The sequence below is a fragment of the Rattus norvegicus genome, chromosome 3 (genome assembly GCF_021556685.1).
Source record: "Rattus norvegicus strain SHRSP/BbbUtx chromosome 3, alternate assembly SHRSP_T2T, whole genome shotgun sequence".
NCBI lineage: Eukaryota > Metazoa > Chordata > Mammalia > Rodentia > Muridae > Rattus > Rattus norvegicus.
In genome coordinates, this window is record NC_141536.1 from 155,326,490 (window position 1) to 155,468,551 (window position 142,062).

At 46.6% G+C, this 142,062-nt stretch overlaps 3 protein-coding genes and 1 long non-coding RNA gene across 12 annotated transcripts in view; 2 read left to right on the forward strand and 2 right to left on the reverse strand.

Moving 5' to 3' along the window:
• Positions 1-2,231: 2,231 nt before the first annotated feature.
• Positions 2,232-4,132, reverse strand: LOC134486207 (uncharacterized). 2 transcript variants are annotated; one of them, XR_015684855.1, is made up of 2 exons: positions 4,022-4,132; positions 2,232-2,487 (listed from the first exon to the last, which is right to left on the reverse strand). It is a non-coding gene; the product is annotated as an uncharacterized LOC134486207 (long non-coding RNA). The 2 variants fall into 2 exon arrangements; XR_015684854.1 differs by lacking the exon at positions 4,022-4,132 and adding an exon at positions 3,152-3,256.
• On the forward strand, positions 3,465-89,806 carry Arfgef2 (ARF guanine nucleotide exchange factor 2). Of its 2 annotated transcripts, none has more exon segments than NM_181083.3 (39): positions 3,465-3,755; positions 18,622-18,652; positions 19,212-19,335; positions 25,422-25,568; positions 26,557-26,736; positions 27,380-27,635; positions 33,346-33,414; positions 36,433-36,584; positions 39,847-39,977; positions 42,059-42,293; positions 42,949-43,048; positions 45,431-45,570; positions 46,693-46,801; positions 48,238-48,421; positions 50,809-50,920; positions 51,375-51,580; positions 53,575-53,659; positions 53,760-53,931; positions 54,890-55,041; positions 56,667-56,795; positions 57,764-57,922; positions 58,744-58,891; positions 60,117-60,216; positions 60,357-60,397; positions 60,496-60,665; positions 62,280-62,431; positions 63,693-63,865; positions 64,703-64,863; positions 66,843-66,973; positions 67,120-67,249; positions 70,165-70,300; positions 71,441-71,579; positions 71,687-71,741; positions 74,404-74,518; positions 77,747-77,877; positions 82,032-82,200; positions 83,618-83,756; positions 85,530-85,647; positions 86,447-89,806. In NM_181083.3, coding segments are annotated over 39 exon segments (5,376 nt in total). In that variant the 5' UTR covers positions 3,465-3,634; the 3' UTR covers positions 86,621-89,806.
• Positions 89,807-97,339: 7,533 nt separating this feature from the next.
• On the forward strand, positions 97,340-134,978 carry Cse1l (chromosome segregation 1 like). Of its 4 annotated transcripts, XM_087653476.1 has the most exons (26): positions 97,340-97,425; positions 100,222-100,258; positions 105,392-105,486; positions 108,255-108,397; positions 110,221-110,322; positions 110,422-110,567; positions 110,760-110,850; positions 113,649-113,756; positions 115,795-115,887; positions 115,991-116,158; positions 116,263-116,392; positions 117,423-117,488; positions 118,106-118,308; positions 119,146-119,230; positions 120,389-120,450; positions 123,154-123,290; positions 124,280-124,383; positions 125,744-125,841; positions 128,209-128,359; positions 128,484-128,692; positions 129,671-129,768; positions 129,863-129,948; positions 130,330-130,411; positions 131,652-131,798; positions 132,897-133,128; positions 134,312-134,871. In XM_087653476.1, the coding sequence occupies exons 3-26, from the start codon at positions 105,402-105,404 to the stop codon at positions 134,399-134,401; spliced, it is 2,916 nt and encodes a 971-aa protein (XP_087509602.1). In that variant the 5' UTR covers positions 97,340-97,425; positions 100,222-100,258; positions 105,392-105,401; the 3' UTR covers positions 134,402-134,871.
• Positions 134,979-136,119: 1,141 nt separating this feature from the next.
• Positions 136,120-142,062, reverse strand: part of Stau1 (staufen double-stranded RNA binding protein 1) — a 45,806-nt gene continuing 39,863 nt past the window's right edge. For 2 of the 4 annotated variants that reach the window (XR_015683446.1, XR_015683445.1), the window contains exons 6-12: positions 141,298-141,441; positions 140,368-140,592; positions 139,434-139,509; positions 138,934-139,253; positions 138,342-138,464; positions 137,908-137,993; positions 136,120-137,483 (exon numbers count right to left, since the gene is read on the reverse strand). Coding sequence is in view for 2 of the 4 variants with exons in the window: in NM_001109907.1 (NP_001103377.1) it covers positions 137,468-137,483; positions 137,908-137,993; positions 138,342-138,464; positions 138,934-139,253; positions 139,434-139,509; positions 140,446-140,592; positions 141,298-141,441 (912 nt within the window). In the remaining 2 variants the exon portion in view is untranslated. 4 annotated transcript variants of the gene reach the window in all.

Consider the following 142,062-nt stretch of genomic DNA (forward strand, 5'->3'; position numbering starts at 1 on the left):
ATTCTTGTCCACTAACATCTTAGCCTTGTCCTTGGTGGGCTAAGAGGGCTCGGGAACCGCTACGTTGCTTTGGTAGCTGTCATCTTATAGATCTAGGCCTCATGGCTGAGTCTGGGCCTTACAGTAAGGCTGAAGGACTAGGGGTATTTGAGTTGCTAAGGGTGAGACAGAGGAATCACTTGTTGGCTCTGGTGGACAGTAGGTCAAGTTTACCCTGAGTTATTGTCTTGGATAAAACATCTCCCTACCTACCCACGAATCTGCAAGCAGGCTGAGTGGAGTCTCGCTCAACCGTTGAGGTAGTTAATGATGGAGGCAGATGTGTTTTGAAGATGGAGCTCCCCAGAGTTTTGTTCCATCTCAGGCACCTGTCAGATCCTTCGGTTCTGGTGAGGAGTTTACCACTGTAGCTAAAGTGGCCTTCGAGTGTCTGCAAAAGTCACCAGGCAACTGTTCTCGCACACGTCAGCAGTGCCATTGCGAGGAAGCTATCGGGGAGCTCGTTATGTGTTGGACACTGTGTGAACTCCCAAATTAATGACATTTAGGTCAACTGACACAGGCGATTTTTGCTTTGAGAATTTGTCTGTGTGCTCCCTGGGGACTTAAAGGGCTTCGTAAGGAACAAGGTCTCTCAGTCTGTCATTTCGCTTGGTTTAGTCATGAGGGATCTTACTTTGTAAAGGGCCTGTGACCCTCCCTGGTATTTGTGGGGTTTAAATCTCAGCTTGTGTACAGACAGAACACACCAAACCAACATGATTCCACGTGGAGAAGTTTAATGAGAGAAGAAGAGTAGAAGAGGGGAGAAATAAAGGAGGCTGGCCATGAGCACTTGGAGGGTGGGGGGAGAGGGAAGAGAAGGAACAAAGGGGAAGAGGGCACAAGAGCAGAGCAGAGAAGAGCAAAAAGCAAGAGAGAGCAAGACGGAGAGGAGGTGGGCAAACAGCCCCCTTTATAGTCAGGCACAGCTGGCTATTGCCAGGCAACTGTGGGGCGGAGCATACCTGGCTGTTGCTAGGTAGCTCTGGGGTGGAGCAGAGACAGAATACTAACAAAACTGTTGGAAGCATCCTTTCCACAGACAGGTTAAGGGTATAAAGCTTGTTTTCCTTTTGTGTCCTTGCAGTGGCCCCTAAATGCCTCAGTCGGACTTCCCTCAAGGGTATGAGGTTCAAAATATCACTTGGACAACTGCACTGCACTCTGAGAATGTCACAATTCCTTCCTTCCTTCCTTCCTTCCTTCCTTCCTTCCTTCCTTCATTCAATGCATAAGGATTAAAAGATTCCAGTGATTGACTGCTGTGTAACAAGCACCCCCAACCTATCATGACTTAAAATAAGGGTTTGTTGATTCCTTCTGACGGATGGGTTTTCTAAGCAACTCTGCCATTCTCACCAGTGTGTATCATACTGCTGTATCCCCCTGGTGTGCTGGCTGAGAACGGGCTATATGGGCTGGGAGACCTGGATTTTATGTCCTCTTTGTCCCGAGACTCTTCTGAGAAGCACACAGTAGTCCCAGAGAGCAAAGGAAGGTAGGGGACCAGGCCTCCAGAGTCCAGCTACTCTGTCAGTTACGAGGGTGGCCCAGGAGCAGGGGCCTGGAGAAACAGCTTCCTTTTTTCTGACAGGGGTGTTAAAGTCACATTGTAATCAATGGAATTTACAGTCTTGAAGTGTCCCACCTGGCTCTGGACCAGACCTCCCAGGACAGCGCCCAACAAACTGAAAATACGAATACTATTATAAATACGAGCTAGGGAGACACAGGGACAATGGATATTTGAGCAGAGCATTTGCACATGGTGGTATAGGACATCCCCAAGATTTCGACGAGGAACAACTATCTGCTTGTGAGACAAAGCATCAAGGCTGCCCTGTGGGAAAGCAGGGGGTGAGGCATCAGTGCTGTGGAGACATGGTATGGGTGTGCTGTGGAGTGGAAGCAGCCCTGGAGGCAGGCCCTGTCTTCTACTCCTGTAGAGGCCATGCTACTCTGACTACCTGAGAAACTCTCTTCTCCTGTCTTGCCCTCCTACTGTGAGAACTGGAGGCTGATGAAAACAGACCAGGAAAAGGGGGGCGTCCTTGGCAGCATCGCCACAGATTGGTATTTAGAAAGCAGAGGTTCAGGTGTGGAGACGTACTCCTACAATCTCAGCTGACGAGGGCGGGCGCTAAGTTATTTCTCTGCCAGTGCAATGAACCAATTCAAGACAGATAAGATTATATTAAACTCAGATTCATTGGGAAGCTGCTCTTAGGTGAGTTCAGGGAAGTCACCATGGGAAAAGAGAGAGGTGGGGGAGAGAGAGAAAGAGTGCTTGCAGACACACACACACCCCTCTGGGGAAGGGGAAGGGCAGTCCAACTCCTGGGCTGGAGAGTTCAGGTTGAGGGCAGGGGACAGCAGGTAGGGATTGAAGGATGCCGGGAGAACCTGGAGGCCAGGAACACACATCTCAGTTCCTTGTCCTGGGGTCTGAAACCAAAAGGGCACATTGAGTTCAAAGCCAGCCTGGGATACATATATCAAAACAACAGAAAACCAAAAACAAACAAGCAAGTAAAACGCTACAAGTGCTGTAGGACTAGCATCCCAGCACTTGAGAGGCAGAGACAGAAGGATTACTGCTCACAAACTGATCAGCCAAGAGCTGTCTCTCCTGTGGTAACAGGACTGTCATAAAGTTGGTCCAAGGCTGGTGTAGTTTGCTGACAGGGATGCAAATCTATACAGGATGGACACTGTGAATGTACCTTCTGGCGTCCCCCTTTCTTCCCTCTTCTGTCTTTTCTCCTCCTCTCTCTTACCTTCTGGCTTCATCCTCAGCCCTGGTTCTCACTTCTCTGAGCCTCCTTTCCTTCCCTGATTATTTCTCTGCTCTTCCTGACTATGGCTTCTGACCATCTTTCTATTCTCAATGTCCTGGCTTCTCCTTTCTCTTCACTGTCCTTACTCTCTGTCACCTCCCTCATTCCATTCTCTTCCCTTTGCCCATCTCTCTCCTCTCGCCTATTATTACTCTCACTAATTCTTTTTACGATTTCTTTCTTTCCCCTGTACTCCTTCCCTCTTTCGATTTTCTCAGCGTAACTGTCGCATGCTCTTAGTCACCTCTCTTCCTACCCCCGGTCACCTGCACCTTTCATTCGGGGCTGCCCACTTCTGAAGTCTTTCACTTCCATTTTCTTCTCCTTCACAGTCTTCACTAAGGACCATCACTCTTCCTACCTGGCCCCGCTATACTACTTAGACACGCCCTGACCAGCCCAACTCGTGCAGGCCCCGCCCCAATCACACAGACCACGCCCACCAATGGCATTCGCCCCTCCCACCCGCCCCACTCACAGGGCGCCACCCCCATTCTGGCCCCGCCTCCCTGCCGGCCCCCGCCCTTGGGGTCACAGGGTCGACCGACGCTCAGTAGACGTAGGTACACCACCAGTCACGTGGTCACGTGACGCGTTGCAACATGGCGGCGCTGTGGGGCCGGGGCGTCTCTTCCTGACAGGGCGGCACGCACGGACGCGGCCGGTGCCGGCCGGGACGCCGAGTCCTCAGCCTCGCTCTCCTGCTCGCTCTCACCGCCGGCTCGCGGGGTTGCCGGCCCCCGCAGGCCGGGGCCATGCAGGAAAGCCAGACCAAGAGCATGTTCGTGTCCCGGGCCCTGGAGAAGATCCTAGCTGACAAGGAGGTGAAGCGGCCCCAGCACTCCCAGCTGCGTAGGGCCTGCCAGGTGGCGCTCGGTGAGTGAGCCGCCCCGGCCTGGCCCGCGCCGGCTTCCCCACGCCGGCCGTTACCCTCCCGGCCTGCTGTCCTCCGCTTCTCCCAACCCGAATCCCACCCTCCCGTCCTCTTCCGCTTACTGCCCCGGTGGGAGCTGGTGTTGGGGCGGCCGAGACTGGCCCAAGGTCACCTAGCAAGTTGGTGACAGCTACGGCTGGTTTTCCAGCCTCCCTGTCTAGGGCTCGTGCCACGGCTTCTTGTCCCGTTTCCTGGTTCCTCCCCTCACCATCTCTAAGTCCTCTGAAGCAGTAGTTCTTGCTCTTAAGTTTTTCCTTTATCTTGACTGCTGGATGGGGTTCTCCCACGTGAGCGATCAGAGCAGGTGAGAGAGCTGACCAGTTGGTGTTGAGGAACCCCGGAAGCTTGTTCTGGAAATGTCTCACTGGAGAGCATTCGGGCTCGGAGAGCGCTTCACCTCGAAGGGATGTAGGGTGATCTATATTTCAGGCATTGGACAAGTGTGTAAGACTTTTACTCATTTTAGGGCGGGTCCCTAAAATAAAGGTTCTGCAGAGCAAAGATATTCGTCTGATTTATTCAATGCGGTATCCTGTGCATCTATGACAGTGCTTGGCACACAGTAGTTGCTCAGTAAATATTTGCTGGTTGAATGGATCCATGGATTATTGGAAAGACAGAAGTCTCTAGCTCCTCGCTAGGTTAAAGCTCGCGAGTTGACACCAACTTTAGTCTCCTATCTTTAGTTACTTAGCAAGAGCCTGTGTAGCAGGCACTGAGGAGATGACCATGAAGGAGAAATGGAGTCCTTGTATGCTCTTGTGGGTCTTCTTATATTCTGGTAGAGTAGACAAAACATTACTGATAAGTACTGCTGTCAGAATAGAAGACCAAGAAGTGATACAGAGGACCTGAGGTCTCCTTAGGTTGGATGGTCAGGAAAGTAGTCCCTCCTAAACGTGTGACATTTGAACCCAGTGCTGAAAGGTAAGAAATGTCCACCCTGTGGAGGTTCAAGAGGAAAAAAGTTGTGGGTGGAGAACACCAGACATTTGACCAGAGTTGTCTCCCTGCTAATTCACCATTTTGTGCAATCCATGGGATTTGGTTAAGAGGCCCGTTGTCCTAAAAAGTTGAGTAAACAGAAAGTTTCTGTTAGTCACTCTTCCCCATGGGCACAGGAGAGCATTCACTTGAGAATGGATTTGTGACCTTTGCACTTCCCAGTGAATAAGGTTTAGGCCTTGTGTGGGAAGCATTTTAAGAGTCCCTTAGGGTCAGAAACTGTTGTTGGTAGGGAGGTGCTTGAGGCCTGTGTAATCCAGAAGCAGCTAATCTTGTGAAATTCAGGGTCTGTAGAAGGGATTTACTGAGACCTAAATGTTAAAGCTTTTCTGTTGTGAAAACCAGGGCCAAGGGTTGGGTTTTGTTCTGTCAGGAATGTAGGGTAAGCATTAGAGAAGGAACTGTGAGTTAGGTACGAGCATCAGGTTGAAACCCTTCTAGACTCCATTCTTGTCATAATACCTTAAGTTTTGATTTCTTGTTCAGAAATTTTATCATATTGCTGGGATCTACTTATGAAATTGTCCTGTGGGTCATGCTGGGCCGTAACACTGATACATTATTAGATTTTTTAAAAATTTGGATTACATTTTTGTATAAAAATTCAGATTTCTTTTCAATTTAGGCCATAGAAATGCACATTTGAATTATATGTTTATACACACGTGTTCTCATGTGTGAACGTGCATACTTACTGCATACACACATGTGTGTGAGAACTGGTCTTAACAAGCAGCAACTTCACTCTTGGCTATGTGAAATCGGAGGGATGGCTTGTGATCAGTGATCAGAGAGTTCATACCCAGGGAGCTATCATTTAAGATAGTAGCTAGTGCTTAGTTAAAAGACTTGCTTTTACTTCTGAACAGTAAAAACACTGCAGAGTACCTGTGCCCCCTTACCCTGTATCTCAGTAACCTCATTTAAGAAGAGGAATGTGGGGCTGGGGAGGTAGCTCAGTGGATAAGGTGCTCACAGCGGAAGTGTGAGGACCAGGGTTTGGTTCCCAAAACCCATTGGTATTTATAAACCAAGTGCATGTTGTGGCTGCCTATGTTGTAGGTACTTGGGGGGCAGAGAGGGGTTCTTGGGGCAAGCTGTCTAAGTGAATTGGTAAGCTCCAGTTCAGGGGAAGACACTGCCTCGGATAGTGGAGAGCAATCAAGAAAGATTCCCATCATCAACTTTGGGCCTCCATGCACATGTGTATTCACATATAAACACATGAGTATACCCCCACATGTAACCGTGCATGTATGTATACCACATGTAAATACAAAAATGAGGAAGAAGTAAGGAAAAATGGCTGAAGTGAGGGAGTGGGTAAGAAGTATAATGTGTTTTCTTTAAGAAGAGGGTTTTGTTTTGTTTTGGTCTTGCTTTGCTTTTTTAAAAAAATATGTTTTTTTTTAAATTTTATGTGCATTGGTGTTTTGCTTGCATGTCTGTTTGTGTGTCAGATCCCTTAGAACTGAAGTTAAAGAACAGACTAGACCGTCGTGAGCTGCTGTGTGGGTGCTGGGAATAGAACCTAGGCCCTCTGGAAGAGCAGCCAGTGATTTTTTTTTTTTTTTTTTTTTTTTTTTTTTTTGGTTCTTTTTTTCGGAGCTGGGGACCGAACCCAGGGCCTTGTGCTTCCTAGGTAAGCGCTCTACCACTGAGCTAAATCCCCAGCCCCCAGTGATCTTAAATGCTGAACTATCTCCAACCCCAAGAAGAATAATGTGCTTAAAGATAAGCATATAGATAGATTGTCATCAATTTTGATAAGAACTCTAAGTGACCATTGAAAGCTGGAGTGCTTGACTGATAAATAGTTGTTACTGGAATCTGTTTTTATGACAGGTTATAGCCAGTTACAGCATGTTGGGGATGGTGAGAGCTTCAGAAGCCTGAAGCATCTCAGGTCCTTCTGGGACTCAAGACTTTTCTGGATTCAAATCACCTGCCTTCACTTGCTGTATTTGTAGTTAGTCTTACGTGTGTGTCAGTGTTCCCTTTAAGATGAGGTTACTTGGCGTGTACAAACTCTTGGGGTAGAGTGGGTGCTCAGCAGATGCTTGCTGCCTTGATTATTACCACAGAGTCTGTAAGCACTCTGATTCTGTGTTTTTAACCTTGGTTAGGTCTTTCAGGAGTCACTTACTGATCTGCTTGGTTTGTAGATACAGTAAATAAAAAGGTAATTATGGGACCAGAGTTGGCTTAGCAGTTAGGAATTTTAGGAGTGCTGACTGCCCTTGCAGAAGACCTTGGTTTATTTCCAGCACCTGTGTGGTAAGTGGTTCACAGTAGTCTACAGCTCAGTGCCAGGGGGTCTGTGAGCACCAGGCACACACATGATGTACATACATACAACAAGGTTCCGTGACAGAAGGCTGTGCTCCTAACATTGCTAATTTGCTAAATGCAAATGGAGACAGGCGTTGACTTCTGTAACAGCAGTGATGAGCAGGGTAGAACAGGATTGGAGTGACTCAGTGAGTCATCTCTCTGAGTATCAAATGCATAGGTAGATGTCTGCCCGAATCTGGGCTGGTGTCCTAGTCAGGAGAAATCAAGATCCTGTGAGAGTTTCACCCCAAGGACAGTGTTGCTCGTGTTCCTTTAATGAAGCCTGGACATTCGTTAATCAGCTCCCGCCTTTCAGTCCAACCCTCTCTGTTGGGGGAGTTTAATTCCATTTGTAAAACCTTCCTTTTGTAATTGTCTTACTTAAGGCCCATCTTTCTGCATGTCTCTTTATATTCTGTTCTTAAATTGTATGGAATTTGGAAGGTTAATCACAAAAGTAAAAAATAAAAAGCCTTAAGTGTTTTTAAATTGAATATGGAAAATTTTGTCCACAGTTTAATTGTTTAATTGAATCAACCTAATGATCCTTGTGTGTGTGTGTGTGTGTGTGTGTGTGTGTGTGTGTGTGAGAGAGAGAGAGAGAGAGAGAGAGAATCCATTTAATAATTTAATATGCACAAAGCATATGAAAGGGCCAAAGTGTTCTGTAATTGGCTGGCATGCTCAGCCATCGTGAAAATATAAGAACAGATGTGTATCTAATTGTCATATGACTGGTTTATATTCTATAGCATCTATATAATATCCGCTGTATACTAGGTTTCTGGATTCCAGACACAGTGCCACTGTGAGCTTTAGTTTGGACCTTACTATTATCATCACCTCCATTAAGGCCTAAGAGTTGAACAAGCTACTCAGGGGTCACTCATCCAGTGATGATGGAGCCGGTATCTCACCAGAGTCCCCTGGGTAAGGCCTCTACAAAGTCTCTGAAAATGTTCATGGCACTCTGGTGAAGTTTCAGTGAGGAGACTGTTTTCTGTTGTTGAGTTCTAAGTTACACTTGAAACCTTCTGGTCATAAAGATCTTTTTTCTTTTTTCTTTCTTTCTCCTTTTTTTTCCTCTTCAGTATTTTATCTGCCTTTGTTGTGCTGGGAGGTGGTTTCAGATGAGCATCACTGAGCTAGGTTTTTCCGATTTGAGTTATCTGCATCAGCAGCCCTGAATGCTGACCTCCAGATTCTGGGTTGGTGACTGTTTGGGGCTCTCCTATAGTGGGAAAGATGGAGTTTTCCACAGCTTTGTCCACAGCTGCACAGTGGGTGGGCAAGTGAGGCTGCAGCTCCCTCCCACTTACCTAAGCTGTGGAATGAGGTCTAGTCTCAGGTGTGCTGCTCTCTCTGTTTGATGTCAGGGTTTAGAAGCTTGTGAGCCATGAGTGACCATCCATTGAGCTGTTTGACCTGTACACTGCAGGTGAGAGAAGACAGATGTGGGAGGAGGTGTGGGTGGGAGGTGGGGGCACAGTAGCCATTAGCAGGGCTTTCTTCGGGACTAGCTATACTGTGAAGAGGGCCAAGGAGAGGTGGCTCATGGGTGGTGGTTGTTGGTTTGTTGGTTTAGCTTATTTAAATGTCACTCGGAAGACAGAGGGAGTTACAGAATATATTTATAAGCCTGGGTGTGTGTGAATGGTTAGCATTTAGGCCTAGACACGTCACGCAGGGCAGAGTTTGTTAGCATGTGTGAGGTCCTATTCACAGCATCAAATCCCTTGAAACAAAAAATCCTTGTCACTGTTAGGCAGAACCTTAAGTGTGAAATCTGAAAAATATTTTAAAAAATTGCTACTTGCCTAATGTGGCACATACTTGTAATCCCAGCATTCTGGAAGCTGAGGCAGGAGGATCATGAGTTGAAAGCCATACCCTGCTATTTATTGAGTGCCTGTCTTAGAGATGGCATATGTGTTCAGTCAGGCATCAGGGTGCACACCTGTAATCCCAGTACTGGAGAGCCAGAGACAGGGTTTTGTTGTGTTTGAGGCCAGCTCGATTTACAGAGTGAATTCTGGACCAACCAAGGTTCTATGGAAAAACTTTTATCTCAAGATCCAAAAATAAATAGAGTAATTAATTGAAATATTGTCCAGAATAAATCCTTCAATTTTATTAAATTTTGTTGTCTGGATTAGGAATTTTGTTTGCAAATGATATAGTTCATAAAAACTGAGCTGGCAAAGCTCATACCTGCAGATTGCTCTTTTAAAGAACCAAAAACCAAGCTGGGCAGCGGTGGCTCACATCCGTAATCCCAGTACTCAGGAGGCAGAGGCAGGCAGATCTTTGAGTTTACACACAGAGTCTGGTCTCCAAAGTGAGTTCCAGGACAGTCAGGGCTACACAGAGAAACCCTGGCTCGATAACAACAACAAAACCCCAAAACCAAAAACACCAAACAAACTTAAAAAAAAAAAAATCCCCAGAGGGGACTCTGATGGCTCAACAGTTAAGGCCACAGGCAGCTCTCCAGAGGACTTGGATTTGACCCCCAGCACCCACATGGTGGCTCATTCACAACTACAGTCCTAGAGGATCTGGTGTTCTGACCTCTCATGGTGCTCAGACATTCAGGCGAAACACCCATGGCACACAAAGTAATAAAATTAACTTTCGGAAATACATTTTTTTTGTTTGTTTCTTGTTATTTGAGGCAGGGTTTCTGGTATATGTATATTTGGCTTTCCTGGAACTCACTCTGTAGACCAGACTGACCTCAAACTCACAAAGATCTACGTGTGTGTGTGTGTGTGTGTGTGTGTGTGTGTGTGTGTGTGTGTGTGTATAAGTGCCCATGCATGTTAGAAGGCAGCACCAGATTCCCTGAATAAGGAGTTGTAGGTGCCTGTCATGGCGGCCCTGGGAACCAAACCCAGATCTTCCATAGGAGCAGAGTGTGTTCTTCTCTGCTGAGCCAGCTCCCTGCAGGCCGCTCTGTTGATAAGTTTTGTAGTGTTTCCAGGAGGGAGCTCTCCTTCTAGCAACAGCAGCTGAGCAGTGTGCTGTGTTGATAATTGAAATGTATCATGATTGGTGGCAAACTTTGACCCTTTCAGTGATCTAGTTTCTTGGTGCCTTGCGTCTAAGACGATGAGAGGACCTACTGACCCGGCTTAAGTAAGTTCGTGCTGTGAAGAAGGGGCACAGGCTAGAGCCGGTGGTGATCTGCTGTTTCTCATGCCTCTGGGCGCTCACCCTTCTCAGCCTCATGAGTTGGCCTATGGAGCTGCATCCATGAATCTGGCTCTTGTCTCCGGAATCCGAGAAAGCCTCGGCCAGGCAAACAGCAAGCCTGCTCCTTACGGAGAAGGGCAGACCTGTGAAAAGCTGTACTTCATCACAGAACAGTCTTCACAGGGAAAGCTCAGCCAGGTTTCCTTATCACTGCTCTCTGCAGGGACAAGGGACTGTCTTTCCTGTGGGTTATCGTAGAAAATAGTTTTACGTTTGCTGACTCATGCTTGGACCTTCCTGTCAGGCTAATTATGGTTGGTGTGGGGTGTTTTACTAGGTTTTACAGTTAGCGAGGAGAACAGGCCTTCTGTGGAGAGATAGAAAGGTTGACTTCCCCTCAGTGCTAGAGTTATCCATACATATCTGTCACTGTTTACCAATCTCTCATTCAGAGGGATGTACTTGGGTGTCACAGCTGGCCTCCTGATGCCAGAGGAGCAAGACAAACAAGGACTGTGCTCTGAGGCAGCCGCAGTCACACCCTGTGGCCACACCAGCAAGAGGCCTGCCCTGTAAGAGCACGTCTCTGAGGAGAAGTGAGGTGGGAGTGGTGAATGCAGGCACAGAAGTTGGGGTGGGAGGCAGTTCTGCAGAGAGGCCAGCATAAGCAAAGGCTTTGTGACAGTAATGTTTGTCTGAGCCCTAGTGTGCTTGGGAGTGAGGTAGGGAGGAGGGTCAAAGCCCCACAGGGTCATGGTCCAACACTGGGTTGACACTGACGAGTTTGAAAAAGGTGCTGGCATTGTCAGTCTTAGAGAGACTAGAGGGATTGCTGGAGGAGATCAAGTAAGAGGCACTAAGCGCCATGCTGGTGAGGGGTGGGTAGTGGGAGTGATGGCAGCACAAGTCAAGCTAAGGGAACCTGGGTAAAAGCACAAGAACTGGGGTGGTTCAGCCAGCTGTCAGATGGGAAGACGGAGGGCTCATCTGAGCTGGAACTAGGTACGCATTAGTCTGTGTCTCGTTGCTGTGACAAGTATCTCAGAGGATAGCTTAAAGGTGGAATCACTGGGATCCTGGTCTCAGAGGCTCTGGTCCATTGCTGGCCAGTTTCGTTGTTGGGCCTGAGATGAGGAAGAGCGTCAGGATGGAAGGATGTGGTGAATCAGAGCTGTCCACCTCATGGCCAGGAGGAGAGAGAAAGAGACACCAGGACCAGCCATCCTTCAGAGGCACGTCCCTAAGCGATCTCTCCTCCCTTCAGCCAAGCCCAGCTTTGGTCGCGTACTCAGGGTGGACTCACCAGTGGATTGACTGATACAGTTAGTGTCCTCTAGCTAATCACCCCTCACAATTGGCTCCGTTGTCTGGGGAACCGCGTCTTTAAACCGTGGGCCTTGTGGAAGACATCCCTATACAAACCATATCATGCACCATTCAGTTAGACACATGAAATAGGAAGCAGCTGCATAGATAGCCTGAGATTGCTAAGAGGCCTGGTCTAGAGCCTGGAACGCGGGGCTGGGGGACTAGTGGGAGAACCCGCGTCTCTTCCTGCCTGGGCCCAGGAGGGAGCAGAGACAGGTGGGAAGCACAGGGCAGATGCGGGCTTGTGGGCTTGGTAAGTGGGATGCCGAGGGAGGCTAGTAAGATGGCGTGCATACAGAGAGGTGGGGGTGGGGGGCTGGAATATAGGTTAAAAAACGATGGTGCATGAAAGGTTAGAGACCTGGTTACTGATGGGCTCTTGAGCTGTGTGGGTGGAGTGCTGCTGCAGGTAGAATCCAGACTGGCGTGGGCAGAAGTGAGGGCAGGACAGGGACCCGACAGGGAGCACAGGCTGTACTTGGTTGGGTGTGCTGTCAGAAAGAGGGGTGTGTGGCTCGGAGAAAGTTTGTCTTTTTCTTGGTCTTGAGGCTGACTCTTGCTGTGTAGTATTGGTTAGCCTGGAACTTGAGGCAGCTGTGCTTCGACCTCCTGAACGCTGGGATTACAAGGTGTGTCGCCACGCACACCTCTCGTTTTCTCACCTTAAGGTAGAAGACATTGGGATGGTTTGTTTGTTTGTTTGTTTGTTTGTTTATTTATTTATTTTATATAAGTACACTGTAGCTGTCTTCAGACACACCAGAAGAGAGAATTAGATCCCATTACAGATGGTTGTGACCCACCATGTGGTTGCTGGGAATTGAACTCAGGACCTCCGGAAGAGCAGTCCGTGCTCTTTTTTTTTTTCTTTAAATAAAAAGAGGGGCTCGTCCGGAGGGATTTTCTAAATGTTGTCGAAAAGGGATCTGCTTGAGGGAGGGGTTAAGTAGCAGGAAAGAGATAGGAGGATTTACACAGGCGTTCAGTACACACTGAGGGCCGCTCCTGTCTGCTGACACCTTCTAGTGGACGGCACAGGCTGGCTGGCATAGAGGCTCCACTCTGCTGGGGAAGAAGGCGTAAAGGAGCTGTCACATAGGATGCCAGGGGCCACCCCTCAGTACTGTGAAGAAAGCTGAGAGGAGTAAGCCAGAGGGAAAAGCAGAAGGTGTTGGGGATGCAGAGCAGCGTGGTTCCAGTGGCAGCTGTTGGTGATGCTGCAAGGCACCTCTGAAGTGGTAACGTGTGAGCCTGGGACTGAGAGCCATGGGACAGAGTGGGAGTGGAGGGTGCCATCCTGAGTTGTGGACCGGGAGACCAGAGTGGCGACTGGAGCCGTTAAGGATTCTGAACTTGGGTGCTGTTGGAGAGTTGAGCAGCTAAGGGCCATTGGCTCCCCTCAGTGTGAACCACTTCCCACATTGCCTATCTCCTTGCTGCCTCGAAACAGCTTCCAGAAGGAAGAGTTTGTTTTGGTTCGCAGTACCCTGTGGTGGGAGCTTGAGGCCTTGGTCACATGTCCACAGTCAGGAAGCAGAGAGCGGTGGATGCTGGGTCTCAGCTCTCTGAAATGATGCTACCCACAGTTAAAGTGGCTCCTCCTACCTCACCTGGTCTAATCTGGGCAATCTCACAGCCATGCCCGAGGCTTGTCTACTAGGTGTCTTTAGATGTATCAAGTTGTCACACTGTAAGATGGTCCCTCTGGCTGCTGTGTGGAGAAGTGCCATGAGGTGGGAGAGGGAGAGGAAGGCCAGAAGCAGAACAGGAAGGTAGGTAAGTGGGCAGTGATGGTAGCCTGTGATGGGGGATCTCCTCCCGGCCCACAGCGTAGGCTTGCTAACAGGAAGTGGAGGGAGTCTCCTTGTGCTGACATTTAACTTTTCCATTTCAGGAGCCTGCTACATCAGCTGTGAGGGTGCCAGTCAGTGAGAGAGACTGGGGGAGCGATGTATGGTATGCATGCATGGTGCAGAGATAGGGTAGGAGGACAGGCTGACCGTCTTCAGGCTCTCTCTGAGGCTGGCGATGGCAACATCATCGACCTGCCTGGTGTTGGATGTCTGCTTAGGTGGAGACAGGTCACCAGAGGGTGGAATTTTTTTTTTAAGTATCTTTTTCTTAAGAATTTTTATTTATTTTATGTGAATACATTGCATCTGTCTTCAGACACACCAGAAGAGGGCATCAGCTCCCATTACAGATGGTTGTGAGTCACCATGTGATTGCTGGGATTTGAACTCAGGACCTCTGGAAGAGCAGTCAGTGCTCTTAACCGCTGAGCCATCTCTCCAGCCCTGGAATTGTTATCTGGTCTCAGAAATTGAGACCAGAGGTTAGAAGTCATGGCTGTTGAGTGGCTCTCATCCTGTCAGCAGTTCTGCTGAAGGACTCCACATGGAAAATGCAGGAAGAGGAAAGCTGATGGGTCAGTCATGGCCAGCCAGAGTAAGGTTGTCTGGGAGCATTTGAGAAGGTAGGCTAGTTGGAAAGAGAGGAGGTCACATAGAGAGACGAGCAAGGAGCTAGAAGTGTCCCAGTTCCACACAGGGCCAAGATTCGGCATGTGTCCAGCCGCCGTGGGTGGATTTGGGCAGGTGGTTGAGGGCTGAGTTAGACAGGAGGGATCTGGCTGTCCTGTTGGAGAGAGGCTGTGGTCTGAGGGGATTGGCCGATAATGATCGTTGGGGAGTTCGATGTGAGGATCATTGCATCCACTGATGGGAAGGAGAGGCTGGTGAGCGGGGGTGCTGCTTTCACAGACAATGACAGTACCCAGAAGCCATCTGTGCAGAAGTCTGTGGCTTTTTAGCTGCAGCTGCCCTAGCCCAGGCCTATCTCCCTCCTTTGTGGCCTGCTCATTTATTGCTGCTGGCTGCCCCCCTGGCAGCTGTTGAGTGCAGTGCATTAGCACAGGAAGCAGTGGAGTGCAGGGCGAGTCCCACCAGCTACCTGTCTTCCTCTCAAGTGGTGAATGGGTGTGGTCAGTCTCTAGGTCCTCACTGAAAGTGTCTTGCTCCGCCACCCTGGGTCACAGAGGACAGTGAGCAATGTCACTAGTCCCAGGTCAGGGCACGCAGCAGCAGCTCTCCTGAGTGGCACAGGGGACTGCATTCCCACTGACTTTTGGCTTGAGATAAGAGCTAAAGTGACACTGCCACCTGCCGTGTGCCTGCTTTGCCTCTGTCAGATTATGGCACGACTTCTTTCCTGGGGTTGTTCATACAGTAGCCACACCCACGTCCTCTTACAGTCTGGGGGTCTGGGGGCTACTTCTTGTCATCTGAAGTTTCGCAGTAGGAAGTCAAGATTCCATAGGTTTGATGAGCCACCTGGTACCAGTCAGCTGACAGGTGTCCATGTGTTGCTTGTAACCTGGCTGCGTTTAAGTCTCACATTCACAGGCTGTCATGAGATTCTACCTCTCGCTTGCCCAGGTTCCTTGTTCTCCCTCTTTTCAGTGGGAAAATAATTGTGTTCTCTAAATATATCCAGAGCCCATGTCAACCAGAATCATGGTATGGTATATCTAAAGCCCATCTCAGCCAGAACTGTAGCACCAGGATCCATCTCTCAGCTGGAACTGAAGCCTATCCAGGACCTGTCAATCATCTGGAACCATAGTACATAGAGCCTCCCACCCCACCCCCCAGTCAGCTAGAATTGTGGATACCAGAGCTGTTCCTTGGACATTTCCAGCCTGTGGAAATGGTTTTGGCAGCTCATTTGCTGATGCTTCTTGCCTGGATGGTTTGCACATGGGTCCAGAGCACTGACTGGCCTGTGTGATTAGCTCCTGATTAACCTTGCCTTCCGTCCTCAGAGGCTGCCTGCTTCTGCAAAGGTTTTGTATTGTCTGTCTGTGCCACTGTTCTGCCCAGTGAACAGAGTGTCAGGGTGGTCTTTTTTCCCCCCTCAATAAAAGTAGTTTAGGAAGTGCAACAATTCCTAATTCTTAGCACTTAAGGGTAAATTAAGTGCTGTCATTGTGGGATTCGTATCTGAGATTTGCTTTGTTTTTTTATTTTTTGAGACAAAGTCTCTATACGTATCTCTGGCTGTCCTGGACTTCTTGATGTAGACCAGGCTGGCTACAAACTCAGAGAGATCCATTCTAGCTTCTGAGCGCTGGATTAAAGGTGTGCACCACTATGCCCAGCCGCCTGAGATTTCTTGAGCTTCCTGGTAATAGTAGCTCGTGGGTGAGGCCTCCTGTTTGCCCACACGCTACTACAGAGTGTGTGTCAGTGGTAGACTGCTTGCTAGCATGTGGAAGATCGTAGGCTCTACCCCCAGTGCCTTAGGCTAAGTAGAATGTACTTTTGCTTGGTCCTGAGAGGAATGGTGATTGGGAAACTCCATAGCTGGTTGCAAACCTGCTTCCAGCTGAAGAGAGCGCCTGTGTTTTGCATTGTTAGCTGAAGCTCTGTGGTTTTGTGTATACATGTTGTTTTGTTTATAGTTTACAAATTAATTCTCCATGCATGCTCCGAGAAGTAGGAACACATGAGCTTATGAACATGGTCTCTCTAGACTGATAAGTTCTCATCTCATTTCCTAGTCTGTAAGGTTTACAAGAGTCTGGTATACTTCTCTTGCTGCTCTTCAGCTGAGCCATACTGGGCTTGTGCAGAGCCTGCATTCTGTCTTCAGTTGATGATCGAGCTCTTTTTTTTGGGGGGGGGGTTCTTTTTTTTTCGGAGCTGGGGACCGAACCCAGGGCCTTGCACTTCCTAGGCAAGCGCTGTCAGTAAAGTATTGCTTCTGAGTTCTTCCCTTCCTTGAAAGAGAAACTGTGAGCCAGTAGCTTTGTGTTCAGGACAGCCAAATCAGTCTTATCTGGGCACAGTTATGGAAAAGCTGGATTTGCCTTGAGTTGCAATCTGAACTTTCCTGTAAAATCTGGGGTTTGCCTACTGGGCTAATCAGAGCAACCAATACCCTGGGTCAGTGTCTCTAGTGCCAGTGCCGGCCACTGAAGCCTGCTGTTCTACTGTCCCCAAGATGTCATCTCCCCATGCCTCTGCTGACATTTCCTGGTTGGCGTGCATTGGCCTTCAAGTGCGTATCCCTGCATTTAGTCTTACTGGTTTGGGTGTCTTGCTTGGGCAGTGAGTGGCTGTACTGGTGAGGTGTGTGTCCCTGGCTTGCACCGGTGGTGTTCAGAACAGATGGTTGGAGCCTCTAGCACGGACGTGGCTGTATGTGATGCACCTGAGCAGAAGACACCTTACACTTGAGCTGGCAGTCAGGTGCGTCTTGTGTGTCCCACAAGCTCGTTGTCTAAGCAAAGCCATTGTGTCAGGTAAGTTTATGGAAGCTACAGCCTGTAGGCCAGTCTTGTAGCTTCTGTTGGAGCTGGGGCCTCACTCTTAGATGATTTATGTCCTTCAAGGACAGGGTCCATGTTAACTGTTCCTTTCACAAGTGTCACAGGCCTCGTGGGCAGTTATCTGCTGTTTTGTTAGGCATGCAATAAGAATGTGTAGGCCACCCAGAAGGTTAGACATTACCATTTCTAGCTGGTTCAGTTTCTTGATTTTCCAAGTAAATGGAACTTAAGAACTTCCTAAAGTGTGTTTTGGCGCTGTTAGGGTGGCTGTTGCCCTCACCCAGATTGCTTGCTCTGAAGAGAGTGTGTAGAAAGTGTTTCCTCACTCACTATGGTAGTTCCCTCCCTCCCTCCCTCCCTCCCTCTCTCCTCTTCTTGCTTCCCTCCCTCACCACCACCCGGGCCTGGGGGCCCAACATACAGGAGCGCATGGAGTAGATTGCTGGGTGGGGTCATTAGATAGGGTACTCTCTTGTTTCAGTGGTACTGACCTCAAAAGTGTTTAGATTATAGAAAAATGTGGGGAAAAAAAGGAAGGGGCTGGAAAGATGATGCCTCAGCAGCTTAGAGCTCTGGCTGCTTTTCTAGAGGACCGGAATTTGATTGCCAGCACCCACACTGAGGCTCGCAACTGTCTGTAGCTCCAGTTGCAGGGGAGTTTGGGCATCAAGCACACATGTGCACAGATATACATGCAGCCAAAACGCCCATACACATTTAAAAAAAGGAAAAATAAAAAAGTAGGTGAAGGCGCCTGCGACCAATCCCGAGCAGTGAACTGCCAACTGACAGTCGTTCTCTGATCCTCACTGATGCCCCTCCCCCAGCTAACTAAGCATAGTTAGAACGAACCAAACATCACCACTCCACTACTTAAGTAACTTCCAATATTTGCCTAACTCCTGTCAGTATTTTCTTAAGCAGTTTCCAGTCGCCTGTGTATGGTTTTGCACAGCTGATGTTCGTATTAACTAATTTAACACACACCTATGCAGAGAAGGAGGAGCACAGACCACAGAGCCAGGGCCTAGGCTCAGACTCTTGCTCCCCCATTTCTTAATGAGTAATGTGAAGAAGTTCCTGTTTCTCATGATGGCCGAATTTCCTCACTGAAATCATTCGTTCTCACTGAGGGAGTTTGCTCAGGGAACATTTGTATTCAGGATTACAGGAGAGCATGCTGGTACCTCCCAGCAGCACTCAACAGGCTGAGGCAGGAGGACTCCAGCTAGCCTTGGTGCTGTGGTGAGGCCTTATCACAAAGCACAACATAACACTGCAGGGGCAGGAAATGCTGCTGTCATCTAGAGGGTAGAGGATGGCTCCAGCGTGCCAGTGGTGAGAGGGAACAGTAGTGCCCACCCTCAGGGTCCTGTGGGCATCAGGCGAAGGGAACATAAACTTACATGCACAGTGACTCCCATGGGCCAGCATTACTGTTGTGATAAGTTCTTGCTTCACATTATATCAAAATAGGAGTGTTGCACAGTCTTGTGGATATTCTTTAGTGGTGTCCTGTCCTTCTTCTCTGCAAGCCTTGCCGGCTCCTAATGTGTTCTTTCTTCTTCCACCAGATGAAATTAAAGCAGAACTAGAAAAGCAGAGGTAAGCAGCCGTGCTTCCTCCTTTTGGGGGTGCAGCAGGTGGTGGCCGTGGGAACCCCTTCCCATGTGTGTTTACTGTCATATTTAAAGGAGCAGCACACACTCTGCTGGCACCGTGCTCACACAGCAGAGCTGGGCTGGGCAGGGGACTGGCCCGGTGCTGTGTGCTTGGAGGGATGGCTGAAGAAGGCCAAGTTGATGCCTGTACACCTTCTCTTGAGAAGGAGGCGGAAGCCTTGTCTTGTGCAAAGGGCAGCTCGCTCCAGGAGTCTCCTCCTTATCTTGACTGGAGTCAGCAGTCACAGCTCAGAAACATGGCTCTGCCATGGCTGCATCAGATTTAGTTCACTCACAATCCGAGCTCTTGCTTTCTGCACAGACATCCTGGCCGTTTCCTTCTCAGGTTAGGTGCACTCAGCCCATGACCACATTGCCCAGTACAGCGCTTCCCGCACTTTAACTAAGTGCTTGCGCTCAAGATGGGAACATAGAGTGAGATGGACAGAGGCAAGCGTATTTTTTCTCATTCTTCCTCTTGGCCCTTTCCTGCTTTTCCCTAGGCTTGGCGCTGCGGCTCCACCAAAGGCAAACTTCATTGAAGCTGACAAGTATTTCCTTCCATTCGAGCTGGCCTGCCAATCCAAGTCCCCTCGGGTGGTCAGCACGTCCCTGGACTGCTTGCAGGTACCATGTTTAGACTTGGTGTGAGCACTGCATTACCCATAGCTGTGCTGCTCTGGCACTGAGAATGCCCCCCTGGAGGCGGTGGCCCAAGAGCAGCCCAGAGCTTCCTTGGTGAAGAGGACTTGGTGGGAAGGGGCCTGCACTCCTTTGCGACAGGCGCCTTTCTCCAGTGGTACTTTATTTGTAGGTTGACCGTGTTTGATATGCTTGGCGCATGCTAGGCTCCCAGTGTCCTTGTTGATGGTGTTCATGTGCACTCTCAGGTGTCCAAACAGGTACAGCCGCACCTCATTGTTTGCGGCAGTTCTGAGCTACAGTTGCTGTGAACATGAACTAACCAGCCCAAAGCAGGGCGGGCTTGGGTTCCCTGGTCTCCATTTTGGCCGAGCTGATGAGTGTATAAGTTCATCCTCTGTGTGTTTTTATGTAAAGATCCCGCTTAATGTGCACCATTGGCTCATCAACGTCAGTTCACAGCCGCTGGAATGCCACGCTCGAACCCAGCTTACTTGATACCTGCAGTTTCTTGTAAGACAGTTCAGCCTTCTTGCTCCTTGATGGTAGCAAGCACCTTCGCACACACTAGGGAGGTGTTTTAAAGAGCATAAAGGATAAAATTGTGAAAGCCACACAGTAAAAACATCACAGAAATAACACTTGAATGTGGAAGAAAATCTGAAAGAAAGCTATGTCTCCTCGTCCACCTCAGCCGTGATTCAGGGTTTCACTGTTCTGGGCATTTCTACAAGTAACCACAGTTCTGACTGGGGGCTTTCAAGTGCAAGCGAGTGAGTGAGAGAGCGAGTGGGTGGGTGACTACACTTGAGGCCAGCAGTCTGCAAACAATGAAGATTGGCTGTGGTTGGAGCTTCCTCACTGATGCTCTCTAACTGCTGAACACTGAGGAATGCAGAGATGGGAATCCGTCCTACAGAATCGTGAGAGACAGGGCAGCCCAGGTGCCTCAGTTCCCAAGTCACATTTTTTTTCTAAAGATAGCTCCAAGTTTCTCATCACCTCTTCACCTTAGTGGGCAGTCCCGTCAGTGGGAGAAGCTTTGAGTGTTGTGGAAGTCACAGCAGCTCCCGGAACTGTGAACAGATGCTTCCGTTAGGCTTAGAGTTGGGTTACGAGGTCTGTGAAGCCGCGTGCAGATTTGTGTTTCTTGACAAAGAATGCTGTCATTGCTTGGTTCTGTGTGCCAAGGCATAGAACTGCAGAGCCCCATCCTCAGTCTCATATTTACTTCATTAATCTCTTCTTCCAATAGTCACACACTTTAGAACTGGTGACAGCATTTTCCCCCTCCTGCCATGACAGCGGGGTTTTTTCCCACAGAAACCTCTTCCAAATGAAAACTTGTTTCTCTCGTTCCAGGCAACTCTGTCCATGTCCTATGCGAATGTCTAATGAGCTCAGAGTTCTCAAATGGCAGGCCCAGTCTCCCTTCATCCTGGAATACTTGGTGCTGTGAATGCTTTCTGAGGAAATTTGACATAAGCTGAATTTTAGTTCTTTGCTTCCCATGATGAGGTTTAGTTTGGGAATGGGCTAACCCGTTAGTGCCGCCGTAAGCGTGGCAGCTCTCACCTTCCCTGGGCTGTTGGCCTGGCCAGACGCTCATCGGCATCACCTCGTTTAAGCTTCAGAAGAACCCACTCTTGTTTTTTTTCTGTTTTCTTTTGTTTGTTGTTTCAAGACAGGGTTTCTTCTGCATAGCCATGGCTCTTCTGGAACTCACTTATAGACCAGACTGGCCTTGAACTTGTAGATCTGTCTGCCTCTGCCTCTGCCTCTGCCTCTGCCTCTGCCTCTGCCTCTGCCTCATTGAGTGCTGCTTCGTTCTTGTCTTAGAGTCAAGGGCCCTGGGGCTTAGATGATAAAGTGGCTGGCTCAGCTCAGAGTCACCTGTCCAATAAGTCGGGGCTTCTTTGTGTTGTAGGACTTCCCAACCCCACACTTAGGGTCTAGTCTGTTGTTGGCTGTCTGTTGTCTGCTTTTGTGGATAGCTTTATTGGAGCACAGTGGTCTCAGCATGGGCTGTGATAACTGAGTCCCGCAGAACACCAGGCCCTCTCTCGCAGCTCTGAGGGGGGGGCAGTTCAAGATCAAGGCCCTTGCTGATTTGGTGAGGACTCTGGCTCAACTTGTAGCATGCCATATTCTTACTGTGCCCTCGTGTACTAGAGAACAAGCAAGCCCTCTGCTCTGTTCTTACAGAGCACAGACTCCATTCTGAGGGCACAGCCCTTGTGACCTTAAGTCTGTTTAGCTCCCACAGACCCACCATTTTAATGGTCACTTTTGGTTCTGGGACTAGAGAATCTGGATCGAGGCACATAACCTTCAGTCATAGCAGCAGAGACAGAGTGCTCACTTGCTTATTTGAGCCTGCCTTCTCACCAGTGTGGCTCCAGTGAATAGATGCGGCAGAGACCACCTGACCCATGTGTTCAGAACCGGTCCTTTATGCTCTAACTGTCACCCTGTGACCTGGCTTTTCCAGGGGTGGCATTAGTGTCTTCACTCTGTGTGCATACATGATTTTAAACACCTTGGAGCTCTGTTTCACTTCTGCCCACTGGGAGTCTTGATGCTTGAGGTGTGTGGTTCTCCTTTTGAATGAATCCTCTGGAATGGAATACGGATACTGAGGTCTCCTTGTTTAGTGTAAAAGCTGTAAAGTGCACCCCTTTTATGACTTTAGGAAGTAGATGGGCACCTGGAAGACTGAATGGAAACGGAGCTTACCCTCTGCTGCCCGGCTAAGCCTGTCTGACTGGAATTTCCTGGCAGTTGAGGAAGCTCATGCCTTGGAAACTAAAGGCCAGAATCTGGGGTGAAGTCTGATTTTGACAGAAGTGGAGCCAGCTAAAGTCACCTACACTGTGCCTTGTCACCCATTTCTCTTGGCGGTGACAGGGACAAAGGGTTTGCTTTGTAAGGCACATAGTTGGCACAGATGTGTGTGTGTCCTGTGTCTCCCCCCCTCCCCCCATTTGGAGAAGCCTAGAGATCATGCAGCAGCCCCTGCAGCACTGAGGAACCTCAGCTTCTTTTTTTTTTTTTTTTTCTTTTTTCTTTTTTTCCGGAGCTGGGGACCGAACCCAGGGTCTTGCGCTTGCTAGGCAAGTGCTCTACCGCTGAGCTAAATCCCCAACCCCGAACCTCGGCTTCTTTCAGTGCTCAGTGACCCATGGCCCAGGGCAGAGCCTGTCTTTCCTAAGCTAATTTTTTTTCTGGCTGCATATTAATATTTTTTGGAATATATTGTTTAAAGATGTATTTATTTGTTATGTGTTTGTCTTCAGACACCCCAGAAGAGGGCACCAGATCCCATTACAGATGGTTGTGAGCCACCATGTGGTTGCTGGGAATTGAACTCAGGACCTCTGGAAGAGCAGTCAGTGCTCTTAACCACTGAGCCACCTCTCCAGCCCTTGCAATATATTTTAACTTAAAATTAACATTATATATATGTGTGTATATATATATATATATATATATATATATATATATGAACTTTTTTCATTATAAAACATATAAAACTAGAATTTTGTTTTTCGTTTTTTTCAAGACAGGGTCTCACTGCGTAGCTCTGGCTGTCCTGGAACTCACTGATCAGACTAGCCTTGAACTCACATAGATCCTCCTGCCTCTGCCTCCTGAGTGCTGGGATTAAGTCATACACCACTACACCTTGCTTCAAAAATAGAAATTTTAAAGGTGAAGATAAAAGTTAAATACAGGTCACGTGTGTGGGCAGACAAGTGGAGCTCTGTGTGATGGAGGCCACCCAAGGCCGCACAGTGAGGACCTGCCTCACACAATCGACAGGAACGTCGGCAGGAGAGATGTTTCATCTGTAAGTGCGTTGGCTGCTCTTCCAGAGGACTCAGATTCAAGTCTCAGTGCCCAGATGGTGGCTCTCAACCATCTGTCACTCCAGTTCCAGGGGATCTGATGTCCTCTTCTGGCCTCCATAGGACACATGTAGTAAAATACTCTACACATAAAATATAGCAGTAAATATTTTTTAATTAGGCACTGCATTTGTACTAGAGATTTTGTGGTAGACTACTGGTCTAGCTTGCATGAGACCCAGTACAGCAAAGAATACTCAGGAGACAGAGGACGGAGGATCAGAAGTTCAAGGTCTGGTGTACAGAAGTCTCTGTCTCAAAATCAAGAAAAAAAGATTAAAAAATAGAATTCCATTTTCTTTTTATGAAGCTTGTAAGAAATGATTGGCCCAGGCTGTCCTTCCTGTTGTGTTTTAGCTCTTTTTGTTGTTTGGTTTTGTGTGGGGGTATAGGTTCTGTGTGGGTTTGTGGTGGCATGCATGGATATATGTGGGTCCATGTAGAAGTCTGAGATAACCTTGTTCTTCAGGAGCTGTTCGCCTTGGTTTGGTCTCTCATTGGCACCTGGGGTTCAGTGCTAGGCTAGGCTGTCGGGCCAGCAAGCCTCAGGGGTCTGCCTGTCTCCACCTCCTGGGCACTGGAGTGGCAAGGGCATGTCACCCTCTATACCCAGCCTTTTACGTGGGTGCTCACATGTAATGGGTATCACATTTAGTTCCTCATCCTTGCATGGCAAGCATTAATGACTAAGCCCTTAATTAAAGTTAATTATTTAGTATTATTATTTTGGGGGCAGAACCTGATTATCTATTGCTTTTTGGCATGGACCTTGCTTTGTAGACCAGAGATCCACCTGCTTCTGCCTTGTGGGTGTTGAGATTCAAGAGTGTGGCCCTGTTTTTATTTTTTGATACAAACTCTTGCTATGTAGGCCTAGGCTAGTATCAAATTCATAATCTTCTGCCTCAACTTCCATGTAACCATGTCCGACTGGAAGCCTGTTTTCTTGTTTTTGGTGCTTGGGATGGAGTGAAACCCAGGTGTGATCCCAGAGCTTCAAGCTGCTGCCTGGGCCCAGAGAGCTTCCTTTTCAACATCGGTGTTGAGATATCCACTCATCCGCTCATATCCCACTGCTCACAGCAGAATGTCAATCCTAATGTCAGGAGGAAGAAGCAGTGGCAGAACTTGACACTTGTCCAGCCTCCCAGGAGCCTGAGCAGCCGGTCGGGGTGAGGATGAGCAGCTCTGGCTTGTCCTCCATTCTACCCCTGCCTGCTTCCTTCTGGCTTGTCCCAGAGCTGGGCTTGAACAGCAGAGGGGCAGGCAGTCTGTTCTGTCAGTGTACTCTGTTTCTGCTCTAGGCCACTCTCTTATTTTCTGCTTATCGAATGAAGGTGCTTGGTAGCTGATATGTAGAAAGCCACTCAGAGTGGCTAGAGGGATGGCTCAACGGTTAAGAGCACTGACTGCTCTCCCAGAGGTACTGAGTTCAGTTCCCAGCAACTGCATGGTGGCTCACAACCATCTGTAATGGGATCCAATTCTGGCATGTCTGAAGACAGCTACAGTGTACTCAATATACATAAAATAAATAAATTTAAAAAAAAGGAATGTTTGAAAGCCACTCAGAAATGGTGTAAGCTTATGCAGGGTGACCCCTCCCCCCAGCACACTTGGTTGCCTGCTTGTGTAGGGAGGCAGGGATGTGAGCAGCCAGAAGCACAGTTACATATAGAGCAGCAGCATGCCCACCTCCTTACCGCTCCCCGAAGCACAGTGTGCCCTGGAGCCTGGGCCTTTTGTTGGATTGACCTGTAGAATAACCTGTAAAATTGGGAGAAAGAACCGGATTCCTGGGCTTCTGCCCCATAACTTCTAGTTCAGTAGGCCCCGGTTGAAGTCCAGGAAGCTGCATTTTGAGATTTCTTCTGGATGGTTCTTAATCTCTGCCAGGCGTAGCGCTTACTCTGACCTCTGTCTCTCGGGTCTCTCTCTGTGCCAAGGTCCAGGTTGGGTATGAGGTGGCACTGGCAGGTGGCCTCTGAGCAGCAGCTGCCTGCCCAGATGGTAAAGTTCCCGTTCAGAATGGCGGTTCTTGCCTGGCTCCTGGGAGGGACTGCTGCCATGGGAACCAGGGGTTCAGGGCCATCCTCCTTCCTGTCTTGTTACTTTGCCAGGCAGGATCTTGGAACTTTTGCTCTTTTGCTCTTTTGTGTGCAGAAACTCATCGCATATGGGCACATCACTGGCAATGCCCCCGACAGTGGTGCTCCTGGGAAGCGGCTGATCGACAGGATTGTGGAGACGGTTTGCAATTGTTTTCAGGGCCCTCAGACAGATGAAGGCGTTCAGCTACAGATAATTAAGGTATTTCTGTGTGCCTGGTCAGGGTTTGAGGTGTGGGTTTTAACTGACCGTGTTAGTTGAGTGGTGTTGAGACAGAAAAGTTAGATGTGCTCCTCAGTTCTTCTGTGAAGGAAGTGTCATGACTTAGGAGCTCGACCAGGTGTGTCCCAGGTAAACAGTTCACTAACGATTGGGTTATCGTGAGCTCATTTGCTTGAGAGTTTCTGGGGCCGCTGGAGAGTCTTCGCTCCAGCCAACCATCAGCCATCGCTGTACACAAGTCTCCATCGCTGCTCTCCAGCCCTGAGCCCACCCTGTCTCCCATCTTCCAGGCTCTCCCGTCTTCTGTGTCTCCTGCAGGAAAGCTTGGAGTGAGCTAGTACTGCCGCCAGGGAGTGTCAGGGGGTGGGTGGGTAGACCAAGGCTTCCCTCCTGATCTTAGGTGCCAGGTAGCTCAGCTGTGTGGCACAGGCTCCCTGTGTATTTTGTGAGGAGAGGATCTAGTTTTCATTTTAGGTTTTTACTTTTTTTATTTTAGATTTTTTTCAATCAATATTAATGTTCAGAATTTTCGGGGTTTTCTCTAAAACTTACAAGAAAATTTTTAGCAAGCGCTAGAACACCTACTTCACAGTGTGATTACTTAAAATAACGTGAGTTTAGGGAATCAGCAATTGCTTTTTTAACTCCAAACAGTAGGAGGTTGGCTCTGGGTACTAATCAGCCAGAGGAGTTTGCTGGACCCTGAGAAGTTAGAAAAATCAGCTGGTATGTTGCTGCCACATATAATCTTAGCCCTCGGGAGACAGCCAGGAGAATTGCTGACAGTGCGAGGCCTGCCTGTGTATAGCCAGGTTCAGGACAGCCAGGATTACTGCCTGAGACTTACTTTCAGGAAAAAATGGGGGGTGGGGGAAATGGGATGGGGACAAGCCCTTCAACTGTTCTAGAAAGCCTGCCCAGGAGGAACGTGGCATAGAGGAAGGTGGCCATTTCTGATCTGTCTCAGGCTCTTCTGACTGCTGTGACTTCCCCACACATTGAAATCCATGAGGGCACCATTCTACAGACAGTGAGGACATGCTACAATATCTATTTGGCCAGCAAAAACCTCATCAATCAAACCACCGCCAAGGCCACGCTCACCCAAATGCTGAATGTCATCTTCACCCGCATGGAAAACCAAGTGGTGAGTGACAGCTGTGCTGGGCCTGTGTCCTGCTGAGTTAGCCCGTGCATACACGTGCATGTGTCAGTGTTAGTCACTGGCACTGGCGTGGGAAGGGTTGTGTGTGTACCTGCAGGTGCGGGGTGTGTGTGCGTGCGTATGTGTGGCACTAGCACTGGCACCGGCACTGGAAGGGTCGTCCTTCCTGAGACTTGTGATTTTATTTTATTTTATTTTATTTTATTTTATTTTATTTTATTTTATTTTATTTTATTTTATTTTATTTTCTATTCTTTTTTTCGGAGCTGGGGATCGAACCCAGGGCCTTGCGCTTGCTAGGAGCCAAATCCCCAACCCCGAGACTTGTGATTTTAAAAGCAGATTGTCACTCTAGCATGGGTTTTGAAGTTTAGTCATCACAGTCTAAGTTTACTTTGGACTTACTTCTTTTTAAAAACTTTATGCTGGACTGGGTTATAGTTTAGCAGGAGAGCCCTTCCCCGGGATACATAAGGCTTTAAGTTTAGTCCTGGTACCCAGGAAAACAGAACAGAAGTCTGATCAGCTGCTTGAAATATTATAACACAATAATTTGGAGTAATTTTTGTTTTTTAATGAAACGCCAGAACCGTTTAGATGGAATCCCTTCTCTCTTGTCTTTTAGTTACAGGAGGCCAGAGAATTGGAAAAACCAATCCAGTCAAAACCTCAGTCCCCAGTGATCCAGGCCACAGCAGGATCTCCCAAGTTCAGTCGACTGAAGCAGAGCCAGGCCCAGAGCAAACCAACAACTCCTGAAAAGACAGAATTGCCCAATGGTGACCACGCCAGGAGTAGCCTAGGAAAAGTGAATTCAGAAAATGGAGAGGCTCACCGAGAAAGAGGCTCATCAATCTCCGGTAGAGCTGAGCCTTCTGGGGGTGAGCTGGCGTCTTCCTTGGGTTGTGGGACACGCTGGGAAGTGTTGGTTGGTAGTTAGGGAAACCCTGGAGGTAGGGAGCTTGTCTGTTCTGGCCTTGCCTTGGCTTCCCCTTTCTCTTACTACATGGGGCACAGCCAGTAAGGCTGATAGGAGGCCTGGAATGGAGCCAGCTGCTGCTGCTTCCTGTCAGGCATGGCGCAGTTGGAGCAGTTTGGGGCACTTGGTCTCCACAGGGAGTTAAGTAGGTGCTTGTCGGTACTTGGCCGTCTGGTACCATGCATAGAGCCCCGTGAAGAGCTAGAGCACGATGAGGAGACATGTGCACGGTCAGGCAGGTGGCCTGGTGGCAGCTTTGTTCTTCTAGTCATCAAACAGAATTCACTTGACTCTTTCTTTGTGGTTTAATTTTTTAAAAAATTGGTTTGTGTGTTTGTGAGCACTTGTGTGTGAGCATGAATATTCATGTGCCACAGGGCACCTATAGAGGTCAGACTATAGCTTGTGGGAGTCATGCTCTCCGAGGTAGAACTCATGGAGTCAGGCTTGGCAGTAAGCACATTTGCTGAGCCATCTTACTGGTCCTTTATTTCCATTTTAAACAAAATAATATGCCAGGGCTGGTTATAATCAGACAGTAAATGACGCATCAAGCATAAAATTGTGATGATTTAGGTTTATCTGCATCCCCTCCTGACATTGATCTGAACCAGATCCAAGTCTTCGGCCATCACCGCCCTGTCTTTCCAATTGGTGACCAATTCTTCAGTCACGCCCTTTGCTCTACACATTTCCAGCTGATGTCAGCTCTGCTTCGGTTATGCAGCTGATAACGCCTTCAGACGGTAGTGTCTCCTGCTGGGGACACATGGGACATCTTATTAGAGGGCAGTAGTGCACCTGAGCAAGCAGAAGAGCAGCCCTCTGTGCTTTAACATAGCTTTTCTGTGTTACGTTCTGGGTGCAGCTGGACTGCTGTTTAAAAGTGAGGTCCCAACCTCCCCCATGCGAAACCCTCTGGTAATTCCCCATTCTCCCACTCTCTACCAATCAGATCAAAAGCTGTGCCCTCCCTGCCCTGACTGCTTACAGAGCCTTGTGAGACTGAGCCCTGCCCAGCTCTCTGTCCTTTTCTTCAAATTTAAATTCCCCCCCTTTTCCGATTTATCCCCTCCCAACCCCACGTTTCTGTATGGTGTCTGCATATATTTGGGCTCTGTACCCACAGAGGCCAGAGGATGGCATCAATGTCCTCTGTCAGTCCCTATTCCTGTGCACCCAGAGTACCAGAAAGTCCCAGTCTGGAGTGCTAGGATTATAGGTATGGGCCATCATGGCTTCTTCATATAGTGCTTGAGGCTAGACCCAGGGCTTGGTGCACACCAGCAAACATTTTACTATGTGGACCATGCCTTGAGCTCTTGGATCTCTTTATATTATTTGTTTGTTGTTTTTGGATTTTTTTAAAAAGAATTATTTATTTATTTTATGTGAGCACACTGTAGCTGTCTTCAGACACACCAGAAGAGGGCATCAGATCCTGTTACACATGGCTGTGAGCCACCATGTGGTTGCTGGGAATTGAACTCAGGACCTCTGGAAGAGCAGCTAGTGCTCTTAATCACTGAGCCATCTCTCCAGCCCTGTTTTTGGATTTTTGAGACAGGGTCTCTCTACAGAACCCTGGCTGTCCTGGAATGCACACTATGTAAACTAGGCTGGGCTCCTGGGCTCTAATTTACAGAGATCTTGCCTTGCCTACTGAGTGCTAGGATTGAAGGCACAGGCCACCACACCTGGCCTTTGTTTTTTATAAGCACATCTTTCTTGAGATGAGGTTTACATCCTATCGACCCATTTGGAATGCACGTTTAGAAGCTAGGTGAGGTGCGTGCTTGCAGGCTTGGCCTTGGGAGCCTGGGACAGGGAAATCACTGTAGTTCTAAGGCAGCCTAGGCCGCAGCAGAGATTCTTTCTCAGAAAATGAAAACAGCAGCCGGGTGTTTTAATCCACTTTTAATCCCTGGACTTGGGAGCTAGAAGCAGTCGGATCTCTGTGAACTCAATGCCAGCCTGGTCTATAGAACAAGTCCCCGAACAGCAGGGGTTGGGGATATAAGGAAAGAAAGAAACTTAAGTGATACCTAGAAGCAGCATCAAGCTGGAGCCCTGGCTTTTCCTTAGGAGCTTCATGCACAGGAGCCCTCGATGTCAGGGTTAGGCCTTCCTGACCTGAGAACATAGTGTCCTTTGGTACTCCCAAAGACACCAGGTCCTTCTGCGATTGATCCATGGTTTGGAATGGCTTACTAGAGCTGGTAAGATGGGCTCAGTGGGTAAAGGCACTAGCCACCAAGGCTGGAGACCTGAGTTCGATCCCAGGACCCACATGGACACGGAGCCAAGTGTTGTGTTAGTACGGGTGCAGTTAAGGTCCAGCCTGTACCCTTGCCAGACTGCAATGAGGAGGGGTCACAAGACTCAGAAAAGGGCTACTTAAATGGAAAATTTTCGGGGAAGAGAGGCCTATGTAGATGTGGAAATTGTACTTTTCTGTTCGGAAATCAAAGACAGTGAAGGCATTAGCTAATTGAGAGTGCTTTCTCTGTTTAATTGGAAGTTTTCACTATGGACTTAGTCTCTGGGGCCAGAGAGGAACAGGAGTGGGCAGTCCTCCTGAGGAGGTGCGTGGATGCCTTCTCCCAGCACATTTGCTCACACCTGAAGCACAAGCCTAGAGGAGTCACCGTGGGAATACTTTTTAGGGATCAGCCTCAGTGTGTATAGGTATGGGAATGGGAGCTTGGGAGCTTGAGGGACTTAAATCCCCACATCGGGAACTGGGCCAAGCACGCTGTCTCCAGAGCCTTTACTAGGTCCCTACTGAATCTACTCTCATGGGGAATAAATAGTTCTATCTGATCTCTTTTTTAAAACAAACAAACAAACAAACAAACAAAACCCTTCTTTTCCTTCTCTTTCTGTCACTGATATCACAACCTCTCTTTATCCATCCTCTCCTCCTCATTTTGTGTGTATGTGCGTGCGTGCGTGCGTGCGTGCGTGCGTGCGTGCGTGCGTGCGTGAGTGGGTGTGTGCGTGAGTGGGTGTGGATGCACGCACATGCACAGAGTACTAATTTTCAACTCTGGCAGGCCTGGCACCTATTATGTAGACCAGGCTGGCCTAGACTCCACAGAGATCCATCGGTTTCTGCTCCTCAAGTGCTGCGATCAACGGTCCTCTAACTTGTGCTTTTTCTGCTTTAAGCATCTCTATAGCTAGTGCTGCAGCACCCTGGGGGCTTCAGAGGGTTGGTACTGTTGCTTGTTTTGAGACAGAGTCTCTCTTTCTTTTTCTAAATGTATTCTTTTTTTTTGGTTCTTTTTTTTTTTTTTTTTCGGAGCTGGGGACCGAACCCAGGGCCTTGCGCTTCCTAGGCAAGCGCTCTACCACTGAGCTAAATCCCCAACCCCTCTCTTTCTTTTTCTTTTCTTCTTCTTCTTTTTTTTCCACCTGAGATAAGGCCTTACTATGTAGCCTTGGCTATCCTAGAACTTGCTATGTAGACCAGGCTTGCCTCGAACTCACAGAGATCCTCTTGCCTCTTCCTCCCCAGTGCTGGGATTAAAGGCATGTGCCACCAACACCTAGCCTAGCTTCAGGTTTTTTAATAAAAGCAAGATGTGTTACTTACTGAGTAATCTCTGGGTTAACAATTAATAATGGCAGATTCAAGGTTCTGAGAAGTAGTTGGTGGTAAACAACACATACCTGCCAGCCTGCATTTATCAGCCACCGCTGTATGGCCTCTGGTCACACTGAGCCCCCCAGGCCTCTGGTATCAGGACCTCACTCTCTTGGATGTTGAGTGTGACCCATGTACTGTGCAGCAGATGGTGCAGATCAGAAATGGTGAGCATAATTTTATCAAGCCATAGCATCATTGTACTGGAACTGAGCAGGGACTTATGTATTCTAGATTTATTTATTCTATCTACACAAGTACACTGTCACTCTCTTCAGACACACCAGAAGAGGGCATAGGATCTCATTACAGATGGCTGTGAGCCACCATGTGGTTGCTGGAAATTGAACTCAGGACCTCAGGAAGAGCAGCCAGTGCTCTAACCACTGAGCCGTTTCTCCGGCCTGCTCAGCCAGTGCTGCTAACCACTGAGCCGTCTCTCTGGCCTGCTCAGCCAGTGCTCTTGACACTGAGCCGTCTCTCCAGCCTGCTCAGCCAGTGCTCTTGACACTGAGCCGTCTCTCCAGCCTGCTCAGCCAGTGCTCTAACCACTGAGCCGTCTCTCCGGCCTACTCAGCCAGTGCTGCTAACCACTGAGCCGTCTCTCCAGCCTGCTCAGCCAGTGCTCTAACCACTGAGCCGTCTCTGCAGCCTGCTCAGCCAGTGCTCTAACCACTGAGCCGTATCTGCAGCCTGCTCAGCCAGTGCTCTAACCACTGAGCCGTCTCTCCGGCCTGCCCCTAAACAGGGACTTAGAATGAGAAGTTATGGGCTGGGGTGGAGCCTGTGGTCGAGCACTTGCCCAGTCTGTGTGAGGCCCTGCTTCAGCCTGGTGCCAAAGACAGCGCTGTGAAGTGTCTAGCCTCGGTGTCTATAGATTCTGGTGTGGGTGATTCTGGGGGTGGTGTGTGATCAGTTTAACAGTTACACATTTATTACTACAGCATGTGTTACTACAGTGTAATTAGCACCTCTTGAGTTGGAATTTGTAGATTTCATGTCTGAGGTAAGCTGAATGCCATTGCACATGTGGGGATCTAAGTGCAGCATAAATGGGGCAGAGGTCATGAAGGTGTGAACACCAAACGCAGGTTTGGGTAACTGTTTAAATCATGGTTCTGAGGTGAGTAGATTAATTTAGAAGATTTGGTTGTGGTAGAGTTGTTCCTCATCTTCCATTCAGGTTCTGTTTTGCCTTCTAAGAAAAGGTTGTGATGTCCGTCATCTCATCCAAGGGGACTTGGTTAGAGGTGGTCTGTGACAGTTGAAAATGAAAGTCCTTAGTGCTGTTCCCCAGAACCTCAAAGGCCATGCCCAGAACAGTGCTGGTGGATGGAGAGTCCTCACTGAGGCAAGTGTACGCACAGTCTGTGGTGTTCACTCGCGATGATGGCTTTAGCCAGTGAGGTTTCTAACTGGTGATGTCACTACCACATATCTGCTCAGAGCTGTTCACTCTGTTCACTCCATAGGCTCTTCTTTGGGACTAATGTTCTAAAAAATAAGCAATGAATGATCAGAGATCTTGGACCTTTTCCACTTAGACATTTACTGTTTGGCAGGATGATCTGAAATGTAGCCCATCTTCAAGTGTCAGGATAGGAGGCTGGTGCTGAGTTCTGGGCTTGCTTGGCTCAGCCAGCAGGCCGCTCACCAGAGCTCTGTGGCCTCGAGCCTGCTGAAGGCATAGAGAAGCCCATCCTTGTTTCTACCAGCATGGGCAGATCAGCTCATGCTGTGTGGGGCTGGGGGGAAGGAGAGGGAGACATGAAAGCCAAGCAGACCCTCCCCTGGGCTCAGCATCTGAGGCATCCTCTCTGCTGGCAGATTTGCTGATGGAGGGAAAATATTGGCACCTCTGCCTTCTGGAGCAGGACTCTAGGAAGCCATTGTCATAATCTCTTCCTCCTTTTCTTGTCCCTGGCAATGCCTTCTGTATGTTGTGTGTTTGGGATGTGTGCAGGATCTGACAATGGAGCCCAGGAGGTGGTGAAGGACATCTTAGAGGACGTGGTCACGTCTGCTGTGAAAGGTGAGTGCTGAGGACAACCCATGCCTCTCATGCCCCTTCCCATGCCCCATGCAGCCCCTTTGCTCTGCTCCTCATTGAACTCATGCAGCTCCGAGGATCCAAGCTGCTGCCCCTGCCCAGCCTGCACTTGGCACACAGTAATCTGGCTGCAGGATGGGTTTTGTTCTGTCTGTGTAGACCACAGTCCACACAGGAGTATTAGGTGCTCCACCTGAGACACAGAGGTCCACTCCCATGTCTTCTGCATCAGAGCTGCTAAGGAAGGTGTCAAGGCCAGACGTAGAGTGTAGCAGTCACAGCGGCAGGTGCTAGGATCTCAGAGGTTGTGAGCCTCCAGCCCTCCCCGTGCTTCACTCAGTGTCAGTCAGCTTACAGAGCTAACTCTGATGATAACTCCTTTGTCTTTGCTTCAAACTCTGTCAGTGACTGCCTGTTAAACATTGTGCCAGGGCCATTAATTAGGAAGAAACTTAAAAATCAGCATTTTCAAAAAATGTTTTTTTTATTAATTTTTATTTCTATAAGTACACATAGCTATCTTCAGACACACCAGAAGAGGGCACCAGATCTCATTACAGATGGCTGTGAGCCACCATGTGGTTGCTGGGAATTGAGCCATCTCTCCAGCCCCACAGTCAGCATGTTTTTTTTTTTTTTTTCTTTTTTTTCCGGAGCTGGGGATTGAACCCAGGGCCTTGCACTTGCTAGGCAAGCGCTCTACCGCTGAGCTAAATCCCCAACCCCAGCATGTTTTAAATGGAAGAAATAAAGTAGAATGCAGATGATTATTTGAGTTCATGGGACATGGAAATGTTCATTCTCTTCCATAAAATGTTACAGTTCTTTATTTTTATGTTGTAAATGTATCTTTTATTTGCCTAATTCAGTTGTCACCTCCCAGATTTACTGCCTCCATCTCCTAACCTAGGCCTACTCCTGGAAACTTCTAGCCTCTGTCCCGTCTAATCTAGGCCTAGAATGTTTTCAGCCTCAAACATAACTGCTGAATGTGCTCACCCTTTCTAGCTCTTTCTGAATTCTGTCTGTCTGGTTCAACTCAGCTGCTCTTATTCAAACTCTTTTCCAAGCTGACTGATTTCTAACTGATTATCTGGCTTCTCTCCCCCCCCCCCCCCCCCGAATCGTTGTGTTTGATCACAGACTAGCACTAGCAATCTGTTCTAATCTTTCAGTTTCCTTCTTATGCTCTGGCTCAGTCTTCATCTATATCTAGTTTGTTCTCGCTACAACTTTTTTTTTTCTTTTTTGCCCCTGTAAAACCTCCTCTTCTCTCTCCCTTCCTCTCACTGCAGTGCTCTCTTTAGTAGCTTCGCTCTCTTCTGTCTTATGAGAGTTGGGCACGTCCTATTCTGTCAAATCTTTCTCTGATTCATCACTTTGTCTGCCACTCAATTAGACACCACTTTCAAACATAGGTACTTCCTTGCATAAACTAACTTCACCTTCATTGTTTGGGATTAAAGGTCTGTACAAAGGGCGTGTCTGTATTCCTGCCAGAGGGATTAAAGATGTGTGCTAAGGCTGAGCTATATCACAACTAGAAACAACATGTTTTAGTAAATAATACAATCTTGGGGTTCCCAGTGTGATCAGATATCCCTACAACAGTATGTGTCCAACTGGGACATTGCTCACATTCATTTCCTCATGAGCGTTCTGGCCCATGCCTATAACCTATATAGAGACTGAGGCCAGAGAAGCCATAGTGACTTCCAAGCCTGGAGATTGAATCCAGAGCCTCACACATACCAGATTGCCACTATGTTACATCCCAGGCCTGACGTCATGCTCAGAAACCACATCTCTGAGCCCTCTCTCGGCTACTTCAGGTGCTGCCAAGCTCCTTCAGAGAGCCCAGCACTGATTTAAACGTGTAGCAAGCAAGGCCTTCCAAAGAGCAGCAGTAAGGCCGGATGTGGTGGTGTATGCCTCTAACACTGCCACTGCGGAGGCAGGGGTGGGGTGGGGGTGGGCTGGGGGAGGCCGGCTATATCTCTGTAAGCTTGACATCAGCCTGGTCAGCAAAGAGAGTTCCAAGACAGCCAGGGCTACAGAGAAGCCTGCCTCAGAAAAAACCAAAACCAAACAGCAGCTCTTGCCATCCATCATCCTGTCACACCTCAGCCTGTCGTGGAGTAGCACTGGCTAAATAATGTGTCCAGTAAACATATGCTTTGTAAAACCATTGCTAGCCATTGAGATGGCATGGCAGGGACATGTGCATCTGGCCCCACGCCTGAGGAACAAGGTCAGCCTCTGAGACCCACATGGTAGAAGGAGGGTGCTGACCCTCCCAGGCTGTACACACACACACACACACACACACACACACACACACACACACACACACACACAAAATTAATACATATAGCATTTTCTAATCAGAGAAACATTTTGAAGATTGCTTATTGAGTCCTTCAGCGTCTCAAGTGTGTATAAAGAGATTAATGGATTATTCCTGTACTCATTTTTCTTTTGCTTGTTTCAGCTTATTTTGGTTTAGTTTGGTTTTGCTTTGGTTTGGTTTGGTTTTTCAAGACCTGGTTTCTCTGTGTACCCTGGTTGTTCTAGAGGTCACTCTGTAGACCAGGCTGTCCTGGAACTCAAACATCCGTAGATTCCTGCCTCGTGAGTGGTGGAATTAAAGGTGTGCACCAGCCTTTAATTTTCTCTTAGCTCTTGGGTTCTTAACTCTTTAAATAAAGTCTTTGCTCTCCATGCTTTGCCCCTTCCAGTCTTTTTTTCAGAAGTAGACAGATGGGCAGGGCTACTGCATTTCACAGCTTTGCCTGTGACTCGAGGTTTCTGGTGTGGACTTTGCATTACTGTGGCCCTGTCAGTGAGGCTGTGGCCGAGTCACGCAGAAAGCCTAAGCACCACTGTGTTGTGGGACTGGGGACGAAGGGGCACTCAGTAACGAGTGGATGAGTTCTGTCTGGTTCAGCAGCTTTTGGGATACACACTCATTGGGTGATGACTTTGAACTTATGTCTTAAGAAGCAGCAGAAAAGCAGGGGCTGCCGGAGCCTGACCAAGCCCCAGGTGTGCCAGAGTGCCAGGAATGCACTGTTCCTCCTGCAGTTGATGAAAACTCACAGACCAATGGCATAGCAGATGACAGGCAGTCGCTGTCCTCGGCAGATAACCTGGTATGTCACTGCACACACCCTTCCCTTTGCAGGTTTTTAGAGCATGCAGAACAAGGTCTCTGTTAGCTATGCTTAGCTAGCCTCACACTCACAGAGATCTGTCTGCCTCTGCCTCTGCCTCTTATATGCATATAAATCCCCACCCTGCGTGAGTGTGTGTGCGTGTATATCCCATATGTGTCACATGTACTTGCCTATGCTTCTGTGGAGGCCAGAGGTCAATGCCAGGTGTCTTTCTCTGATCTCTACCTTACTTTTTAGAGAGGAAAGTCTCTGAGTCTGGAGCTCAGCAGTTGGCTAGACTGCCTGCCCTCCCAGCACCGGTGACTGACCCTCCACCCGTGTGTGGCTGTTGTGAGTGCTGGGGATCTGGATTTAGGCTCTCTTGCTGTGTGGCATGGCGTCAGCAATCCAGCCATTCCCCAGCCCTTCACTCTTTAAGGGTAAAATTCTCTAAGCAGTACCTTGGGTTGGGACTTGGAAGCTCTGGCTGGAGAATTAGCCCAGATGCAGTGACTGTCTGTCTAGCACGAGCCAGGTTCTGGCCTAGAGTAAAAATAATTTTTAATGTATTCTTATGTGTATGAATTTAATTTTTTAAAAAGTGTATCTTTGAATGTGCACAGAGCAAGAGAGAAATGTTTTAACTGAGCATGATGACATAGGCCTGACAGGCTGGCACTTTGGAGGCTGAAGCAGGACGGTGTTCAAGGCTACCCTGGGCTATATAGCAAGATTCACGAACACATGAATGATTTTGAAGCTTTCAGCCTTTGGTCCACTGGGATGGCACTGCTCAGATCCTGCCTGCCTGCCTTAGTCTGCTGACAGCCATTTTCTCTTTCTGTGTTAAAATGCATGACAGCATTCATTTAAATCTTTATGTTCTGACAATTCCCCACTAGTGGCCAGTGGTGACATTACTTTGGCTTAGTTCTCTGGCAGTTATTTACTCATGCTTTTTGTCCAATTTTCATCATTGAGAAAGATTCCCATCTTCCCTTAATGGATTCTAAGAATCTCTGTGTGTAAAGGCTATCAAGCTTTTTGTGTCTTGTAAATATTTATTATATTTAAATGTCTTTTTTTTTTTTTTTTTTTTGGGAGCTGGGGATCGAACCTAGGGCCTTGCGATTGCTAGGCAAGCGCTCTACCACTGAGCTAAATCCCCAACCTTAAATGTCATTTTTTAAAATGTATTTTTATGTGCATGAGTGTCTGCATGAATGTCTATATACCGTGTGCATGCCTGGTGCCCGGGGAGGGCAGAGACATCAGAATGAAAGATGGTTGTGACCCTCCATGTTGGTGCTGGGAATCAAACCCTGGTTCCCTGGAAGAGCATCAAGTCTCCTAACCAATGAGCCAACTCTCTATCCTCTAAATGTATTGATTTATTATTTACTTTTTGAGACAGGGTTTGAGTATCTCTGACTGTCGTGGAACTTACTATGTAGATGAGGTTAGCTTCAAAGTCACAGAGATCTGCCTGCCTCTGCCTTCTGAGGGCTGGGATTAAAATGTGTGCCACCATGTTCCGCACCAAGTAGATAAAATTGCCTGAAATTAAGTTTGTCTTTTGGCCATTTTAAACTACCTCCATGCACATGAACTTTGCAGAGCCCATCCCTAGTGACTTACCCATTCCAGCAAGGTTCCTGAACATTCCAGATCTCTCCACACAGCCGGGCACCAAGGTTTATGGGCAACACAACTGCTCAAACATTTCTCATCAAACTACCACAGTAGTCAAGGACTAGGAAGTCTCAGAGCAATGCTCCTGCCTCTGCCTAGGCAGCCGTCGTTGGGCAACTAAGCTATTCCCAGGCCTTCTCTTTACATTTTTAATTCCTTCTCCCTCCCTCTCCCCTTCTCCTTTCCCCTCCCCCTCCCCCTCTCCGTCTCCCTCTCCCTTCCCCTCCCCCTCCCCCTCCTCTCCCTCCCCCTCCCTTTCCCTCCAGTCCTCCCCCTCCCCCTCTCCCTCCCTCGTGAGAATGTGTGTCTAATGCCTATGTATTTAGAATGGAGTGCAGTAGCACACGTGTAAGAGATCAGTACAACTCTAGAGTTGGCTCCCTATCTACCTACGTTTATGTGGATTCCAGTGCTAAAACTCAAGTTTGTCAGGTTTGTGTGCCAAGCACTGTGACCCACTGAACTATTTTACTGGCTTCTGTTTTTGTTTTGTTTTGTGTTTTTGGTTGTTGTTTTTTTTTTTTTTTTTTTTTTTTTTTTTTTTTTTTTTTTTTTTTGGAGCTGGGGACCGAACCCAGGGCCTTGCGCTTGCTAGGCAAGCGCTCTACCACTGAGCTAAATCCCCAACCCCATGTTTTTGGGTTTTTTTTTTTTTTTTTTTTTTTAAGATTTATTTATTTATATATACGAGTACACTGCAGCTGTCTTCAGACTCACCAGAAGAGGGCATCAGATCTTATTACAGATGGTTGTGAGCCACCATGTGGTTGCTGGGATTTGAACTCAGGACCTCTGGAAGAGCAGTCGGTGCTCTTAACCGCTGAGCCATCTCTCCAGCCCATGTTTTTGGTTTTTTAAGACAGGGTTTCTCTGTCTGTTCTGAAGTCACTCTGTAGACCAGGGTGGCCTTGAACTTAGAAAGTGTGGCCTGGGGTTTGGGGATTTAGCTCAGTGGTAGAGCGCTTGCCTAGCAAGCACAAGGCCCTGGGTTCAGTCCTCAGCTCGGGGGGGGGGGGGGGGGGGGAGAAAGTGTGGCCTGCTTCCCCACAACCACAGTCTGCCCAGTGCTGGGACTAAAGATGTGCGCCACCACAGCCCGGCTGTATTTTGCTTTTTTGAGACAGTTTCTCTGTGTAATAGCCCTGGCTGTCCCTGACTCACTTTGTAGACCAGGCTGGCTTCGAACTCATAGAGTCTTTCAAAGTCACAGAGATCTGCCCGCCTCTTGCTCTAAAGTGCTGGGCTTAAAGGTGTGCACCACAGCCAGCCTGTTTTTGTTTTTGAGACAGGTTCTTATATATCCCAGATTGACCTCAACTGTACCGTGTAGTCGAGGAGAACCTTGCACCCAGCTCCTCGGTCTCCAGCTCCCAGTGTTGGAATGACAGGCATACGTCATGTCTGCACCTGGTTATGTATAGACTTTAAAGAGCAAGCGACCAGGTTTACCATTTCTCTGATGACAGAATTGTGGCCTCTGTCTGTGTCTTCTCCCCCAATATCTCAGGTTAACGTGTACAAGAATTTAGGTTTCCATCTTGGATTTTCCCTTTGTTTTTGACCTTAGGAACCAGATGCTCAAGGACACCCAGTGGCTGCTAGATTCTCTCACATTCTACAGAAGGATGCCTTCCTGGTGTTTCGTTCCCTGTGTAAGCTGTCCATGAAGCCGCTTGGGGAAGGACCACCAGATCCAAAGTAAGCTCTCAGCAGCTTTGGCCATCTGTTTCCAACACTGTGAACAGGGAGCCCCTGCTCTGTGGTCCCACAGTGCTGGTGTGGGATGGTGTTTCACCGCGAAGGGGAAGCCCGTGCTCTGTGATCCTACAGTGTTGGTGTGGGATGGTTTTACATCTCCACTCTCCAGAGTCTTGCCCAGGTTTCACCTTGGTTTGTATATTGAAAACATTCAACACATGGAATTTGCAGTACCTTTTTACTGACTAATGGACACCCTCTCCTTGTGGGGCTGTGGAGAGGCAAGATGCCTGCAGACTCCACTCCCAGGTAACTCCACATTATGTAGCTTAGTATGGCCTGGTTCATCCTCCTGAGTACTAGAAGTGTAGGAATTCACTAGAATACCCAGCCAGAAAAAAATCTCACTCTGTTCATTGCTCTTTTAGTTTTATTTACTTTACTTTGTGCATATGAATGTCTTGCCTGTATGCATGTGCACACCATGTGTGTGCCTCTCGGGCCCTCTGGAACCGCAGTTATTGGTGGTGGTGAACCACCATGTGGGTACTGGGAATTGAACCACCCCCTGCAAAAGCAACAGATGTCTCTGAGCTATCTCTCCAGCCCTGAAGATGTGTTTATGTTATGTGTGTTCAGCCTGTGTGTATGTGTATGTGACGTGTGTGCTTAGTGACCTCGGAGATCACAAGAGGGTCAGATCTGGCCAGGCAGTGGTGGTGTACGCCTTTAACCCCAGCACTCCAGGTAGATTTCTGTGAGTTTGAGGCCAACCAGGGCTACACAGAGAAACCCTGTCTTGGGGAGGGGAAATGTCCGATCCCCTGGAACTGGAGTTACAGATGACTGTGAGGCACTGTACAGATGCTTAAGTTCTCAAGCAGCAAGTGCTCTTAACCACCAAGCCATCATTCCTGATGATCTTGTTTTTGTTTGTTTTTTTGATACAGAATCTCACTGTGTAGCCCTGGCTGGCCTGGAATTTGCTAAATAGACCAGGCTGGCCTATTAACTCACAGAGATCCACCTGCCTCTGCTATTCAAGTGCTGGGATTAAAGGTGTGCACCCACTGTGCCTGGTGCATTTTCAGCTATTTAACCTCTGACCTGTTATAGTGGTAAGGGAGTCTTTTGAGACCGATGGATATAGACCCATGGATTGGGTACTTTAATAATTGCTATGACAAAATTCCCCAATTAAAAAACTTAAAGGTTTATTTTGAATCCCAGTTTGAGGACCCAGTTGTTCTTCATGGTAGAGAAGGCATGGCAACAAGAGCTTTGGGTGGCTGGTCACTTTGCATCCAGTTAGGAAGTAGAGTATGATGAATTCTAGTGCCTGGCTCCATCCTCCCTTCTATGCAGGCTGGAACTCTTGCCCATAGAATGTCACCACAAATATTAAAGGTCAGCCTTCCCCTTAATAAACTCAATCTGAAATCCCTCAGTCATGCCCAAAGGCTTATCTCCTAGGTGACTCTAGATCCTGTGAGGTTGTAAGAATTAACCATCACAAGCCCTGTCTCATGGCAGATGAAGAGTTCAGAGTATGAGGCCCAGTCTTGTGAAGTCACTGCGTGGACATAGCCGAGAGCTGGCTCTTCAGACTCAACTCTCACCTTGGTCCTGCCCCTTATCCACTCTGTGTTGGGGAGAGACAAAAAGGAGTAGAAATTGGCCACTTTTGTTCTCAGAAGGCCTGCAGGTTCTGAGGACCTACCCATGTTCTCTGCCTTCATCCCTGTTGGCACGTGGGGGGGGGGGGGACTGTTCTTACTCCTTAAATCATTGGCCTCAGGAGGTCCTGCTTGGCTGGGCATAGTGCGTATACCAGTCTTTGGGTGGTAGAGGCAGGAAAGTCGAGAGTTAAAGGTCATTTTTGGTCACATAGTAGCTGGTAAAAGATCAAAGACTTTTCAGGGAACACACAGGTTCAGTTTGTGCCCAGCATTTGGCAGGCAGAGGCAGGATCATGAGTTCTCGATCCACTGCACACAGTGAGACCCTGTCTCAGAGCAGAAATGAAAAGCAGCGTCTGGTCTGACCCTGTGTACCATCACTGTCTTTTGTTCTCTCTGCAGGTCCCACGAGCTTCGTTCCAAGGTGGTTTCCCTGCAGCTGCTGCTCTCTGTGCTGCAGAACGCTGGTCCAGTCTTCAGGAGCCACGAGATGTTCGTCACTGCCATTAAGCAGTACCTGTGTGTAGCCCTTTCCAAGAACGGCGTGTCCTCAGTGCCTGACGTCTTCGAACTCTCACTTGCGATTTTTCTTACTCTTCTTTCAAACTTCAAGATGCACTTGAAAATGCAGATAGAGGTACTGACTCCAGTGTTTTTATTGGGCGACATTAATGCCAGACGAGAGGCCTGCTTGTGAGCCAGCATGACACCTGCCTGCAATCCCAGCACTCCTGAGCTAGAGACAAGGCAATCAGGAAGTCAGGGCCAGCCTAGGCTATGTAGTTCACTTGGGTTCAGACTGGGCTATAGGAGAACCTGTCTCAAAATAACAAAACAAAACAAAAACCCAGGCACATAAGTAGTGAGGTACCCTCTACTTGATAGCCCTCCTAGTAGAACTTCTGACTGAGTGGGAAAGACCACTTGTAAAAGTTCTGTCCACCAAAGATTTATGGTCATGATCTGTGTTCTCAACTCAGACCACCAACCCCATGTCTGTCTGGGCTAGAATTGTTTGAAATAATTTGAATTAATTGTCAGATTGAGAAATCCCATTGCACAAATACAAATTTCTGGCTTCTTTTGAATTATAACCCAAGATTGTAGTTCCTCAGCTCTGGGTGGAGCCCTGTTAGCAGTCTACCAGCCTGAGCTCCCATGTTCCTCAGCAAGTGTGAGCCCTGCTTTGCCCTCTGCCCAGGCTGCCTCACTTAGTAGAAGACTTGCCTAGCTTCAGAGGCATCTTAAGTCCTAAATTGAGACTGCTCTTCTCGTGTCTTCGTGCCACACAGGTCTTTTTCAAAGAGATTTTCCTGAACATTTTAGAAACGTCCACAAGTTCTTTTGAGCACCGCTGGATGGTCATTCAGACCCTGACGAGAATTTGTGCAGGTACGTTCACCTGGAACATTCAGAATAGCTTCCAAAGCTTTTGTCTGCCAAGCACAAATCAGTCTTCCATTCCTCTTTGTGGTGTTTTAGTGAAGAATTGAGAAGATCCTTGCATTAAAGTGTCCTTTCACAGGGTTGGAGTGACGGCTCAGCTGGTAAGAGCCCTAGCCATCCCTACTGGTTTTGTTTTGTTTTGTTTTGTTTTGTTTTGTTTTGTTTTTTCTTCCTAAGACAGGGTTTCTCTGTGTAGCGCTGGCTGCCCTACAACTCACTTTTGTAGACCAGGCTGGCCTCAACTCAGAGATTTGTCTTCTCCCTCCTGAGTGTTGGGATTAGAAACACGCACCACCACCACAACCCAGCTCCTTTCTCCTCCTACAGAGGACCCACATTTGGTTCCCAGCACCTATATCAGGTGACTCACAACTGCCTGTAACTCTTAACTCCAGGGGACTGACACCCTCTCATAACCCACGTGCATAAACCTTCACATGGACATATATCAATTTTTTTTTCCTTTTTGAGACCGAGCCTCACTGTGTAGCTCTGACTGACTTTAAATGGATTTTCTGCTATCCCAGGGCTCTGCGGACAGGCAAACACTGCCTGCCCCTTTTTTTGGTGAGGAAACTGCACTTTTGCAAGGTGACGTGGACTGCCTGGGAGCAGGTGGTATGGGGGTGGGTAGGCCTAAGAAAGATAGACCACCCCACTGGGGAGGGGGAGCAGCTTTGGAGTTCTGGTTCTCTCTTGAAGGTAGCTGAGGGGGCAAGACTTGGTATTGTGAGAGAGTAGGGTTGCTTTCTTTTGACTTTAAGTTACTGTGAGGCCAAAAGCTACAGGATCTATTGCTAACAGTGGGGTGATGGTGTTAGATAAAGGATTTACTGTTAGTGATCCCTTCTCTGGCCAGGTAGCCAAGAGCCCCTTACTGACTTGACTGGTTCACTCTTTGTGAACCAGAAAGAAAAGGAGGAGTCACTCACACAGAAAACACACAAACCAGAAATTGGCTACATCTTTTATTTATTGCTTTTAGCTTAGTACTTTTAGACATACACACATTCCTACACACTGTGGCCAGGCCAGCCACCTGTCTCATTAACTCACAAGTGTCCGTGCATGCTTACATACATAGACATATACATTCATACATACATATAAACAGACATATACATTTGGATGTACGAGTGGGTGGGGCAAGCCCCACAAGCCACCAGCCTTATTCCTTTGCTTTGGCCTTTTTATACCTTCTTAGGCAAAAGTTCTTCGAAAATTGCCTCAGAGATAAAATGTTCCATAGAATGGGGTTACGGAAGGATGTTGATAGTAAGTTCAAAGCAGTGTTTCATTCTAACATGCTCATTATAAGTTCAAAGCAACAGTTTCTACATGGCCTCACTTTACCATAGTGTACACCTGTGGCTTACCTTGGACCTAAATGTTTTTCCTTGAACACAAATTTGTCCCCCAAAGCTCATTATATTTCTTATTATGCAGCCTTTACTTACTATTCTGAGGAGTGGGAACATTCTATCCTTGAATCTAACTTTATTACATCTTTCTAGCAAAGCAACTAAAACCATCTCTAAAAACTAAAATTATTTGAGTCAAATCAGGAATTTTATAAAATCATTAATTTATCTAAACAGCATTAATTCATAAAAGTCTATCTTTATTTTGACCTGCAAAAAATCTGATCTATTGAGTGGGCTAATGCCCAGGGGTTATTTATTAATTTAATAATGAAAGGCCTATCAGCTGCAGTAAGCAATCCTGAGGTGAGATCTTTTTGGGACCTTGCCTCACAGAGCTCATCCATCACAGACCATGCAAAAGTGGTGGGCCACCTCCAGGAAGGCGACCTACTAGCCTTAGCCTACTCTAGATGGCTCCGGACACCCACCCTACACTTCCCACATGGATTTCCTACGTAGGTGTGTTGTTGGCCACTTGGACAAAAATTTGCTGAGTGTATTTTTTGGCAGAGAAACTTTGTTTTCTTTTTTTCTTTTTTTCTTTTTTTTCGGAGCTGGGGACTGAACCCAGGGTCTTGCGTTTGCTAGGCAAGCGCTCTACCACGAAACTTTGTTTAATAAGAAAGCATAGCTGGAGTCAGGTGTGGCAGCACATGCCTTTCTCCCAGCGTGGTCTACAGAACCAAGTGCCAGGACAGCCAGGGCTATACAGAGAGACCTGTCTCAGAAAAGAAAACAAAGGGACAGCTGGGCCTAGTACACATAAAGCCCTAGCTTTAGTGGTTCAGTTTTCAACCAGACAGACAGACAGACAGACAGACAGACAGAGAGAGAGAGAGAATAAGAATGAATGTAAGCATTTGTCTTTGTCCAAGTTTCTAACATGTGTATGTTATTTTCCAAGATGCCCAGTGTGTTGTGGATATTTATGTCAACTACGACTGTGACTTAAATGCTGCTAACATTTTTGAGCGTCTAGTAAATGATTTATCCAAAATCGCTCAGGGAAGAAGTGGACATGAACTGGGGATGACACCTCTACAGGTAAAAAAAACCAAGGTGCATGCGCATGGTTGCTTTTTTTTTTTTTTTTTTTTTTGGTTCTTTTTTTTCGGAGCTGGGGACCGAACCCAGGGCCTTGCGCTTCCTAGGCAAGCGCTCTACCACTGAGCTAAATCCCCAACCCTTTATCTGTAGTATCTCTTAAAATGAAATACATTTATCGGTATCATTTATGTGCTAAATAATTGATTTTTTTCTTTCAGAATCAAAGATAAGAATTTGTTATTTAAAATATTTCAGATTTTGTTTACCCGCTGATATTTTGTCCCACAAGTAGTGAATGGAACACTCTTTCTTTCCTTCTTTTTTTTTCCTTTCTGATGTCCGCCTGCATCACATTCTGCCTATTCTTGGCGGCAGGGCCTCTCCCTGAACCCTGGGCTCATAGTCCCTTGGCCAGGCAGAAAGCCAGCATCTCCATCAAGTCTCTTTCTTACCCCTCATAGGCCCGGATTACAGACATGAGCTGGTTGCTCAGCTTGTTAATGGCGCTGAGGCCCACATCTGCTTCTCATGATTACATAGCAAACACTCTTCATTACAGAGCCATCTTGTCATCCCTAAACTTTTTTGGAAATTCAGTTAATGGGGTTGGGGAGGTAGCTGTTGAAGGGCTTGCCTTGAAAGCAGGAAGACCTGAGATTGATCCTCAGAGCTCATGCACAAAGCTGGGCATGATGGCAGGCAGTCATAGCCCCAGTGTGCTGGGGAGATGGAGACAAGCAGACCCCTGGAGTTCGCTGACCAGCTAGCCCATCAGTTAAGGAGCTCCAGGCCAGGGAGAGAGACGGTTTTGAGAATGATACTCAGATTGTCCCCTGGCATCCACAGATGTGCACACATGGGCATTCAGACATGTACACAGGAGTTTTTTAAAGATACAGGAAGTCACACAGGTCCCACTGGGCTTACAGTGACTCACACCATTAGGGATGTCTAGACTTTTTGATGTTCCATTAACACATGCAGGTATAGCAATTCCATGGTTTGTCTGTGGTACTGGATGTTAGTGATGGCCTAGAAGCCTCACACGGTTGCTCAAGAGCCCCAAATGCCCACGGTGCCCTGTGTAAAGGCTCTGTGCTTTTCACTTCGGACCTCTAGGAGCTCAGTCTGAGGAAGAAAGGCCTGGAGTGTCTGGTGTCCATTCTCAAGTGCATGGTGGAATGGAGCAAGGACCTGTATGTGAATCCCAACCACCAGGCCACCCTGGGTGAGTGAGCTGTGCTTCCTAAGTGGCTGTCATTACTGTAAAGCTTGTGCTTTCAGTGCATGTGGGGTATTGGGAAGTTTAGCTTCCTATAGCTGTGATACAGTTCTCTGATGAAGGCATGCGAGGGAGGAAGGTGGGGCAGGGCTGCTGCTGCTGCTGTTGTTGCTGAAGACAGGGTCTCTCTGTGTATCCCTGGCTGTTCTGGAACTCACAGGGATCCATCTACCTCTGCTTCCTGAGTGTGCCAACTCCACCCCGCTAAGTTTTTTAGTTTTTAAAGGTTTGTAGTATTAAAAATTGAACCTAGAACCTCATGTATGCTAGTAAAGTGATTTACCCCTGATAATATTATTATTATTATTATTATTATTATTATTATTATTATTATTATATGTATTTGGATGTTTTGCCCATCTTGGAGGCCAGAAAAGGTGGTCGAATTCCCTGAAACTAGAGTTACAGAAAGTTAGGGGCCACCATGTGGATGTTAGGAATTGAAGCCAGGTTCTCTGCAAGAGTAGCCAGTTCTCTTAATCAGCGAGCCATCTCTCCAGCCCCTAGTTATTTATTTTAAGGATTTATTTTTGTTCTCTGTGTATCTGTATGCCACATTTGCGTGGCTGCCATACAAGGCCATATTCCTTGAACTGGATTAAGTTGCTTGATACAGGACTCAAACCCAGGCCTCTGGAAGAGCAGCGGGTGCTCTTAACTGCTGAACCATTTCTCCAGCCTTTTTCTTTTCTTTTTTTTTCTTTCTTTTTTTTTTTTTTTTTTTTTTGGTTCTTTTTTTCGGGCTGGGGACCGAACCCAGGGCCTTGCGCTTCCTAGGTAAGCGCTCTACCACTGAGCTAAATCCCCAGCCCCCAGCCTTTTTCTTTTTAAGACTTAAAAGATATTATGTATACATAAATCTGTTTATGAGTAATGCACATAAGCGTAGGTTCCCATGACAGACAGAAGAGGGTGTCAGTACCTGGAGCTAGAGTTTCATGAAGGAAGACGTTGTATTCTGTGCCATGACCTGTCCCTGCCTGGGCTTCCATTTCTGACCTCATCCTGCCATCCCTGAGTCAGGTCTGGTTCAGAATCTGACTGAATCTTCCCGTTCTCACCCACTTGTTTGTCAATGCTTGCACAAACACTTATTCCTTGAGCTATGTAGAGTTATGGAAGTTTGGATTTTGATAAGGCAAGTCCTTCTGCTTGTTTTAAATGCCTTGTTTTTGCATTTTCTGTACTTGTGAATTTTAGAATTAGTTTGAGTTCTCTGTAAAATAAATTTCTACATTCAGCTGAGAATGTGTTTAACTGATAGTCTTGGCGCCTTTGGTGCCAGCCGGCAGCTGTGGCAGCTGTGAAGAAGGGCCAGAGCTTGCTCAGTCACACCTGTGCCTCCTGCTTAGTTGGTTTTGTTTGCTTTTGTGTTATGGCAGGTCAGGAACGGCTTCCAGATCAGGAAATGGGGGACGGAAAAGGCCTTGACATGGCAAGACGGTGCAGCGTGACATCAGTGGAGTCCACAGTGTCCTCGGGGACCCAGACAGCCATTCCAGATGACCCAGAGCAGTTTGAGGTCATCAAACAACAGAAGGAAATCATCGAGCATGGCATTGAGCTGTGAGTGTGGTTACTGCGCTGGGCTCTCTCGGGGCCTCTGGCATAATAGCGACATCTTCTCCAGCACTGGAGGCTGACTACAGGCAAAGCACCTCTGCAGGGGAGAGCGTGGGAACGCTTGAGAGGAGGAGGGTGCTCTGGATGGAGAAGCCTTTGTGCAACTCAGCAGGCCTTGATTACCTCCTCTGATACAAAAACACTGTAGAAAACAGCCAGGCATAGTGGGTTAGGCTTGTAATCCTAGCTAGCTCTTAGGAGGCTGAGGCAGGAGGATGGCCTTGAATTCAAAGCTAGATTGGCTACATTGTAAACTCTGAGGAAACAAAGCTACCAAAAACAATAAAAGGGGCTGGAGAGATGGCCAGAGGGCCTCTCCTTAGGCTCAGCTCAGCAAACTACCATCTGTAACTTCATCCCAGGGGGTTTGATGCCCTCTTCTGGCCTCTGAGGATACTACATGCATGTGTCTTGCAGACATACATATAGGTAGAACACCTATACACATAGAATAAAATCTCGAGGAAAGTATAGACAAAACAGACAGACAGACAGAAAGCACCTGCTGCCTGGAACATGTCTGTGCCCTGAATGGAAGCTAAGTGCTCACCCTGTTTGCTTTACCCTGGCAGGTTTTTCTCAGCCACTTGTAATTTGTAGCCGTCACCATACTTCGACATAGATGAAGACTTAAGCATTCTGCACATCACCATGGCACCGTCTTGTGGTGATTTCATGCACCTCAGCACTGGTCTTCTGTGCTGTTTACATTTGAGGGGCAAGCAGGCACCTCGTCCTAACAGTTGAAGTGAGGCACTTGGGCTTCGAGAGGAAGTGCTGAGCAGTGTTCCTGTCTCACCATCCCTGGGGTGACTGGTTTTCCCCATAACAACTGAAGGAACGTGTTTTATTGAGTTCACTGCTAAGAGAATAGTAAGCGACAGTTGACTTGATGTGAACTGAGCCATACCTCCCTCCCTGGCCTCATCCCTGACAGCACACTGGCCACCGACTATTTCCAGTACTCTGCTCACCACGGTGAGGAGCGCTCCTCTGTCAGCGCTCCTTGTTCATTTTAATCCCTCAGGCATGGAACGCTATTCCTCCTCCAAGAGGCCCACGGCTCTGGCCCATCTGTGTATCCCTGTCCCATGCAGGGCCTAGCAAATGTCTGACTTACTGTCAGTTAGTTGTGCCTCTCCTTACTAGGAAGCATGGAGTAACTATCTAGGACCTCAGCTGTCTGTCTAACAAAGGATGGAGATGCCAGAGTGGTCGCTTGAGGCTCTTACCATGGCTCTTAGACGTCTGTGAGCCATCTCATTTCAGATGCCTGTGGCATGGTGTCAGCCATCAGACGTGCTAGAGGAAGGGCAAGGGCAGAAAGAACATACCCTGCTTGACTCTCAAGTCTCCTTACTTAGAGCGATGGCTCAGTGGTTAAGAGCACTAGCTGCTCTTCCAGAGGACCTGAGTTCAAATCCCAGTTCCCTCTTAGCAGCTCACAACTGTCTGTAACTCCATCTCCTGGGGATCTAACAGACACACATATAAGCAAAATGCGAATGCACATAACATAAAAACAAACTAGGGAAAAGAAACCCCTTACTTGCTGCTATCAGCAGTGGTTTGCACTTTGTGTTCCAGGTGGCTCTGTGCCCAGCTCAGTGCCCAGGGTTCCATTACTGTCAAAGATGGGGGGAGGAGACATGGGTGACAGGCAGTGACGTCTGTAGTTGCAGGGTCAGAAATTAAGAGCTGCCAAAATATGGTGGTTCACTGTGGACTCAGAACTTGGGAGACTTAGACTGGAGGATTTCCTTGGGTCCAAGGCCAGCCTAGGACATATACTGAGGACCACATCCCAACAAGATACAAGGCCAAGTGTAGTGATGCACACCTTTAATCCAAGCACTCTAGAGGCAGAGGCAGAGAGGCAGAGGCAGAGGCAGAGGCAGAGGCAGAGAGGCAGAGAGGCAGAGAGGCAGAGAGGCAGAGGCAGAGGCAGGTAGATTTCTGTGAATTTGAAGCCAGCCTAGGCTGCAAAGTGAGACCCTGTCTCAAAAAAACTAAAAGAGCCAGCACAGGGCTGGTGAGATGGCTCAGTGGGTAAAGTGCTTGCTGCCAACCTTGGTGATTAAAGGGTCTAGAGCATGAAATCCTGCAGGTTGTCCTCTGATCTCCATACCTGCTCACATGTGCTCACATGTGAGTAAATAATGAATAGGTGGGAACAACTTGGTGGGATTTGGGAAAGCTAGGGATGCTTGGCCTACCGCTAGCTAGATAGTTTGCTCAAGGTGCTCTATAGCCGTCTGCTCAGATGCTGGCTTTCTCTCTGCTCTAGATTTGTAAGTAAGTCACCTATGTTCTGTCTCCTCTTGGTATAGCTTCAATAAGAAGCCCAAGCGGGGAATCCAGTTTCTCCAAGAGCAAGGCATGCTAGGAGCAGCTGTAGAAGATATTGCCCAATTTCTGCACCAGGAAGAGCGTCTGGATTCTGTAAGTCGGGGCCTGGTATGGCAGCTGCCTGTGGGCTGATGTTGCATCTCACTGGTTTATACCTCCTGCTTGCCTGGCCCTGAGTGTGAACTGCCTTGCACCCTGACTCCTGCAGCCTTGCTCTCTTTGATCCTGTACAGAATCCCTTGGTGAGAGCAGCTCAGCTTTGAGGGACAGTGTCAGAGTCCAAAGTGGTGCAGGGACTGCTCAGAGCTGAGTGTGTCTAGTGCATCTCCATATATAAGCCTCATTTCTCTCCTCCTCTTCCTGTCTCCAGCAGGCTGTCCTGCGTGTGGAAGCAGGGACAAACCCTCCCTGCTTCTGGCAGTCAGCTGCTGTGGACACTTAGGGCCTTTGCACTTCAGCCTCTGTCAACCTCATCCACCCCATCAATGTGTTTTGCTGCAGGCCATATTTAACAGTTTCTAGATGCTGGTGTGTATTCGTGTTTCAGACCCAGGTTGGTGAGTTTCTGGGAGACAGCACAAGGTTTAACAAGGAGGTGATGTATGCCTATGTGGACCAACTGGACTTCTGTGAAAAAGAGTTCGTCTCGGCCCTGAGGACATTCCTGGAGGGTTTCCGCCTGCCTGGGGAAGCCCAGAAGATTGACCGGTTAATGGAGAAGTTTGCTGCACGATATATAGAGTGTAACCAAGGGTGAGCACTGTGACAACTGCTCCTTCCTTTTTGCGGACACTTATCTTGACTTGAGGCTTGGGTTTAGTCCTTGCAATTCTGCTAAGAAATTAATATGTCTGTTCACTATGTGCCAGGCTCTGCTAAGCAGTGTCCCACATGAGACTTTGCAGCAACCTTATTTGTGTCCCTGTACTACTGACAAGGAGGTTGGGGACCAGAGAGGTTAAGTAACTTGTCTAAGGTCTCATGGCTGGCTGGGCATGCCGACACTGAAGAGGTAGAAGCAAGAGAGGTGAGAGGCAGAGGCAGGCCTGAGCTACCTTGTCTTACAACAAGCAAGAACAAGGCCTGCTGTGGAGTGCAGGATTGGAGCGCTCGCCCTGGTTGCCTGAGGCCTGGGTTCTGCCTCTAGCACGGATGGAGCACTATACATGAGAGGGCTACTTCTTTGCTAACTGGGAGCCAGCATGGAGCAGAATGCATGGCTTTCTTTCACTCCTTGCTGGTATACACTACAGAAGTGGCTGTGTAACTTAATGACCCTTCCAACAGGTCCTTGGCTTTACCTTGGGTCTTTACATTTTATTTTGTCTCTGATGATGTGGAGGGTGTGTGAGTGCAGCTCAGGGGTGGAGGGTAAAGGACAACTGTGGAGCCACTCTGGTCCTTCCGCTCTTAAGTGATGTCTGGGAATTGAACTCAGGTCATCAAGGCAAATGCCGGGACTGTGGAGCTGTCTCGACAGCACTAATCTTGGTTGCTTAGTAGTCGGCTGCTGTTTTTACAGGAAATGGAGAAGATTGGCCCTAACTGGGGTGAGGAGTGGAAAGTGCATGTGGAATGTATGGACACCTGGCAGAAGTGAGGACTGACAGGAGGGAGGAGCAGCTGGAGGGAGGCAGGCCTCACGGGGGAGGGAGCATGAGAACAAGACCCACTGATGTGCTTGTACAGTGAAGCCTGTCGAGGCCTCTTGCTTAGTGTGCTGACTCAAGCTTAAAAAGACCGGGATAAGTGTGCTTGCACCCTGCTGTGCATTCATCGTGCTGAGCTGTGCTATAGGCAGGAAACAGGCTCTGAAAGGTTGAGCACCTCAGTTCGAAATCAGCCAACCAAGAAGTAGCCAAAGCAAGATGTCTGAGGAGTCATGGCCTCCCTCTGCACAAGCAGCTGTGAGTGAATGCCCTGAGCATGCTGGGGACCGCTCAGGGAACAGTTGGTGACAGTTCCGTCCCAGGTCAGTTCCATAGTCAGGTTAATCAGTCCCCGCCCTGCCAGTGTGTGGCAGAGACAGCCTCTGGTCATTGGAACCTAACTGATGTGGCAGCTTGATAAGGAGAGGCGATGGTGTGTTGCTCACCTCAGGTGTGCCCTCCATGGACCCGGGACCCTACTCCAGTGCCCTAGTCAGTCGACGATCCAGACCCGATCAGCTCCCCTTTTGCTGTGTTTCCTGGTTTCTTTTTCCTGGTGAGGCAGTTTGTACAGATGAGTTTCCAGCTTCGGTTTACACATAATGTGGCTTAGTGTCTACTTACCTAGAACAAAATGTTGTAAAGCCTATGCTTTCAAACACTATAAATATTTTGCTTTGTATTTCTGTTCAGTACCACAGTGGGTAATAGAAACAGTAAATAACCAATAACTGAAAAAGAATTTATGTGGAAAGGGTAAGGAGTTGTACATCCCAGAATGATTCATAGCTGTCGTGGTACCTTTGAGAGCGTCTCTTGGCATCCTGTGCTCATTTGCCTGTACCCTTGGCCCAGGATGCTCCTTAAGTCCTTTTAAAAAATTGCTTGAAGCCACTCGACCCAGAGAAGCTCTGATGCACGGGCCAAGTTAGCTCCCTTTGTGGCTGGGCTGTTAGCTCTTGTTCAGAAGTCCCTTCCCTGACTCCATCATATGATACAGCAGCAGGCCTGCCCTCAGAGGCCCGTGTCCCCACTCGTGCTGCCCCCACCCGGGCCACTCTCTGTACTGTGTCTCTTATCTGGGCTCTTCCCTTCCAGGCAAACCCTGTTTGCTAGTGCTGACACGGCGTACGTCCTGGCCTACTCCATCATTATGCTAACTACAGACCTGCATAGCCCTCAGGTACAATGCCCCACGATTGATTCATACACTGTAGCTGCAGCTGTGGCTCAATTTGTCAGGCATTTCAGTATTTAAAAATGTTCTTTTTTATTAATTTCAGGTAAAGAATAAAATGACAAAGGAACAGTATATTAAAATGAACCGGGGCATCAACGATAGTAAAGACCTACCTGAGGAGTACCTGTCCAGCATCTACGAAGAGATAGAAGGCAAGAAGATTGCGATGAAGGAGACCAAGGAGCACACAATGGCAACGAAATCCACCAAGCAGAGTAAGGCTGCCTGCTGCACACCTGCCGTCAGCACCAACGCCTTCCATTAAAATACAATGACATCATCTCTCCTTCCCTTTCCCCTATATCCCTCCAGTGCCTCCCCTCAGTCCCTCTTAGATTCATGGCCTCTTTACCTTTAAATTGCTATTGTTACATGCACACAGAGATAAAAACACACAGATGTATAAACACGCCTGCTGAGGCCATTTAGTGTTGCTTGTAAGTATGGATTCAGAGCTGACCTCTCAGCCCTGGGGAGACCCCTCCGCCCTGGGGAGACCCCTCAGTCCTGGGGAGACCCCTCAGCCCTGGGGAGACCCCTCAGCCCTGGGGAGACTAGTTCTCTCCAGAGCAGTCCTCAGTTGCTTGTAGGTCTTTGTCTGGGGGTGGGGCTCACCTCTGCCTATTGGGTATATCAGAAAGTATCATTAAGTATGCTGCTGGTGGTAAATTTAATGTGCATATCTAGATACCTGAACTTAATTATTATCTAGATGCAATTAAATTAATTATGATTATATGATTCCTTCATAATGTGATGCTTGCTGGATTTGTAATTAAGAACAAGAAAGAATTTAAAATATGTAATCTAAGAGCTAAACTGTCCTTCCCAAAACTGTCTTCCCCCAAACTTTAGCTCAGGATGATTGTGTCAGTTGTGGCCAGGTCTCTTAGTGAGCCCCTGTGGTGCTGCCAGTCAGTCCCTGAGAAGCTCAGGCACAGTGCCGAGCACAGGATCTAAAGACCCTCCTTGGGCTAAGCCCAAGCTGTTACTTACAACACTCCACCATACACCGCCCTGGGTAAGGAGGCCCTCCTAACCTTTCTGCCTCATCATCTCCATCTGCAAATGGTAATATTGTAACAGGTCACAGGCTAGTAGGGAGCTCTGTGAGTACCTAGGCTTTTCCGGCAGTCCTGCACAGGGCAGACACTGCGTCTCACTCCCTTGCAGATGTAGCCAGTGAGAAGCAGAGGCGGCTGCTGTACAATGTGGAGATGGAGCAGATGGCTAAGACAGCCAAAGCTCTGATGGAGGCCGTGAGCCACGCCAAAGCCCCGTTTACCAGCGCCACACACTTGGACCATGTCCGGCCAATGTTCAAAGTGAGTGTCCTAGAAGTTAGCGTGGGGCCAAGCCTGACTCTGCAGCTGACCTGCTATAGAGTGGATGGCGGATCTCAGTGGGAGAGATTGGAGAGGAAAGACCAGGGACTGGCTTCTTCTGCAGGTGCCAGCTCCGTCATGGCCTCTGCTGGCCTGCTGCCTGGGTTTCAATCTTGACTTTGCTACTGTGTCACCATGTGACCTTGGTTGGGTAGTTCTCTCTCCTCTGTTCATTTTCTGTCAGCGGGGATGAGGATGGAGCCGCTTTGATGGTTTGATGGGGGGTGAATGAGTTAATAATTGTTCAGGGAATGGCACTCTGAGAGGCTGGTTAGTTTTTAGAATGACTGTTATGGGCATACAGTGTGATGTGTAGGGGTGAGGTGGCAGCCTATAGGAATGAGTGCTCTTCCCTTACCTGTGGGCCCCGGGTCTGATAAGGCCTCAGGCTTGGAGGAAGTGCCCTTACTCACTGGTCCCTCTCCCAGCCCTGCAAGGCCGGTTTTAGGGTGACATCTCACCTTATTGGCTTCAAGGTAAGATGAAGTGCAAGAAAAGACATAGTCTAAACATTTTTAAATGTTTAGAAATCACAGGCAGGCGGCATGCATGCATGCGTGTGCACGCGCACGCGCACACACACACACACACACACACACTCACACTCTCTCTCTCTCTCTCTCTCTCTCTCTCTCTCTCTCTCTCTCTCTCTCACAATAAGTAATGTATCTTTTAAACCCCAGTATGTGTGATTGTGTTTGCCCCAGCCTGCCTGTAGAGGGAGGTCAGAGCTCACCATGCTGGAGTCAGTTCTGCTTCCACCATGGGAGTTCCCTGGACTGATTTTGTGTTGTCTGGCATGACAGACAAGTCTTTACACACTGAGCCAGCTATTCTCCAACATCCTTTCTCTCTGTTTGCATTTCCTTTTGTGTTTTGTTTGTTTATTTGTTTGTTTTGTTTTTTGAGACCGGAGCCTCACGGGTGTGACCTTGACTGGCCTGCAACTGTTAAGTAGACCAGGCTGGCCTCTGACTCACAGAGACCCACTTTGTTTTACTGTGGTTAAAGGCAGCTCACTCACATGCTTAGTCTGCCTGCCAGTGTCTGATTGTCTCTGGCTGTGTAGAGAACTGATTCTACGGCACCGGTGAGGTGCTCAGCCCCTAAGTGCACTGACTGCTCTTGCAGAGGGCCAGGGTCTGTTCCTAGCAGCCGTCTACAGCTCCTGTTTCAGGGGAATGTGATACTGTCTTCTACCTCAGTGGTCACCAGGCACTAACAGGACACAGACATACATGTAAACAAAATGCTCACCTGCAGAAAATAAATCTTAAGAACAAACAAACAAACCCACTTCTCAATCCCTATGTACATTCAGCAGGGAAAGAGCATCTTTGAGTTACTAGCGATGTGTGCTATAGGTGCAAATGTTAACAGCCCAGTTAGTAAAGAGTACATTTATAGTGGTCATAGTTGATAGGAGCTGTTTTATATTGTGAATGGAATAGATGGAGGTCAGGCTGCACTGGGCATGGCATCTTGGCTGTAATGGACACGGTGTGCTCTGGTTGTTCTTGCCATGCTCAAACTCTGAGTGTCACTGAAACTTGCTTCCTCGGCAGCTGGTGTGGACGCCACTGCTGGCAGCCTATAGCATCGGCCTACAGAACTGTGACGACACGGAGGTGGCCTCCCTGTGCTTGGAAGGCATCAGGTGTGCAGTCCGCATTGCCTGCATCTTTGGAATGCAGGTAGGTGGAAGTGAACATGTGCATCTTTAGATTGTTAAAGCTTTGAAACTACCAGGAATTTCCAGTTGACCAAGCGTTTTGGCAAACAACTTATTCATTCCCACCGAGAAACAACCCATGGCTTTGTGCTAACAATGGCTACAATGGGGAGAATACTGGGGTCCAGATTAAAACTTGACTAGCAATGACAAAGGAGCCTCTTTGTCCACCTGTCACATTGACCTGCCCTGATGCTTATGTGTCTGGCTGAGGCCGTAGCTCCCTACAAAAGTGTGTGGTGTGATCAGCTGGCTGGAAGCCCTCTGTTTCCTCCTCAGCATTTCCACAGTGGCCTTGTATTGCATTGTTTCTGTGATTTCCCTGTCCCCCACCCTGCTCTGGGAAAGCAGCTGGTTATCCGCAGCACTGAGGTTTCTATAGGCATGTTCACGTCCTGAGCACCATACATATCAATGCACTCTTTGAGCTGTTTTGCAGTCACAAGGTTGGTGTCTGTCCTCCTCCTTGCTTCAAGGTCAGTGGGAATCTGCCCATTAGTTTGTTCAGAAAATCTTAGTCTTCTGCCCCATCTGTCTTTCTTTTGATAGTTCTGAAGGTTCTGAAGCTGGAAGCCAGGGTTTCAAAGTCCACTCTGGTATGTCTCCAGCCTGATGGTGTTGGCCCTCTAAACTCAGAGTCAGGATTGCTGTAAATGTTAGTGCTTTAGTCCATAGTCTTGGCATCCATCAGAGACATTACAACACGGGAGAGAGTGACGGTGATGGTGGAGGTCACTGCAGAGAGCTAGTTCTTAGGTGTGGTTGTGCACAGTGAGCCTCAAGTGGTCCACTGGTGGGATGGCTGGATCCTGGTGCACCAAAAGCCTACTGTGGGCAATGGAAATAGCAGAGAAGCTTGGTGCACCAGCCCATCATATAAGTGGCCACACTGTGGGTGGAGTCACAGCGCTCCTTGGGCTTCTCTTTCAGCTGGAACGAGATGCCTATGTTCAGGCCCTTGCTCGCTTTTCCCTGCTGACAGCCAGCTCCAGCATCACAGAAATGAAGCAGAAAAACATTGACACCATAAAGACACTCATCACTGTGGCTCACACCGATGGCAACTACCTTGGCAACTCCTGGCATGAGGTATGCGTCTCTGCCTTTGCTCCAGATGACTCTAGGGCTCTGATTCCTTTTCTCCTGCTCACTTCTACGGTTGATTAGGGTTAGCCTTCCTTTACCTCCTTAATCTGAAAGATGCCCATGAAGACAGAGTTCACGCCCTACACTGATGGCAGAGAACAAATCAGTAAACAACATGGCCCAATGTCAGACAGCAATGAGCACATCTCGGAGTGGGCTGGGCAGCGTACCCAGGGAGGTTTTAAGAAAGTTGTCATGGTATGGGCACACATCTGGTCACAGCTAAAGGAATTAAGGGTGTGGAGGGATAGCATGCCAGACATAAAGAAGAGAAATGCATAGACCCCAGGCCAAGAGAGACGGCACGGTAATGGAAGTGTGGAAGCCAGGGAGGCTGTGTGCAGAGTCTGAGGAAGAGCTGGGGAGCAGGAACTAAGTCTGAGCACCAGCTTGAGTGGCGTGGAAATAGAGCTCTGCTCCAGTCAGGACTTTCTTTGTTGAACACTCAGTGAAGTTTGCAAATACACATGCAGTTCTATATGTGTGGACCCAGCTGACCAGTTCTCCTGTTTACCATTCACCTTCGTTTGTTTCTCTGTGTAGCCCTAGCTATCCCGGAACTCTTTAGACCAGGCTGTCCTCAAACTCAGAAATCCCCCTGCCTCTGCCTCCTGAGTGCTGAATTAAAGGCATGCACCACCACTGCCTGACTCATTTTATTCTTAGTGTAAAAGTCTGCATGCTCCAGAAAACTGACTACAGAAGACTGAAGTCCTTCCTGGCTGTGAAGCAAGGCCTTACTTCTGACACCCTCTCTTTCGCAGATCTTGAAGTGCATCAGCCAGCTGGAGCTCGCTCAGCTCATAGGAACTGGAGTGAAGACTCGCTACCTCTCTGGCTCTGGGCGGGAAAGAGAAGGGAGCCTGAAGGGCCACAGTCTGGCAGGAGAAGAATTCATGGGTCTTGGCCTCGGTAAGACACCAGCCCCAACTGGCCAGCACAGAATCACAAGTTAACAGTGATGAAGCCCTTCTTGTCACATCAGGACTGTCCTGTGCAGTGTCCTCTTCCTTCTAGTGCAGCTGATAGCATGTGTGAATTCATGGGCTGCTGCTTCAGCTGCCTTCTTGTGACTGAGTAAAAGCGTCTGTCTCCCCGCAGCAGCCTGGTGCTTCCTGTTCCTTCTCCCCCCGGGCCATGCTGAGGCCCCCTGCAGTAGGGGTTTCACTGTCCTCCCTGTGTCTCTACTCTGGGAAGGTTGGATGTCTCCACATTTCATGTGTGATCTCAGGGTACATAGTTGCTCCATCTCTGCTGTGAGTTGAAGGACTCTGGTCCATGATGTAATGGTAATGTAGTCACTAAAGCGAGCAAGTGTGCCAGCCACGTTCCGAGCACACAGTTCATGTGTTTTAGCTCATCTCATTCTCAGAGTGATCCAATGAGATGAGGACGGCCACCTGCCCATTCTATAAAGTAAGAAAACTGGGGGCTGGGGATTTAGCTCAGTGGTTAGAGTGCTTACCTAGGAAGCGCAAGGCCCTGGGTTCGGTCCCCAGCTCCGAAAAAAAGAACCAAAAAAAAAAAAAAAAAAAAAAAGAAAACTGAAGCCTGGGGAAAAGTGACCTGACAGTCACAGGACAGGGAGGTAGCCTAGGCTGCTGGGTGCAAGTACAGTGGAGCAGCCAGTTCAGCCAGTGCTGTTCAAGTTCTGGGGACACGCAGTGACAACACCTGCTTATTGTGTGCCCTGGAGGATAACCACAGTGAAACCCTGCACAGCCTACCGGTGTCCAGCAGAGGAGCCACCTTATTCTAGGAGCCCTTGCTACTCACTTCCTCCCAGTTTCTTTCCTAAGCACTAGGAGATTGCCTACAAGCAAGAGGGTCTGTAAGGGTCTCTATTAATTCCAGAGTGCGAGCTTGTTACTCTGTCCACAGTGGAGCTGTGTCTGTTCCTGGTTCTGTTTTACTTGCTTAGGGATTCTCATTCATGCCCTTTGTATTTGCCTGAGGCAAAGGGCCCTTGTATGGTCTGTGTGGTAGACTCAGACTTACCGTGTAGCAGAGGCTGGCCTTGAACTTCTGATCCTTATGCCTCTGCCTCCTGAGTGCATCTCTGTGCTCAGCCTGGGTACTTTGTTCTAAATACTTGGTGATGCCTGGAGCCCTGCTGATTTTGTGTGTTATGTTCTAGGTAATTTGGTGAGTGGTGGTGTGGATAAAAGACAGATGGCCAGCTTCCAGGAGTCCGTTGGTGAAACCAGCTCACAGAGTGTGGTTGTTGCAGTTGACAGGTGATGATTTTGTTCTCCAGTGATGCTCCATCGATTGTGCCTGACATCACTTGTTGGCTTCTGGGTGTGGTGATTTCTAATCTATGTAACTGTTCATGTTTCCTCTCTGCCTTTTCTGAGAAATTTCAATTTCCCCCTAGAATTTTTACCGGCTCTACCAGACTGGATGGAAATGCAATAGGTAAGTATCTTGACTTTTGTACCAAAGCATCTGCCTCCCATTGGAATTGTGTGACATCACTAACAGGGCTGCCATCTGTTGCCGTCTCTGTTGTGTAGTTGACTTTGTCCGCTGGCTGTGTGCTGTGTCCATGGATGAGCTGGCTTCTCCCCACCATCCCCGCATGTTCAGCCTGCAGAAGATCGTGGAGATATCATACTACAACATGAACCGGATCCGGCTGCAGTGGTCTCGGATATGGCATGTCATTGGAGATCACTTCAATAAGGTAACCATCTGCATCTTGAGACCACTTTAGCGACAGCTGGGGGAACGCAGGTGCTAAGTTCATGATGATAAAATGGAAGGGGTTGGCCCCATATGGGGGTTTGTCATCCAATCATTTTTCCCTGTGAAATCACAGACAGTTTGATAGGAGCAATGTTGTATGTATATTTTTATAGGAGTCGTGTAGAATGAATTAAAAGTCTAGTGGTGGCTGGAGGATGGCTCAGTGATTAAAAGCACCAACTGCTCTTCCAGAGATCCTGAGTTCAATTCCCCAGCATCTACATGGTGGCTCACAACTATCTATAATGGGTCCAATGTCCTCTTCTGGTATGTCTGAAGACAGCTATAGTGTACTCATATACATAACATAAATAAAAATAAAATAAATACTACACTAACCCCTACCCATTGCTGGGACTAGAGCTTAGTACTTGCCTACCATGCACATGTCCTGAGTACAGTCCCCAACACTGCATACAAAGGACATGGTGGTGTAGGCCTGAACCCACCGTAGAACTGATGGTCATCAGTGGCTGTAGGGCAAGTTCTAGGCCAGCCTGGATACATGACCCCTCCCCTTTTCTTCTTTTCTTTCTTATCTTTCTTTTTCTAAAGGTCTTTGAGGCAGTTTCTGCCTGTCCTGGATCTCATTATGTAGATGAGGTTGACTTCAAACTCACAGAAGATCCTTCTACTTCTGTCTCCCAAGTGCTGGGATTAAGGCCATGCACCACCATGCAACTCTGTTTTAAGGAAAGACTAACACTGCAAATGTCACTGTTGTGGCTGGACAAACCTGCTGGTGCTTGTCGGCTTGGGGAGCCCTATGACCCCTCCTATGACCCACAGTGCAGCCGTGCTCACACACTGTTCAACATCAGAATTTCTTACACACAGACTCCATTGCTACTCTTCTTCCAAAATCTTATTGGAAAACTTGTCACTTGTTTATAGGTCAGAGACAAGCCCGAACACATCAGGGATAGCCATTCTAAAACATCTAGCTGCTGCCGTAGGCCAGTACTTCTCTACTCAAGGTTTCATTCTGTTCAGAGGGCTGGAGCCGTGACTCAGTCTTGAGTACCTGCTGTGCAGGCATGGACACCCGTGTTTGATCCTGAGAGCCCACATAGAGACTGAATTAGGCAGTGCATATCTGTAACCCCAGATAGTGGCAGAGACAAGCTCCTTAGAGCTCACTGGCCAGCCCTTCTAACCAATCAGTGGGCTCAGGACTAGTGAGCAACCTTGGCTCAGACAGTATGGTGAACAGCAACAGAGGAACACACCCAACTGCAACATCTCCCCTGCACATGCACTGCACACAACCCTATACACATGAGTGCTTATACACACACGTACCCAAAGTAACAAACATCTAAAGGGAAAGGAAGAGCAAGCACATGCTGGCCTGCGACACACACCTGCCATCCCACCAAGAGGAGGAGGCAGGAGGCATGCTGGCCTTTTGTTGTGACACCTGCACAACACTGCACAGGTCTCAGCCAAGATTAGCATTTTCTCTCTCTAGATGTGCCTTCCGCAGAGATCTCAGGGAGCTGCCTGACTTTGCTCTTCTGCTGAACCTACTTTTTACTTCCTATTCTGCCAGGTCGGCTGTAACCCCAATGAGGATGTGGCCATCTTTGCTGTTGACTCGCTGCGGCAACTCTCCATGAAGTTTTTGGAGAAGGGAGAATTAGCCAACTTCCGATTTCAGAAGGATTTTCTGAGGCCGTTTGAGCATATTATGAAGAAAAACAGGTAGTGCACACCATTGTGAAGACCTGGGTCTCATTCCCTGTCGGTGTCCAAAGTCCCTCACCATTAACTCTATGATGCACTCTCTCTGTCTTCTTGGTGGTGGTGTTAAGTAAATGGATAAAACTCCTTTTATCAATACAGTTGAAGGAATTGGGATTATCTTAGAACCTGCTTAGAATGTCTGCAGTCCTGGATCAATCCCCAGCGTGTATCTCCCCCACAGACACAAACACACACAGAGATACACACACACACACACACACACACACACACACACACACACACACACACACACACACACGTGCGTGCACACATCTCCAAGAAATTTGAAAATTCTGTGAAGAAAACAGCCAGGAATCGTGTTTTGTGAGGTTTTGAATGTAGGACGTCAACCATTCTTTGCTGCAAGTCGCCTCTTTGGGGGCTTTCTCTTTCTCGGAAGGGCTTCGGTGTGGCCAGTGAACACCGGCCTGTGCAGCCTGCTCTCCCCACTTGTGAGAGAACAGTTTCCCAGGACTGTGTGGCTTCCTAGCTTTGCAGGCGTGTGTGCGAGTTGTCACAGGCATTCAGGCAGTGCGTGTCTAACCTTGCTGCTTCGCAGGGATTGAGCCGTTTACCTTCTCACCACATATAATTAAATTTAAAATACTGCATCTCCAGTCCTTGTCGTGTGCTTAGCATGAACATATGCCTTGCCTCAGAGATTTGGTAGCATGGCGACTCTCTGACTAAAATGAGGGCAGGGCAGAAAAGCTAACAGAGTGACTTCAGCCACAGGCAGTGTATTGTTGTTGAGCAAGAAGTCAGAGATGGGGCATGGAAAAATGGCTCAGTGGTTAAGAGCACCGACTGCTCTTCCAGAGGTCCCGAGTTCAAATCCCAGCAGCCACATGGTGGCTCACAACCATCTGTAATGGGATCTGATGCCCTCTTCTGGGGTGTCTGAAGACAGCAACAGTGTATTGTACATACATAAAATAAATACATCTTTAAAAAAAAAGTCAGAGATAGCCAGCCCCAACTCTGGCTCCACAGCCTAAATCCTTATAAACGCAGATCCCTCCATTCTGTGGTTCTGCTTGACATGGAGTAGTGTTTTCTCTTGACCTTATGGTTGCAGGGTGGTCATTCTGGTTCCAGAGTGGGATAGGGTGAGAGCTGAGCTAACCGAGTATGCACTAAGATGTGCTTTTAAACTTAGGTTTCTAATGTGCTGAGGGGCGGAGCGTCTCTATCTTCCCACCCTCCCACCTCTCACCAGGTCCCCAACCATCCGGGACATGGTCATCCGCTGCATTGCCCAGATGGTGAGCTCCCAGGCAGCCAACATCCGCTCAGGCTGGAAGAACATCTTTGCTGTGTTCCACCAGGCCGCCTCTGACCACGATGGGAACATTGTGGAGCTGGCCTTCCAGACCACCGGCCACATTGTCTGTAAGTGTCTCAGTCCCCCTGTCTGACATCCCACTTGAAGTCCAGCTGGGGCCTCTTCTTACTTGTCTAGCTTACTATTGTGGGGACTCCCTGGCTCAAGTTCTGCTGTGATGGGCGGGGTTGAAAGCACTTGGCACGTGTTCATCTTTACAGCAGTCCAGTGAGTGGAATACAGTCAGCTCTCCGTCCTTTGAAGTCTCATGCCAGCTCACGAAAGGTAGACCCAACCCCACCACCGTCCTCTGCTTTTGTGGTCTTTTGAGAACACAGGAGTATGTAGACCAGCAGAAACCCAAGTCACCAAGATACACTGAACTGAGGTAGACCAACGTGGCTTCCCATCACGATATATAGGGGTCCTTTCTGCAGTCTGCTATGTGCCACAGTGTTCACCTTTTCACACTTTCTGTTGTGATTTCACTTTGAAAATGTCCCGAGCACGACGATGAGGCCGGAGTACATATTGATGTGTCTTGTAGGGAAAGACAAGCTTGCTGCAGGCAGGAGCTGCGGTGCTATTGGCTGTTGGTTTAGTGCTGATGTCTTAACTGCCTGTTAACAAGGCATCAAGAACACAGACAGGCTCTTGGCCCCTGGTTGATGAGAACGACAGGCTCATAGGAAGCTTCTATTCCTCCTGGGAGCAGATGTTAAACATTCCATAGTTGTGTTCGTGGACATTGTAAACAGAAGTACTGAGATTTTCTTTCCTCCATTTTATCGAAGGAAGATGTCAGCTGTGAGAAGCGTTCTCCAGCAGCCGTGATGTGATTGGATTCATGAAGGCAGTTGTCCCTAACCTCCATTTCTAAACCTTGCTGACTTTTGCCTCCTTAGCAACCATCTTCCAGCACCACTTCCCTGCGGCCATCGACTCCTTCCAGGACGCTGTGAAGTGCTTGTCTGAGTTTGCCTGCAACGCAGCTTTCCCGGACACCAGTATGGAGGCCATCCGGCTCATCCGCTTCTGTGGGAAATACGTCTCAGAGAGGCCACGGGTGTGTTTCCCATCTTTGCTTCAGTGGGTAGGCCAGAAAGTCATGGGGTCAAAACTACTGACAAAACTCTTCCCACTGGCACTGGGTGCGTGTGCCTCAAACTTAAGGCAATTCTCCTGCCTCAGTCTGCTGAGTACTGGGATTCCAGGTATTTACCATTATACCTGGCAGTTGTTCATAGTGAGCTTTTTTCCACAGACTGTCCTCCTAAAAGGTGACAGTATCCTAGCTGTTGTGTTTAGACAGAAAGGTCAAGAAGCTAGATGTTCCTTATGAGAGTAAGGAAACAGTCGGTCAGTCCTTGGTGGTGAAGAATGTTTGTGCCTTTCAGAGGACCTGAGTTTGGTCCCAGCACCGCCCACATTTTATAGCTCTCAGCTGCTGTCTCCAGCTCCAGGGCTCAGACAGCTGCCTCTGCAAGCTCGCTCATGCTCATGTGCACAGGAACCAGGAGTGGAGGTGCACACTCAGCACTCAGGCAGGGGCAGGTGGATCTCTGAGAGTTCGAGGTCTGCCTGCTCTACAGAGTGAGTTCCAGGACAGCCAGAGTTATATAAATGAGACCTTTTCTTTAAAAAGGAAAAAAGTCTCCATTTTAAGAAATAGTATGTTGGGCTGGAGAGATGGCTCAGCAGTTAAGAGCACTGACTGCTCTTCGAGAGGTCCTGAGTTCAATTCCCAGCAACCACATGGTGGCTCACAACCATCTGTAATGGGATCTGATGCCCTCTTCTGGTGTGTCTGAAGACAGTGACAGTGTACTCACATACATAAAATAAATAAACATTAAAAAAAAAGATCTATTTCATTGTTAAAAAAAAAAAAGAAAGAAAGAAATAGTATGTTGCCACTGTGACACACCAAGAAGTCACCGTTCCAAATTGCATCTGTGGGCTGGCCATGGAGCTTTGTGGACAGAGCTTCGCATGCACAGAGCCCACCCTCCACCCACCCTCTACAAAAGGAAAAAAGAAAAGAGAAAGGAAGGAAGAAGACACCCGTCTGCTTCTGAAGGTGTTTGGGTTTTTCTTATATGTCTCATCTTTCTGGGTGAGACTTGTAAACCGTTAAGGGATGGTTCTAAAGCACTGAATGTTGGGAATGCAGCCAGTTAGCTACAGTGGTCTAGACAGGCATTGAGTATTCTTCATAGGCTTGAGAAGAGTGTCTGGTGAGGTGGCTGGCCCTGTAACAGCTCTTTGGGATGTGGTGACTTCGAGATTCTGTATTGCATGGGCACTTAGATCTGTAAGGCATTTCCTGTCTTACTCCTCACAGCAATCTTTCTGTTTTAAAACCAGACATTGCCATCCATATGACACAGCTGAGAAAGCAGAGTTCAGAATCCCTTGGTAGAGCATGTGTGTAGCAAGCACAGTGCTCTGGGTTCCATTGGCACCACAGACAGACCTGCTTCCCAGGGGAGGGCAGATGAGTACCTCCATCCTTCACTGGAGTGCAGAGAGAGTGCCTCCTGTTCGTAACCAGAGTCAGTGAGGAGACTCCAGCACCACTTCAGCAGTGTTTGCAGACATCTACTTGAAGTGGAGCCTTGCACCAGGCCGTGGAGAGCCTCCCTGGCCCAGCTACATAATGGGCAACCATTGGGTGTCAGTGCCTGTGCCCAGGCAGCTTGTCAGTCAAGTGGGCCATAGCAAGCACTCAGTGACTAGTAGCACTCAGTGACTAGTAGCTGCTGCTACTGAGTGGTGTCCCGCAGTCATTTCTGGAAACAAGGAGTTCTGAGTGCTTGGTTAGCAGCCTTTGGTCACCAGCATGTTTCTTAATATAATACTCTGCCCCAGGCTCTTGTGAGCTGGCTCACTCTGCTCCATAGGGCCATGGGGATCACACCTTCAGTGGGCAGGGGGTGTCTCTCTCAGTCTCCGGGATTTCCCCTTCTGTACTGCTGAAGAGAGACTGCCTTTCGGGTCCTCCTGCCTGCTCAGGCTACATGTGACACATGGCTTTTGTTTCAGGTACTGCAGGAGTACACAAGCGATGACATGAATGTGGCTCCTGGTGACAGGGTGTGGGTCAGAGGCTGGTTCCCCATCCTCTTTGAGCTCTCCTGCATCATTAACAGGTGCAAGTTAGATGTGCGCACAAGGTAACGTCCCCAGGGAGCTGGACATGGGTACTAAAATGAGTTACTTCTTGCCCCACCCCCAGGCTCACACGTCCCCCTCACCCCCCTTTGCCTCCGTCTCAGTTTGGTGTTTTCTTCCTCACTTGCTCTCCTTACTTTTCCTCCAGGGGACTGACAGTCATGTTCGAGATCATGAAGAGCTATGGCCACACCTTTGCAAAGCACTGGTGGCAGGACCTATTCAGAATTGTGTTTCGGATTTTTGACAACATGAAACTCCCTGAGCAACAGTCGGAGGTTGGTGATAATTACAGCATGGCTATGAGAGGATGTCATGTGCATATGGCCTATAAGTGGATGTCATGTGCATATGGCCTATGAGTGGGTGTCATGGACTCAAGGCCTGGCTATGAGTGGATGTTGTGGACTCAAGGCCTGGCTGGCCTCCTTCCTAGGGTTGCCAAATAGCAGGAGTTTGAAACACATAACCACTTTAGGTGTTTTTGTAATCGTATAGAAGTTCTATATGTGAACAGAAGCACTGTCCTTAGACCTGTGTCAGCTAGTTTGGGGAGATTCCTTTATGGGAAAAGGGAGAGGAAGTACCTCATGGTTTGCCTGCCTGGCCCTGAACACTGCCTGCCAGCCCTGCAGGCTCATGGCTGCTCCTCTTCTGTGTTTCACACTCTCTGCCCCTAAGGACACATGCCAGAGTGATAGCGACAGCAGAGACACATGGACAAGACAAGCACAGCCCCTCCTCTTTTTTCTTTTCTTTTCTTTTTGTTTTTTTTAAGACAGAGTTTTTCTGTGTAGCCCTGGCTGACCTGGAACTTAATTTGTAGACCAGGCTGGCCTCAGACTCATAGATGCCCACGTCCCACTGCCTCCTGAGTGCTGAGATTGCAGGCGTGTGCCAGCACCACCTAACTGGCCCTTATTAAAGTACTATTTCAGGAGCACCGTTTCCCCTCTCACCAGCATAAAAATAACATGCACTAGATGAACTATTCTGGATACACAGAGTTCACACCTCTACCACACAGAAACTGAAACTCCCACTGTGTTGTGTTCTACCTAAGCCATGTGTCCTGTTCTTTAATGTTAGAGTAGATTTTTCTTCATCATAAAATAGATAAATAGTCATTTCAGAGAAATGCTTGGCTAGCATGCAGGAAGCATGTGGTACACACGTGTAATCCAGCTCCAGGGTTTTGTTTTTGCAACACCCAACCCCCAGCACTGGCTTTTCACATAGATTCTAGAGGTTGAATTCAGTCCTCATGCTTGCTGGGCAAGAACTTTCCCCAGGTAGGCCACCTCCTCAGCTCTGAGGTGATACTTCTGGAAAATCACTTGTACTTGGGTCCTCATTTCTTGAGGACAGGAAGCCTGTGGGCTTACCTGTGCACTCATGTCCGCACACCAAGCTCCTTGCTTGTCTGTCGCAGACTATGGGGACTCCTGTCTCTCCACACCACTCCGGCCCTTTGACTTTAGTTTCAGTGCTCTGCACCTGCAGAGGCGCTTCCTGGGTGACCAGGTCACGTGCGTCCTGCCACCACAGATCACCATGCTCTTCCTATTGTGGCCTGGCTTTTTGTCCTGTGTCATTGGCCTTTTCCCAATTGCTTCCTCTTCTGTTTGTTGAATGGCTGGATTTGGTTGGTTTTTTATTTGTGTGTGTGTGTTTGATACGGGATCTCGTCTTCTAGCCTGGGTGAGCCCGGAAGTCACTTTGTAGCTGTTGCTTTTTCTTTGGTATTTATATTTTTATTTAGGTTTTGTGTGTGTGTGTGTGTGTGTGTGTGTGTGTGTGTGTGTGTGTGTGTGTGTGTGTGTGTGTTGGCGGGCATATAGGGGAGGGTCCTGTTGAGACAGGGTTTTTTTCTGTGTAATAGCCCTGACTGTCCTCCATATATAGATCAGGCTAGCCTCAAACTCGAAATTCTGCCTGCTTCTGCCTCACAGATGCTGGTATTAAGGAAGTGCGCCACCAATGTCCTCTAACTGTTCCCACATTCTCCCTGCATACCTGACTTTGTTCTTTCTCTTTGTCTTAAAACACACACACACACACACACACATACACACACACACACACACACACACACACACACACACACAATCAAAACAAACAAGTAAAAGACCAAAAAGACACACACACACAACAAAAAAATCAAAACAAAACACAAAGTCCACCAAAAAAGCCAGGGAGTCTACTCCATGTTGGCCTGCACTGAGTAACTCCCAGACCCGGTGTCTCTACTGAGGAAAGCAGATTTACCCTTTCCTGGCAGCTGTCAATTGCAAATGGCTTCTTGGTCAGGGGTTGGACCCTGTTGGCCAGCACCTGTGCTGGTCTTTACTTAAGCTCTTAAGTTACCAGGTCTTCAGTTTTGTTTCCTTCTGGCATTTATTTTGAGAACCCTGTTTAGTGACACTTCCCTTTTCTGTGACTGTGGAAAAATTTTTATATTTCTCTGGTCCTTTTATGCAGTCATTTTTCAAAAAAGTGTGTGTGTGTGCATGTGTGTATGTGTTTGTGTGTATGTGCATGTGTGTGTGTGTGAATGTATGTGTGAATGTGTGTGTATATGTGTGTGTGAATGTTTGTGTATATGTGTGTATGTGCATGTGTGTATGTGTGAATGTGTGTGTATATGTGTGTGAGTGTGTATGTGTGTGTGAGTGTGTGTGTGTGAGTGTGAGTGAGTGTGTGCACACATATAGGCCAGGATAAGGTGTTGGGTGACCTCCTCTTTCATATTCCATTATTACATTGAGTCAGGCCTCCTGGTGAATGTGAGACTCCCATTTTCTCGACTTGGCAAGCCCAAGTACTATATCGCCTTCAGCCCTTCCCACAGACGGGGTGACAGGTCACAGACATGGGTGACAGGAACCTGGGATGACAAGCTTGTTACAGGGTGTGGGATCTGAGACTCCAGCTCTCGTGATTGCCTGCAAGTGCTCTCCCAGCCATTTTCTAGCCCTGTATGCAGCTGTCTTTATTTCCACAGCTTATTTTAAGGGACAGTTTATAGCACTTGTGAGTCTACAGTGCAGGTATCACACACATGTGCAGTTTTCAGAGTATGAATGTCATGGTGGTGGACATCTTCGTAAACATTTGCTCACACTCCCTTACAAGAGTAGCCATCTTACCCCAGAGATGTTGGTTTTGAAGATTCGTCTTTTTTTCCTTTCAGAAATCAGAGTGGATGACGACCACCTGCAATCACGCACTGTATGCTATTTGTGACGTATTCACCCAGTTCTACGAGGCTTTGCATGAAGTGCTTCTCTCCGATGTGTTTGCACAGCTGCAGTGGTGCGTGAAGCAAGGTATTCATTAAGTGGGGGGAGGAGGCAGCATTTCCTTTTACAGAGTCTTTATGAGAGACTCTGCTTCTGTCTATCAAAGTATAAATACAGTGCCAAGGGACACTATACAATCTAATCCACTAGTCCCTTCCTTCCCAGGTTGGTTTATAAAGCACATTTTAAAGATGGATTTTGTCATTTTTGTTTTAAAAAGTGAGACACTTCTGTGCTTTCAAGGTTTTTTAATTAATTTATTTTATGTCTAGACTTCACTTTCCCCCTCCCTTTTCTCCTCCCAGCCCATGTCTTCCATCCCTCCGTGTGTTCATGTGCTGTTCCTGTAATTCCCTTCTTGCAAGTTTAGTGTTTGTAATTTTTTGTAATAAACTCTTTTTAAAGGTCTTTGGAGTTACTATTACCAGCTTCATCATCAGTGGACATTTTGTTTGAGTGGTTGTGTGTTCATGTTAGTGTGTATCGGATAAAGACCAGGGACCCCTCAGACCTGGATCCCATTTTGGCCTAGGGCAAAGTTAAGTTTATTTTGAAAAGCGACTCCTTTTCATTTTCTCTCTGTGTAGCCCTGGCTGTACTGGACTTGATTTGTAGACTGGACTGGCCTCAGAGTTACAGGGACTCGCCTACCTCTGCATCCCAGGGCCTGGGGTCAAAGGTGTGTGCCACTGTGCCCGTCTGGCAAAAAAATGACTTGAGTTTTAAAAGAAGCAGCAAATAATTGTACTATTTTGAGAGCAAAAATTGTTAAGGTAGTTAGTAATTAAATCAGAAACACTACTTTTATGCATCTTATGCCATTTCCTTTGTGTGAGCAACAAAATACCCCTACCCTCAGCAGAACTGACTGAATCATTGTACTTCTTAAAAAAGTTTTTTTTTTAATTGTATGTGCATGGGTATTCTTTCTACATGTGTGTCTGTGCACCATGTGTGTACCAGATGTCCACGAAGGCCAGAAGAGATCCCCTGAGATGGCGTCCTTCCGCTCTAACAGTTGACTCTTCATAGCCTGGCTTCATTAAAGCTTACGGACTCCAGCTGCGACCCCCGCCTCACAGTGTCAGATAGAGACCGTGGCCTGCAGACAGGGTGTGTTTGGTTGGTATCAGGACAGCAGGTCAAGTTTAACATTGACTCTTGCAGATAACGAGCAGTTGGCCCGCTCGGGTACGAATTGCTTAGAGAACCTAGTGATATCCAATGGAGAGAAGTTCAGCCCTGCTGTCTGGGATGAAACCTGCAATTGCATGTTGGATATTTTCAGAACCACCATCCCACATGTGTAAGTGCTAAGGCGTGTGGGGTGTGGCCGTGCGACCAGGGGCTGTATACTGCCAGGCTCCCTGGTGCAGTGAACCCTGATCTCCGTTTTCTCTCCTGTTCTTTAAGTTTGCTGACGTGGAGACCTGCGGGGATGGAGGAGGAGGTGTCAGATAGACATCTGGTAGGTTCCTTTATTCTCTTTTCCTATCTCAATAATGCTCGTCAGCCTAGGCTCGGAAGACAGCTCAGTGGGTAAAGGGGTTGCCACCCAGCCCAGTACTCTAGACCCACATGGTGCAGAAAGGGAAGTTGACCCCCACAGGCACCAGGCTGCCTCCTGCCCCACCCCAATACATAAAATAAGCAAATAAGAATGTAATTAAAACATCAGTCATCCTGTGTGTTTTGAAGCTTTATTATGGGAATGAAAAGTTTATTTAATCTAAAATTAATGTGCCTGCTGGGTGTGAGGGAAGCACATCTTTGCTCCCAGCACTTAGATCTCTGAGTTCTAGGCCAGCCAGGGACTACATAGTGAGCCTCTGTGCCCCAAGAGAATTAATAGGCTTTTATCATTTCCCACAAAGTACAGAAAGCGTTTTTTAAAATAGTCTCCTGTGGGCAGTAGTAGCATACCTTTAATCCCAGCACTCAGAAGGCAGAGGTAGGTGGGTTTCTATGAGTTCAAGGCCAGCCTTGTCTAAAGAACAAGTTTCAGGACAGTCAAAGTTAGCCTGTCTCAAAACAAAACAAAATAAAAAGAATATGGGGCTGGGCTATAAAGGTGGTTCAGTGATTAAGAGCACTGACTGCAGGGTTGGGGATTTAGCTCAGTGGTAGAGCGCTTGCCTAGCAAGCGCAAGGCCCGGGGTTCGGTCCCCAGCTCTGAAAAAAAAGAAAAAAAAAGAAGAAAAAAAAAAAAAAAAGCACTGATTGCTCTTCCAGAGGTCCTAAGTTCAATTCCCAGCAACCCCGTGGTGGCTCACAACCATCTGTAATGAGATCTGATGCCCTTTTCTGGTGTGTCTGGAGACAGCTACAGTGTACTCACATATAATAAATAAATAAACTTAAGAAAAAAATTAGGGCTTAAACTTGAAGATGGGTAAAGTCAAAATTTATTCTATTTTTATTCTTGAAGTTTTTGAAAATTGTGTGCATGTGTGTGATGTGTGTGCGGTATGTATGGTGTGTGTGCATGTGTGGTGTGTGTGTGGGGGCGTGGGGTGTGTATGTATTGTAGTGTGTGTATGGTGTGTGTGGTATGTGTACATATCTGTGGTGTGTATGTGTTGTGATGTGCGTGCGTGTGTGTGTGTGTGTGTGTGTGTGTGTGTGGTGTAGGTCAGAAGATAGCTAGAGGAGTTGATTCTAGGCATCACCATGTTGGATCCAGGAATGACCTTAGGTCATCATACATAGTGGCAAGTGCTTTTATCTACTGAGCCATGGAAAGTAAAGCAAGGTATTTAAACATCTGGTTTTGCTGAGTAAGGTGGTACTCGCCTTTAGTACTCACCTCCCAGCACTCAGGCGGCAAGGGCAAATGGATCTCTGCAAGTTCAAGCCCAGCCTGATCTACGGAGTGATTATGACAGCCAGGACTACAGAGTGGGAACCTTGTCTCCCAAACCCTAAAAATAAACAAACATTTTCTTTCTTTCTTTTTTTTTTTTTTAAGATTTTATTTATTATGTATACAGCGTTCCACCTGCATGTACACGTGCAGGCCAGAAGAGGGCATCAGATCTCATTACAGATGGTTGTGAGCCACCATGTGGTTGCTGGGAATTGAACTCATGACCTCTGGAAGAGCAGACAGTACTCTCTTTTTTTTTTTTTTTTTTTTTTCTTTTCTTTTCGGAGCTGGGGACCGAGGCCTTGTGCTTGCTAGGCAAGCGCTCTACCACTGAGCTAAATCCCCAACCCCAGACAGTACTCTTAACCTCTGAGCCATCTCTCCAGCCTCCCATTTTCTTCTTTCTTAATTCTGTCTGTCTGTGTGTGTGTGTGTGTGTGTGTGTGTGTGAGAGAGAGAGAGACAGAGACAGAGACAGAGACAGAGAGACAGAGAGAGAATGAGACAGAGAGAATGAGAACATGCCTGCTTTGGTACACTTGTGGAGTAAGTTCTTTGTTTCCATCACGTGGGTCCTAGGGATCAGATTTGGGTCATGAGGCCCAGCAGCAGGCCTTTATTTACCTGCTGTGCCGTCTTGTCAGCCTTTCCTTTTTTCTTAGAAAAGACAGCATTTAATTAAGGTTGGCTCACAGGTTCAGAGGTTCAGTCCATTATCATCAAGGCAGGGCGTCCAGGGAGACATGGCGCTGAAGGAGCTGAGAGTTCTACATCTTGTTCCAAAGGGAACCCAACACTTTTTTTTAATTGTTTTTATGTTTTCATTTTAATATCAGTAGAAGAAAAAAAACAGCTACAACATTGCTGATTTAATTTTGAACTTGACCTAATTTTTATCTGTTACACTCAGGCCTGGTGGTGATAGCGCACACCTTTAATCACAGCGCTCAGGAGGCAGGGGCAGGTGGATCTCATGAGTTTGAGGCCAGCCTGCTCTACAGTGAGTTCTAAGACAGCCAAAGCCATCTTGAGAGAACACAGAGAAACCCTGTTTGGGGTCGGGGAGGTAGAAAGAAAGACAGAAAGAGAGAGAAGAAAGGAAAGAAATCTGCCACACTCATCTCTGTAATGTGTAGAGAAATGTTTGAATAGGAGAATGTGAAATTTTAACTGAATTTAATATGGAGCCCTGATGTTGAGAGTAGCATCTGCACTGGACCCAGAAGAGCAGTAAACATCGTCATTCTTTTCTGGTTTGCATTAGGACGTGGACCTGGACCGCCAGTCTTTAAGCAGCATAGACAGAAACGCCTCGGAGAGAGGACAGAGCCAGCTGTCTAACCCCACTGATGACAGCTGGAAGGGAGCACCGTATGCAAGTAAGATCTTTTGCTCTGGGTGCATTTTCAGTATTTTAGTTGACATCACAGTTATGTGTCTCACGTATTGGAAATCACAGAGCTGCCAGCTGGATACATCTTCCTCCCCGCTTCTCTCTCCTGTGCCACAGTGTGCCAGGCTCTCTCTGAAGTCACTTCATCCATGCGCCTGCAAATGCATGCATATACACAATTCACAAACGCACCAGCACACACACGCCCCTCTCCTTTATGCCAGTTATGGGGTAGTGTGCACTACCCGCTTGTCACTCAGTGCATCGTTAGCCATCGATACATGAAGGTTACACATCCTTTCACACTGTTGCCTGCTGTCCAACAGACGCATCTTTGTTTAAATAGGTCTTAATGATGGACACTTCGTTTGTGACTCTCACCCTTGGGTACTGTTCTTCATGACATAGTTTATTACACGTCATTAGTTAGAAAATTCCTAGAAATTAACTAGCACTGGGGTAGGGGTAAGAAGAGGGTTTGATATTTTGACAGATGTTTCCAAATTGCCACCTGCTAGGGTTACATTTGTTTGCATCATCTTTGGAAGTATCTCAATAAAATCATATGTCTTCGGAATGATTTTCTGTTTTAAATTGATTGACTGGAACCTTTTTCCATGTGCACGAGAGCCCACTGTGCGTCTGTCACACCCACCTGGGGCTGTGGGTGCTCTGCAAACCAGTCCTAGCTATTTCTCTGGTTTATCTCTTAATGTTGCTCATGGAGAGTTTTACTCTCACTTTCTGAAAAGTAGCTTTAAGAACTGGAATGTGGACTGGAAAGATGGCTCAGTAGTTAAGAGCACTGGCCACTCTTCAGAGATCCTAGATTCCCAGCACCAACAAGGTGGTCCACACCCATCTATAATCAGTCCCATGGGATCCAGTTCCTTCTTCTGGTATGCAGACTTCCATGTAGACATCACACCCACACACATGAAATAAACAAATTTTTGAAAAAAAAGAACTGGCCTTGGCGTAGAGCACCATGATGCGTGCCTTATTCCTAGCAGGTGGATTTCTGGGTCTGATGCCTCTCCCTGATCTGTACAGCCAGTTCCAGGCCATCCTGGGCTGCACTGTCAGACCCTGTGATGTGATGTGCCAGGCACTGTCATTCATTCTTCTACTGGCCTTTGAAGAAGCCACTTTGATTTGAATGGCAGGTGCCATAATTCACCAATGTGTAGTAGACAGGCCACACGCACGTGCTTTCGGCAGATGGAGGAGTCAGAACTTCCAAGTGTTATGTTCTGTCTGAAGGGGGGCCCCATCCTTTTGTCTTCAGGACAGCCCCAGCACAGTAGGGTAAAGGGGAGGGTGACCACTGCTACCTTCCAAAGAAGTAAAAGTCACCTTGAAATCCATTAAAAGGCTCTTGGGACTGAGGTACTGTCCTTGGGAATCTGCTCACAGCCAGTCCCTCCGCATTCGGGGAGAAGGGTGTCTGATTTCCATCACCCTAGCTAGGTCATTAGTTGGGCAGGGTCAGGTATAAATCCCTTCCAGTAGGAGAATACTCAGGGCAGCAGCTAGATGTCATCTGGAGAGGCATTTTGAACCGGAGCTACTGCTGGGCCTCCAGCTAACAGTTCTTTCTCCTGCCTTCCTAACCTTACCTCGCTTCCGAGCCCCACGTCTTTATACAATTTCTTTTTAAGTCTAGCTGGCCTGAAACTGCAGTCGCCCCATTCTGCCTCAGCCTCCAGAGTGAAATGGCCACCGTACTCTGGCTATGTAGTGTGGATGTTTGTGTGTGTGTTTGAGACAAGGCCTCTCTCTGTAGTCCTGGCTGTCCTGGAGCTCGCTCTTTAGATCAGGTTGACTTGGATCTCACAGAGTTCCGTTTGCCTGTGCTTCCCAAATGCTGGAATTAGAAGTGTGCCATCACTCCTGGCTAATTTCAAAGTTAAAATTCATTTGGGGGCTGGAGAGATGACTCAGCAGTTAAGAGCACTGGCTGCTCTCATAGAGGACCTGAGTTTGATTCTCATTTCTGCAAGACTTCAGTCCTGGTGTCCTCTGAGCGCCAGGCACACACATGGGACAGACATACATGCAGGCAAAACAATCATACATTCAACAACAAACACTATTCTAGGTGTTGCTGGAGACTGAACCAATGAATTCTCAAGCCAGGAAAACATTCTAGCACAGAACTGAATCCTCAACCCCTCAAAAGTGGAAACATTCTGCATAGAGGATTGTTCTGTGCTTGTAGACTGTTGCACCCATGTTTAAAGATAGAACACAGTTGCTTTCTCTTTTCCTGTCCCTAGAGCTGACTGTTGAACTCCCCCACCATCTTAGTTCTCTCTCGTGCACTGGGAGAAAGTCTTTCACTTTACCATAGTGGATCACAAATCAGCTGGCACTTGAGTTTCCTAAAGCCCTGGAGCTGGAGACACAGGGGTAGACGGAGTCAGTCTTCAGTTGCAGATGTCATTGTGGATGTGAACAGGGAAGGCAGGATAAAGAACTGTGACCAATGAAAGCTTCACCACCCCACAGAGTACCTCCTCATACCTTCTCCAGGAGTGCGAATCAAATCCAGACCCTCATGGGTGCAAGTCCCCTAAAGAGTAGGTGTAGAGAAATAGGACATGCAGAAGGCACCACTGGAAAAACAGTGGCTCAGAAACTAAGAACTTAGAAGAGCTCCCCTCTCCCACCTCCCGCCCAAGCTGAGGGGAGCCTGCTCACAGAGGCTGGCTGGCTGGCTGGCTGGCTGGCTGGCTGGCTGGCTGGCTGGCTGGCTTCAGCGCCCTGCTCACCTGCTGCAAGGATGCCGTCCACACTGTGTGCCCGAGAGCTGTGGCTGACAGTGAAACTTGCTGATGACCCACGATCTGCACAGTTAACTCTCCTGCAGACCTTCGCAGCTTCCTTCCTTCCTTTCCAATTTTCTGTAATTCTCCTCTTTCCTCATCCCTTTTTCTTTCTTTCTTTTTCTCCTTTTGTTGTTTAATAACCGTATTTTGGACAGACATTTCCTGGCATTTTATTTAAATTGCAGTTCAACCCTGCTGCTCCTCCGCCTGCGGGTGTCACTCTTAGGTCTTAGCTAGTGTCTCCAGTGCTCAGGACTGGGAGGTAGGGTTTTCATCCATGCCCATGCCCCCCTTCTCCCCTGCACCAAGAAGTGCTGGGTACACAGGAGCTCAGGGAAGAGTGCCAAGTCATCGTCAGGGTTAATCTTTATCATCTGATGTAGATCAGAAACTGCTGGCCAGCCTTCTCATCAAGTGTGTGGTTCAGCTGGAGCTGATACAGACCATTGACAACATCGTGTTCTACCCTGCGACCAGCAAAAAGGAGGATGCAGAGCACATGGTTGCTGCCCAGGTAAACACCCCAGGGCCTGGGCTGGAGCAGTCTTGTCTGTGGGAGGCTGTGAGCAGCAGCATTGTTGGAAGCAGCACAGATGGTCAGTCCCTGCCCGTCATCCTGGGCTCTACCCAGCCTCACCTTTAGAAGCATTGTGTCGGTCACTGGAGATTGGGCACCAGGAAACAGCATATGCCACAGAGACAGAACACTGAAAGTCAAAGGTCTGTGATCCCCTGAGCTACAACACCGTTCAGATGCCACCCTCCCTTGGTGCTAGGGAGTGTGTTATTTATCCCAGGGATGACTTTGTACTGTCTCTGTACCACTTCTCCATCCATAACTAGGGAAGCCGGGTGAGGGCACATGCCTGAGATGCCAGAACTCAGTAGGCTAAGGTCAGAAATGTGCCATGAGTTCAAGGCCTTCCTGGGCTACAGAGTGAGAACTTTTTTAAAACAACACATGTGAGGAGAGCAAGCCTGGTATAGTGAGGCACGCTGGCAATCCCAGTAGTCGGGAGGTGGAAGCAGGGAACATAAGCCCAAGGCCACAGATTTGGCTACACGGCCAGTTTGAGGCTAGCCTGAGCTACATGAGGCCTTGTTTCAAAAATCACAAACAGAAAAATCAAGCCAGAGAATAAAAAGAAAACAGAACAAACTGTGAGGGGGCAATATGCATGTAGAGCACCCTGCAGCCAGTGCTGCATACGGTTCAGTGGGTGAGCGTCTGCTCCTGAGCCTGCCAACCAGAGTTTGGCCCCAGGCCCAGCTCCCCACTGAGCTCCATACATGTGCTGTGGCCCCTCAGAGGCTAGCGTGCTCTGAACGAGGGGCTGCGGTCAACCAGAAACCTCTAACAGCCACACCCCTGCCTCAACCCTGCTGTTGTCAAAGTGGATAATTACTGCTGACTTTAATACATTTGCGTGTTCAAATCTGTCCATTTTCTGTCTTTTTGGTTTTTTTGTTTTTGTTTTTCCAGACAGGATTCTCTGTGTAGCCCTGGATGTTCTGGAGCTCACTCTAGACCAGGCTGGCCTCCAACTCAGAGATCCACATGCCTCTGTCTCCTGAGTGCTGGGGTTCAGGTGTGCTTTCATTTTTGCTAACTGTGCAGTTTAGTCATTTGTTCTTATAAGGGTGTGCAGACACTGCCAGTGTCATTTGAGAATGTGTTGACCCCTTCTGAGAACAACACTGTGGCCATCAGCAGTCCCCCCTTCCTGACCCTGAGAGTTACTCATCAACTTTCTATCTCTGGATTTGCCTGTTCAGACCATCTTATTTATATAGCGTGAGTCCATTGACCTAGCAGAATGTTTGGGTTTATTTGTATTACACAGAACGGTATTTCTTTTACATGTGGGTGACTTAACATCCTGCCTTGACCATTCCATAGCACAGTTGCTTCTCTGGCCATTATGGCTAATCTGGGTATAGCAGGATTATATATCCGAAGGTCAGGGCTTCTGATAACCTCAACACTCCAGAAACTAAATCAAGCCACTACTCAGCAGTACTTTTACTCATTAAAAAAGAAAAATGTACCCTGACCCCAACCTTTAATCCCTGTACTTGGGAGGCAGAGGCATGTGGATCTGTGTGAGTGTGACGCCAGCATGGTCTAGAGTGAGTTCCAGGACAGGCAGGTCTACACAGAGAAGAAGCCCTATCTTAGAGAGAGAGAGAGAGAGAGAGAGAGAGAGAGAGAGAGAGAGAGAGAGAGAGAGAGAGAGAGAGAGAGAGACAGACAGAGACAAAGATCCCATTGCAAACGTGTGGTTGCTGGGAATTGAACTCAGGTCCTCTGGAAGAGCAGCCAGTGTTCTTAACTGCTGAGCCGGCTCTCCAGCCTTGTTCTATCAGTTCTCTAATGAGCGTGTTTCTTGGGTAGATCCTACGAGCTGAATGGCTTGATCACGTGATGATTATGTGTTTAAGTTTACAAAGTTTGAAAAAGTGGCGACACAGGTGCACACTCCCATCGTGTGGGGTTCGAGTCTGCAGCGCCCTCCAGTGGCGGTCACTTCTGTCCCCACAAGTTTTCACCCTGGTGTTTCCTCCTTGTTACACTCTGTGCAGCTGTCACCCTCTCTGGTCCCTCCCCACTCAATAAACTCCTCTACTTCCATGTCCTGTCTTTTTCTTCCTCACCGTTTTAAAATTACTGCTTTACCATTAAGACCGTCACATGAACACAGCACATGCTTGTTCCTTACTAGAGAAACTCTTCTCTCCCTTTCTATGCCCACTTTCAGCTCCTTTCTTTTAATATTTTTTGGACAGGCTTTCTCTGTGTAGCCCTGGCTGTCCTAGAACTCACTCTGTAGACCAGGCTGCCTTCGAACCCACAGAGATCTGAGTGCCTCTGCCTCCTGAGGGCTGGGACTAAAAGTGTGTGCCACCACACCTTTCAGGTTCTTGAATGTCTTTGAAACACATCAAAAGGAAAAGAAGTCCAGGGTCACAAGTTTTCTCTGTCCTTTGTGGTTTTGATGCCAGATTTAGGAAAACATTTTCCAGTTCAAGTTCACAAAGATTTAGGCTTACAGTTGTGTTTGGTTGGGTTTTGTGGGTTTGTTTTCCAGTCCGCCTTCCTTTCCAGCCCCAGTGCAGTAACTGGTGCACAGGACTGTAGAACTATGTGTTAGGAGGTTTTGTGGGCTTTTCTTTCTTTCTTTCTTTCTTTCTTTCTCTCTCTCTCTCTCTCTCTCTCTCTCTCTCTCTCTCTCTCTTTCTTTCTTTCTTTTTTTACTTTTATGTGTATGGGAGCTTTGCCTGAATTCTGTGTACTTAGTGCGTGCCTGTGCCCAAGGAGGCCAGAAGGGGGCACCAGATCCCTTGGAACTGGAGTTAAAGCCAGTTGTGAGCCACCGTGTGGGTGCTGGGATCAGCCAGTGCTCTTCAACCACCGAGCCCTCTTTCCCGCCTCTTTGAGAAGTTTATTTAAGTGGCCAGGTATGGTGGTGCACACTTCTAATCTCAACACGGGAGGCAGTGGCAGTCGTATCAATGAATTCTAGGCTGGCCTGGTCAACTGAGTTGAGTCCTAGGACAGCCAGGGCTGTGTAAAAGAGACCCATTCTCAAGGTGGGGGGAGCTTTATATAAGGTTTACTCTTAGATCTTTACATGTATTTATGGTTCTTGTTAATGATGTAAGGCAGCAGTTGGATTTTGTCTCTGGCATGTGATGGTCACATGTCCTCAGCAAGGTCGGATACAATCTTTTCTTTCCCTGGTGAGTTTTCCTGGCACTTGTGTTAGAAGTCAGTTTACCATCAGTATAAGAGCAATTTCTCCATGCTGTCTAATTCACCTGCATCTACCTGTGTGCCAGCACCACACTATCCTGACTACTGGAGCTTTTAGCATGTTTTGGAAGCTGAGCATGCCATCTCTCCAATATTTTCAATATTTTAGCCCCCAATACACTTTCGAGATTTACCTGTCAACACAGATCATATATGGAGTTTAATATCAGCTTTATAAAATAGGGGCTCACTGTACAGATCAGACTGGCCTGGAGCTCTATGTGTAGCCCAGGCTAGCCTTGATGTGGGCTGTAAACATCCTGTCTCAGCTGGGATGACAGGTGTGTGTCTGCACATATGGCATCAGCTGGGATTGCTCCAGAATTACAGATCCACTCGGGACTATTTACTGTCTTCTCTCTTCAGCCAGTTATGAAGACCACAGCGGAATCCTAGAAATCTCACGAGATACAGAGATCTCGGACCTGTCTCAGATTTCAGGCTCTACATTGACTAACAATTTGGAGCACTTTACATGTGTTTAGATGTTTTTTTCCTTCAGGGCTGACAGCAGTTATGCTTGAGGTCACCTGAGTTCCAAGGACTTGCTAGGCTTTTCCCTCCATTCAGTAATGCTTGGGACCCAGGCCTCTGTCACGCTGACACATTTGAAAAGACACCCATAGTGCTGTCTGTGGTGAGGTACTTTCTGTACTCTGCTTATGCCACAGACACACTGACAGCATGGGAACTTGGGCCATGCACCAAGCCCAGCACCACACAGCCAGAGACAGGCTCTGAGTGGAAATGGTTCTGTGGGCGGGTCTGGAGAATTGAAATGCCTTGTCTGCCTTCCACCAGAATGCCTTGGTCCCCACTAAGCTCTTCACTCGCCATCTTGTCTTTCCCTCCAGCAAGACACACTAGATGCAGATATCCACATTGAGACGGAGAATCAGGGCATGTACAAGTTCATGTCTTCCCAGCACCTCTTCAAGCTGCTAGACTGCCTGCAGGAGTCCCATTCCTTCTCCAAGGCCTTCAACTCCAACTATGAGCAGCGGACTGTCCTCTGGCGAGCTGGTGAGGCACATGACAGGCCACACTGGCCACACCCTGAAACACCAAAGCCTACGGAGAATCCTGATACTTTAATATGCTTTAATTTCATTTTTTCTTTTGTGTAGGTGTGAGTGTTTTGCCTGCATGTATATCTGTGTCCTACATGCCTGGTGTCCAAGGAGGTTAGAAGAGGGGATTGGACCCCTGGGAAATGGAGTTTTAATTAGAGTTGTAAGCCTCTGTATATGAGTGTGTGTGTGTGTGCTGGGGACTGAACCTGAGTGCTCTGGAAAACCAGCCAGTGCTCTTAACTACTGAGCCATCTCTCTAACTTATATTTTTATGTAATATTTATTTTTCCAAGGGGGAAAAGTGTAGGAGTTTAATTATTCTGAACTTTGCAGAGACACATCACAGACTTTTGTTACTGTTCCTTAACCTTCTCCCCAAATGCCTTGTTTTGTTGAAACTGATTTTTGCTACCTTGGCTAACCTAGAACTTGCTGGTAGCTCAGGCTAGTCTAAAACTCACAGTAGTCCCCCTGTCTCAGCCTCGTGATTACTTGGATTATAGGTGTATGCCAATATGCCTCATCCTGAGGTGTTTGTTTGTTTGTTTCACACAGGGTTTCTCTGTGTAGCTCTGTCTGTCCTAGAACTCACTCTGTAGACCAGGTTGGACTCTACCTTAGAGATCTACCTGCCTCCTGAGTGCTGGGATTAAAGGTGTACACTGCCATGCCTGGTTTAAGTCACCGTTTTGTTTGTTTGTTTGTTTGGTTGGTTGGTTGGTTGGTTCTTTTTTTCAGAACTGGGGACCGAACCCAGGGCCTTGCGCTTCCTAGGCAAGCGCTCTACCACTGAGCTAAATCCCCAACCCCTAAGTCACCGTTTTAAACCACACTTGGAATGTCTTTTCCCTGTGAGAAAGTTTTGTTGTAGGGATTTTGTTGTCTGTAGGGATTTTTGTTCAAAATATTTGGCATATCTCTGGCTGATTGAGATTTTTATACTTTTTTTTCTTTTTAAATTGTGTGTTTATATGTCCTTTGGAGGCAAATAAAAAAGCCATCGACTTTTTTAAAAAGTGCTAGCATTCTTTTTTAAATTTAAAAATTGTATGTGCATGACATGAGAATGCATGACATGGAGGTCAGAGGATAGCTTCATGCAGTCAGTTCCCTCCTTCGACCTTTGTGTGGATTCTGGGGATTTAACTCAGGTCTGCAGGCTTGCACAGTGCCTTTACCTGCCGAGCCCTCCAGTGTCTTGAGCACTAACATTCGTAAGAGAGACTTAAGATGAGACTAATGGCCTCACCCAGCCCTGGAAAAACTGCTGTCTGCACAGGTCGTCTGCAGTCATGGCTGTACCCTCTGCCTCCCAGCACTGTCCTGGCCGCTAATGTACACTGCTGACGTGATTGCCTTACCTCTAGGCTTCAAGGGCAAGTCCAAACCAAATCTCCTCAAACAAGAAACCAGCAGCTTGGCCTGTTGCCTGAGGATCCTGTTTAGAATGTACGTTGATGAGAACCGCAGGGATTCCTGGGGCGAAATACAGCAGCGGCTTTTAACGTAAGATTGTTTTCCTGTTATTGCGGCATCCTAATTCTGTGAATGGAAAAGAGCGAGAGAGCCAGTGTGGTGACGCACGCCTTTTAGGCTGGCACTTGGGGGCAGAAGCAATGGGTCTCTTTGAGTTGCAGGCCAGCCAGGACTACATACAAGAGAGTAGGTGAGAAATAGCTTCTCAGCACCAAGCCCTGACTGGCGGCCTCCTGCTGCTGCTCCATCTCTTTCAGAGTGGAGAGTCCCCTGAGGGTAGGCAAGGCTACTCTTTTGCACTCCAGCTCCTCCTTAGGGCTGATCTCTGAGCCCTGAGACTGGGGGAGGGTAGGTTACGGTCCCCCATGGGCGGAGACCCAAGGAGCGCCTATGAGCCCTGTCACCGTTTCGTTCCTTCTATCTAGGAAGAGTGGGGATGGTAGGGTTAGCAGGATCAGCACACACAGGTGCAGTAGGCTACCAGTTTCCACCCACTTCCTGGGCATCACCAGAAGGCTGGGGAGCCTCAGGTTTTGTGTTTTTCGTTGATGCTTGGTGTGAATTTGGCCTTGTGCATTTCTACTGCTGACCTCTACACTCTGAGTGCCCGGCCTTCTTTCACTCCTCTGGAACATTAGCCACAGCGCTGACCCTGCAGGAGGGCACGGCACAGGAGCACTCAGTGCCGTTCAGTGATCTTAACTGTCAAGTGGTGTTTCAATGATCGCTACATCAATGTCGGTGTATTCTATAATGGGATATTGACAGCCGTTTGGGGAGGAGGGCTGGGTACAAAGTACAATAGCACTTGGGGCACTTGCCTACCATATTGACATTGGAGGTTCATTTCCTTCCGTTATATGCATACACACTCGAAAAACAGGGAGAGGAGAAATAGGTGACAGTATTCATATGTCCTCTAAAGTAATGGAGCTCTTTCCTCCTTCTTCACTGCTACAATCCCTTCTCTTTCCAGTTGTCTACAGGGAGGATACAATAGACCTCTGTTCCGTCTTTGGAGATAGGGTCTCATGAAGCCCAGGCTGGCCTCAGACCGACCATAAGCCAAGGATGACATTGAACTCCTGGTTTCCTGCCTCTGTCTTCTAAGTGTTGAGATTACATGCGTGCACAACCGCACCCAGCACTAAATAGTCTTGGCTGAAAGAATTATTTAATTAAAAGAAAATGGTTCTTTTCCACCCTTCCCTGTGACAAGAGTCTCCCTATATGTGACCTTAGGCTGGTCTTGAACTCACAATTCTCCTGCCTCTCTCTCCCCATACCCAGGTCATTTTTTTTTTTTAAAGATTTATTTATTTAGTGTATATGAGTACACTGTCGCTGTCTTCAGACACACCAGAAGAGGGCATCAGATCCCATTACAGATGGTTGTGAGCCACCATGTGGTTGCTGGGATTTGAACTCAGGACACAGTCAGTGCTCTTAACCACTGAGCCATTTCTCTAACCCTCCGCCCCACCAACCCCCCACCAGGTCATTTCTTAACTCAGGCCTAAAGGGTAATCACCCGCACTGGCTCCTAGCTTCTCTAGTCAGGTTGCGGTGTAACATTTAGATCTAGGAGTAGTTTGACGTGGCTCTGGAGTGAGGAAGGCATCAGTAACAGTGAGGGTGTTTACTGTGCTTCAGGCTGACAGAGCCACTGTGTCACAGAGTGGGGGCCTGGTGCCCAGGCCGCACAGCCAATGTAGGTATGCAGTAGAGCTCTGAAGGAATCTGGCTCTCCACTGGGTGTGAAGTGCCAGCTACTCACCGTCTTGACTCGCCTGTCTCTTCTAGCGTGTGCAGCGAAGCACTTGCCTATTTCATTACTGTGAACTCTGAGAGCCATCGAGAAGCCTGGACGAGCCTCCTCCTCCTCCTTCTAACCAAAACCCTCAAGATCAACGATGAAAAGGTACGAAGTGAACTCTTTTCCTCCTTAGGCTCTGGTCATGGGGTGGGAGCGCTTTCCTTCCACTCAAGATGACTGCTGGAGACAGTTCATTAGCAAAGTGGGTACCTTCAGATAAGGGCTTTTCCCAAGAACTCCAGTTGAGAGGGTGTAAAGTGTGGACTGTGTGTGACTTGGGGACAATGCTGATAGTCTCAGTACAGGAAAAGAGGCTTGAGACCATGCAGTGGTGGTGTAGAGTAGGAGCTCACTTTAAAGAATGGAAGAAGCCTTGTGGGGTTGGGGATTTAGCTCAGTGGTAGAGAGCTCGCCTAGCATGCGCAAGACCCTGGGTTCGGTCCCCAGCTCCAAAAAAAGAAAAAAAAAAAAAAAAAAAGAAGCCTTGTGAGGACAGCGAGACTTTTATAATGAAAAGAAATTCAGTATCATTAAAATGGGAGGTTGTTTGTGGGTGTTTTGTGTCAGGGCCTTATATAGCCCAGGCTAGCCTAGGACTTACTGTGATCTGAAGATCACCAGATCCTTTGGCCTCCACTTCGTCAGCACTGTCAGATATATTTATTTTACTTTATGTGGTGTTGGGGACCATGCCCAAGGCCTGTTTGCATGAGTCTTGCTTTGAGCCCAGCCTAGCCAGGAACTTGCAGTCTTTCCGTTTCAGTCCTGTACCATACACCCAGTTTCCATAGCAAGGAAAGGCAGCGGCAGTGCTCCAGGGTGTCACAGTTTAGGACACGTCTGGGAAACTGGTGCAGAAAGGAAGGCGCTGCATGGCTAACTTGGCTCTCTGCCCCGCTGCAAGTTCAAAGCCCACGCGTCAGTGTACTACCCCTACCTGTGTGAGATGATGCAGTTTGACCTGATCCCGGAGCTCCGAGCAGTTCTGCGAAAGTTCTTCCTGCGAATAGGCCTGGTGTATAAGATATGGGTTCCAGAAGAGCCATCGCAAGTGCCAGCGGCATCGACAGCATGGTAGCACCATGGCCACTGCTGTGGTTCTGTAGAATACCCGCCATGCCGTCCCAGCTGTGGAACGAGGAGCTGCCCGCCATGTTGGGGTTTGGAACTGGAGAGCAGTGGCCTGAACACTGGCCTTGTCACAGTCCCCAGCAGAGGCTCAAGGTGTCATGTATAACCATCACACACCAGTAACTGGGTGGGTGGGGAGTCTGTTCCAACCGTCATTCCATTTCACTGACTGAACTGTCAGATCTGTGGTGAGGGCCACCATTTCCTCCCGACCTCTGAGACTGGCCATAAATGATTTGTCGGAGGAAGTCACTCTCCTGGGAATCACTGAGCATTGCTGTATAGGTCCATGTTTATTAGAGAGTATTAATAAAATTCCTTGTAATCGCTAACAGCCACCTAAGTGCGCTCGGTGTTTTGTTGTTTGAATGTGTTAGAGAAATTTGAATGTTTGTGTCAGTTTTAGGTCAGCCTTGATAAAGTAGGGAAAGAGGGAGTGTTCCTTATGTCTTGTTTTGTTGTTGTTTGAGTGATTTCTGAAACGTTTTACAAAGTTATATTATTAAAAATTTGATTAAAGGCAGAGTTTAGTAGACTTAAGAGCTTGCAAGGTTTAAAGAAAACGTAGTGCCTCGTGGCTCCCTGGTTTAGTATCTTGGGGAGACAAAGTCTGTAGGAAAAAATAATCTAAAAAAGGTGTTAGCCTTCCTGAAGTGTTTGTGGGTGGATGTTCCGTTAAATTTTCCAGAATGCATTGTACATCTTTTCCTAAAATCTAGAGTATGAAATGTGATGAAAATGAAGTAATTGGCCCAGAGTTGGTTTATCTTTGAGTAAACGTTTTAGTTTTTACCTCAGCAGAGTGCTAGTATGGCTGCTTTGCAGTCCCTGTTAAAGGGACCAGCAGAGGGGGGGACCGTTCTTGTACCCCTCTCAGCCATGTATCGTGAGTGGAACTGGAGCTCCTGTGGGACTAGCACAGATGTGCTGTGACAGTGGCAGAGGTGGCACCTAGAGCTTCTGTTAACTTGAGCCAGGAGCTGGATTCTTTGACAAGATTAGATTCTGGGACCCTTTGGTTGGTAATGGTGCCATGTCCAGAACCACAGTAGAGCGACCTCTGAGTGCTCCCCACAACCACAGCAGCCAAGCTAGAAGCTTGGTCAGTTCAGAGCCTATGAGAAAAAGAGCACACGCTCCCTCGCCTGCTCACTCTCTGCTCATCCAGAGCATCCACATCATGAGGCGCATTGGAAGCAGTCAGACTTCTGCCTACATTGAGTCCTACGAATTGGGGTTGTATTGATGTCAACTCTGGTGCCTTAGAAGTTAGTCATCCTTGGGAATGTGTCTGTGAGACCGGACCCCTTCCTTTTTCTTTCTAGAGAGGGATTCTTGGTGCTTTTGCTATTTTCTCTCTTGTTTTTGGCAGCCTTGCCACATGCTCAGTTTGGCCAGCAGAATTTGGATGTTTGCTTTTCTTTCCCCAAAAGTATTTTCTCTACCAAAGCGGGGAACAAAGCAGGCTGAGGTCGTTACTGATGCACGTTGAGGGGCAGGCCTGTGGAGATATGTGACTGAGTGGAGAGCGAGAGCACATTTGACTGACCCGTCCTGGAATCCGGTGCATCTTCACAGCACACAAACCTGCACGAGACCTACTTCCTGGTGTGGCCACTCAGCCAGCCCTCAGCTGTCGGTGGTTCCTGCAGCATTTGTACCACGCATGTAATCAGGGAACATGCATGTTCAGTGGGTACATCCCACCTAAGCTGTGTCCCTGACTGGTGGCTTTCCCTCCTGTCACGTGACATTCTGCTCATCTACACTAACCCATTGCCCCCATTGTCCCTCTGTAATTTTTGCCCCTTATAGGGTAGGGAGTGTGTCAGTGCATTTTTGTCTTGCTGAAAGCCTCAACTCGAATTTCTTTATAATTATATTTTGTTCTGTAAAAGACAAACTTTTCCGAGCAATGCATTTCAGTTGTCTAGCAATAGATCTTTTAAAACAATGTCAAACCATTCAGGGTCATTTTTCTTGTCAGTGGCCAATGGCATCCCTGACCTCCAGAAACAAGCCATGCAGTGTAAATTCCTTGTGGTGAACAAGTTTGTTCATGGCAAATGTGGTTTGACACCACACAGAGCAGGGGCAACTGTGTCTCCTCACAGGATGCTGCCCTGCTGTGACATAGAAGCAATGGTGTTGTGTCTTCCAAGGCCTTACTTCTTTTTCTGAGTGCATAAGTGTTGGCTGTATGTTCTGGGTTCTCTAAAGACGTTTCTGTTCCCAAGCTGCTGTGCGGAGCAGTTTTGTTCTTTTGTCTGTTAAGGAAATCACCAGCTTTGGCATCTGACCACCAAACGATGAGTGGGAGACATGGTTTCCGATGTGCATCTTCAAACACACCCTCCCTCATGTACAACCAAAGAACAGACAATATGAAGTTGTATAGTAATATCTGCAAACACTTTCTGCCACCCCATGACTTTTGTACAAAATTCAGAGAATCTGTAAAGAACCCCCCCTCAAAAATAGGCCTAAACTCTTTCGTTGTTCTTTTGTGATTCTGGCTGTACATTTGGTGGTCTTTCTAGTTATTAAAAGAACGTGCTGACACATGTAGGTATGGCCGCCCCACTCAGGTGTTTGTGGATGCTCATGGATGCTGGGTGCAGTAGGCACTGGATCCCTCTGAACTGTCTGGCTCGTGGTGAGGCAGATAGAGCGGGGCTCACCTGTACCTGGAGCTGTGCCACTGCAGCTGTGTGGTTTGGGGAGCAGCCCCGAACGATTCCTCTGCAAACCCTCACTCTCAGAAAACCACACTCTTTGAATGTGTGGATCTTCTCAGTGTTCTGATTTTTAAAAAATTTTATCTTGCATATTTGCATCAAACATTTCTTTATGTGCAAAGTGTATGTTTTTGCTCTTTAAAACCGTCTCAGAGTTGGTTACCAGCTTCTTTGATTTCATCTATACACAATGATTAAGTGCATTTAATATCAGTAATTTAATGAAAAGCATTCCTTGCCCAATGGATGTAAACATTTTTGAAAGAATAAAGCAGAATTATATAATATGAAATGCTATGTAAAGTTTTCTATGTAAAAATATTATGTATAATACTGTTAAATACCCCATGCTTTGATCAGGTGGAAAAAGAAATCAATAAAGTTTTAAAAGTGAAGCTGTTCCTAATGTCATCGTTTATATCCCGTCAAGCCATAGGTTGGCTAGTTTGAGTTTGTTGCCATGGCGACACAAACACAAACGCATAGTTTCCAGTTGGGAATAGGGTTTGGCTCCAGACAGAGAAGATGGCTTAGGTAAAAGTGCCTGTCCAGCAAGCCTGGTGACCTGGGTCTGACCTCTGGACCCACATAAAGGGGAGACAGAGAACTCACTCCACAAAGGTTCCTATGGCCTCCACGTTTGGTGCTTCCACACACCCACACAGTCAGAAAATAAAAATTAACGCAGAAAGCAAGAAACATTCATAACAGCAGGTCGAGGTGTGGTCCCACCAGCCACTTTTCTCAGGTCCACTCCTTTGCAAGGTAGTCTTAACAAGTCTCTGGTTTTTCTCCTAACGTGAGATTCCCGGAGAACTCTAATTTGCTGGGGTTCACTGTTTGGATAGTCTGATGGTCACAGCGTGTCTCATGTACAGCTGCTGTGAGTTCAAGACTGCAGGAGCCAGCCATGCCATTCCCAGAGTGGTGTCCCCCAGCAGGGCCTTCTCCAGCTTTTACATTTCCCTCTGCCCTCTCTTTCTCAGTGGTCCCTCAGTGTTACAGGGAAATGATAATATTTAGGTCCCTTTTGAGTATGGCTGTGAGAGTTGAGCTCCAAAGCAAAGGCAAGGCAGGTGCTCTGCCAGTTATAGCCCCAATCTTTTTTTTTTTTTTTGAGATGATTTCATATAACCCAGGTTAGCCCTGAACTTGCTCTGTAGCGGAGGATGACTTTGTTGCTACTTCTTTTTTTTTTTTTTTTTTTTTTTTGGTTCTTTTTTTCGGAGCTGGGGACCGAACCCAGGGCCTTGCGCTTCCTAGGCAAGCGCTCTACCACTGAGCTAAATCCCCAACCCCCGGAGGATGACTTTGAACTTGCAATTCTCCTGCCTCCACAGACCTAGTACTGATGTTATGAGGAGTGCACTGCACTGGTTTTTATGTACTTCTGGGGTTCAAATCCAAGACTTCATGCATGCTAGCCACACACTCTACCAATGAGCTAGAAGTACTGCCAAGCCTTACGTGTGTGTGTGTGTGTGTGTGTGTGTGTGTGTGTGTGTGTGTGTGTAGAGAGAGAGAGAGAGAGGTGGGGGGAGGTCCTTTTCACATCCACTGCAAACTGCCCCTCTTTCTCAAAGCACATACCCCCTAGAAGTGGGTGAGCAAGAGGTCTCCACAAACCCATGTGACTTCAGGGAGGCCTCGGAGAGACTACACTCTGGATGAGCTAACCTGTGGCCTGTGGACAGATCGCCTGTGGGAGTGGGGGAGGTGGGGAACTAGCAAAGGCTGTAATGAAGCCCTCCTTAGAAGGGCGCTGGCCTCAGGCTGCACTCGCTGTGGAAATGAGGATTTGGGAATGATGGTCTTGGGAAGGGTGTCAGGGACAGTGTGATGGGCCAGGGGTATCTGTAGCTCAGCAGTAGGGCACTGCTTTTGGACACATTGGGATCCTGTGTTTAATCTCTAACACTATAAAACACAAACAAAAAACCAAGACCCGAGCCTGGTGGTGAAGGCTGCAATCTCAGCGACTCCATTTACTTGATTGGCTGCTTGTGACAGGGTCTTCGTCTGTAACCGGGTGGCCTTGAACTCAGCAATTCCCGTCCCTCTGTCTTTCACATGCAGAACTACAGGACCAAACCACCAGACCTGGTTTTATGGAGTGCTGAGAATGAAACCCAATGGTCAGTTTATGCTAGACAGGCATCCCACCAACGGAGAAACATCTGCAGCAGCTAAAAACCGTTTTCAAAATATTGTTTTGTTTTGTTTCGTTTTTCTGAGATGGGATTTCTCTGTGTAGCCCTGGCTGTCCTGGAACTTGCTCTGTAGACCAGGCTGGCTTTGAACTCAAGAGATCCACCTGCCTCTGCCTCCCAAGTGCTGGGACTAAAGGCGTGCACCACCATTCCTGCCCTTCAAAAAACTTTTAATTACACTTTTTATTTATTTGTGCACACCAATGAACCAATGACACACATAGGAGGAGGCAGGACAGCTTGCAAGAATCAGTTTTCTTCTCCAATCATGTGGATATTGGACCTCAGACTCTAGTTGTCAGGCTTGGTGGCAGCCATTAAGCCATCAAACAGGGTGCCTACATAACTTCCAGGCCAGTCCTGAGAACTGACCTCAAAAACCTAAAACAGGCCAGACACAGTGGTCCAGGCCTGTAACATCAGCACTTAGGAGCCTGAGGCCGGAGAACTACTACAGGTTTAAGGCCAGCCTGGATTACACGGTGAGTTCCAGATCAGCCCAGGTTAGAGAGTGAGATGCCCGGCTCAAAACAAAAATGAAACCAAGAGGAGATTAAGAGGAGGCAGGAGATGCAAACAGTTATTTCCTGAGCAGCACACATCTCGTGATGGGCTGTACTCAGTAAGAGCTAACGCTGCCGGGGCTGGGGATTTAGCTCAGTGGTAGAGCGCTTACCTAGGAAACACAAGGCCCTGGGTTCGGTCCCCAGCTCCGAAAAAAAAAAAAAAAAAGAGCTAACGCTGCCTCTTTTTTTTTTTTAACTTTATTTTTTTTTAAAGATTTATTTTTATTTATACGAGCACACTGTAGCTGTCTTCAGACACACCAGAAGAGGCCATTAGATTCTATTACTGATGGTTGTGAGCCACCTTGTGGCTGCTGGGAATTGAACTCAGGACTGTTGGCATTCTGTCTAAGCTCCACCCCCACAGTTACCTGGCAACAGTCAGGTATGCTCCACCCCACAGTTACCTGGCAACAGCTAGGTTTGCCTGACTTACTATAAAAGGCGCTGCTTGTGCCCCCCCCCCCCTTACTCTTCTCTTGCTACTTGCTCTCTTCCTCTTCCCCTCTTCCCCTTTGTCCCTTCTCTCCCCATACCTCCCACTTCCCTCCACGTGCTCATGGCCGGCCTTTACTCCTCTTCTACTCTTCTTCTCTCATTAAACCTTCACGTGCTCATGGCCGGCCTTTACTCCTCTCCTCTTCTACTCTTCTTCTCTCATTAAACCTTTCCACGTGGAACCATGTTGGTTTGGTGTGTTTTGCCCGGACGCGAGCTGAGATTTCTTCCCCCACAAGGACCTCTGGAAGAGCAGTCAGCATTCTTAACTGCTGAGCCATCTCTCCAGTTTATTATTATTTGATGTGAATGGGTGTTTTGCCCAAATGTATTTGTGAGCTTCACATGAGTGCAGTGCCTGTAGAGGCCAGAAGAGGGCAGCAGACGCCCTGTAACTGATCATCTCTAAGCTACCATGTGGGTGCTGGGATCTGAACCTGGTGTTCTCCAAAAGCAGCAATGGATTTTAACTGCTGAGCTATCTCTCTAGCCCACTGCCTCTATTTAAGAAAAAAACAAAAAACCAAACCCAGACAACCACCACCACCAAACTTCAGTAGGATGCTTCTTGATTTTTAGCTCTGACCACTCTTCATTTGGGCCAAAGACACTTGTTCTCTGCAAGTACGAGCAGATGTGCCTACATCCTTCTGCACTGAAATAAAGGGACAAAATGGTCTTCCCATAGAGCACATGATAGGAAATGCATCTTTTCAGAATGACTTTGCATACTGTAGAGACATTGTTTCATTAGAGATGGGAAACACAGGAAACATTATGAATGAATACTTGGAATTCTGCTCAGTTATGGTCTGTTTTCCACACAATCATTAGCAGTTGTAGCCAACACTAAGACTAGGCAGTGGTACTCACTAGGCTTCCCCACGAACCCACCCTGCAGGTCAGCCTTTCTAAAGTACCCACGAGGGCTGGCGAGATGGCTCAGTGCTTAAGTGCACTGACTGCTCATCCAGAGGTCCTGAGTTCTGTTCCCAGCAGCCACATGGTGGCTCACAACCATTTGTGATGGAATCTGATGCCCTCTTCTGGTGTGTTTGAAAAGAGCGACGACGGTGTACTCATATCTGTTAAATAAATAAGTAAAATCTTAAAAAAAAAAAGTACCCATAAGTATATACCCTTATATCCAAAAGTATAGTGTCCTCTGCTGCTACCCAGAGACAGAGCGTGTGTTGGGGATGCTTATTTTCAGCCAGACCTGATTGTCTTGTCTCAGCCTTTGTGCTTTCTACCAAAGCTGCAGAGACAGAAACTGGTGTTAGACAGCTGCAGGGTACCAGCCTGCATCCAGGGTATGTGGTATGTGTGTGTGTGTCTGTGATGTGTATGTGGTTGTGCATATGTGAAGTGTGTATGTATGTGTGTGTAGATAGTGCTTATATATATGTTTGTGGTATGTGTGGTGTGTATGGTGTATGTATATGTGTAGTGGGTATGTGTTATATGTATAGTGTGTGTATGGTGTATGTATATGTGTGTGGTGTGTATGGTGAATGTATGTGTGTAGTGTGTGTGGTGTGTATATGTGTAGTGTGTGGTGTGTATGGTGTGTGTGACATTGGGACTAGGCATCAAACATGAAGATTCTTTTTATCACACAGTGTAAAACTTGTCTTTATGACAAGAAATTCAAATATTTTACCTGCCCCCAAACTCGTAAGATTTAATTTAAATGGTTTAGTCTCCTTACCCTATAAAACCTTTGTTTATGCAAAGGCCCCATTGCTTTCTTGGAACTTAAAAGCCCACCCCTTCCTCTCTCCTTCATTCCCTTTTGCTGTCTTGTTGTTTTGTTTTGTTGAGACAGGGTTCTCTGTGTAGCCCTGGCTGTCCTGGAGCTTGCTCTGTAGACCAGGCTCGCCTTGACAAGGATCAAAGGCAGGCTCCACCAGGCCTAGTTCTTTATTGCCTTTTGAAACTAGCTAAGTGAGCAGTGTGAGGTCAGACACCAGCCAATGGAGAAAAGGCACGACCACCTACCACCTGCATTAGCAAATGCTCTTCCATTTCTGTGAGCAATGCACTCTAGAATCTAGCACAACTGTTCTCAACCTGGGGCTCACCTAAGACCATCGGAAAAGAGATATTTACATGTTTACATGATTACATTAATAACAGGAGCAAAATTATAGTTATGAAGTAGCAACAAAAATAATTTTATGATGGGGGTGTGTGTCATCAGGACATGAAGCATATTAAAGGATCACAGCATTAGGAAGGTTGAGAACCACCGCTCTAGTCTAGGGTCTAGATCCAAGTAAAGTCTTGCCTTGTTGAGACATTTCAACAGGAATGGTGGTCTTATTCTTTAGAACCTTGAACTTATTTCTAACAAAATCCAGGGCCTATTTATACACGACATTTCACCTATACCTATGTGCATACCCAACACGCAGGGAGGGGCAGGAGAGATGCCTCATGGGTAAAAACACTGACTGCTCTTCCAGAAGACCCAGGATCAGTTTCCAGCTCCCATCTGTGACCTCCAGTTCCATGGGAACCAATGCCTTCTTCTGGTATCCTTGGGCACTGCATGCACATGGTACACAAATTAAAAACCACCTAGCACCACCTGGCGGCGGCGGCAGCGCACACCTTTAATCCCAACACTTGGGAGGTGGAGTCAAGCGGATCTCTGAGTTTGAGGCCAGCCTGGTCTAGAGAGTGAGTTCCAGGACAGCTACGGCTACACAGAGAAACCCTGTCTTTAAAAAAATAAAATAAAAATAAAATCCAAACCAAACCATCAAACAAAAAAAAAACCCCAGTATATCTTTACTGAGCAGCTAGAGTATTCTGAGTATTGGAGGCACAGCTATGAAGAAGAGCAGGAAGCCCTAAGCTCTTTTGTAAGAGCCCTTGGGCTGCGAGTGGATGATAGTTAATTCCAGAAACTTACATGCCATGCAGACAGTATAATGGGGGCTGAGGACAAAAGCACTCACTGCCAAGCCTGAGGACCAGAGTTCAATCCCTGGGACCCACAAGCTGGAGAGAACTGGCACCCATGTGCCCCTCCCATTACATAAATTAACACAAGCCAACTAGATACGATATAGAATACCTAGTTTAATGGGAAACTTACATAGATCATGCGTGTTGAGGGTTAAGTGTTCCCACGAAACATCTACTATAAGAATGAGTGTTTGTTGTCTGGAATTCATGTCAAGTTGGGCAGCCTGTCTCTTACTGGCTGAAACACCAAAGGGAACCAGCTACTATGGGACCCAGAGAGAGGGAAGATATCAGTGCTGTAACGAACGTGGGTTAAGCTTGTGGCTGGGAGGAACAGAGAAGGCAAGGCGAGCTGGCTGCTGAGACCTTCCTCCTTCAGCCTGGTCTTACTACATTGCACAAAGCCTCAGCCTCCATCAACGTACTCTTCCCAGTGCTTGCTAGGTTAACAGTCACACAGTTGTCTCCTGACTTTTGAAAAGGTAAGTTTTCTCTTGTTCAAGGGCCAACTGGGGGCTGGAGAGACGGCTCAGCGGCTCTTCCCAAGGTCCTGAGTTCTACTCCCAGCAACCACATGGTGGCTCACAACCATCTGTAGTGGGATCTGATGCCTTCTGGTGTGTCTGAAGATAGCTACAGTGTATTCATACATGAAATAAATAGACAAAAAAAAAAAAAAGGCCCAACTGAACATCCCAGTTACCTTTACGTTGCCACCAATTACATGGTCTGAAAAAAAAAACGTTTTTTGATAAAAGAATCTCACTGTGTAGCTATGCCTGGCCTCTCTGTAGACGGTGTTGGGTGAGTCAAATAAATGGGAGATTCTTTTTTTTTTTTTTTTGGTTCTTTTTTTCCGGAGCTGGGGACCGAACCCAGGGCCTTGCGCTTCCTAGGTAAGTGCTCTACCACTGAGCTAAATCCCCAGCCCCAATGGGAGATTCTCTTGCTTCTGCCTCCCAAGTGCCAAGGGATAACAAGCATGTGTCACCGCGTTCAGCTTCTGAAATCATTTTAGGCTTCTAAAATAGTGTGTGTGTGAGTGAATGTGGGTGTCTTCCTCACTTACTCCCTATCTTAGTTTTCAAGGCCAGATCTCTTGTGGAAGCAGGAACTCACCAATTAGCTAGACTGGCTGGCCAGTAAGCCCCAGAGATCTTCTTGTGTCTACCTCCCCAGATACGGAATCATAGTCGGCCTGCCTTTTATGTGGGTGCTGGGAATTTGAACTCATGTCTTCTTGCTTGTGCATCCATCACTACTTACTTAACCAAGCAAGCTATCTCCTCGCTTGAATTCCTTACTCATTCGTTTATTGGGCTTGTTCTAGAACAGTCGCTCTGCTCTCTCCCTTCTCTCTGACGAAGCACAATCCATCCAACAGTTAAAAGCCACTAGGAACTACTAGAAGAACCCGCCTCGATCTGCGCTAAAAAACAAAAACAAAAAACAAAAACAAAAAACAAAAAACAAAAAAAAAAAAACCCCAAAACAGAAGCCTGCGTCAAAAGGCAGGTCTCTTGTGACGTCACCGCACAACCGAGCAGTGGTTCCGATTGGCCCTCGCAGCAGGGGTGGGGCCAAAAGCATTCCTGGCCCCTCCCCACGTCGCGGCCTCACTCGCACATGCGCTGTGGCCGCCACCTTCGCCGCCGCGCCATTTTGCCAGGGTTTGAATGTGAGGCGGAGCAGCCGCTGGAGTGGGTAGTGTCGGCTTGTAGCTCTCGCTTGGGATTCCCTCCTCGGTCTCGGCGTCCCCACGAGGTGAGGCATGGAGCGAGCAAGGTGGCTGTGGGGACGTGACTGAGGGAGGAGACGATCGCTGGGAGGTGGGTCTCGGCCTCCGCCTGAGGACGCGCGCCCGGGCTTTTCCGCACGCCGCCTCAGGGCCGGCCCTGACTGCTCCGGGAACCGAGGGCAGCTTGAGCCTCGGCCTCACGCGAGCTTCTTGAGCTCCCGCCCCTTCCCCTCCAGCGTCACTCTGATTGGTTTCGCCGCCGCCCTTCGTTCCGTAGCGGGTCGCTGATTGGTCATACCCGCGCGTCCGTTCTCGGCGCGCCGGGGCCCGCAACGTGAGCGGTGTAACGCGCTGAGGCCTGACCTGGCGGTGCCGGTGTGGTCCCTGGTTCTGAAAGAGGTCGGAGCTCGCCCACTCTGGCTTCGCGAGGCTTCGGCCTCCACCATAGTGGACTTGGCCCTCGGGGGTCTCACCTGGCTGTGACGTTCGTGCCCTTAGAACCTCAGGAACCTACAGTCAAATGGTGTTTCCCCTGCCTGAGGCTCACTGGCTTTCGAGTTGGATAATCTGTCTCCATGCATACTTAGTCTCTCCCTAGGAGTGTAATTTAAAGCCAGTCGTTGCCTCTACGAAATTTCTAGTTTTTCTTTTTTTAAATAATTAGGTGATGCTGAGGGTGGAGCCCGTGTTCTCTCACATGTTGCATTGAAATGGCAGTTTTACCCTCTCCTCAGACTTAAGATTCCTCGCTTGCATATTTGGTTAAGTGACCTGAAGGTTCCCCTGGCTGTTGGCCGTGTTTCCCAGAGGTCTCGCCTGAACTGCTAACCATTTGCCATCCGTCTCTCCATAGGCGAGATAGCCTCGATGACCTGCCCTTTTTACATATTCACAGTCCGCCCTGCATGCTAAGACCCCTCCTTTCCCGATGTTAGAAGCATCTTAGCGAGGCTGCCTCCCTGCCTTTCAAGTTCCCCTCTTAGGGAGGAGTTCTCAGTTCTCACTTCGTCAATTCACATCACCCAGTTTGATGTGCTCTGTGGCATTGACCTTATATGTAGTATTACTGCTAGTTTCTCACGTTTCTCTGCTCAGATGTAAGTTCTTTTTTTTTTTTTCTTTTCTTTTTTTCGGAGCTGGGGACCGAACCGAGGGCCTTGCGCTCGCTAGGCAAGCGCTCTACCGCTGAGCTAAATCCCCAACCCCCAGATGTAAGTTCTTTAAGGATAACTTTTTATTGTAGGGTTCCGTGTGTGTGCGCCCCATGGTGGCTGCCCCTGTTGTTTTGTGAAGACATGGAAGGCCTCTGTCTATTTTGGATAAAGGGTCTTAACATAGCTCAGACTAGACTTAGAGATTCATCTTTTCAGAAGTGTAGGCTACCACACTCAACTCTTCACTTTTCTATTTGTACAAAGCAATTTTCTCCCCTCAGGTTGTTTGGGTTTCTAGTTGGCTTTTGGGGGAACCACTCTACACAGGAATGGGTGATTGAGAGAGCAGTACTTTTAACTGTGTAATTGATTTATTGCCTTATTTTTTTAATTTTATTTTTCTTGGACATTTTACGAATTTACATTTCAAATGCTACCCCCTTTTCCCCTTCCCCCATACCCCTGCTTCTGTGAGGATGCTCCCACTCTCACCTACCCACTCCAACCTCAACGCATTACCCTACACTGGGGAAATGAGCCTCCACAGGACCAAAGGCTTTTCTTCCCGTTGTTGCTGGATAGTGCCATCCTCTGCTACATATGTGGGAGTCATGGATCCCTCCATGTGTACTCTTTGGTTGATGGTTTTGTCCCTGGGAGCTCTGGTGGGGTATGGTTGTTTGATATTGTTGTTCTCTCCATGGTGCTGCAAACTCCTTCCACTCCTTTAGTCTGCCTTATTTGTTTACTAACGTCATTCAACTTAACCCTGGGAATATAGTGAAGAATCAGAAATGGACAAGGTTTCTCTTTGGGGAGCTCACATTCTAACTGGAGATCGTGAATGAGATTATTTCAGATAGTGACAGGTGACCGCTGAAGACCATTTCTCCGAAGAGGTGGCATTTGAGCAGAGACTATCCAGGGAAAAATGGTGGGAACAGGAAGCAAAAACTCAAGGACAGAAACTAACTTGGAATTTGGGGTGTTTTAGGAAAATCCAAGTCAAGTTGTGTGAAGAAGAGAGATGGAGCAGGGCTTTGCGGGCAGTGTGAGGAGTTTGGATTTGATACAAAGTGATGGGTTACTGTGATAAGGAAGCAGAGAAAGGCTGTAGGTGCTCAAGTTCCTGCCCAAAGCCAATCTACAGCTTTCTTAAAGTGTGCTTAGTCACTGTTCTTTAAAAAAGCCAAGGCCAGACCAGGCAAGGTCGGTCGATGCTAAGTAACCCTTGCCTGGCCTGACAACCTGGGTCTGTTCATTGGGATCCACATGGCGGAAGGACAGAACTCAGTCCTGCATGTTGTCTCCTAACTTTCACACAAATGCGATGGCACACATGCATATAATAAATGCATGTGGTAAATTTGGAGGAGACAGGAGAGATGGCTCAATAGTCAAGAGCATGTATTGGTCTTGCAGAGGACCCAAGGTTGGTTTCCAGTACCCACAGGTGAGCCAGAATTGCCTCAGCCTCTGCTCCGGGGGATCTGATGGCCTCTGGCTTTCACCTACACTTATGTGTACATGACAGATAAAAAGTTTGTAAAAACTTAAGATGAAGGTAGATGTTAAGCTCTTAAAATATAGTCAGTTTTCATTTAATATAATCAGTTTTCATTTAATATAGTCAGTTTTCATTTATTGGATTTCTTTCCCTCTCCCCAGATACAAGGAAGGCCTCAGAAATGCAATAGACAAAGAGGCAAGTGTCTTGGGACATTTTATCATGGGTGTTTGTGAGATGTTTGGGAAACAGTGTTTGTTCCCCAAACCTTCATTTTCAATGTTGGGCCTGTAGGAAGAGGCTAGACTTTTAAACTACACAGGCCTTTTAAAAGGTGTTAACTTATATGTATGAATGTTCGAGTATATGTACCTTTGCGTGTGTGCCCTGAAACCTGAGGAAGCCAGAAGAGGGCCTCAAATTCCCTGGGATTGGACTTGCAGATGGTTGTGGGTTGCAGTGTGGGCACTGGGAGCTGAGCTAAGGGTGTACTCTTAGAGTGGTTTGTTCTTTGACTAAGTCATCTGGGAAGAGGGATTGTCTCTATCAGGTTGCCTGCAGGCAAGTCTCTGGGATTGTTATTACTAATTTTTTTAATTAATGTAGGAGGGCTGAGCCAACTATTGGTGGTGCCATTTCCTGGGTGGTATAAGGAAGCAGGCTGAGCAAGTAGTAAACAGCACCCTCCCTGGCCTCTGCTTCACTTCCTGCCTCCAGGTTCCTGCCTTGAGCTCCTGCCCTGACTCCCCTCCTGATGAAGCACAATGGGGATGAGATAAACCCTTACCTCCCCAAGTTGGTTTTTGAGTGTACACTGTCTACTACAGCACACTCTAGTGTGGAAAGCATACTAGAGCAAGCAGCAAGTGCTCTCAACTATTGAGCCATCCTTCCACCCCCCAAGATTGGTTTTTGAGGGGCTGGTGAATGCTTCAGTAGTTACAGGACTTGGATTCAAATCTTTAGCACTCAGTATAAAAGTATAAAAGTCAGGTAGGACTATAAATACCTATAAGCCCACCACTGGAAGACCAGTGATCCTAAGGTTGTGTTATCAAACTCTGGGTCATAATCTATGTCCCAAGTGAGGTCTGGCCACACCCATCCTCAAGCTCGGACTTCTTTGTGATTAAACCCTCTGAATAACTAAGGGGAAGGACTACAGTAAGAACACAGATAGCGCAGGTTTTATGAAGGTCATGGTTTCTGACTTTTGGGAGGTACCCTGCACATACATGGCATTAGTCTTTTCACTGAGTCTGTATCAAGATGAAAACTTAGCAGAGTGTGGTAGTTTATGTCTATAACCTCGGCACTTAGGAGGATTGTTCATGATCAAGGATAGCTTGTGAAACTTTGTCTCAACAAAACAAAACAGTGGCTTAAGATCTTTCTCATTCTTTAGAAGAGTGAGTCCTGTCTTACTCTCCTTGACTACTGCTGCTGCTTTCCCTGACTTCCAGGCTGCCCTCTTTTAGTTTAGCCTTGTCATTTTGAAATATTTAGAGGCTGTCTGGGGAGCAGAACAAGTGTTATGAATCAGGCAGATTTGAATCAGACCTGTCTCTATCAACTTAGGCATGTAAGTCAGCCACTCCTGAGTTCCCTTCCTTCTTGTTGTTTGAAATAAATGGCAAAGCATATAAACCACTGTATAGTTCTTCATACAAATTACTCCTCAGTGTTCAAACTATCTATTCTCTTTATCTCTGTTTTTTTTTTCCCCCCTTCGGAGCTGGGGACCGAATCCAGGGCCTTGCGCTTGCTAGGCAAGTGCTCTACCAGTGAACTAAATCCCCAACCCCCTCTTTATCTCTGTTATGCAAACCATTACCAGCTCAAAGTTCCAAAATCTCTTTAATTAAATTTCACCCACTTTAAAATCTCCAGTGAGCTATTCGTGGTGACACACACCTTTAATCCCAGCACTCAAGAAGCACAGGCAAGTGGATCACTGTGAGTTGGAGGCCAGCCTGTTCTATGTAGTAAGTTCCAGTACAAACAGGGCTACATTGTGAGACCCTTGTCTTCACAAAAAAATCTTCAGTGGCTCCCTGGCTCCCTGTTTATACATTTAGGTTCCTAACCAGCTGGGGTCTGAGGAACAACAGACCCAGTGTAGATTTTCTGGTACATCTTCGCCTCCTTCTGTCTCTGGTACTTTACTCAGTTTCCTGCTGGGAGATGAGTCCTACTTTTTCATATCCAGTTGTGACTCAATCTGAAGAATTCTTGGTGACTTCATTTTCCAGTAGTCTGTATTCTGCCTTTCTAGCTGTTAGATGTCGTCTATAGATTCCTTTGGCAATTTACTCCAGAAGATAAATGTCTTTCAGAACTGAGTGGGGGGATGTGACTTACTAGTCACATGCCTAGTAGGGTCTGATGTTTCCCCCACTCATTTATTGGGTAATAGTGCCACGATGCACACGTAGAGGTTGTCCATCGGAGTCTGATCTTGTTCACCGTCTCACCAGCCCAGGCATATTATTTCCTTAGTGAAACACTTAACTAGAGTTTTAAAAATGAAACTTGAACCCTTGGACAGTCTAGGCCAGGATTCTTTTAAAATCACGTTTACTGTTTATGTGGGCGGGGTGGGGTGAAGCATTTCTTGCCATGTGCACGTGTGGAAGTCAGAGCAACTTTTGTGAGTTAGGTTCTTTCCATCTGCCATGTGAGTGTTTAGCATGGAGCTTGGATCATCAGGCCACTTGGCAGGCACCTGTACCCTTTGAGCCATCTTGCTGGCCTAGAAGGTCAGATTTTGTTGCCAGATGTTTGCTACATAACTTGTAAGAAAACAAAGTCCTGTCCATTGATTTTTTTGGGGGGGGATTTTTAGACTAGAGAGAAATTGCATGTCTGTAAGAAAATAAAATCCTTCATTTTATTGATTTGGGAGTTTTGGGACTGCAGAAAGGGATTACAGGTTTGGTACATGGCAGTTTAAGTGAGTCTTCCCAGTTAATCTGGAAGCTGAGACAGGAAGTAAGTTCAAGGTCAGCCATAACAATTTATTGAGACTTTGTAGAAAATATGGGGGCTGGGGATGTGCCTTGGTAGAGAGCTTGCCTAGCATGTACCAACCCTGAGTTCATCCCAGCACCGCATAGACCAGGTGTGGTGGCACACACCTGTGGCTCCAGCTCTTAGGAAGCAGCAGAAAGAAGTTCAAGGTCATCCTAGACTACTGTGAGTGTGAGGCCTGGGCTAAATGAGACCCTTCCTCAATAAATAAGTAGATTATAAAAAATAATTGAAAACTTTGTGGTTGTGTATGAAATATAAAATAATGGTAGGACATTAGGAAGATGAAGGAGATTCAGAGACAATGAAGATCTCCTGTCCACCGCATGCGTAGATCCATACCATCCTTACCTCTAGAATGCATTTTCCTTTTGGATTTTTGGAGTTGTTTTTTGTTTTGTTTTGGTTTGGTTTTTGGTTTTTTGGTGTATGGGTCTGTTCACTGTATGTTCAGGTCCAAGGAGGAGCCATTTCCCCTAGCACAGGAGTTGTAGAGTTGATCTGTCATGTGGGTCTTGGAACTTGAACTCAGGTCCTCCAGAAGAGCAGACAGTGCTGCGCTCTCTCTTCAGCCCCCTCTCCTTTAGACGAATGTAAAGTTCCTAATGTAGTTTGAATCCTGTCCTTGAAGTCTTCCTACCCAGCTTTATCACATTTACAGAGATGGTTTTTCCTCTGCATCACATAGGAGCCTAAGGAGAATTTGGCATACGGGTTTCTAGAAAAGTCTGCATCGTCCCAGTTCCTTGGCTGGTATATGTGGTTGTGTCTAAAAGCTGAATAAGACAAATCATACCTAAGCAGAGGTGTTTTGTGATTTACATGTATTTTGTCTGTGGTAGGTGGGGTAGAGCATGTACCATATGCCATGGTGTGTGTGGTTGTGAGGACAATTCTGTGTCCTTTTTCCACGTCTTTGTGGGTTCTGCATGGGACTGAGGTTTGGATATTTTGTTTGTTTCAGATTTATTTTATGAATATGAGTGCTCTATCTGCATGGTTTCCAGCCACCCTGTGGTTGCTGGGAACTAAACTCAGGACCTCTGGAAGAGCAGTCAGTGCTCTTAACCACTGAGCCATCTCTCCAGCCCCTTGTTTTTGTTTTTTGAGACAGGGTTTCTCTGTGCTTTCCTGGCTGGTCACTCTGTAGATCAAACTGGCTCTGAATTCAAAGGCCCACCTGCCTCTGCCTCCCCAGTGCTGGCATTAAAGGCCGGTGGCACCATGCCTGGCTTCGTGTGTGTGTGTGTGTGTGTGTGTGTGTGTGTGTGTGTGTGTGTGTGTGTGTGTGTGTGTTTCGTTTGTTTGTTTGTTTGTTTGTTTGTTTTTCCTAGAAGGGGATTTTTTATTTAGCTCAGTCTGTCTTGGAACTCTATAGATCATTCTGGCCTGGAACCTAGAAGTCTGCCTGTATTGGGCTTTTTTTTTTTTTTCCTTTTTTTTTTCTTTTTTTCGGAGCTGGGGACCGAACCCAGGGCCTTGTGCTTGCTAGGCAAGCGCTCTACCACTGAGCTAAATCCCCAGCCCCGTCTGTATTGGGCTTTTTTAAAAATAATATTTAATTTTTAAAAAGAATGTATTGTGCATACATGATGGGAGCCCAGAGGACTCCTCCACCTTTTGAGTATAGGTTCTCCATATCGGACTTTGAAGTCCCCAGGCTTGTGCAGCAAGTGCCTTTACTTGCTTGCTGACTGGCATGGGTAGGAAGCATGTGTGCTGTGTTATGTGGCAGTCAGAAGACAGTTTACAGGAGTCCTCTCCTCCCATCATGTATATCCTGCACATACACACATACACATAGTCAAAACATGCATATACATAAAACCAACAGCTATACATATAGTTAAGACTGCGTTATATGAAACCCTGTCTGAAAAAGATCCTTTCCCCCACCACCTCAAAAAAATATTCATACCTGGGTATGCTGCTGAATGCTCTCAGTGCTTTAAAGATGACAGAGGCACAAGTCCCAGGGCATCCTGTCTAATAAGTTTTGGGCTGACCAATACTAGCTCTAAAGCAAAATAGAAAACAACAGTAAAAAAAAGATTCATTAGGGGCTGGAGAGATGGCTCAGCGGTTAAGAGTACTGACTGCTCTTCCAGAGGTCCTGAGTTCAGTTCCCAGTAACCACATGGTGACTCACAACCATCTGTAATGGGATCTGATGCCCTCTGCTGGTGTGTCTGAAGACAGTGACCGTGTACCCACATACGTAAATCTTTTTTTAAAAGGATTCATTTATGTTACTCACTTTTTCCTTAAGCGACTGCTTATTTAGACTCTTTTTAATTTTAGATTCAGAGTCATGGAGCTCAGCGATGCCAATCTTCAGACACTGACAGAGTATTTAAAGAAAACCCTGGATCCTGACCCTGCCATCAGACGGCCAGGTAAAGATGTCTTTGTTCCTTGATTGGTTGATTCTTGAGACACATAGCAGACACCTTTTGTACAGTCTGCCTGATTGTAAATTCAAAAAAAAATATGTTTGCTTATTTTCTCAGGCCTGGTTTATGTGCCATGGCTGGCTACTTACAATACTTAGACGTGGAAGAATATTTACTGTTGAGTAAGGAGCTTTTATTTGACATTTTTTTAGGGTAAAACGTGCTGATGTGCTTAGAAAGCTTTGTCTCAGGAACTCTCTGAAATTGTCGCTAAGGGGTTGGGGATTTAGCTCAGTGGTAGAGCGCTTGCCTAGCAAGTGCAAGGCCCTGGGATCGGTCCCCAGCTCTGAAAAGAAGAAAAAAAAAAAAAGATGCCGGCTTAAGGAGCATAAGCTAAGTCACCAGGATAGGAATAATTCCCAAAAGGAGAGTAAATGAATGAAAGCAGGAATATGATTCTCTTCTTCCTTTGGTAGTTTGACTTAATTAACATTGTCTGAGTCCTAGAGTTACTTGCTTGAACTTAGAATTTTAACCTCAGATACAAAAGTATATGAAGGGACCCTCGCCCAACGGACTGTATGTTACATCTAGGCTAACTGGCCAATTTTGTATGGTCAGATTTATAACTTTGCTTGAAAAATAAGGAAATCAATATGAAATACTGTCATTTTTAAATGATGGCAACCAACTTTAAAAACTTGGGAAATGTGGGGGTCTTGAGCAATCTGTGGTGATTCTTGATATCAGAGTCCACGTGAACCAGAATGCCTCTAACATTCAGAACATGATAATGTTATGCTCATGGAAGTGATTTCATCTTCAGAAAATATGAGTCATAAATGGGGGGAAATACTGTATAAAATAAATAGAAATATGAACATGTGGGTGGTTTGTGTCTGCATTGTGTCCTCACCCCCTCCTGTTACTTCTTTGTTCACTCCAAAAGAAATCCAGTGCCAAGAACTACTTCTGAGTTAATGTCCCTAGCCTCATCCTATAGGAAAGTCTGTGGTTTTTTTCTAACTTTTAGACAGCGTCATTTGAAGCTTCACGTCAGTATGTAATGCACTTTGAGTTCATACCCTCATATTGACTACCATCCTCCTCATCACCCCTGTCATTTGTGTGTGCTTGATCATGCACATGTGTGTGCAAATAAGCACACAAAGCAGCCAGAGGTTTAAAAAGAGGTTCCTCTTTTTTAAAAAATATTTATTTTATGTGTGTGTTTTGTCTGTGTGCACCACATGTGTATATCTGCACCGTACGTGTCCTGGTACCAGAGGAGGCTGGAATAGGGAATTTTATCCCTTGGAGCTAGAGTTGTAAATGATAGTAAGCTGCTGCATTACTAGGTGCTAGGAACAGAACTGAGTCATCTGGAAGAGCAGCTAGGGCTCTGACTGCTCTTGGTGATAATTTGAAACAGGATCTCTGAACCAGGAGCTCGCTGTTTTGGTTAGACTGGATGGCCAGCAAGCCACAGGTGGATAACTTGTGCTTACTGGAGTAACCGACATGCTCTGTTGTGCCCTGTTTTTAGGTGGGTACTGGGGTTGGAACTCAGGTTCACATGCTTGGCCAGCAAACACTTACCCGACTGAGCACCTCTGTGGACTATCTGGTTATGTCCATGATGTGTTCCTGGATAAGGAAGAATTAATTGTTCTAATCTTCTTAGAAATTCCCAGAAAGCCTATGCTAACACTATTAAAACTTATTTTTTTAAAGATTTTTTTATTTTATTTATATGAGTACACTGTAGCTATCTTTAGACACACCAGAAGAGTGCATGAAACCACATCCATTGGAAATGGTTGTGAGCTACCATGTGGTTACTGGGATTTGAACTCCGGACCTCTGGAAGAGCAGTCAGTACTCTTAACCACAGAGCCATCTCTGCGGCCCAAAACTTATTTTTTTAATGTGTCCTTAAAATGTGAGGGTACTTTAAAAAAAGCCCCAAGACAGAGCATAGAAATAAAATAAACTGTTGTTTCTGGGAAGCCAATTTCTCAGAGTGATACAAGACCTGGTCAGTCAGTCTGTGTATCTGACTGTACCTACTAGGACCCTGCCTGCACTTGTTAGAGACTGTCTGCATCTTTCCCACTTTGATTAGATGTTTAACAATTGTATGGATGTACATAGAAAATTGGATCTCTCTCTCTCTCTCTCTCTCTCTCTCTCTCTCTCTCTCTCTCTGTGTGCGTGTGTGTGCGCGCGTGCGCGTTTGTGTGTGTGTTTCTGCCTCTGTCATGGTTCTTCCTCTGTAATTTCACATATTTTTTGAGACAGGATAGTCTGGAAGAAGGCAGGTATGTAACTGAACAGTACCCACTAGCCATTTGCTGGGGAGCTACAGCTCTGGGTGGGTGACTAATCATGTTAGTAGACTTGTTAGATGTGGGGGAGTTGAGTGAGGTCATTTGAAAGCTTCTATACATTTCATTTAATGGATAAAACGAGTGTCCCCTGTAGGAAAGATGTTCTAATCTTTGTGTTGGTTGGTTGGTTTCTATTTATGTATCTGATTTGTTTTGTTTGTAAGAGAGAATGTCACTGTGTAGCTCCAATTGGCAAAAAGTCCAGTGTGTAGCCTGGGCTGTCCTGGACCCTCCCAAGTGCTCAGACAACTGTTCTTTGTCATCTAATCTTCCTTCCCCCTTTTTGGCATTTTTATACTTTAAATATAGGTATAGATCATTATAGGTATAGACTGAAAACATTTTTATTGTCATAAATCTAACATGAATATTCTTTCACAGCTGAGAAATTTCTCGAATCTGTAGAAGGAAATCAGAATTACCCACTGTTGCTTTTAACATTATTGGAAAAGTCACAGGATAATGTCATTAAAGTATGTGCTTCAGTAACCTTCAAGAACTATATTAAAAGGAATTGGAGAATTGTAAGTATTTTGGGAAGGCATAATCAAATACTGTGTATGTTTCTGTAGCTTATATAAATACCATTAATAGATTCAGACCTTGATTAATGATAATTTGGTCTTCCTCCAAAACGCCTGTTATTTCATTTAAATTCCATATAACATCCTCAAACATCATAATTCAGACTGTTAACTGAGTTGGAAGACCTGGGATGTGAAGCCGGTTATGAGTGATTAAAGTGGGTAAGGTGGGGATGGCTTGTGTTGGTGCACTCCCGTTAGAACAAGGACAGCCTGGGAAGCACGGGAGAGCCTATTCCAAAAAAGTAACTTGAAACAAACCAAGATAGCCAATCATCTGTTTATGTCCCAGCAGGGTCTTTGTTGTTGCCCTGGCTGGACTGAAGCTCACTCTATAGATCACGCTGGCCTTGCTCACAGAGATCTACCTGCCTCAGCCTCCTGAATGCTGTGATTAAAGAGCGAGTGTGTGTGTGTGTGTGTGTGTGTGTGTGTGTGTGTGTGTGTGTGTGTGTGTGTTTTAAAGGCCCAATACCTTGTGCCATCATAGCCTTGTTTTGTTTTTTAAGGCAAGGGTCTCATGTAGCCCAGTGGCCTCAAAATATGCTGCATCTCTGAGAATGGCCTTAAACTCCTAGCCCACGTACTTCTACTTCCTAAGTGATAGGATTGTGGGCATGCACCACCATGCCTGATTTACTCAGTACTTGAGATTGAATCTAGGGGTGTGCATGTGCGCGTGCATGTGTGCGTGCATGTGGGTGTGCTCACGCTATGCAAGCACTCTACTCATCCATGCCCTCAGCTCTGTGTGTCTGGGTGCTGTGGGCTCGTGCATGGAGATGAGTGACACAGCACACATTTGCAAGTCAGAGGGCAGCATTTGATCTTGGTGCCTGCCTTTCCTGTTGGACACACATTCTGTTTGTTTTTCTTTTGTGTGTTCTGCTGGCCCTGGATTCTAGGGCTTCTGTTTCTGCCCCATCTCTCTGGAGTGCTAGGATCACAGGTATTTCTGCCATAAGTCTGGTTTCTGTATGTGTTCTAGAGATTTACTTGAATTCAAGTCCTCACACTTGCCTGGTGAGCACTTAAGCTATCCTCATCCATCCGTTGAACAGACACCATGACCAAGGTATCTCTTAGAAAGGACCGCATCCAATTGGGGCTGGCTTACAGGTTCAGAGGTTCAGTCCGTTATCATCAAGGCAGCATCCAGGTAGGCATGGTACAGGCAGAGCTGAGAGTTCGTTCTACATCTTCATCTGAAGGCTGCTAGGAAAATACTGATTGCTAGAATGAGAGTTTTAAGCCTAAACTCACAGTGACACGCCCACTCCAACAAGACCACGCCTTCTAAAAGTGCCACTCCCTGTTCCAAGCACATACAAACCATCACAGAGATGATAATAGCTCTTAACTCACTTCATAGTGGAAGTTGTCACCTAATCTCGTGTGTGCTGGGATTACTGGTGTCCATCTCCATGCTTCTCTTTGAAAAAAATGTATGTGGCTAGTGGAGGTGACACACTCCTTTAATCCTAGCACTCAGGAGGCAGAGGCAGGCTGGTCTCTGTGAGTTGGAGGCCAGCCTGGTCTACAGAGGGAGCTACAAGACAGCAAGGCTACATAGAGAAACCCTGTCTTGAAAAACTAAAGGGGGGTGGAGGGATCTGTAGCTATTCTTGAAGGAGAAAACTGAAGAACAGCTACATCCCTCCGTTTCCTTGGCAACCTGAGATAATCGATGAGTTGTATTCTGTCTGTAGGCCAGATGGATGTGAAAGAGGATCCTGTGTCACTTGTTGGTATTTTGCTCCTAGGTTGAAGATGAACCAAACAAAATTTGTGAAGCTGATCGAGTAGCTATAAAAGCCAACATAGTGCACCTGATGCTGAGCAGCCCAGAGCAGATCCAGAAGCAGGTAGTGTCCCCTAGTTCTGGGCTAGGCCAAGAGAGACTGTGCTTCTTGATGAGATGCTTCTTGATGAGACCGTCGGTTCATTAACCCTTTCTTCCCTAGCTGAGTGATGCTATTAGCATTGTTGGCAGAGAAGATTTCCCTCAAAAATGGCCGGACTTGCTGACAGAAATGGTGAATCGCTTTCAGAGTGGAGATTTCCATGTCATTAATGGAGTCCTGCGTACAGCGCATTCACTGTTTAAAAGGTATTGATGCAGAAGTTTATTCTTTCTGTCTACTTTTTCTTTTGCATTGGTGTATATGTCTGCTGTGTCACTTCTTACTCTTGAGGATGCACATCTCTGAGTGACATGGGCAGCCATTCGGCCAACACTTGCTGTCCTAGCCATCTGTCCTTGAGTAACAACCAGAGCTAAACTTCTGCTTCTCCATTCCAGATACCGGCATGAGTTTAAGTCAAATGAGCTGTGGACTGAGATTAAACTTGTCTTGGATGCCTTTGCTCTGCCTTTGACTAATTTATTTAAGGTATGGTGTGTCTTGAAAGTCACCTACTATTTTACATTGCTTAAATGCATGTATAAATTTTGATTTTTTTTTTAAACTTATTTGATAGTGTAGCATTTCTTTGAGACAAGCTGAGGAGTGAGTCTCCTGGTTGAACAGCTCTTTAGTTTCTGATATTTTAGTCTGCTTCATTATTCTTTTTTTTTTTTCTTTTTTTTCGGAGCTGGGGACCGAACCCAGGGCCTTGCGCTTGCTAGGCAAGTGCTCTACCACTGAGCTAAATCCCCAACCCCTGCTGCTTCATTATTCTTAAAGGAATATTTAAAACAAACCTCAAGTGTCCTATCACTTTACCCACGTGAGTGAGTGAATAAGTGGGTGGGTGGGTGGGTCTCTCTAAAGAGAGATTGACATATGTAGGTTTTAATTAATTATATACTTTTAAAGTGTACAGGCTACTTTAGAATATTCTTGGTGTTTATAAGAATCATATAGGGGTTGGGGATTTAGCTCAGTGGTAGAGCGCTTGCCTAGCAAGCGCACGGCCCTGAGTTCGGTCCCCAGCTCCGAAAAAAAGAAAAAAGAAAAAAAAATCATATAAAGTTGAAAAAATTAACTTCCCCTATTTAATGAGCAAGATGACACAAATGCAGTTAGTGAAATAGGCACTGACATCGTCTCTCCCTGTGAAGACAGAAGGCTTCCTTTCCTTCTTACAGAGAGCTGTGCAGTGCTCAGTGTTCAGACAGAGCTTACACGAGGGTTGATGGTTAGAACAACAGTTTTCAAACTTAATGTCATCAGTTCTCCAAGGTTCAATGGGGAAAGATTTTTATTTCCTGATAGTGTTAATTAAAAGTTTTTGGGACTGGCACAGTTCACATGTCTGTGGTCCCAATTTATGGGAATCAGAGGCAGGAGGATTGGAAATTTGAGGTCATATCTAGAGCATATGAGCGGGTTCTTGGCCAGTTTGGTTCCTGTGGTGAGACTGGAGAAGAGAACAGCTTTATCTGGATTACAGTGACTGGAATGAAAACACTATCCTGAATATTATGTTAGAAGTGCTCCTACTTTACTTGAGTGTGACAGCTCGTTATTGGTGTAAAAATTAATATTTATTGGTGTCTGCTCTACCTTTGATCATTCATTTCCCAGATAAGGCAGACAAACCCTTACATTTATAATAAACCTTAACAGCATTAGAGCTGGGTGCACATCACCCTCTAAGCTATAGTAACCCCTGCCTCATCAGTAACCCTGCGGGAGTCTGCCATGTTTGGCCTAGGCCCCTCCTGCTCCAGTTGGCTGGTCCTCATGATTCACATACCTGTGACATCTTCTCTCTACCTTTCTCTGCTCCCTTACTCCACCCCACTTAGAAGCGAGACCCTGCCTACCTCCCTTCTGCCCATCTATAGGCTGCAGGCATCTTTATTCAGCCAGTAGTTTTAAATTAAGGAGCAAGGTTTGCACAACAGAAGCTGGTAAATGAGAATTCACTGCGTAGGCCCAGACTTTCAGGTACAAAATTTACCATCACGATACATAGCAACAGACCAAACCTCGAGTTTAGGAAAACCTATTTGCTCACATAGTAGGAATGTACAAAGTACAGAAAGTTTGTTCTCTTTGTAGCTTTTTGTTATTTTGGGGGTTTTTTGGTTTTTGTTTTTTTGTTGTTGTTGAGACAGTTTCTGTGTGGAGCCTTGGCAGTCCTGAAATTCACTCTGTAGACCAGGCTAGCCTTGAACTCAGAGATCTGCCTGCCTCTGCCTCCTGAGTGCTAGGACTAAAGGTGTGCAAGCCATAATTGCCCGTCAGGGATCAACATGCACTGTGTGTATTCATGTGGGGCATGCTACACCTAGCTTTTGTTTATTTTAAGATAGTCTCATAGAGTCCAGGCTAGCTAGCCCTGAACTTACTCTGTAACCAGTGACGGCCCTGAACTTGTGATGATCCTGTCTTCATCTCCCAAGTAGCTGGTTACATGCGTGCATTACCCCCAACAAGTTTACGTGTTGCCGAAGATGAAAGCCTTGCCTTCCTGTATGTCATTGTCGCTCCAGCCCCACCCTACTCAAGTCTGTGTGTGTGATTTGGTCTTCCTGTAGAGCTCATCTTTCTTTGAACTTTGGAGTCCTCGTGCTTGTGCCTGGGACACATACTTGCCTGAGCACACCCAGCCGTGACTCACTACTGCAGTAGTAGAGTCCAGGTTCTTTCCAGACCTCTGGCTCCCAGACCCATTCCTGTGCTGCCTTGTACCTGCTTCTGTAGACTCTCAGACCCAAAATTAGAAGCTTGTAGATAGAGCCTTGTGTAGATAAACCATTGAGGCAGCTAGGATAATGACCTAACTAAATGGTAGGGGATTGTTTTTCTTTTTTACTTTTTTTTTCACCCTCTCCTCTCCTCTCCTCTCTTCTTTCCATTCTTTTGTCTTTGAGGTAGTTTCTTCATGTACCCCTGGCTGTCCAGGAACTTGCTCTGTAGACCAAACTCCCTTCTCTGCCTCACTAGTGCTGGGATTAGAGGCATGCCCAGTGGCAGTAGAGGAATTTTTTAATGAGAGTTCAACGTTTTATTATTTATATGTGTGCACATAGGTGATGAAAAGATGTCTGTTAAAAACATGGATTCTTTACGAGGTATTATAGACAGATTAAAATACATACCCTTATTTGTCAGAATTACTAAGTGAATATATGCTGCTGTTTAAAGGCCTCATTTGGAGAAGAAATATGAGTAGTCTCAGCAGAGTACAAAGCTGGCTTTATGACACTCTAAAACCATGTTCTGACTTTCTTCCCAAGGCTACCATTGAACTGTGCAGTACCCATGCAAATGACGCTTCTGCCCTGAGGATTCTTTTTTCTTCCTTGATCTTGATCTCAAAATTGTTCTACAGTTTAAACTTTCAGGTAAGCTTCATTTGGTCTCTTGCCTTGAGTCTTCCTCTTTACATACACAGTCTACCTGTCAAGTCTGCTTTCCCCAGCACCGACTCTGAAGGGAAGTCAATCTTTTTGTATGGTTTGTTTTGTAGGGACTTTTTCCTCTAGGCACATACTCACAGAACTGTAATTTAGTAGTTCCTCAGGATGGTGGAGCTAGGGAAAGGCTGCGTTCTAGTGCATCCAGTAAAGCTGCTGCTTTTCACCGCTGTCAGAGTCTTTTCTCTTTTTTGGGTCTACAATAAAAACTACTTTGAATACACTTCTCAGATAATCCTAAGAAACTATGCATTTATGTACATGAACAAAAAGAAGACCTTATAATTTTTAAAATTGGATGTTGGAGAGATGGCTTGACATCAGAACTGGAGTTATAAGCAACTGTGAGCTGCTTTGTGGTTCTGTGAGCCAAAAATTACTTAGCCATTTCTTCCTCGCCTCCCCAAATCGTACTGACAGTATTACAGAATTGGGTTTCTGAGGCCAGTAAGATAGCTCAACATGTGAAAGTGCTCCTTGGATTTGACCCCAGGTTACACATAGTGGAAGGATTAAGTCAACTCCTAGATAACACGCGTATGAGGACTTGCACACAGAGACAAACATTAATAAGTAATGTAAACATTTAAAAGTATATCTATGTGTCTGAGTGTATGGATGCCATATGTTTTCATGGGGGGGCCAGAAGTGGGCAAAGTTACAAGAAGTAAGCGTCTGTGTGGGTGCTAGGGACCAGACTTAGGTACTTGAAAGGAAGTAAGTGCCGTTGACCACTGAGCTGTCTTGTTGTACACTTGTGAGAGAAGGGAAGGGCTCAGACAGGAATGAGAACGGTGGCATTTCAGAGGAACACTGGCCTGTGTGTCACAGCAAGAAGTGTCTTTTACCAAGATAGCATTTCCAGTTTTTATGCTCTTTGAGAAAAAATATGTATAAATATATGTATGTATTTGTGTGTGTGTGTGTGTGTGTGTGTGTGTGTGTGTGTGTGTGTGTGTGTGTGTGTAATTTGTGCAGTGTGAGGATGTGTTATGTGTGTGTATGCACACGAGAGGTCAGAAAAGGACTTTGGATTCCCTAGAACTTGAGTTGCAGGTTTTTAGGACATGAGTGGTGGGAACCAAGCTCTGGCCCGTCTAAGCGCAGTCTGTGCTCTTAACCTTTAAGTAGCTCTTCACTTTTTCACTTAAGTTTTTCTTTCTTCTTCTCTGTGTGCTCACATGCCATTTGTCCTGTTCTTGATTCAGAGTTTCAGGACAAAGGAAAGTTGTATTAATTGATAAATGTTAATACACCAAAAGAGAAGAAAACAGATTTGGCCTTTGGATTTTATGTAGTCAGTTCCTGTTTTTATTCTCAGGACATGATAGTTTTTGCAGTTATGTGGTAAACATTCCCCAAAGAAAATCACATTTTTATTAAGTAAAGAAGGAGGCAGATTTCCCCAAACAATAGACCCCATGTATGTGTTGAACCAGGTAGCAGTGGTTTCTTAACTGAATACTGCTGGGTTTTTGTTACTTTTTTGTTACACCTTTTGTAACATGGATTATTTTTATTATATACTTTGTAAAATTGTTAATTGGAAAAATAAGCTTGAGTTGTCACAACTAGGTGCTTCAGAAGATAGTGCTGTGTGTGCTATACAATCAGGATCTGGGTAGGAAGCTCCAGTCTGGGTTGGTGGCCATCTGACAGTACAGGAAGCGAAGTGTTGGGAAGGGCAGAGAAGAGGGATATGCTGTATTTGGTGAGCCTTGTGAACAAGAGCTTCCTGCATCCTCACTGGGCCCTTAAGAGATGAACGGTATAGACTGAGGCAGCAAGGCACAGTGGCAGGCGTGGTTTGCAGGGGCGTGTGACTGCAGCACAGACAGCAAACTTAACACTAAAGTCTGGGCTTGATGAGCCTACAGGCTTGGGCAAACGTTTGGTATAGTTGGGAAATTGGTTAAAGTAATTATTCATTTCAGTGAAAAATCTCAAGTCCGTGGTTATTTTTCAGGATCTCCCTGAGTTCTTTGAAGATAATATGGAAACTTGGATGAACAATTTTCATACCCTCTTGACATTGGATAATAAACTCCTACAAACTGATGTGAGTATTTAAAATATCGTCAGTCTGTTTCCTTCAGTAAGAATTCTTTTGGGTCAGATTGGTGGTGTATGCCTGTTTGAGTTTGCCTTTTCTCTCATGTGAGGACGAAGAGGAAGCAGGCTTACTGGAGCTTTTAAAGTCTCAGATCTGTGACAATGCTGCTCTCTATGCACAAAAGTACGATGAAGAGTTTCAGCGCTACCTCCCTCGTTTTGTCACTGCCATCTGGAATTTGCTAGTTACCACAGGTCAAGAGGTTAAATATGATTTGGTAAGATGATGGTAGAGACATCATATTCTTTACCTGTTTATTTCATACAAGAAATAAATTAGCGTTGCTTTTAACTATGTTCTTATTTTTGTGTTTTGTTTCAGTTGGTAAGTAATGCAATTCAGTTTCTGGCTTCAGTTTGCGAAAGACCACATTATAAGAATCTGTTTGAGGACCAGAACACCCTGACAAGTATCTGTGAAAAAGTTATTGTGCCTAACATGGAATTTAGAGGTAATTATGGCAAATGGGAAGGGTTTTCAGGGGTGTACAAGTTGTTCTTTAAAGTGGGCAAGCTGCAGAGATGGTCAGAAGACCCCAGCTTAGCTCTGCACCCCTCCTCTAGCTTTAAAGGTGCTTAACATCAAGTTAATAAGATGACGTCTTTTGATTATAAGATTTAGGGTTTTTTTTGTTTTGTTTTGTTTTGTTTTGTTTTCGGAGCTGGGGACCGAACCCAGGGCCTTGCACTTGCTAGGCAAGCGCTCTACCACTGAGCTAAATCCCCAACCCCCAAGATTTAGTTTTTTTACACTACCAAATAAAACTGTGGCCTCTCTATTTATTACCTGGTTTCTAAACAAAGGTAGAAAATGTGACATCTGTGACATGACTGTGCGTTGGTTGTGTGTGTGTGTGTTTGTGTGTGTGGTGGGGTTTTGTTTTGTTTGTTTTTTTTAATAAAAATATTGAGAAGGTCTCAAATTCATAGTTGTTTAATTTTAGTATTGTAAGTATTTTTAATGTTTCGTTAAGGTAAGGAAAGTGTTTTTAAATAGTTGGCTTGAAGGGTGACCCTGATTGTCTGCTTTAGTGGAAGCCCATGTTTCCACCTCCTCACTAGGCAGGTGGGGGTCGTGTTGTCCAGCACCTGCGCAGCTTCTCAGATGGCAGCTGCACAGAGCGGGCTCCTAAGGACAATCTCATGTGGCATTCGTTTTACCTGTGAGTTTTTAAGCCACATTTGAAGGACATATCTCTCATTCTGATGTCTGCCCTACTTATTTCTATCATCAAAATGGTTTATCAAATATAGGGAGCCGAGCTGGGTCATGTTTAATAGAGGACGGCCCAGAACCACGCCTAGACCTCTGAGTGCTGGGGGAGGCGCACTCCTACCTCAACGGCCATTTGCCCAATGCTGACTTTCTGCTGTGATGACAGCTGCAGTCTCAGGAAGAGAACAAAGCAGTCTGCCTGCTTAGGTGTAGATGTGGTCGCTGGTGTTCTCCAGAGCTGTGTTAATCACCACCTTTCTCTGTAGCTGCTGATGAAGAGGCCTTTGAAGATAACTCTGAAGAGTACATAAGGAGGGACTTGGAAGGCTCTGGTGTGTATTTGGGTTCTCAGTTAGTGGTCACCTAGCAAGCCAATAAAGCTTTTTTTCTTTCTAATAAATGTGAAACATGTCCTAGAGTGTAGTTTCAGCTTTTCAAAGCAATGTTTTCCTGCTTTAACCCTACTCCGTTGTCGGTCAGTCACACCCCACTCTCATCCCCTCCTCCTCTCTTACACTCACTTATTAGAGTATAAAGGGTTTGAGGAAGATGCTCACATTGACTTCTGGCCTCAGATACCTGTGCATGCCCAGAACATAACATGTGTGCACACCATACACAGTGAAGTTGAATATCATCCTCAGCTGTACTGTACGGTGTCCTATCTCAGAGACCTCAGTTCTCAGACACGGGGATAGAGCTCATATGTATCAATCCTTACTTTGATGACTTGGGTTCAGTCCCTATTAAAAACAAAACCAGACAAGTGGTAAACTTCTGTCTTTCTAAAATGCTCTTTGTAGGATTTATGATACTGTGATCATTTTAGCCTCATTTTCATTTTGCATTTCTTAAAGGGGAAAAAAATTGGTTCTTTTTGTTGTGTTGCTGATAGTTTCTGGACTGGTTATTTCTTTTTCCCAAGATACATCTTCTTTCGGTTTTATAGATATTGATACTAGACGCAGGGCTGCTTGTGATCTTGTACGAGGATTATGCAAATTTTTTGAAGGTCCTGTGACAGGAATCTTCTCTGGTTATGTTAATTCCATGCTCCAGGAATATGCAAAAAATCCATCTGTCAACTGGAAACACAAAGATGCGGCTATTTACCTTGTCACGTCTTTGGCATCAAAAGCCCAAACACAGAAGGTACAGCTTTTCTTGTGGTTTTGTTTTTGAAACACATTGGCAGTCACAGGACTCAAACTATGTATTTCTGCTGTTCTGTATTTCTTCATATATTCTTTCCCAGTGCTTCATGTAGATGAACCCAGTGCTCCCTTGCCTCTCGATTCATGCGGAGACTCTGTAGAGGACATTAACTAAGCTACTTTGTTTAGGAGCATTTATCGCCTTAGGACTTACATGTACAGGCTGGAGAGATGGCTCAGTGGTTAAGAGCACCTGACTGCTCTTCCAGAGGTCCTGAGTTCAATTCCCAGCAACCACATGGTGGCTCACAACCATTTGTAAAGAGATCCGATGCCCTCTTCTGGTGTGTCTGAAGACAGCAACAGTGTACTTATATATAATAAATAATCTTTAAAAAAAAAAAAAAAAAGACTTACATGTACGAGCTTGTGTATTGTCTCTGGGCTGGAGAGAGAATTCCGGCACTCAAGAGGCTGGAGGATTGTGAACTGCAGACTAGCCAGGGCTCCATGGTGACATACTGGATCAAAGAGAAAATGGGGAAACAGGATGGAAAGACGGCCTAGTGGTTAAGAACTCTGGCTATTCTTCTAGAGGATCTGGCTTCAAATCCCAGCATCTACATGCTGGTTCCCAGCCATTTGTAACTTGCATGGGACTAGATAACCCCTTCTGGCTTCCTCAGCACCTGACGTACATGAAGGCAAACATGCATACTCATAAAACAAGAAAAGGACTCATATAATGCAGTGTTGTTCTCAGCTTTGAAGTAGTTTTCTAAAACTGCTTAAATTTCTGATGCTATGTTTTTTACTGTTATGTATTTCCTTTCAGCATGGAATCACACAAGCCAATGAACTTGTAAACCTAACTGAATTTTTTGTGAATCACATACTTCCAGATTTAAAATCAAATAATGGTGAGTTTTGTGAATTTGTTTCTTTTCTGTAACTTAACATGTTGTTTATGCCTTCCCTTTTGTAGTAGTGATGTAAAATAATGACATGGGTCCCCAGCTTCCGTCTGTAAAGCTAACCTGATGAAGAGTATATTTTTGTTTGTTTCTTTTTGGCTTTTCCAAACAAGGTTTCCTGCCTGTCCTTGAACTTGCTCTGTAGACCAACCTAGCCTCGAACTCACAGAGATCGGCCTGCCTCTACCTCTTTAGTACTAGAATTAGAACTATGTGCCACCACTGCCTGGCCAAGAATACATTTTTAGTTACAAGAAACTAGGAGTAAGGAGACAGAACCGTAAGTCAGCTTTGTTGCCCTGGCGTATGGTTAGGAATTAGACTCTTACTTTATTCTCCTTCCTATGTGAAAAACATTAAAAGTTCCAGGTCAGGTATAGTGGGGAATACTTTTAATTCCAGCACACATAAAAGTAAGCAAAACAAGTTTTAGCCAGTCATGGTGACATACACTTTGAATTCCAACACCCATGAGGCAGATAGATGCAGGCAGATGTCTGAGCTCAGTCTGCTTTAGACAGCTACAGCTACATAGTGAGACTTTGTCCCAAAGAAGCAAGTAATTAATTTATTAATAAAAATAAAAGTTATCACAAATGTAGGAGATGCCTATAATCTCAGCTTTTTAAAGATGCAACAGGAATAGTAGTCTAGAGACTTCTAAAAGCCACAGGATAAGTTCAAGGCCAGACAGGAATAGATCAGATTCTATTTGCAAAAACAAGTAAAAAATCAAGTTTAGATTCAGGGGATGTGTGATTGGTAAGGAAAGTTTTCTATGTTTGTGAGTGTGCTGATATAAATTGAGATAATACTTGTAACAATTTTGTAGCCTGTGCCTTTGATTCCACATGAGGGTCAGGAATATTCTAATGAGCTTCTACATGGCTGTCACTCGCTGGCTTTGTAATTAGTGTTAGCTGACTGGTATTTTATCATCACTGAGTGAATTGAGTTCAGAGAGCTTATTGTTGGGACATTGGCATTCGTGCATCAGCCAACTCTGGTCGCTTAACCAGGAATAGCTTGTTCAAGCTCCGATGTCTGATTTGGGAGTGATCTTCAGATCTTCAGTAATTGTGTTCTATTTCTTTTCTTTAACAGTGAATGAGTTTCCCGTGCTTAAAGCTGATGGCATCAAATATATTATGATTTTTAGGAATCAAGTAAGTAGTGCCCCTCCCCACCTTTGTCTGTTTCATGTAGCAGCCTCTTTAATCGACTGTAGTCAGTATCGGACATCTACATCTAGTCAATATTGGACATCTGCATCTAGTCCAAAAAAGATGATGCTTAATTTCCCTTAATTATCTTGTCTTTCCCTTGTCCTGAGAACTGAACCCATGGACTCACACATGCTAAGGAAGCATCCTGATGTGTCGATCCATGTAGTCCACTCAGTATCTTGTGTTCTTTTTTTTGTTTTTGTTTTTTTTTCCCGGAGCTGGGGACCAAACCCAGGGCCTTGCGGTTGCTAGGCAAGCGCTCTACCACTGAGCTAAATCCCCAACCCCGTATCTTGTGTTCTTACATTGTTGTATTAAAGACTGACCCAGACTCTGACCTGTCTGGTGAACATTGCATCTTTACTTTGATCGGAGTGCACTCTCCTTGCCTTATTGTTAGGACAATTGACTTAGAGCTCAGTGTTGCACATTTTGCTTCTGACTGAGCACATCCTCATGGTAGTGTTTTGAACCTCTAGTCTAGTTTGAACTAATAAGTGTATTTGGGATAAATGGGCCACAGCACAAGTACAGAGGTCAGAAGACAGGTGGATGGAGTGAGTGTCAGGCATGGCTGCGAGCATCTTTACCCAGAAACCATCTGTGTTTTCATCCTTTTGGAGCTGGAGGCTTGATTTATGTTTTATATTATTATTATTTGTGTTATTATTGAAACACAATGGCAGCTGTCCACTTTTAGAAATAGCATGTGATCAGTAGGAAAGCTGCCATCATCAACTTTTTATAACATTTTAATGTTCTGCATATTCTTGGGTTTACTTCTAAAATATACACTACGTGATTTTACCTGTATTTTAACATTACTACAATGTCATCAGTAGATAATATAATTATCAGTCTCTATAGAAAACATTCTTTTTTTTTTTTTTTTTCGGAGCTGGGGACCAAACCCAGGGCTTTGTGCTTGCTAGGCAAGCGCTCTACCACTGAGCTAAATCCCCAACCCCTATAGAAAACATTCTTGTAGGTTATCTTAGTCATTTGGGCTTTAGGATGTTTCAGCTGCCTATTTTTGGCTAACAGGCATCTTACATGTAGGTTCTATATCTTCTTGATGTATATTGTAAAGTCATTGCGAGGTTTCCTCAAATGGCCAGATGTTCTAGACTCATCTTGTACATTTCCTGCCTAGACCTGGGTAGCCTTTCTGAAAGGTGGAAATCTAAAGACTACTGTCTGAAGCCAGGTATGCCTGCCCACATATGTAATTCCAGGACTCAGGAGTCTGAGAGGCAAAAACAGGATGGCCTCCATAAGCAAGGCCCATACCAGCCAAGGCCACGTAAGGATGTGCTGTCTCAAAGGAAAATAGAAACCTAGAAAAGTCCGCCCAGTGGCTCCAGGGGTATTGCCAATGAAGTGTTGCTGGTTCTAGGCTTTTTCTCAGGGAGAACTGGAAAGGAAATACATTCACTGTGGGCTATTTTTCCCTTGATCTAGGGTTTGTGGTGTCTGTCCTACAGTTTGCCTAGACTTGCTTGGGACTCACTCTGAGACCAGGTCAGCCTTAAATTTCAGATATTCCTTCCAGGAATTAAAACTACGCAATATTGTACTCACCTTTTATGTAACTTTTGTGATGTACTATTATACTTCCTTAATTTATCCTAACATGGAAATATAAGGATTTATGTTACGTGTATGAGTATTTTGCCTACACGTACATGTAGACCTATATGTGTGCCTGGTGCCCTTGGCTGTCAGAAGAGGGCATCGGATTCCCTGGTACTGGTGCTACAGATGGTTGTGAGCTACCGTGTGAGTGCTGGAAATTAGACCTGGGTCCCCTAGAAGAGCAGTTAGTATTCTGAACTTCTGAGCCAGTCCCTATTGTGGGCATTTATACCCTTGGCAGGTTATCTAGTTAGATACTCCAGTGCTGAGCAACAAAATAACTCAGCTGGCAAAGGCAACTGTGGCCAAGGCGGGTTACTAAACTTGAGTTTTGAAAATCCACATAGAAGAAGAACAGTGCCTCCTGCTGCAAGTTGTTCTCTCACCTCCACGTGTTCTTACACACACACACACACAATTTTAATTACCATATGTAAAATAACTGAATTACTTTAAAGTATGGTTCTTAAATATCCAATTTAAAAATAATTTTCTAAAAAACAAAAATATAGTATGGTTCTTAAAATTGTTGAAAGCTGTTTTTCAATATTTTCATGTGCTTACTTATTTTTAGATTCTGCTTTCATTATGATAGGAGTTCAGAAAAGAACTGAAGGGGAAAACCAATGGGGTAATGGCTAGAGAAGGACCTCCTAACTGTTTAACTCCATTCCAGGGAATCTGACTGCAGGCCCCTGAATGCACACAGCACACCTCACACGCATAGAATAAATACTCTTTAAAAGTGAGTGGGAAGGGGTTGGGGATTTAGCTCAGTGGTAGAGCGCTTGCTAAAGGTCCTGGGTTCGGTCCCCAGCTCTGAAAAAAAAGAAAAAAAAGTGAGTGGGAATCCATCCATTCAGATTGCACTTTCTCAACAGTATAACCTTTTATAGCACAGCAGATGAGTGGGCTGTGCTCCCGTTTTTTAAATGTCAATGCAGTGTTTTTCCATTTCTTTTGCTAAAAAGTAGCATTGGGTTTAGAAGATGTGTTAATGTTTTTCAGGTACCAAAAGAGCACCTTTTAGTCTCCATCCCTCTCTTAATCAGTCACCTGGGGGCTGAAAGCATTGTTGTTCATACTTACGCCGCACACGCTCTCGAGAGACTGTTCACCATGAGGGGGCCGAACAACGCCACTCTGTGAGTATTCGGTTTCTGAGTCTTTCCTGTACTTTTAGCTTACGGCAGAGGGTATACCTTACTGGTCTCAGATGTCGCTGGATGTTCTCATAATGTCATTAGTACTTAGAAAATCTTATGTGTGATTTTTATTCATTTCTCTTTCAAAAAGGATGTAAAGCAACTCACAGAATAGACTCATTCTGATAATGAATTAGAGCAGAGTAAAGGAACAAGCGTGAGGTTAATGAAAACACGCATGTCAGGGGCCTCAGATAATGACGAGCCTGCTGGTTTTATTTGGAGTCTTCTCGCAGCCAAAGGAGAGAGGGGACATGGAGACAGACTTGAGTGTTTATTGAGAGTAAAGCAAAGGTCATTGGACTTCATTAGACTGTGGCAGCTTGTCTCTGCAGTGGCTCTTGTGGTCTGATGTGGGATGAGATGCAGACGTGGGCTCTGCATGACTCTCAGACCGTTAATTCAGTTTGTCAGTGTTCCAGTTCATTCAGACCTTTTTTCCGTGTTAATTCTTGAAACCAAGTGCTAGGTAAGACATGGAACACAGTCTCAGGCTCTGTTCCTCACCCACCCTTGAGCACAGACGCTCTCAGCGGCCCCTCAGGATGAGAGGCCATCCTGGGAGGTCTTCAGGCCCAGGCGTGAGTGCAGAGATCATGTGCTGTGCCTCCAAGAAGAAGGTGGCTGAAACCCTCCTGGTTGTGGGTGCTGTTCTCTGTGGTTGTAGATAGGATCCAAGAAGACTGGATTAAGAGGACACTGAGTTCACCTGGTGTGTTTATCTGTTCAGTTACGCTTGACCCGTTGTGTCTAATTAGGAACTTAACATGAGCACATGTAAGCAGTTATTTCTTGGAGATGCCCACCATTGTCCGTGGTGAGAGATGGCTCAGTTTATGCCAAGAAGTGTGATGTAGTATTTGCCCAGGGCACTCCACGGTGAAAGGCTGAGAGTTGGCAGTGACTGAAAGCTGTTTTCTCATCTATAGTTTTACAGCTGCAGAAATCGCACCGTTTGTTGGGATTCTGCTAACAAACCTTTTCAAAGCTCTCACACTTCCTGGCTCTTCAGAAAATGAATATATTATGAAAGGTAGGCCGTTTCCCTGGTGTGCAGACCATAACTATCTAACCTCAGATCACAAGGTAACACTCTCTAGTATACATCAGGTTCCATACTTCAAGAACCAGGTACTGTCTGTTAAATAGAAAAGTTTCTGCCTTTTTTTTTTTTTTAAGTAAAATAAAAGTTATTTTGTTAACTAGCATTTTTTTAAGTTGTACTTTAGACCTGTAGCAAAATTTAATTTTTTCCTAGAGTTATTTTCAGAGTTATTTCAAATTAGCTCATGAAATAGTGTCTGCTGACTGTGCTCTGCTGTGTGTGGTAAAACATGGGCCAGCAGCACGGAACTCCTAGGAATGCTGGAGCACTGTGACCTCCGTGTGCTGCCCTGGGGTGCTTGGTGCCAGCTTTAACTTCTGGAACAATCTCTCACTGCCCCATCTCAGAGGTCTCCATTGCTTTCAAAATCATGATACGTGCTTTCCAAAGGAACTCCCTGATCCTCAGCTCCCATAAGGATTTTGGGGTGTGTGTATATGTGACTTTAAATCAGGGTGTATATTCGTGGGCTTCAACGCCATGAGGGTAGCAAAGTGATGTGTGGTCTCTGTTACTGTGCCCCATGTGCATGGTGTTATTACCTTTTCAGTAAATATTGTCACATGCCCTTAGTGCCTTACCTCAGGCTGGGTCTATACGAGTCTTTCTTCTGATAGGGGAAATACATTGGGACATTTCAGAGGCCAGAGAAATGAGGTTTCTACTGCTTAGGCCAAGTATGTGGTAGTGGGGCTTTGTAGCTAACCCTGACTCTGGAAATGAACCTACAGACGTACTAATGAGCATGTATTTAGCTTGCCTGTGTACGCCTCTCCTGTGCCCTGTGCTATTAGGTACCTGCCTGTTGCTATGTAAAGTTTTTACAGTATGGACTCTGGCTTCCTATGGTTAGCCTGTTAATGTGTTTAACAAGATCAGCAGCTGATTTTTCCTTTTAGTATCCTGTGAGCTGAATCTGTTTCTTTTAGACTGTGGATAACAGTTCTGCCAGTGGTTTCTAATTAAAAGAAGATAGTAGATCTGTTCTCTGAATGTTCTGCTTCTCTGTCATGGCTACCCCTCTGTTCTCCCTCCTCTGCCTGCTCCTTTACTTGTCTAGTAATGTTTCATTGTCCCTTTTTAAAGACATTAAGCTTTGGGCCTTGTAGAAGTGCTTTAGTATTCTCCACCTAAGCCTGATATAAAAGGAAGGGAGACGTTTTTAAAGGTATGAGGTATACAGGGAATAGCATCTTGGATTTTTATTTGATGAATTGGTGGCCTTCCCTCCAGTCACTTTAATTTCAATGATTGACTAAACTGTTTGTGCTGTTTTTATATTTTACAGCCATCATGAGAAGTTTCTCCCTCCTGCAAGAAGCCATCATCCCCTACATCCCTACCCTGATCACTCAGCTCACACAGAAGCTGCTGGCTGTTAGTAAGGTAACAGCCAGTCAAGAAAACGTTTATGGTGGAGGGGTGGGGGGCGGCGGCACAGAAGTGCCGTGCTGTGTGTGGAGATGAGAGGGTGAGAGAGCACTTTGCAAGAATTCTCTCCTTATACCATATTGGTTCCAGGGATTACACTCAGAATGTGAGGCTTGTCAGCAAGGCCCTTTACCTCACCAGCCCATGGGATTGTTTTTAACTTCCTGTGAAGTGTTTGGGCCCTGCGCCCTATGGCACCAGACCAAGTGTTGTAGAGTGTCTGTGCGTTCTTCTGACCTCACGTTGGATGCATAGAGGCTGGAAGTGTACCACCCGTCAGTGCACTCAGAACCAAGTAGGACAACCCACGTCCTCATAGCAAAATGGATAGATGACACTGAACAAAAAAAGCACATGACCCTGCATTTATTTTAAGTGGAGTAAGATAGTATCTGTACTAATGGTTAGAAAATGACACTTATGTCAGTTCCTCCTTGTTTTTATTTCTATTGTGTAATGTTCTTGGCTACACACAAAGAGAAAGCCTGTCATAAAAAATAATAACAATGATAGTAAAGTCCATCCACCAATAATTGTACTTAATCATGCAAACTTGGTTACCAAATTTATAAAAGAGTTTAAGAGTGACCATTTTGGATGTTTTTTGTTGGTTTGGTTTTGTTTTTTTTTGGGGGGGGGGGTTCCTTGAGATCTTGGTCTATACATTAGGCTAGCCTCAAACTCAGAGATTGCCAACCTACCTTTCGTGGTGCTGGGATTAAAGGCATGTGTAACCACACCTGGTAAGAATATCTTTATAGATGCATGATCTTAATTATGCTGTGAAAATTACTTGAATTCATAAGACATAGTAAACTGGGCCAATGTGTGCCCAGTGCATACCTTTAATGCTGCCCTCAGCAGGCAGAGACAGGTAGGTGGGTCATAAGTTTCAGGCCAGCTAGAACTGTGTAGTGAGAGCCTTCCTCTTAAAAACGTTAAAGCATGGGGCTGGAGAGATGGCTCAGTGGTTAAGAGCACCGACTGCTCTTCCAGAGGTCCTGAGTTCAAATCCCAGCAACCACATGGTGGCTCACAACCATCTGTAATGAGATCTGATGCCCTCTTCTGGTGTGTCTGAAGACAGCTACAGTGTACTTATATATAATAAATAAATCCTTAAAAAAAAAAAAAAACATTAAAGCATTAGAGGGAGTTTAACAATAGACCAATTATTTTCCATCCAGGATCATAGTCCAGAACTAACTCGGGGCTTGGGGAATGGAAGGGAAGCAAAACAGGATTGTATCTCTCTCTCTCTCTCTCTCTCTCTCTCTCTCTCTCTCTCTCTCTCTCTCTCTCACACACACACATACACACACACACACACACACACACACACACACACACACACACACCCTCTGGATTTGAAACAGCTCGTAGATCTGGAGCTGCAGCTTGTGATCCACAGTGAACTGTAAAGAGTCTAAGTGGGGCTGGAGAGATGGCTCAGTGACTGAGAGCACTGACTGCCCTTCCAGAGGTCCTGAGTTCAAATCCCGGCAACCACATGGTGGCTCACAACCATCTGTATTGGGATCTGATGCCTTTTTATATACATAAAATAAATAAATCTTAAAAATAAAAAAATTACTTAAGTAACCAAGCATTTTTCCCAGAATGTGGGATGCCCTGAGTTCCATCATGCATTACCTACCATTCCCAAAACAAGCATGGGTTTATGATTTTTTTCTTAATGCTGATTTACTTTTTTTTTTTTCAATGTGTCTGTATTTGCCTGTTTGTGTGTCTGTACTGCATGCATGCCTGATGCCCACTAAGGTCAAAAGGTGTCAGATCCCCCAGAACTGGTGTATAGAGAGGGTTATGGGCCACCACATGAATGCTGAGAATCTAAACCAGACCCTCTGTGGGATCAGCCAGTGTTTTATTTACTGAACCATGGCTTCAGCCCTCCCACTATTTCATTTAATTTAATTTTGTTAAGACAAGGTCTCATAATTGGTGTGGTGGTACGAATCTTTAATCCCAGCACTCTAGAGGCAGAAGCAGGAGGATATATGTGAGTTCATGGCCAACCTGGTCTACGGATACAGTTCCAGAACAAAGACAGGGTCTCATTATGTAGTCCTGGCTCACCTGGGACAGCTATATAGATGGGGTTGGCCTGGAGCTCAGAGAGAGATGTCTAGTACTAGGATTAAAGGTGTCTTCCACCATGCCTGCTTTAATGCTAAGACTTTAACAGGCGCTGGCATGTATTTTACCTGTTGTTAGGAGGGTTAGCTGAGTTCTGCTCTGGGTGATAAATAGTAGTCACTTGATTATTGAGATGGTCTTTTATTGTTTTTATTATTTCAGAATCCCAGCAAACCTCATTTCAATCACTACATGTTTGAAGCAATATGTTTGTCTATAAGAATAACCTGCAAAGCTAACCCTGCTGCTGTTGTGAACTTTGAGGAGGCTCTCTTCCTCGTGTTCACTGAGATCTTACAAAATGATGTGCAAGGTAGGTCAGTAGAAGCCTGACCTGTCCTTCAGTAGTGATGCTATGGGGTGGTCCTAAAACACTGTCCTTTGTGCCAGAGCCCTGCGTGGCTGCCACTCACAATTCTTTTAATTTTTTTTAACAGAGTTCATCCCATACGTCTTTCAAGTGATGTCTTTACTTCTGGAAACACATAAAAATGATATCCCATCTTCCTATATGGCCTTGTTTCCCCACCTCCTTCAGCCGGTACTCTGGGAAAGGGCAGGAAATATCCCTGCTCTGGTGAGGCTGCTCCAGGCATTCTTAGAGCGGGGCTCCAGTACAATAGCGACTGCTGCAGCTGACAAAATTGTGAGTCCGCTTACTCTTAAATAACTTAAATTCCAAGTTCTTTGGAAATATAAGGGGGTAGCAGGTTTTGATTTTTTTCCTTAAAATAGCTAGGTTCTATGAAATACGGTGTGGTTAACAAGAATGGTAACGAATACTTCATTGGTGTCAGCTGCTATTTGGGGATTATATCTACAGGGCAACAGGTTGATTTTAGACACTTAGCGTCAGGTACAGTATTTAAAAGCTGCACTCAGACTGGGCAGATTCACCACCACCCCACTGTCCCTGCTACCCCACTGTCCCCGCCACCCCACTGTCCCCGCTACCCCACTGTCCCCGCTACCCCACTGTCCCCGCCACCCCACTGTCCCCAGCCACGAGATCCCTTCTACTTCTCCGAGCCTCGTGGTTCTGCTCCATCTTTTTTTTTTTTTTTTTTTTTTCGGAGCTGGGGACCGAACCCAGGGCCTTGAGCTTGCTAGGCAAGCACTCTGCTCCATCTTCTATCTCTCTTCCTCCTTCCTCCTCCCTCCTCCCCCTCCTCCATTTTTTTTCTCTCTCCCTCCCCTTTCCCTTCCACTGCCCAATCACAGACTCTAGCATTTAAAAGAAGGTTCACCTAAAATCACCTGAGTAGTGGATGTGATCCTAGTCCAGGGCAGCCCCTCTTGAGGAAGCAGAATTAACACCAGAATCAAACAGCACAGGGCAACGCCCAACAAGAGACTGTCGCCCCTGTCCTTTTACAGTCCAGAAATAACAACGAGAAGAAGCTGGGTACGGTTTCACACAGATGTAATCACAGCTTTAAGGGATGAAGGCAGAGGAAATGAAAGTTCAAAGTCACATTTGGTTCTTTGTAGCCTATGCTTCCTGATTCTCAGTCACCACTCCACTGCCTTCACTGGTTCAGTGGTAGCCACTCCCCAGCCTGGTGAGCCGCACCTCGGTCCCTGCCTCCTCTGAGTGCTCACTATTTGATCTGCTTTGTTGCAGCCTGGATTACTGGGTGTCTTCCAGAAGTTGATTGCATCCAAGGCAAACGATCACCAAGGTTTCTATCTTCTCAACAGTATAATAGAGCACATGCCTCCGTGAGTCCCATTAACCCTCTGTGCACTGACGCAGATTCTGTTACATGCTCATAACGGACTGAGCTGATACCTGTGCTTCTCTTCGATTCTTTAGTGAGTCAGTTGACCAGTACAGGAAGCAGATCTTCATCCTACTGTTCCAGAGACTGCAAAACTCCAAGACCACCAAGTTTATCAAGAGTAAGCACATCATTTGGAAAGGGTTGGGACACAGATTTTAAGACTGGCTGTGGGCAGAACTCTTATCAGTCATAAATGTTGCATATCAAATACCGGAAAAAAATTTGTATCCCAAAGACTAACCTAGTTTGAACTGTGTTAAGTTCCAAAGTCTGGTTTGTTAGGTTTAGGGAGAACAGCATTGTATGTGGAAAGGCATGAGTTGGGGATTTCAAATAAAACTCTGTGACACAAACATGGGTGCCTCTCTGTGGGGGGTCTTGGAAGGCAGGTGCTGAACTGGCTCTGCGCTTTCCAGGCTGAAACAGATTCCCAGGCCGACAGGAGGAGAATTGCCACTTCGGTGAAGTCAGTACTGATGCTCTTGTGTTCTCTCCACAGGTTTCTTGGTGTTTATTAACTTATATTGCATTAAGTATGGGGCACTGGCATTACAAGAAATATTTGATGGCATACAGCCAAAGTAAGTTGTGGCTTTGTTTATAAGAAGAGTGTCGTTTGACCTCTTTAGTATAAACCAGTATGTATGTTAGTGGTGGCATTTTTGTTCTGGTCTAGGAATAGTTTATGGTGGCTTTAGAAGTGTTCTTGGACATAGAAAAGCTGATGCCCACCTTTTCAAAGTCTCTGTCTTCTGGCATTCTCCACTCAGCTCAGTGTCTGTACAAACACTGAGAAAGGATGCCTTCTGTGAGGACCACAGCCTGGCAGCAGTGACAGCCTTGCAGTTGGTGAAACTTGGTTCTGACTTTGTGCAAAGGATGTGTTTAGTAGTGTGACCCTTGGGGCAGTGGAAGAGTAACGGAAAGTAGAGGCCAGGGTTATGGGAATTTTTGTGGGAAACCCTCCCAGCTATTGCAGATTGACTTTAAAATCAGTCATCTTGCAAAGTAGTCTGAGAAAATACAATCTCTGATAGTAGGGGAATGTGGGCTCTCTGAAGCCCATGTGCTGCCAGTCAGCGCCCTCCTCACAGTGAGCAAAGTGCACTCTGTGAAGGGCACTACTTTTGGCCCCGTCAGGAATAAGGGTTTTCATCATGTAGAATGTGAGGAGTTACTCGAAAAGAGCTATTGACTGATTCAAGGACTGATGAAATGCACCATTAGCATGTATGTATTTAGTGGTATTTAAGCAAAGAAAGATGGCGCTCCTGGTCCAGACTGACACTGGGCCTTGACAGTGGTAGATGCTCTGGCTTTGGCATCTTAGCTCTGTCTTTTTCTTTATTTTATTTCGTGTGCATTGGTGTTTTGCCTATATTTATGCTTGAGTGTGAAGGTGTCAAATCTTGGCGTTACACAGTTGTGAGCTACCATATGGCTGCTGGGATTTGAACTCAGGACCTCTGGAAGAGCAGTCGGTGCTCTTAACCACTGAGCCATCTCTCCAGTCCCTTAGCTATGTTCTTAATTTCTTGAGCAACTTTGAAAAACTTTTTTAATTTAAAATTTTTTTGAGCAACATTTTACATAAATAATTTTTCTCCTCACCTGCCCTAAAAAAGCTGCAAAGATTCAGCTTAAGGGAAGGTGTTGTAGTAACACAGCACTGTTTAATCAGAAGAAGCCATAGCAGTCAGTCAGAGACCGTGTACTCTTACTCTTTAGTACCATTCATACAGAATCACGGAGTAGAAATTATGTCTATCTTACTAAGTGTAATGCTTGTAGTAAGTATTTTTGTTTTGCTTTTATTAATAGAATGTTTGGAATGGTTTTGGAAAAAATCATTATTCCAGAGATTCAAAAGGTATCTGGAAATGTGGAGAAGAAAATCTGTGCAGTTGGCATAACCAAATTACTCACAGAGTGTCCAGCAATGATGGACACTGAGTACACCAAGCTGTGGTGAGTATTCCTGCTATGAGAAGGGGAAGGTCTTCCTTCCTGTGTCTGCACCATTGACTAGCTTACTCCTGGAGGGTGGCGACGGATTGGGGGACAACTAGCTGTCTTCTGATCTCGGCTTCTCCACTGGCATCTGACAGATCCCAGCATGGCTTGTAGGCCTTTCTGGGTTCGTTGGCGGATTTCCATCTGGGCCTCAGCTCAGAGCAGACCTCCTACTATGGCCTCCAGAGGGCTCGGGGTGGAGCGAGCTTTGGTGCTGAATTTGCTTTGTTTTTCTTTTCTAAGGTTTTATTTATTTATGTGAGCACACTGTAGCTGTCTTCACACACACCAGAAGAGGGCATGGGATCCCATTACAGATGGTTGTGAGCCACCATGTGGTTACTGGGAATTGAACTCAGGACCTCTGGAAGAGCAGTCGGTGCTCTTAACCGCTGAGCCATCTCTCCAGCCCTTGTTTTGTTTCTCTACAGTTGTGACTGTCCTGTAACTTGCTATGTAGTACAGGCTAGACATGACCTGTGCCTGCCTCTGCCTCCCAGTACTGGGATTGCAGACATGCACCCACACTGCACTGTCTTTACTCTTGATTTGAAGGGGAGGATTTACGTATCCTTCATCCTTCCATCCATCCATTCCCTCTGAGAGCCTGACCTGATACAGACTTACCTCCTGTGATGGCAGGTGTGCCCCCTGTCACAGAATGTCTCTTAGGGCTTTGTCTTTTTGTATGCATACATGTTTGTGTTCACATGTGTTTTGGCATGTGACATGTGTGGGCGGGTGGGCTCATTGTCACAAGTCTTCCTCAGTCGCACTTTACTTTTTTGAGGCTTGATCTCACTGAACCTGGAACTTGCTGATTCTAGGATTATGGATTCTAGGAAACCTTGCATGGCAGGCATTTTGTTCAGTAATGCAGAACCCTAGACATTGTATTTTGAGACAGATTGTCACTGAGTAGCATCAGCTGGTCTGGAACCCACAGCAGTCTTCATGTCTCAACTTCATGAGATCTGAGATTTCAGGTATAAGCCTCCATTGTTGGCCCTTAAAAGTAATTTGCTTTGGTTTTGTCTGTGCCTTCCCATCCAGGACTCCGTTGTTACAGTCTCTCATTGGCCTGTTTGAGTTACCTGAAGATGACAGCATCCCTGACGAAGAGCACTTCATTGACATAGAAGACACCCCAGGGTACCAGACTGCCTTCTCACAGCTGGCGTTTGCTGGTAAAAAGGAGTATGACCCTGTGGGTCAGACGGTGAACAACCCCAGGGTCCATCTGGCACAGGCACTTCACAGACTGTCTACTGCCTGTCCGGGAAGGGTGAGTGTCTGCACTGTCCTGGGACTCGATTGGGAAGTCAGAGGTGAGCAGGTGTTAGGCCTGCTCTGTCCAGTTGAGCTGAGGGAATGGTTTTTAATACGTGTGCTGGATGCTGGTTCACACCTTTGATCCCAGCACTCAGAAGGCAGAGGCAGGCAGATCTCGAGTCCCAGGCCCAATTGGTCTGCAGAGCAAGGTCCAGGATGGCTAGTACTGTTCAGAGAAATCCTGTCTCAAGGAAAAAAGAAAACAAACTCAAATTAAGTAATGTAGTGCGTCATGTCTTCAATTGAAGACTGGCCCTTTAATTGCATTTAGCTAGTCTTTCAGAGATTTTTGTACTATTTGATAGGTTTTATTTTTCACACATAAGGATAACATGACAAACCATGGTGTACCTAGCTAAAATAATTAACAATGTTTTTGTTGTTGTTGTTTTTTTTTTTTTTTTTTTTTTTTGGTTCTTTTTTTTTTTGGTTCTTTTTTTCGGAGCTGGGGACCGAACCCAGGGCCTTGCGCTTCCTAGGCAAGCGCTCTACCACTGAGCCAAATCCCCAACCCCAACAATGTTTTATCAATTTTTTTTTCTCTGTACCAAGTTTTATTAGAATAAGTATGCATAAATATTTAACTAGTCTTTTTTGCCAAACATGGGTGGGTACTGGTTGAATCGTTGCAATCCCAGATGAGTAGGTAGCTGTGAGTTTGGGACTAACCTGAGATAAGTAACAAGATTCTGTCCATAAACTAAAAAAACCTAATTTTTTTTCTCAACTACAGCACAACCGAAATTCATAATGTGTTTACCCGTGTGTGTGTGTGTGTGTGTGTGTGTGTGTGTGTGTGTGTGTGTGTGTACACGTACATGTATATGTGGGAGACCTTTGATTTTTCAGGAGCCATCTTCATTTTTGAGACATGTATAGAAGTTCACAGAACTACTTGTCACTCTTTTCCTTCTACTGAACGGGTCCTGGGAATCGAACTTAGTATTAGGCTTGGTGCTCCGTCCCTCTACCCACACTACAAGTACCTTTACTCGGCTGCCCTACACCCAGTGTTTGGAAAGTATGGAGTCAGTTGAGTTAGTGACTGGCTGCCCTTTCCCCACACGGCGCAGCATCTCATTTAGGCCCCAGTTTGCATACAAGAGCCTCCTACACTATGTGGTCTCCTTCTGCAGGTTCCCTCGATGGTGAGCACCAGCCTCAATGCAGAAGCCTTGCAGTACCTCCAAGGTTACCTGCAGGCAGCCAGTGTGACCCTGTTGTGAACTGCATCTTCCTGACCCATGGGGGGCTGAGGATGGTTTCTTAGGAACCATGTGGACTTCTGAGCACGGCCCTGCTGAAGCATCACAGGTTTCCAACCTCTTAAACTTGTCAGACTCTCACAGAGGACAGTAAATACTGCTGTAAGCCAATGAGGTTTGTCTTGATCACCAATATAACTGATAACTTGTCTGGTTTGTCCTTAATGGGACAAGTATTTACAACCCCATGTATGGCCATGGTCTCTGTGGAGCATTTGCACGGTTTGGGTTATTTCAAATTTTTGTCAGACCGTGACTGTGGAGACTTATTTCTGTTGTTTTGTTTTGAAGCTTGTATTTCTCTTGTCTTTGTGTTTGTTGTCTGTTTCTTTAAGCTTTTATTGGAAATATGAAAAGAATCTCTTGTTGACTTGCAATGCACATTTCATAGTCTGTAATCAGCAATAAAAACCCAAAATGTGTATCTAAAAGTGTCAAGGACAGGATTTTGGTGCTTTCTAAAACTTTGATAAAATGAAGAATTTCTTTAAATCTACTTTCCCCACCTGGACTCCATAAAAATACTAATTTTTAAATCATTTAAACTCAGAATGGTGGTTTTTGTTTTCTTTTTTAAGAGTCTACATGAAGTAGTCATTCATACCAATTTGGACATCTTAGGCTGGGTGAGGGCACTTCCTATGGACAAGACCTGAGGAGCAGTGCAGGGCCTGGACCTTCCTGTGGTCGCGGCCAAGCAGTTTTCTTGTGGAAGTTGTGGATAGCTTACAAGATGGTCTCTCTCTCTCTCCTTTGTGTTCCCATGTTGGTTGTCTTCCACATTGAGTCTTCTGGGGGTGACCCAGCTTTGTCAGGTTTGGATCTAAGTGCCTTGTCCTGCTAACCATCTCGCAGCCCATGGGGTTTTCTCTTGGTGCTTGGTAGGTTTCCATTTTTATTTTTATGTACATCTGCATGATAGAAGAGGGCATCAAATCCCATCATAGATGGCTATAAGCCATTAGGTAGTTGCTGGGAACTGAACCCAAGACCTTGGGAAGAGCAGCCATTGCTGAACCATCTCTCCAGCCCTCCCCCCCCCTTTTTAAAAATAATTAAATGTCGGTAGACGAGTGTGTACGTGTAGAGCTCAGAGTCTAATGCTGCGCTTGACTCTTATGGTGCGGCCATGTTGTTTTGGTCTATCAGTTAGCTTTAGTGACTTTCATCTTAGAGCTGTGCATGCTGTGCGTGGAGCTCAGAAGACAGCTTAGGGAACTGTATCATGTCCACTTGGTATATTTTATTGCATTTTAATTATAGCACACCACAGCATGTGCGCGTTCTCTTACCATTCAAATCCTCAGAATCGGCTCAGGTTGTCAGGCTTGGCTGCGAGTCCCTTCACTCCTTTGGGGGTCACATATACTTAGGGTTCACAGCAGTGAAGTAGCAACAAAGAGATTTTACATTGGAGGTCACCACAACATGAAAACCGTATTAAAGGGCTCCGTTGGGATACCAAGGTAGTTCTGTATGGTGAAGAATGGACTCTGGGATGGGTGCTGCTCAGTGGTAGACATTTTTTGGACATGAATGCATATTGAATGCTCGGCCAATACCCTTTACATGCCAAACCCCCTTTAAAAGTGAATCCAGACTAATCTTAAATCAGCCAGCCAGTCCAAGTTGGCCACTCCCTCACGACACTTTTCAGTTGCGCTCAATTGGAAAAAGACTTTCTTAGTAGCTGTTTATTGATCAATAGTTTAATATAAAGAGATTTTAGATCTTCAGATTTTTGCCCAGACAGAATCACAAGCATTACAAATATTCTCTTCTTTTAAAAAAAGGTGGGGAAGGGGATGAACCAGAAGGAGATTGATCTAGAAGTAGTGACATTTGAAAATAAATTAACAAAAAAAATTTAGTATTCTCATTTATTGGTGACAAAGACTAAGTTTCCTTATATTCCATGGGTGAAAAGGTCCAGCTAAACCCCGAGTGGGAGCAGCAGGGTTGCACTCGGAGCCACAATGCTCCACACCAGGCCGGCAGACCTTCCTGCCTCTGTGCACACTAGCACAGCACCAGGAAACCTGTCGCCCTTCCCTACGTGGAGGCTGGGATTGACTGTATTGGGCCCTCCAGGGACACCAGCCCATAGTCTTCTGGGCCCACAGGTAATGTCCTGTAGTGTGTAGAAAAAGCCACCTTGAGCAATACTCCCTCAAGTGACCTCCCACTGGCAATCTGTTAAAATGGGTGACAACCTCTCCCGTTGACAATCTGTTATAACTGGTAAAGGTCAGGCTCACTTTTAAGTATGCTGCTTAAAAATAAAGTTAAAAAGGACCAAATCTTTTGATCTCCTAAAGTTTAAAAGTCCTAAGCTGTCCAATTTATACAAGGGGTTGGGAGTCAAGGATTCTTGTGGTTAAGTCCAGAACTGCCAGCCGAGCCAGAGGCACAGAATGCATCACCAAACAGGGCTGTGGTCTTTGCCAGTTACATAGCTGGATAGCATCTGTCTCAGACTAGTTTCTAAACTGCTAGGTAAGTAGATGCAACTGAGAAACTGAAATGAAAATTACATAGTGTCATCTCAACCAAAGGGAATAATGGAACTAACAGGCATCCATCACTGTTGAAGAGAAAGCAGTGGTTACGGTGGGTGCTACGTGTGGCAGAGTTGCGTCAGTCATGTAGGAAGCACTGGTTTTTCTCTGGTGCGTTTAGCTCCGGGGCCGCTGTAAGGCCTCTCTGGTGTGGCTGTCCCGGTTTTCCAAAGAATCTGAAGAAGCCAGCGTGAGAGTTGGCCACGCTCTCCGTTTCTCTGTCACGAGGCAAAAAAAAAGCTGGAGACACTGGAGCTGCTGGTCTCCTGGTGGATGGCGGAGCACAGCGTCACCAGCAGCCCAGCCCAACCAAGGCCACCACCTGCAGTTCCTTTTCTTCTTTGCCACATTTTTTTATCCACCATGTCTTGGCCCACTGGAGTTATCAGAAATTCCAAATTTTCAAAGCAGTTCTCAGTATTTTCGGTATATATGTTGGGTTTTATAATGGTTCATGGCCAGAATAGGTTCAGCACCTCCCGCACCTTTAAGAAAGAAAAATGACAATGGCAGACATTGAAATGAAAGCTAATCTCCAAAATGCAGCTTGCAAACACCCAAGGCCCTATGTATGGGAACTGATAACATCATCCTAGAAAATGCTCGGTGAAAGCAAGTGTTGTGTCTGAGGAAGAAAGTGACAGTGGTGGCTGTGACTCTAAAATCTGACACTGATGTACGTGCAGATAAAGCACCAATGCACGTAACATTTAACCACAGCTCCGTGGATAACAGTGGGTGAAGAGGTGGCTGCTCCTGTCCACATCTACTAACCCTGCCTTTCAATGGATCCCCGCTCACCCACACTGGCACTGCCTTCTCTCTCTCTCTCTCTCTCTCTCTCTCTCTCTCTCTCTCTCTCTCTCTCTGTGTGTGTGTGTGCGTGTGTGTGTGTGTGTGTTCACTCACGCTGAAACTGGTCCGTTTCCTGTCCTTGGCATCTCTGTGCTCTGTTGGTCCAACTCAGACAGCAGCTTTAAGATGTTCAGTGCAGCCTAGAAAGATGGATGGAAGGAAGAGTCAAACCACAGGGAACAGACTGGCCTCATGCCGAAAACTCCAGCAAATGGGTGGCAACTTCTTCCCAATGAAATGTTTGAATCCTGCTCAACATAAAACTCCCACGCTTCCCATCCAGTGAACACCAAAGCTCAAGTGTGCTGATTCCTCCTTGTGTTGAACACAACACCCCAAAGGTGGCTGCCAGAATAGAGCAGAAGTGAGGAATCAGACCAGTTGACCGGGTTCCAGGAGAACCATGTCCCTCTCTGAGGCCACTAACACTGAACAAGTACGTGTGCCAGCTCCTGAGTGAGAACTCAGCACCTCCCGGGCCCACATACCATATCATGACAGGACTCCACATCCTTGCCGATGCCATGGCTGACGAGAGGTGGCTGTGAAGAGCAGTTGATGAGAGATACACACTCGTTCTTGTTGTTCTTGGGGAAGTCTTTGTATTCAACCTAAGGAAAACAGCACATCCCCTGCATGTGGGCCCGAGCCTAGAATCTGCAGAAGCCTGTTCTCTCCTCCTCTTCCTAAGGAAACATGTCTTCTCTCCCTTCAGCCCTGGCCTACTTTGCCCCCCACACACCTCCTGGGTGTGTTCATGGCATGTGTGTGGACACTGAGGACAACTTGCTAGAGTTGGTTCTTTTCCACTAATCAAACTACGATTGTTGGGCTTGGAGATAGACACCTTTACATGATAAGCCACCTTCTCATCCTAGACCTTCTTGCACAGAACCACACGGTACACTCAAACTCGTGGACAATCACAAAAACCTTTTCTGGTTTCTGTGGTGCTGAGAGCAGAACACAGGCGGGGTCTTGCACACACTCTACAGGCAACTCTGCAGAAAGAACCTGACCTGACCACACTGTAAGGGTCATCTGAGGCACAAAGGTGACCACGCGAAAGCCAACAGTTACCTGGAATCCCTGGGCTCTGGAAAGGTAGTACAGTTGCTCAGAGGGTCTTGTGCGAGGTCCATGGGGTACATGTCCTGAAGAGATGTTACTCTTTAAAATGGTCTCGGCTGTGGGCGAGGTGCCCCCGTACAACAATTCTCGGGCTATCATGGCAGTTACCGTGGCCTTGGCAGGATTTGGAGCTGCCCTGGCGAAATCTTTGGTATGGTGTCCTTGACTAACCCCGACAGCCTGGGCAACCTCTGGCACCATGGGGAGAATCCCGGCTGGCAGCTGCTGATGGCTAAGATAGGGCATCCTGAACTCATCCTCTTTATTACCTGCAGGGACACAGGCCACCGGTCACCCTCACCACCCCAGAAGACAGAGCCACTCTTACCACCACCATCACAGCACACACAGGAAGGCAGCCACTACCAGTGCTTCAGAAAACTCAACACAAGAACCATACAAACACAGACCACACTGGTTCAACTGACGAGAAAGAGGGCCAAACTTACTGGTTCCATTTTCATCCCCAGGGCTAGGTTCAAAAAATGTTACTTTCCTTCCATCTCCTGGTTTCTTTACTGGAGTCTTAAGAAAGAAAAATGGCAGTGAGCACAGACAAGCACGGAAGCGCTAGGGTCTGGAGAATACCACAACCCCCGCTGTATAAACTCTCATGCTTCCCCGTGGCAGCATCTACTTAGAACAGATCCTGAATGCGGTGTGGGCTTGAAAGTGTTCAGCATGTTGGGAAAATAGGGTCTGTACTGGTGCTGAGCAGAAACACCTACGTAACTATCCAAAAACAGTGCTTCCACAGAGAACACGGAGGTATCTAATGCTGTCAGGCACAGGGAGGGTGCTTATGAGTACTCTACACGGTTCAGGAATGGGAAATCTGGAAGGCAAACCAAGGTCTGCAAACTCCATATGCAGTGGCTGGGTCCCAGGTACTGACTTCCGAGGCAGTGGGATTTATTTATTGGTTGTGAAACTGGCAGAGCTCAAAAGAGGCTCACGCCTACTTTAGAAGACCCCAACATGACAACAGCTGAGCCAGCAATGGCTCAGTTTCCCGCTGACCACTCTGCAGAGTGAGTTCTCAAAGTGGAGTAATATTCAACTCAGAATTCACACAAGGATCCTAAATCTGATCTATAGATTTGGCCTATGCTATCTTGTCCCAGAAAAAGCAAAGCCGATTCAAAGCTAGGTCACGCGGACCCTTTTAGGCACAAGTGACAGTCATTTTAGCCATTCCAATCCCAACCACCCATCAGAAGCAGAGACCAGGACCTCCTGAAATGCACACCCAGCCCATAGTGACACTGAACAGGAGACTTAACCGTTAGGACGGCTCCCAGGACATGGTGGACTGCACAGACAGGAAACTCCTCCTGCAAACACTAATCTCAATTGGAGGAACCCCAGGGGCAGGCTGCTTACTGCAGGGAAGATGAAGCCTTGCCCCAGGCTTGCCCATGCAGGAAGCTAGGCCACCTGGCAGAGAGTCCCAGCAGTCACCTTCTCTTCTGATTTGAGTGCTGGCTTGGCAGGCTGCGCCTGGGGGACTTTGAACCCCAGGATCTCCAGCATGTTCTCAGCAGCATTGCGCTTGGCCACCTTCTTATTGGTACCTGCTCCTTCTGCGGTGTGATGCCCAACCTTCACCTGTATAAACCAGAGACCTATGACTGAACCATCTGTGAAAACATGACAGGAACCACGGTGCTACCCAAAGTCCCAGGGATGACTTTGCTGAACAGGATGGCAAAAGGGCTTTGTGTTTCTGATTTTGAACCACTATTGCTGTGATGGCCACACTCAAGTTAGAGATGTTTAAAACTAATTTTAAAGAGTTTTTAAGTTAAAAAAAAAAAAAACCAAAAACCTATTGTATGGAAAATGTGTGCCCCGACCCTTTCCATCAGTGTATTTATAAAGACAGGCATGTATGTCTCTAGATAGAACCACAGTGGTGCTCTCCTCCACAGCACTCTCCTGAGGGCTGGCTGTGGGCAAACTCCAGCACATTCATTAAAGCTGTTTCTGATGACAGCTATCTGGCTGCTAAAATCAACATCTCTGTGCCAAAACACTGAAAGGGTAATAGGAAACCTTCCTGGCCCAGTAAGAATGGCCCAGACCAGCCACTTCAGGCAAACTGACTCTGGTCCAACTTACTCTCACAGAGTGGATGTCACTACGTAGAGCAGGCTACCCTCGAACGCACAGAGATCCATCTGCCTCCACAGAGCTGAGAGATTAAGTGCAAGCACCACCGAGCCCAGCTAACTGCAGCTCTACCAGAGTATGAGCCATCAGGGACGGACAGAGTCAGGGAAGGGCGGGCTGCCCACGGCTCCCCCAGCTCACCTGCATCACAAACTCCCTGCGACGTGGAAGACCTCGTTCTGTAAGGAGCATGTACTCCGGCTCCTTCTCCTTTTTTGCCTGCTGGATCTGTGCCAGTCTGCTAATAGGATTCATCCCTTGGCCATAGTCGGGGGCAGTCTGTAGCTGAAAAACAAACAGAGCAGAGACAATGTTCTGGTCCTCACAGAACACGACAGGAGACAGAGACTTAGTGTTGGTGTAATGGCTCAGAATCAAAACCTGTTCAAAACTAAATCACGTTGAGATGCTCTTTGGGTCTTAGAAAACACCCTTAGCATTTCATTGTGAGAGGGAGGCACCAAAATGGTATCTTTATAGGAAACGGACATTGATGCTAAAACTCCCTCAAAACTTGCTCAAGAAGACTCGCAGTTTCTTCAGCGAATTCTTCCAGGATCCCCAGAGACAACAAAAGCTGTGCATGCTCCATCAATTGCTTATACAACAGTTGGTGTTTGCCTGTGACCTCTGTCACTCCTTGCGTGCTGCAGCTGACTCCACGTAACTGGGGACACTAATGTACTGGGACTGCCACGTGAAGAGCTGTAGGACCACACTGCTTGGGCAAGAATGACAAAGTTGGGGTTGGGGATTTAGCTCAGTGGTAGAGCGCTTGCCTAGGAAGCGCAAGGCCCTGGGTTCGGTCCCCAGCTCCGAAAAAAAGAACAAAAAAAAAAAAAAAAAGAATGACAAAGTTGCTGAATCTACCTGGGGACCAGGCCTACCTAGTTTCTCAATCACTAA

Excerpts from the sequence above, each read along its gene's own strand:
- Cse1l (XM_087653476.1), top strand. The coding sequence starts at position 105,402 with ATGGAGCTCAGCGATGCCAATCTTCAGACACTGACAGAGTATTTAAAG. Across the intron at positions 123,291-124,279 it reads GGGCCGAACAACGCCACTCT|TTTTACAGCTGCAGAAATCG; the intron begins GTGAGTATTCGG and ends TCTCATCTATAG. Across the intron at positions 130,412-131,651 it reads TTTGATGGCATACAGCCAAA|AATGTTTGGAATGGTTTTGG; the intron begins GTAAGTTGTGGC and ends TTTTATTAATAG.